The sequence below is a fragment of the Staurois parvus genome, unplaced genomic scaffold (genome assembly GCF_062004578.1).
Source record: "Staurois parvus isolate SC_StPar_1 unplaced genomic scaffold, SC_StPar_1.0 ptg000221l, whole genome shotgun sequence".
NCBI lineage: Eukaryota > Metazoa > Chordata > Amphibia > Anura > Ranidae > Staurois > Staurois parvus.
The window spans coordinates 221,256-337,294 of NW_028318017.1; the positions used below are offsets into that span (position 1 = coordinate 221,256).

At 45.0% G+C, this 116,039-nt stretch overlaps 3 protein-coding genes across 3 annotated transcripts; 2 read left to right on the forward strand and 1 right to left on the reverse strand.

Annotated features, from left to right (window-relative positions):
- The first annotated feature begins 2,224 nt into the window (after positions 1-2,224).
- LOC149460705 (uncharacterized) lies at positions 2,225-41,081 on the forward strand. The gene is made up of 4 exons (XM_089679217.1): positions 2,225-2,287; positions 3,804-4,028; positions 4,118-4,349; positions 40,906-41,081. The coding sequence occupies exons 1-4, from the start codon at positions 2,225-2,227 to the stop codon at positions 41,079-41,081; spliced, it is 696 nt and encodes a 231-aa protein (XP_089535343.1).
- Positions 41,082-51,540: 10,459 nt separating this feature from the next.
- LOC149460706 (uncharacterized) lies at positions 51,541-104,322 on the forward strand. Its single transcript, XM_089679218.1, has 4 exons — positions 51,541-51,579; positions 64,234-64,461; positions 64,541-64,751; positions 104,159-104,322. Exons 1-4 carry the CDS (start codon positions 51,541-51,543, stop codon positions 104,320-104,322), a joined length of 642 nt encoding a protein of 213 aa, XP_089535344.1.
- A 1,641-nt stretch (positions 104,323-105,963) lies between these two features.
- Positions 105,964-114,104, reverse strand: LOC149460707 (uncharacterized). Its single transcript, XM_089679219.1, has 8 exons — positions 114,054-114,104; positions 113,863-114,004; positions 112,669-113,472; positions 112,489-112,575; positions 112,321-112,398; positions 107,476-107,540; positions 107,315-107,380; positions 105,964-106,764 (listed from the first exon to the last, which is right to left on the reverse strand). The coding sequence occupies exons 1-8, from the start codon at positions 114,102-114,104 to the stop codon at positions 106,003-106,005; spliced, it is 2,055 nt and encodes a 684-aa protein (XP_089535345.1). The 3' UTR covers positions 105,964-106,002.
- Positions 114,105-116,039: the final 1,935 nt, after the last annotated feature.

Below are 116,039 nucleotides of genomic sequence, written 5' to 3' on the forward strand. Positions count from 1 at the left end.
TGGTGATGACGGGCTGCATACACCCCCTTTTCACCAACATGTATATGCTGCACACCCATTAGTTGTAGTTATTTGTTATTCCCTCTAATGTTCTCCAGAATTGTTACATCGTATCTATTGTTACAAAGACATATTATTTCTAGTGACCTCAATGAGGTATTTCACTACTGCATAGAATAAAATAATATTTAATAGAAAGGAAAAATTGATGAATGATTATACAAATGTTTTTTATATATAGATCTTCTAAGAAACCCAGTCTTGTGCTAATTCCCACTGGGGGCATTCTTACTTTTTACCACTTATATTCCCCTCCTAATATTGTACAACCAATACAGTCCAGATAATCCTCTGTTAACCATCTCTAGAGACACCCCCATAGATCACATGACCACACCAATGAGGATGGAGGAGGACCAGAGTCACATGACTGAGAGGATACTAAACCTCACCCTGGAGATTATCTACCTGCTGACTGGAGAGGTGAGGAGGATTCTGGGAGGTCACACAACATCACTCTTATCTCTATTAATAAAACACAGACCTGACCGGAGAGGTGAGGAGGATTCTGGGAGGTCACATGACATCAATTATCTCTGTTAATAAAACACAGACCTGACCGGAGAGGTGAGGAGGATTCTGGGAGGTCACATGACATCACTCTCATCTCTATTAATAAAACACAGACCTGACCGGAGAGGTGAGGAGGATTCTGGGAGGTCACATGACATCACTCTCATCTCTATTAATAAAACACAGACCTGACCGGAGAGGTGAGGAGGATTCTGGGAGGTCACATGACATCACTCTTATCTCTATTAATAAAACACAGACCTGACCGGAGAGGTGAGGAGGATTCTGGGAGTCTAACATGATATTCCTATTGGTTCCTCAATACAGAGATTTCCTGTTCCAAAGTCAGGTGACCATATGACCATCACAGTGCCTCCATGTGACTCCCTAAAGCCTGAGAGACACAACATGCAGAAGATTCTAGAAGTCACCAAGAAGATGATGGAGCTGCTGACAGGAGAGGTGAGCGGTGCCGGGAATTCTGGGACATTCTCCAGTAACAGACAAGGGATGTGTCTGGATGGTGACTGTATCATTGTGTGTGTCAGGTTCCTATAAGGTGTCAGGGTGTCACTGTCTATTTCTCCATGGAGGAGTGGGAGTATTTAGAAGGACACAAGGATCTCTACAAGGACGTCATGATGGACAATCAGCCGCCCCTCACATCACCGGGTAAGAGGAGACTTTATTGTAAAGGAGAGAGCAGTACGGAGGATCCACCTAGATCCCCCATCATCTGATAAACACATAGAAACAATGGATTCAGTCAGTGTGTGTGTTTCCTACAGATGGATCCAGTCATGGGAACCCACCAGAGAGATGTCCCCGTCCTCTGTATTCCCGGGATTCCACACAGGAAGGTCACACCATCCCTCACCATCATCAGGTAGATGATGACAATTATTGGTAGTTGTGATTTATACACAGCATGTTTGTTACAATGAATGTTTTATTATATCTTTCAGAGTGGAATCCTCGGGGATGATAATATTGATGTTAAAGAAGAGTATAAACAGGAGGATGAGGAGTATGGAGTGATGGAGGAGTTTTCAGAAGGACACAAGGATATGATGGAGCCACCTAATACCAGGAACCCACCAGAGAGATGTCCCCGTCCTCTGTATTCCCGGGATTCCACACAGGAAGGTCACACCATCCCTCACCATCATCAGGTAGATGAGGAGCAATCACTGATAGTATCATTAGGATCTGTACATTAGAAAAAATGTACAAAGCGAGTGCTATCCAGTCAGCAGCTAAGCACTGAAGGTAACCAACATAAACCTTACAATAGAATAAATAAAATAGTGCAGCGCTAAAATAATGATTCATATAAAAGGGAGGTAAAAATAAACAATAAATAATAAAATTTTATGTAAATAAACAATATATGTGAACGCACTTAAAAAATTCAAATGGAGACTAGTTATCAGATTAGCACAAAGGTAACTAGATAAAACCTTTAAATGAACATAAAGTATATAAGTGCAGAGCTCACACTAAATAAATAAATATGACATATAGTTCGTATCAGTGACTGAAAATATACAACTATAAATATATGGGGCAAATAATTTGTGTCAGTGACTAGATAGTGCCCATATAGTCCCAAAAGCTTCAATTGGTGCTTGTGCTCGTGGAAACAGAAGAAATGCTCACTCACCAGATGCGCAATATTAGCGCGTGTTATATCTTATATCCTGGTGTCATCAAGGTAGTCATCTGAGCCAGTTGTGGAAAAAGGCTTCCTCTCAAGGTGGATGGGTCCTCGGACTTTAAATGTTTATGATCCAGGGGTGTCCAGAGTTCCCCTTAAGGGATAGGTGGGTGCAGCTCACAAGGGTTAATATTATTATTATTAACTGGAGGCTCCCTCTCTGGAGGTAATGAACTGGTACTGGGTGTCGCCCCCGAATAAAGATGGCCACCGGAGCTCCATGATGCTCCGATGGCGTGACATCACGGCGTGACTTGGTTCCTCTTTACACGTTACGTGCGCACGCACATCATCAGACGAAGATACCATTGGCGCCATGACGTGACATAAGGCTTTAAATAGGCAGAATGGCGCATGCGTATCAAGCCGGCTCCATTTTGCTGAAGCCTAAACAGATTGCTTACTCTCGTGCGCTGATGCGCCATTTTACTAGAGGTTTTTTATATAGATAAAAAGAGTATGTACATTCGCTCGCTTATGCGGTATATTACCTTAAATTCTAAATGTCAAAAGAGTATAATATAATAAAAACTCCTAATATATTGAAATATATTGGTGATGCAGGTGTGTTAATGCTTTATATGATTAGATAAACCATTTCAGATGTCAAAGGTATAGCACTTATATGAGTGTTGGAAGTGATTGCTCTACATTAAATATTATTGATCAACTGTTGTATATTAATATCAATAAAGGATATGAATAATTAATAAGTAAAAGAAGAAAAAAAGTTGTATAAGAATATCAGCAAAATCATAATAAAAAAATAATAAAGTCAAATAATGATACCATTAAAACACCTATTGTATTCAAATAATAAAATAAGTAAAATATATACTGGTGTCCATTATAGTAAAATTATAAATAATTATATAAAAAAAAAATTTTCAGAAGGATTTGGCAAAAGATCCGATGAGTGTTAACGAATGTACTAAGACTGAAATCGCATATGATATGAATATAACAGTATTGTAAGAATAATACACAAGAATTAAAATATTTATGCTAAAAGTACACATTAAAGAATGTTCAAATGAAATTAACTATTATCGATAAAACAATTAACATCTAACTCAATATTGAGTCCGCCGGGTGCAGGGTACCTAACTCGTAAATTTGTTTGGTCTCCAGTTGGGATACTGCCCGAGTCTTATATGTCCCTCTCCAGTGCGGGATGATAGTATCTATCCCTATGAACATAAGTGAGGAGGGATCTCTCTTCTGATATCACCTATAATGTAAGGAGAGGGAATGCTCCTTATATCCTTTTTTAATATTATAAATGTGCTCCGGAGACGGTCCCTCAACCTTCTCGTGGTACGACCCACATACTGTTTGGGGCATTCTAATAGATAGACTACATATTTCCTATTACAGCCGATGAATTTGTCTATATTATATGTCTTATTAGTTTGATTAGAAAGATATGTGGTTATTATTTTCCTTCTAGTATCATTAGCTCTGTACATTATCTGCATTGTTACCATTGATGTCATTTTTATTATATATTCAGAGTGGAAACCTGAGAGATCCTAAAGTTGAGGCTAAAGAAGAGATAAAAGAGGAGGAGGATGAGGATGGGGGGATGGAGGAGTCAGAACTTCTAAAGGAACACAAAGATCTGTACCAGAACATCATGGTGGAGTCATCCAGCTACAGGAACCCACCAGAGAGATGTCCCCGTCCTCTGTATTCCCGGGATTCCACACAGGAAGGTCACACCATCCCTCACCATCAGGTAGATGAGGAACAATCACTGATAGTATCATTAGGATCTGTACATTATCTGCATTGTTACCATTGATGGCATTTTTATTATATATTCAGAGTGGAAACCTGAGAGATCCTAAAGTTGAGGTTAAAGAAGAGATAAAAGAGGAGGAGGATGAGGATGGGGGGATGGAGGAGTCAGAACTTCTAAAGGAACACAAAGATCTGTACCAGAACATCATGGTGGAGTCATCCAGCTACAGGAACCCACCAGAGAGATGTCCCCATCCTCTGTATTCCCGGGATTCCACACAGGGAGGTCACACCATCCCTCACTATTACAAGGTTGGTGGGATGGAGCATCTAGAACATGAATTGTGGAGACAAAGTGTGGATTTTTTATGTGATGTCACAATCATAAATCTTACATTTTACAGATGATATTTTCTGTCATTTCCTTGATTTAGAGTGGAGATCCAATCGATATAGAATTTGAGGTGAAAGCAGAAGAAGAAGAGGCGTATGTGAGGGATGATCAGCAGTCTATGGAGGAGGATGGAATAACGGGGACATTTATAGAGGAGGACACTCCTACAGAGATCAGCACAGGTGGGTCATGAACACTAAATCCATTCCTCCACCCATACTGCTCACTGATTGGTCCAGATGTCAGGGCAGGGCTGTGGAACGGACAGGTAGGCCTAGTGGCAGGGTAACGCACTGGCTGATGACAACCACCACCAACAGACCGAAGTCCCTCAGGACGCGGAGTCTAAGTCCCAGGCTGCCCTTCACCAGGGCCCCTGATGGTGGGGATGGACTTGACGCAGGCAGGAACCAGGTCGCGGCCCCCGAGACACCCCGGCTGCAGTAATGGCCGCCGCCAATGGTGTGTAGCTGGTAGGAATGAGAATAGCGTAGTCAGGCAGGCCGGGTCGACAACAACGGGACAAAACGGTACAGAGCAGTAGACAGAGAATCACAGGTCACGGGCCGGGTTCAGCAACGGAAGGTCAGATCGAAGGAAAACACAGAGAATGGTCTTAGTCACAAGTCGAGTCAGATACCAGAAGAGTCACGAGAGTATACACAGAGCTGTAGCAAGACAAAGACACAAGTGCAAAGAGCATGTGTGGATCACAGGCTTATATGTACTCGGCCACACCCCTCTGGGGGATGGACCTCAGAGACCTGAAGGCATAAAAGATTCCCACCATGCTCAGCAGAAATCCAAGTTGGATGCTAGCACATGGAGTAACATAACCTCTGGGAAAAGGTAGGACCTTGACAGTACCTCCTCCTCAAGGGCCCCTCCCCCTCCGCAGCTCAACAAAAGGTTTCTGAGGAAAGTGGGTATGAAAAGCGCGGAGAAGGGCAGGAGCATGGACATCTGCGGAAGGAACCCAGGAACGCTCCTCGGGACCATAACCGCGCCAATGAACCAGGAACTGTAATCAGCCGTGCACCAATCGAGAGTCCAGGATCCGGCTCACCTCATACTCCTCATGACCGTCAACCCGAATGGGACGGGGCCGAGGCAGAGAGGTAGTGAAGCGATTGCAGATCAGAGGTTTCAACAGTGATACATAAAAGATATTGGAAATCCGCATCCCAGGCAGAAGGGCAAGGGCATAGGCCACCGGATTCACCTTGCGGAGAATGCGAAAAGGACCGACAAAACGGGGAGCTAGTTTGGGTGTGGGCACCCAAAGATTGAGGTTATGAGTAGACAACCACACCCGATCACCGACCTGGTATGAAGGAGCAGGCAACCGTCTGCGATCAGCCTGGAACTTCTGACACTGAGCCGAGTCCCTCAAGGCCCTCTGGATCTGCCCCCATGAAGATGGTTCTCCACAGCTGGAATGTCCTGTGGTGAGAACCTCTCAGGTAATACCGCGGGTTGGTACCCATAGTTGGCCATGAAGGGAGACATCCCGGAGGAGGAGTTGACTGCCGAGTTCCTGGCAAACTCTGCCCAAGGCAGGAGATCGGCCCAATCATCCTGATGGTCCGAGATATAACATCAAAGGAATTGTTCTAAGGCCTGATTGGAACGCTCCGCAGCCCCATTGGACTGCGGGTGGTAGGCTGAAGAAAAGGAAAGACTAATACCCAACTGGGAGCAGAAGGCGTGCCAGAACCTGGACACGAACTGACTCCCGCGGTCCGAGACAATCACCTTGGGCAACCCATGCAGGCGAAAAATCTCCCTGGAAAAGACCGTGGCCAGTTCTTGCGCTGTTGGTAATCTCCTGAGTGGAATACAATGGCACATTTTGGAAAAACGATCGACGACCATGAGAATGACCGTATGACCCCGAGACACAGGGAGGTCTACAATAAAGTCCATGCCCAGGTGTGACCAAGGACGCTCCCCATTGGGAATGGGTTGCAGAAGACCCATTGGAAGATTCCGTGGAGATTTATTCTGGGCACAGATCGAACATGCCGCTACATAAGAGGCGATGTCGGCACGGAGAGTTGGCCACCAGAACAACCGAGAGACGACCCAAGACAACTGGTTCCTCCCCGGATGCCCGGCAGTTTTGGAGTTATGGTAGGTACGCAGCAGACGGGTGCGCAACCCCTTTGGTACAAAACATCTACCCTCCGGTCTCTCGGGAGGAGCGTCAGTTTGAGCCGCCAAAATCTGCTCCCCAAGGGGAGAAGTCAGACTGGTGCGAATGGCAGCAAGGATCTGATCCGGAGGTATGACCGAGGTTGGCTCAGAGTCCTCCCTGGACAACTCAGAGTATTGCAGTGATAATGCATCAGCCCTGACATTCTTGGAACCAGGCAAATAGGAGACCACATAGTTGAACCGCGACAAGAACAAGGCCCATCTGGCCTGACGGGGTGTCAATCTTTTGGCCTCCGAAAGATAAGTCAGGTTCTTATGATCGGTAAGAATGAGGACCGGAACTGCGGAGCCCTCGAGCAGGTGCCTCCATTCCTTGAGAGCCAGAATGATTGCCAACAACTCCCTATCTCCAATCTGGTCGTTGCACTCTGCAGAGGAAAGCTTCCTGGAGTAGAACCCAAAGGGAAGTAGGGGTCCATCGGGCGACTGACGTTGAGACAGGAGAGCGCCTACTCCCATCTCGGATGCATCAATCTCAAGGACGAAGGGCAATCCAGGATTGGGATGAGACAGTATCGGAGCCAAAGCGAAGGTGGTTTTCAGAGTCTCGAAAGCTACGATGGCCTCGGATGGCCACTCGTGAGGATTACTGCCCTTCTTGGTTAGGTCTGAGAGAGGCTTTGCCAGCGTGGAGAAGTTCCTGATGAACTTCCGATAGTAGTTGGCGAAACCCAAAAAGCGCTGAATGGGCCAAAGACCATTGGGACGAGGCCACTGCAGAACCGCCGCAACCTTCTGAGGGTCCATGGAGAATCCCTCCGCAGAAATGATGTAGCCCAAAAAGGCAACTTGGGATCGATGGAATTCGCACTTCTCAAGTTTACAAAAAAGTTTGTTCTCACGTAATCGTTGCAGCACCTGCTTTACATCCTGGATATGGGACTCCATGGAGGCAGAGTAAACCAGGATGTCATCCAAGTAAACTACCACACACTGCTGCAACAAGTCACGAAGGACATCATTTATGAATTCCTGAAAAACTGCGAGCGCGTTACACAACCCGAAGGGCAGCACCAGGTATTCGTAGTGACCGGTTCTGGTGTTAAACGCGGTCTTCCACTCATCCCCCTGTTTGATCCATACGAGGTTGTACGCCGCCCTAAGGTCGAGTTTGGTAAAGACTGTTGCTCCCTTAAGACGGTCGAACAACGCAGTAATCAAGGGAATTGGGTAGACATTCTTAGTGGTGATTCGATTGAGACCCCTATAATCGATGCAAGGCCTCAATTCACCACCTTTCTTCTTTACAAAGAAAAAGCCCGCTCCTGCTGGGGAAGTAGACTTACGAATGTGCCCCCGGGAAAACGCATCCGCAACGTACTCCTCCATGGCCTTATTCTCCGCAACTGAGAGAGGATACACCCTGCCACGCAGAGGAGTGGCACCGAGTTGCAAGGATATGGCGCAGTCGTAAGGACGATGAGCAGGTAAGGCACCAGCGCGTACCTTATCAAACACGTCCTGGTACTCCCCATAATCAGTGGGCAATGCAGAGTCCGAGGAGGCACACAACACCTTAACCGGCCCACGGATGCACCCAGCCCCACACTGTGGAGACCACGAGAGAATCTCGGCCGTTCGCCAATTAAAGGTTGGATTGTGCATCTGGAGCCAGGGATACCCCAAAACCACCGAATAGTGCGGAGAAGAAATCACCTGGAAACAGGCCAACTCCCTGTGAATAGCCCCAATCGCTACTTCAACTGGCATGGTCTCGTGGGTAACCTGCGGTGGTTGCAGGGGCCTGCCATCTATTGCCTCGAGAACCAATGGGGTAACTCGAGCCTGCAGGGGAATGGAGTGCTTGGCAGCAAATGAGCTGTCCATAAACAACCCGCCGGCCCCAGAATGTACCAACGCCGGGGCCATCACCGAGCCCTCCGCCCAAGAGAGGACAACGGTGATCAGTGGTTTATCTCTGCGGAACGCCGGGGACGAGGAGACTCCACCCAAGATCTGTCCCCGACAGGATCTCAGGTGCGAGCGTTTCCCAGACGGACCGGACAGGACTGCTGAAAGTGCCCACCAAGTCCACAGTACAGGCAGCGACCCTCCCGACGCTGAGCGGCCCGCTCTCCCTCGGAAAGGCAAGCAAACCCCAGCTGCATGGGCTCACCACCAGACAATCTATCCCCAGGAGGCGTGGGAGGAACGGGTGGGACAGAAAACACAGGTGCCAGTCGATTGGAAGGCCTCCGCAGGCGTTCCTTGAGTGAAGGCCTCTCCCTGAGCCTGGTATCAATCAGGATCAGGAAGGAAATTAGTGCTTCCAGCTCCACAGGCAATTCCTTGGCTGCGATCTCATCCTTCAATGCATCAGAAAGACCCTGAGAAAACGCAGCCACCAGAGCCTCATTGTTCCAACCCACCTCTGCCACCAGGGTACGAAACTCTATGGCGTACTCGGCAACGGTCCGTGAACCCTGATGCATAGACATGAGCAGCTTGGCAGCCGAGGTGGAGCGAGCCAGTACGTCGAATACCCTACGGAAGGCATCGACAAAACCGGAAAACTCATGAATCACCGGGTCGTTCCTCTCCCATAAGGGATTTGCCCAGGCCAAGGCCTTGTCTGAGAGTAGCGATATTAGGAAACCCACCTTTGACCTCTCAGTCGGAAAAGCGTGGGGTATTAATTCGAAGTAAATCCCCACCTGGTTGAGGAACCCACGACACCGACTCGGCTCACCCCCAAAGCACTGTGGAAGAGGGGCTGAACCAGTCATACCTCTGGGCACCACAGCAGCCGTGGCGGTAGGCGCAACAAGCGGAACAGCAGCGGGAGCGACCACCGGAGTGACAACCGGCCTAATAGCACCAGGAGTAAGGTGAGCGGTGCGTGCAAGCAGAGTTTGCAACGCCTGAGCGAACTGATCCAACAGGAGATCCTGTTGATCCAGTCTGGCGACCAACATTGGAAGCGAAGGCGTACCTGCACCGTCAGGATTCATGGAACTTGTGTAATGTCAGGGCAGGGCTGTGGAATGGACAGGTAGGCCTAGTGGCAGGGTAACGCACTGGCTGGCGACAACCACCACCAACAGACCGAAGTCCCTCAGGGTGCGGAGTCTAAGTTCCAGGCTGACCTTCACCAGGGCCCCTGATGGTGGGGATGGACTTGACGCAGCCAGGAACCAGGTCGCGGCCCCCGAGACACCCCGGCTGCAGTAATGGCCACCGCCAATGGCGTGTAGTCAGGCAGGCCGGGTCGACAACAACGGGACAAAATGGTACAGAACAGTAGACAGAGAATTACAGATCACGGGCCGGGTTCAGCAACGGAAGGTCAGATCGAAGGAGAACACAGAGAATGGTCTTAGTCACAAGCCGAGTCAGATACCAGAAGAGTCACGAGAGTATACACAGAGCTATAGCAAGACAAAGACACAAGTGCAAAGAGCATGTGCGGTTCACAGGCTTATATGTACTCAGCCACACCCCTCTGGGGGATGGACCTCAGAGACCTGAAGGCATAAAAGATTTCCACCATGCTCAGCAGAAATCCAAGATGGATGCCAGCACATGGAGTAATATAACCTCTGGGAAAAGGTAGGACCTTGACACCAGAGTAGGGCGGGGACTGGGTGATATCAGCCTGTAATCCCCTGGTCACTTTCCTGAGCTGTGTTCCCCGTCCTGTATTCCTGGATTTCTCTCGGATAATCTTCCTTCTCTGTGCTGCAGACACAATTTATGTATCTAGACTAGATTTATGGGGATTCTGGGGATCAGCTGGCAGAAAAATGTTTTTCAGCACAAGCAATACTAGACATAGGCACCTGGGGTGTGTGTCTTGGGTGTCCTTCCCCATGCCCAGATCTAGTTATATCTCTGACAGAATATTTCTCCCAGGGTTCCTTGCTCTGTGGTCTGCTGGCTGTGCCGGGTGGAGGGATATGTCTGTATAGTCTCAGACCCAAGTCACTGAGTGCAGTCTCAGGAGATGGGAGGCAGCGGTGTGGGATCTCTGCAACTTGTCTACAGTAAACATTTAATCTTCCACTGATAACTGAATATCAATATTATGAGTACTGACCAATGTATAATTTATATTGTACATTACATTCTCCTGACCCCTGCACTATATACTCTGTTGTACATTACATACTCCTGACCCCTGCACTATATACTCTATGTTGTACATTACATACTCCTGACCCCTGCACTATATACTCTATGTTGTACATTACATACTCCTGACCCCTGCACTATATACTCTATGTTGTACATTACATACCCCTGACCCCTGCACTATATACTCTGTTGTACATTACATACTCCTGACCCCTGCACTATATACTCTATGTTGTACATTACATACTCCTGACCCCTGCACTATATACTCTATGTTGTACATTACATACTCCTGACCCCTGCACTATATACTCTATGTTGTACATTGCATACTCCTGACCTCTGCACTATATACTCTGTTGTACATTACATACTCCTGACCCCTGCACTATATACTCTATGTTGTACATTCCATAGTCCTGACTTCTGCTCTCCCCCCTCCCCCCACTGCTATATATACACATAATATGGATTCTCTTTTGTTACACTCATATCCTCCCAGCTGGACATTTTATATCGGATGATGTGATTGGAGCACAGACTTTTACATGGTGATAATAATGTGATAACATCCTCCAACTTTGGACCCTTAAACAGAAAGTGATAATGAGGGAGGAATCAATACCCCAATGATTGTTGTCTTCAGGATCAGTCCAGTCTTCATCTTGGTTGTTCTCCCCCATCCTCACTCTCTGACCTCTGGTGGGGCTCAGCCCTGCTGTTCTTCATGACTAAATCATGGACTAAATAAGGAAGTGCAGTACTTCTTGTGTTGGGAAGATGGCGATGAGTGATAGAGGGGGTGGGGACCCTCGTCCTATAATCCCCTCATCACTGTCCCTCCTATAAAAGACAGTTCTGGTTGTTTCCTCACTCTCTGACTAAGGTCCATGAATAAAGAAATGACCTGGTAGGAGATCAGAGGAGCCATTTCCTAGTTCCCTTGAGGGTGGAATTGTAAGCTCCTCAGAGACCAAGCTGCCTGATGTGGGCGGAGTCCTGGTTTGGGGGAACCAATCAGCTCCCGTCTAGTAATCCTCTTTGTCTTTGTATTTTAGTCCATGGCCGGGAGATGAGGAAAATCTCAGAGGATTGTCTCACTTTGTCTCCAGACTGGAAAGTAGAAGATGAGGACATCACACAGTATAGTCCAGGAGAAAACCCGGCTCCCTCCAATGTCCATCCGGCACCACCCAGTGTAGCTGGACCATCGGATTCCTCGTATCCTGAGGAACCTCAGACTGTGCGGGACCTGGCCGGCCTTCCAACAGGGAAGAGCTTCTCCTGTACTGAGTGCGGGAAGGGTTTCCGATATAAATCCAATCTTAATGTGCATAAAAGATCTCATACGGGGGAGAAGCCTTATTCCTGTACTGAGTGCGGGAAATGTTTCCATTCTAAATCCCATTTTAATTTGCATAAAGGATCTCACACAAGGGAGAAGCCGTATTCCTGTCCTGAGTGCGGGAAAAGTTTTTCACATAAATCCAGTCTTAACACACATCAGAGATCTCACACGGGGGAGAAGCCATATTCCTGTCCTGAGTGCGGGAAATGTTTTTCACAAAAATCCAGTCTTTACACACATCAGAGATCTCACACGGGGGAGAAGCCCTATTCCTGTCCTGAGTGCGGGAATGGTTTTTCAGTGAAGTCCAGTCTTTACACACATCAGAGATCTCACACGGGGGAAAAGCCACATTCCTGCTCTGAATGTGGGAAATGTTTTACACTGAAGTATAATCTTTACATACACCAGAAATCTCACACGGGGGAGAAGACATATTCCTGTCCTGAGTGCGGGAAATATTTTTCAGTGAATTCCCAACTTAAACTACATCAGAGATCTCACACGGGGGAAAAGCCATATTCCTGTTCTGAGTGCGGAAAATATTTTTCACAGAAGTCTAGTCTTTACAGACATCAAAGATCTCACAAGGGGGAGAAGCCACTTTCCTGTCCTGAGTGAGGGAAATGTTCCTCACTGAAGTCCTGTCTTCCTGTACATCAGGGATCACGCATGTGACATGGGGCAGGGTCACTCGGATGATGTCCCCCAGGTGGCTCCGCCTCTTACATATTTAAGAGCTGTCAACCAGGCTTAGAGCACAGGGCTGGGCAGCCATCTTCGGGAACAGAACCTTTTTTCTTTTTTTGGGTCGCCGGTGGCGGGCTTCGTGATTGACGTTGGATCTACTTCGAGGGACATTCTTTTAGATTCTTCTTTTATTAAAGGACTTCTCAAAGACCATGTCCTGTCTTTTTTTACACTACACTTTTTGCTTTTTTTGTGAATGAGTAGCGGTACCATGTACCCCATACTCATTCACGAAGGGGGGGCTGGAATCTGGTGGCCCCCTTGTTAAAGGGGGCTTCCAGATTCTGATAAGCCCCCAACCGCAGACCCCCAAAACCACCGGCCAGGGCTATTGGGAAGAGGCCCTTGTCCCCATCAACATGGGGACAAGGTGATTTGGGGGGATCACCCCTGCCCCAAAGCACCCTCCCATGTTGAGGGCATGTGGCCTGGTGTGGTTCAGGAGGGGGGAGCGCTTGCTCAACCCCCCCTTTCCTGACCTTCCAGGCTGCATGCTTGGATAAGGTTCTGGTATGGATTTGGGGGGGGCCCATGCTATTGTTTTTTGTTTTGTCATGGAGTTACCCCTTAAGATACATACCAGACCCGAAGGGCTTGGTGTGGATGGGAGGGGGGACCCCATGCCGTTTTTTATTTATTATAGTGCTGGTTTTTAAATGTAATTCTCCCTTTTTTTTCTTCACTATAGCTCAGAAATTCACCTGTCACTTCCCCCAGCTAAAAGAGAAAGTTTTCTTGGAATTTATATCCCTAAAGGAAACAATGTTTACTTTGAGTTTATTTAAAGATACAAAGTTTTCTGCAACTTCGAAGAAAGTGACTTCTAAGCTTGTGAATTATAGTGAAGAAAAAAAAGGCGGCATTTGCATTTGAAAATCAGCGCCGACATACACTTTGTATTGCGAAAAAAATTATTAACAATTGTGTAAACCGAGTCATTATTTTCAATGGATTTTCATTCGTAAACCAAAAATTACGTTAACCGAGGCGTTGGTAAACCGGAGAACGCCTGTATTAGTATTATAATCCTTTGTATTGGGATACATAGAACCAACATACATCTGAATTGGCAACATAGCACAACATTTGTGTCGCATTGGAGACATCTGGCTAGTTACACTGACCTTGCCCAGGGACCTAGGATTGATTCACACCACAGAAATACAGGCAGGATTAGTGTTCAACAGCTCCGTGGATTAGTGGTTATCACTGCTGCCTCACAACGCTAGGGTTGTTGGTTTGAATCCCAACCACAGCAATGAATTTGGATGATCTCTGTGTGACTACCCTAACATACATGTTCTGGTGGCAGCATCTTTGCTTTCTGTCTCAATGATCCCTAGAATGTGAATTAGAATGAGGCCTTGTCTGTTCAAACACCTTTAAAGTAGCACCTTATGTGAATGTCAAACGATGGGATGAGATAAGGGCCTGGACTAATGATTGATTGGATAATGCTGGTTTTCACTCCACCTCCTTTTGGGAAGGTTTGTCAAACCAAGAGAAGAGTGAGCGAGAGAGAAAAGGATTAAAAAAAAAAAATTAATAAAATAATGGCATGGAGTCCCCCCCCCCAAATCCATAACAGACCCTTATCTGAGCATGCAGATACCACATGCCTTCAAAGATTTATTTCCTTTGTTGAATTTCCTGCTTGGTTCACACTAGATGTGATTTAAAATTGTGCTTTTTGTTGGCAATTTCACCGTGTTTTCTGTAGATTTACCAATGAATTATTGCGTTTTCAATTGTGTTTTGTATTGCGATTTCTATTGTAGTCTATATGTGAAATCGCTACAAAATGCTGAAAAAGTTAGACAAGAACTACTTTTGAAATTGTACTTCAGCAAATCGCTTACGTTAGGACACTCACATACACATTCATTAGATCCGATATCAGGTACAATTTCAATTCCCAAATCGCACCTGAAATTGTGCACCCTGGATGCGACTTGGCATGTGATTTGCATGCCCTGCGACTTACAAATTGCACCCGATGTAACCGGGGGCTAACACCACAGTCACATCTAATCCGATATGGAAATTGGGTAACTTACAGTGAAGTTGCACGATTTCAAAATCAGATTGGATGTGAATGGAGCCTATAGTGGACAATAGGGTGCAACTTGGCCGACGATTTTCAAGTCGCCTGGCATGAAAATTGCAAGCCAAATTGAACCCGATGTGACTGGGGGCCACCCCGGTCACATGAAAGCGGATTTTGAAGTGGTGCGACTTACACTATGGTCACATCATGTGACTTACAGTGAAGTCCCATGATTTGAAAGCTGGGGGACATGCTGATTAAAAGTGTGATTTGCAATACATCTGACACAGATGTCTCTGCAAATTGCATGAAAAGTAGTGTATTCATTACTTTAGAAACTGTTCCGGCTCCAACCAAGTTTGAACCACACCAATATGAACGCTCTAATAGCGGTTACATTGAGTGCGACTTGGCATGTGATTTGCATGACATACGACTTGCAAATTGTATGCTGCACCCTATTGCCTGCTATTAGAGCGGTCACATGGGTGCGTTTCCGACACTGATTTCTATAGTAGTACATGTACTACTTTTGTGGCGATTTGCATAGATATCTGTGTCAGATGTCTTGCAAATCGCAAGGAAATCAGCATCTTCACTGTAAGTTGCACAATTTCTAAATCGGCTTTGATGTGACCGCGGTGTAAGGCCTTTTTATGTTTGATTTCCTGAGTGTTTTCCGATTTATGGGAAATGCCGCATACTAGCAAAAGTGAATTGACATTTTCAGTATTGCATGCGAGATGTGGTCATGTGACTGCCTTAACTCATGCAATAATCTGGAGGGAATTGTGCCCATAGGGCCAAGAAATATTGCCAATAGGGTTCCCTTTCACATTCCTGTTCAATGTTCTGTTGTATGCTGCACAGGTACACTTCACTGTGGCTTTCTTTCTGACTCTGATTTGTGGGGCCTGTATACCAAGGGTTAACGCAGGTGGGAAGAGGATTCATCAGGTGCAAACACTTTCTCTGACCCAATGAATGACAGTGGTGGGTGTGGCCTACCTTATATAAAGAGATGCAGTTGGGGCTGATTTTTTCCTTATATAGGCACATTATTTCTGCATGTCCTTGTCTGTGGTGGTTTGGGGGAGGAAGAGATATTGTGGTGAATTGCCCCCAGGCCACACTCACGCTGTGTGTTGATGTGGGCTGTAAATGTTTTGCATGTTCTTCCTTCTAAGGTGTGTTTGTGTGTTATTGTACAATGATTGTGTGTTTATTATCTTTGTATTGTAATCCTAACACATGTCCATTGCTCTGCTCTTCCAAGTTTGCTTTATTTAGACTGAAAAGCAGTTTTCAGACAAACATGATGAGAAATGTATGTGTGGGGGAGGTGGGAGGTGTTTTTATTTTGGCACGTATGTATTTTTATATAGATATTTCTATCTGCAGCTTGTTTTGTGGATAAGCCTAAGTGGTTCCTATTAACCATTTGTTTCCTGCTGTAACCTGTGAAAGCACAGTTCATTATAAGTATAATCTTTTAGATTGTAAGCTCTTATGAGCAGGAACATTCTATTTTAGCAACATCAATCCTGCTTTTTTTTTTTTTTTTTTTTTTAACTGAGATGTTGAATGTACCTACTTGTTGTTGCTGTCCAAATAAACGTGGATTGTGTATTTGATCAATAAACATTTGGACTATGTATTTTTGGGGGGATTATTTCATGTTGTAGTTGAATGTAGCACAGTGGCTAAATGGTTAGCTCTTCCACCTAGCAGTACTAGGGTCGTTGGTTTGAATCCCAACCATGGCACCTCCTGCCTGGAGTTTGCATGTTCTCCCTGTGCCTTTTTCCTCCAGGTACTTTGGTTTCCTCCCACACTTAGTTAGGGACCTTAGATAGTAAGCCCCTTGAGGGTTAGGGACTGATGTGAATTTACCACATATATATGTAAAGCGCTGTGTAGATTGACAGCACTATATAAGTACCTGACATAAATAAATGTACTCGCACCCCTAACACTTATTTTTGCTAGCTATATAATATGCCCAAATCTTCCTTGTTAGAGCGCACATGTGCAAGTATGTCCAAACTAACAAACCAAAAGCCCCCTATTGCACCACAAGACCATCTTATGTACCAATGAATAGGTCGTGTTCATTGTGCAGCTAGCTATTCTTTTTCTACAATCCTCTTAACAGTAATAAATTGGGCCCCCAATTTATGTTGACTTTGGGCCTTTACTGGCAAATATATATTGACCAATGTCATATACACAGTAGAGCTGCAAGCATACATTCACCAATGTCATATACACAGTAGAGCTGCAAACATACATTCCCCAATGTCATATACACAGTACAGTTGCAAGCATACATTCACCAATGTCATATACAGAGTATAGCTGCAAGCATACATTCACCAATGTCATATACACAGTAGAGCTGCAAGCATACATTCACCAATGTCATATACACAGTACAGCTGCAAACATACATTCACCAATGTCATATACACAGTACAGCTGCAAGCATACTTTCACCAATGTCATATACACAGTAGAGCTACAAGCATACATTCACCAATGTCATATACACAGTAGAGCTGCAAGCATACATTCACCAATGTCATATACACAGTAGAGCTGCAAACATACATTCACCAATGTCATATACACAGTAGAGCTACAAGCATACATTCACCAATATCATATACACAATGGAGCTGCAAGCATACATTCACCAATGTCATATACACAATGGAGCTGCAAGCATACATTCACCAATGTCATATACACAGTATAGCTGCAAACATACATTCACCAATGTCATATGCACAGTAGAGCTACAAGCATACATTCACCAATGTCATATACTCAATGGAGCTGCAAGCATACATTCACCAGTCATATACACAGTATAGCTGCAAGCATACATTCACCAATGTCATACACAGTAGAGATGCAAACATACATTCACCAATGTCATATACACAGTATAGCTGCAAGCATACATTCACCAATGTCACATACACATTAGAGCTGCAAGCATACATTCTCCAATGTCATATACACAGTGTAGCTGCAAGCATACATTCACCAATGTCATATACACAGTAGAGCTGCAAGCATACATTCACCAATGCCATATACACAGCGTAGCTGCAAGCATACATTCACCAATGTCATATACACAGTAGAGCTGCAAGCATACATTCACCAATGTCATATACACAGTATAGCTGCAAGCATACATTCACCAATGTCATACACACAGTATAGCTGCAAGCATACATTCACCAATGTCATATACACAGTAGAGCTGCAAGCATACATTCACCAATGTCATATACACAGTATAGCTGCAAGCATACATTCACCAATGTCATACACACAGTATAGCTGCAAGCATACATTCACCAATCTCATATACACAGTAGAGCTGCAAGCATACATTCACCAATGTCATATACACAGTAGAGCTGCAAGCATACATTCACCAATGCCAAATCCACAATAGAACTGCAAACATATATTTGTGAATGTCATATACACAATGGAGCCGCATGGAAAATTGCTATGGTGCACAAATAAACGCCAAGATGGCTGTTGGAGGAGGCGCTAGAGCAGCTGTCATACCAGAAATACGTCATGACGTTTGCGGAAGGACGTTTGCACACACCCGGAAGTGGTAGTGGGGAGTGTTAGTGGATGGGAGTGTAGTTAGGAGAGTTTAGTGGTCATTTACAAGTCTATGTTTTAGTTTTGTGAATTGTTCTTTTGTGGAATTCCAGACCACATCTGGACATGGCGAGATCGCTGTTCTCCACCGAGGAGCTGATCCTCATTTGCTGGGGAAACATTAATAATAATTGTATTTTCAGTTGAAAACATGTCCAATTCCTAGATCCATTGAGGTACATAGCAGAGGTTCAAGGTTCTTCCTAACTATACAGGTGGCACAGACACAAGCATACACCCAGGGCCACTGTTAGATATCACGGGGCCCCATACAGCATACCTGACAGCCCCCCACCGCCAGAGAAAATATCCAAATTATATTTATGGTAAAAATACACTAAAAACATTATTAATGGACATAATCCCAACCATATTCCTGTGAAATCTAAATGATAAAACTGTACTGAGTTCATAAATAAAGCTGTGTGTGTAATGGAGGTCTTGGGGCTCATTCACATGGGTGCTGTGGCCTGTAGAGTGGGAATCAGTGGTTGGTTGTTGTGGCTATCGCCGTTTGCAGGCAACCTATGTTACACTATGGAAATGCTGCAGGTCATAATTTGAGAAGCATATGGGTGCAGGTGTACAGCCCTGAACACACACAGTGAGCATTCAGGGCCACTTCCCCACGCCTTCACACCTGTCAGATTTAAACCTGTGTTCATAAAACTGCTGTTTCCCCATAGTGTAACAGGTGGCTCCAGCCACATGAACAACCCCCTCATTCATGCTGTACAGGACAGAGGACCTGTGTGAATGGGGCATTTTTTACTTTTTTTTCCTCAGCTCATTAATTTCCATGGGCTGCCTAATGTGTGGGAACATGCAAAATTACTGCAGGCATATTATTGTAAAAGTGTGTTGCACCTAACCGCACAGTAGTGTGGTGCCATGCGTTTTGGTGGCTGTGAATGGGACTGTTTTTAATAGACGTGTGTAGGTGCAATTGCATTTTCATCATGGTACCTGCGCACATCTACAGAGGGCATTGCATTTCTTTGCTGTGCTGGAAAATGTGTGTTCTTGCATGCGTTTCTGCACCACCAATGGTGTGAACAAGTCCTAAGGGTCGGTTCACACTATAGAAACAGTCTAGATGTGTTCCTGATGGGTTTTTTTCATGCCCTTTTGGCATGCATGTTTAGTGTGTTCCAGTACATTTTGGATGCCTTTTGGACACGTTGCATTGCATTTTTGTATCCCTTCCAGTTAGTTTTTTCTACTTTCTTTTTATTCAATTTAATTAGGGACATGTGCGTTTTAGTACATTCAAGGACGTTTCAATGTGTTCCAGTACAGTTCTGTGCAGAAACAATGCAGCGTGGTCAATTTGTTTACAGCACCTGCAATGCACTGAAAATGAAAGTGCTGATGTGAACTAATACATTAACAACCATATTACCTTCTTTGTGAATGCGAAAAAGCAACTGAAACACATGTAGTGTGAACTGGCCCTAAAGATTATTAGAGGTCAGGGAACGGGACTGACCAGGGATTGTGAATTCAATCAGACTAGTGGTGAGATACAATCAGGAATCCTATAATAATGTGAGATCTGAGCTGTAGCTGATATAAAATGAGACACATTCTCTTGATCAGTAAATAGTTAAAAAGAGTGGGGCGGTGATCCATAGATTTGCATATGGGACAGGTGATGATGGGGTGGGGGAGGGGGACAAGTTGTATAAGAAGACAGGTTCAAAAAAGATAAAAAAGTTACAATGAAATATACACAGCATGAAACTTGCACATTTCCAACTTGTCAGAAGAACGGGATGCAGGTAAGAGTCACTCCCTTTCCACTTTTTAGTCATTAGGCAAAATCATAATTGATTGATCAATATTCCTGTCACTGACCGAACCCAGAAAATGTATCTCCATTTTTTTTAACATTCATAAATGTCAAGGAGCTTATAATCTAAGGGCAAAAACTCAGCCATGTACTAGGCCCAATGAACCTAACAGCATGTCTTTGGAGTGTTGGCAGAAACACATCCATACAGAGAAAGCATGCAAACTGGGATGCAGCCATGACTGGGATTAGAACCCATGACCCAAGTGCTGTAAGTTCTGAGTTCTAACCACTCAGCCACTGTAGGAGACACAGTTTGAGCTGTAAAGTAGAATAGTTACATTGTTTAAAACTGATAAAGCGAGCTCTGGTCAAATGATATAGACTACTAAAATGGTATTACACAAGATCAATATAAATCTAGGTATAGATATGAAGGTAGCAGCTAGCACTCAGGGTATTGGCAACAGTCCCAGAATAGAAATATGTTACAGTAATAGTGCAGCGCTATAAATGCATGTTATCAATCATCAACGCATGGAAAATCCAAAAAGTGCAATAATTTATTTATTTCAGGTACTTACAGTCAGGTCCATAAATATTGGGACATGGACACAATTCAAACATTTTTGGCTCTATACACCACCACAATGGATTTGAAATGAAACAAACAAGATGTGCTTTAACTGCAGACTGTCAGCTTTAATTTTAGGGTATTTACATCCAAATCAGGTGAACGGTGTAGGAATTACAACAGTTTGCATATGTGCCTCCCACTTGTTGTTGATGTCCCAATATTTATGGACCTGACTGTACATAGCGCTATCAATTTACACAGCGCTTTACACATACATTGTACATTCACATCAGTCCCTAACCCTCAAGGGGTGTACAATCTAAGGTCCCTAACTCCCATATACTAGGGCCAATTCGGACAAGAATCAATTCACCTACCAGCATGTCTTTGGAGTGTGGGAGAAAACTGGAGTACTCGGAGGAAACCCACGCAAGCACAGGGAGAACATGTAAACTCCATGCAGGAGGTGCCACGGTTGGGAATCGAACCCATGACCTATTTACTGCAAGGCAGACATGCTAATCATTAAGTCACTGTGCTGCCCATTAATGATGATGTAAAATGGTAAATGGTGCTAAAAAAAAGTTCATCTAATCATTCGTGAATAATGGAATGTCCTTGGTGTGAGAGTACCAACTCAGGGAGTGCCTATGAATGGCACGTGTGGTTTATCCATGACGGACAGTAGTGCATGAACTGGTGAAAGGTCATCCACCCTTGTGACAGTGTACTACACTATTAAGCACCTTTCTGGCTCCTGTGGCTGAGCTAATTCCTCCCCAGGACCATTTGGGCACCCACCCTGATGGATGGATGGATGGATGGAGCTGGATGACTAACCCATAGCTGCCAGCATACCGCTGCACCCCCAGATGTGTGATGTGTATAACCCATGCGCAGTAATACCTTAACATAGAATAGTTACATGATTACAGAGAAGGAAGAGATATCATTATATTGGGAGCTCAGAACTAGACATTCCCAATTATTGGAGATATAAGTGTGAAAATGTTTAACATCTGAAAATAGAATGTATGACATTCATTAGGAAATGCATCAGTTGTCTCATCATTCTGGAGAAACAGCAAAAAAACAATTCTAATCTCGGTGTACTAATTATGTTACATTCTAAGTATTCTCTTATGCCAACAGGAAAGCACCAATGGTACAAAGCCCGCGCTTGTGCGCCATCTAGCGAACATATCCGGTATTGCACCTAAAAATGTGCCAGACGCGATTCCACATTTACTAATAGTAAAGTAGACGTTTATCAATGAGATTGCTAGACGTCGCTCAGAGGACTGACAGGTCCTCATTGATTTAACTGAGTCTGCCTGAATGGTCAGAGTCTGCTGGTAGACTCAATTTTTAGTAAATCAGGGCCATACACTTTACCAACCGATCAGTGACTGCTGCCCCTCTCTGCCAATCCCTTCACTGACTTCCACTAACCCAGTGTTTCTCAACTCCAGTCCTCATGGACCCCCAACAGGTCATGTTTTCAGGATTTCCATTATTTTGCACAGGTGATTTGATCAGTTTCACTGCCTTAGTAATTACCACAGCTGTTTCATCTGAGGGAAATCCTGAAAACATGACCTGTTGGGGGTCCATGAGGACTGGAGTTGAGAAACACTGCACTAACCCAACATATAAAATTCAAAATACTAACCACAACTTACAAAGCCATCCACAACACTGCCCCTAGGTACATCACCAACCTCATCCACAGATACCGCCGAAATCGCCAGCTCTGCTCCCCCCATGATATCCTCCTCTCTATCTCCCTCATCACCTCCTCCCATGCTTGCCTCCAGGACTTCTTCAGAGCCTCTCCCATCCTCTGGAACTCCCTATCACAGCATGTCCAGTCAGCCCCCACCCTATCTGCCTTTAGATGATGTTTGAAAACCCACTTATTCAAGGAAGCCTACCCCACCCCCACCTAAGAACTGTACTTGAATCACCTCCACCAGATCATCCCCCGCAGCCATCACCTTTTGTATCACCTCCCCCTTCCTTCAGATTGTAAGCTCCACGGGCCAGGCCCTCCTATTCCTTCTATACTGAAATGTATTGTAATTGTACCGCCCCCCTTATATTGTACAGCGCTGCGCAGACTGTTGGTGCCATAAATACTGTATAATAATCATAAACACATAGAAGACCCTGTAACACCCCTATGTTGGAGGAAGACTACGCCCAAAAAGACCACCAATTATTAGTGACATCCAAATCTCAATTCAGTATTAGAGATGGATTACTGATAAGAACATCCAAAAATGGTGTCCAACAATGGGGAGTCCCCACTATATGTAGAGGACTCAGGTTACAACATCTCATTACACAGAGCATTGAGGTCGGCTTGTAAGTTGGAGACATCCTGTAAGGACGTTATTCCCCGGCACAGCTTGGTGTCATCTGCAAAGACTGGAATGGGGTTTATAATCTCACACCCCATATTGTTTATATATATATATTAATAAGGGTCCCAACACTGAACCTTGGGGTACCCCACTAATAACACTGAACCTTGGGGTACACCACTAATAACACTGAGCCTTGGGGTACCCCACTAATAATACTGACCCTTGGGGTACCCCACTAATAACACTGAACCTTGGGGTACCCCACTAATAACATGGAACCCTGGGGTACCCCACTAATAACACTGAACCTTGGGGTACCCCACTAATAATACTGAACCTTGGGGTACCCCACTAATAACATGGAACCTTGGGGTACCCCACTAACACTGAACCCTGGGGTACCCCACTAATAACACTGAACCTTGGGGTACCCCACTAATAACACTGAACCCTGGGGTACCCCACTAATAGCAATGAACCCTGGGGTACCCCACTAATAACACTGAACCTTGGGGTACCCCACTAATAACACTTAACCTTGGGGTACCCTACTGATAACACTGAACCTTGGGGTACCCCACTAATAACACTGAACCCTTGGGTACACCACTAATAACACTGAGCCTTGGGGTACCCCACTAATAACACTGAACCTTGGGGTACCCCACTAATAACACTGAACCATGGGGTACCCCACTAATAACACTGAGCCTTGGGGAACACCACTAATAACTCTGAACCTTGGGGTACCCCACTAATAACACTGAACCTTGGGGTACCCCACTAATAACACAGCCTTGGGGTACACCACTAATAACACTGAACCTTGGGGTACCCTACTAATAACACTGAACCTTGGGGAACCCCACTAATAACACTGAACCTTGGGGTACTCCACTAACACTGACCCTTGGGGAACCCCACTAATAACACTGATCCTTGTGGGACACCACTGACACCCCCAGACCATTCAGAGTATGAATCATTAACCACTACTCTCTGAATACCATCTTTTAGTCAGTTTTCTATCCATTTACATTCAGATTTTTCCAGCCTGTAGACTTTACCTTACACATTAGCCGTGTGTGGAGAACTGTGTCCAAGTATACCACGTCCACTGCCACCCCTCTGTCCAAGTATACCACGTCCACCGCCACCCCTCTGTCCAAGTATACCACGTCCACCACCACCCCTCTGTCCAAGTATACCACGTCCACAGCCACCCCTCTGTCCAAGTATACCACGTCCACAGCCACCCCTCTGTCCAAGTATACCACGTCCACCGCCACCCCTCTGTCGAAGTATACCACGTCCACAGCCACCCCTCTGTCCAAGTATACCACGTCCACCGCCATCCCTCTGTCCAAGTATACCACGTCCACCGCCATCCCTCTGTCCAAGTATACCACGTCCACCGCCACCCCTCTGTCCAAGTATACCACGTCCACCGCCACCCCTCTGTCCAAGTATACCACGTCCACTGCCATCCCTCTGTCCAAGTATACCACATCCACCGCCACACCTCTGTCCAAGTATACCATGTCCACCGCCACCCCTCTGTCCAAGAATACCATGTCCACAGCCACCCCTCTGTTCAAGTATACCACATCCACTGCCACCCCTTTGTCCAAGTATACCACGTCCAAAACCAGCCCTCTGTCCAAGTATACCACGTCTACCGCCACCCCTCTCGCCAATTACACCACGTCTACTGCCACCCCTCTGTCCAAGTACACCACGTCCACCGCCACTTCTCTGCCCCAGTATACCATGTCCACCGCCACCCCTCTGTCCAAGTACACCACGTCCACCGCCACTTCTCTGCCCCAGTATACCATGTCCACCGCCACCCCTCTGTCTGAGTATACCACGTCCACTGCCACCTCCCTGTCTGAGTATACCACACCCACTGCCACCCCTCTGTCCAAGTATACCACGTCCAGTGCCACCCCTTTGTCCAAGTATACCACGTCCACAGCCAGCCCTCTGTCCAAGTATACCACGTCCACAGTCAACCCTCTGTCCAAGTATACCACGTCCACCGCCAGGCATGGCTGGGCAAAACCACATTTTAAAACAAGTGTTTTTAAAACAGGTAGGGGGTGCACGCGAGGCCGCAGATGTCAGTCGCCAGGTCACAGACAGTTGTTACCGGCTATGTCCCGGCAATCGGCGGCAATCGCTGACAGAGAGCACAGCTGCAGTAGCTGTGCTTTCTGTCAGTTCCCTGACAGCTCCAGGACACGCTGATCAGGACAGAAGAGTTTCTCTCTCCCGATCAGCAGCGTTCCCTGCAGTACACACCCCGCCCCCTAGTAAAACACTCCCCCTTACACAGTTAACCCTTCCCTGAAAAATAAACTTAACCCCTTCCTCCCCAGTGCCATTAGTACAGTGTCAGTGTTTTTTTTTTTGCACTGATCACTGTATTGGTGTCACTGGGGATGTCAGTGACCCCAAGTCAGTTCCCCCCAGTGCCAAAATGTCCACCGCAGTCCCGCAGTCCAACCATAAGTCGCTGATCGCCGCCATTATTAATATAAAAAACCCTAAAAATCCCAGTATCTTTCCGCCATTTGTAAACGCTATAACTTTCACGTAAACCAATTAATTTACACGTATTGTTTTTGTTTTTTAGCAAAGACGTCGCAGAATACATTTTGGCAGAAATTTATGACGAAATTTGATTTTTAAATTTTTTTTTACTGGACATGTTTTATAGCAAAAAGTCCAAAATATTGTTTTTTTTCCCTCAAAATTGTCAGCCTTTTTTTTTATAGCGCAAAAAATAAAAACCGCACAGGCAATCAAATACCACCGAAAGAAAGCTCAATTTGTGGGAAAAAAAAGGATGTAAATTTAATTTATGTACCATATTGCATGACCGCGCAATTGTCCGTTAAACTAGCGCAGCGCTGTATAGCAGAAAAATGGTGTAAATTGCAGTATCTCTCCCATAGTTTGTAGACGCTATAACTTCCACACAAAGCAATCAATATACACTTATTGGGATTTTTTTACCAAAAACATGGAGCAGAATACATTTTGGCCTAAATTTATAACTAACTTTGAGTTTACTATATATTTTTTATAGCTGAAAGTAAAAAATATTGTTTTTCTTCAAAATGTTTGGCCTTTTTTTGGTTATAGCGTGAAAAATAAAAAGCGCACTGGTGATCAAATACCACCAAAAGAAAGCTCTATTTGTGTGAAAAAAAGGATGTAAATTTTGTTTGGGTGCAGCATAGCATGACCGCGCAATTATCAGTTGAATTAGTGCAGCGCCGAGTAGAAAAAAGAGGCGTGGTCATTAAGGGGGGTAAATCCTCTGGAGGGCGAGGGGTTAAGATTTACGGTAACTAGCGATCTGAATCAGATTCATTTTCTTGACCTCATATTATATAAAAGCGATGGTGAAATTTTGACTAAAACTTTTTTCAAGGAAGTTGATAAAAATAGCTATATTCCTGCAATTAGTGGACACCATCCTGGATGGCTTCACAATACACCTAGGAGCCAATTGTAGTGAAAACAGACTATATCAATCAAACAGATATTATTATTGACAGATTTGTGGAGAAGGGATATGAGAGGCCATTTCTTCTTAAAGAAAGAAATTTCATTAATGAAAAAAATAGAGAGTCCCTTTTGAATAATAAGTTATCTAAGGAATTTGAGAACAATATCAGCTTTTTTACCAATTTTAATATACAATATCGTAAGGTTGAAAGAAGTTTTAAAAAATATTGGCCTATTTTGTTACAAGATGTATCATCTTGTAACAAAATTAAAGAAAATTATTCCTAAAAAACAATATTTGTCTATAGGAAAAATAGGTCATTAAGGACAAGAAGAGCCCAGAATGTTATAGATCCCCCTAAAAGAGTAGAGTTATTTCCAGATTTAAAAGGTTTCTTTTATTGCAACAAATGTATATGTTGCAGAACAGTTCGCAGAGTCAAAGAAAAATCTTTAATTCGTTTTGTTCTAATAAAGAATATAAAATCAATTCCCTGATTCCTTGCAATTCAACCCATGTAGTTTATATCCTGGAATTCCCGTGCCACCTTCCATATGTGGGGCGGACAGGGAGATGTCTTAAAACTAGAATAGGTGAACATATTGCCAATATAAAAAAGGGTTTAGAAAAACACAGCGTTTTGAAGCATTTTAAGATGAAACATAATTGTGATCCGAGTTTATTAACCTTTTATGGTATTGATTTGGCTAAATCACATTGGAGGGGCACGGATTTAATTAATAATATTTCCAAGAAAGAAACTTATTGGATTTATGAATTGAATGCTCTTAAACCCAATGGAATGAACGTTGATATTGATCTTAATTGTTTTCTCACTAATTTTTGACGTTTGTTTTTATTTAGATTTTTTTATGCCATTTTTTGCGATATTTTATATTACGTTCCCCTAGTCCCCTTTTTTTTCTCTTTTCATGAGATATTTTGAGTTGTTCCCTTTATTTTAGTATTTTTATTTTATTTATTGTATTAGAGTTCCCCTTAATTATTATCTATCCTTGTTGATTAGTATTACAATCCTTTTCATTTTTGATCAGAGTTCTCTTTTAGTATCTATTTGACACTGCCACTTTAAATGTTTTTTTTTTTTAATGTTTCTTTATCATGTTTATGCTTTGTATAGATATTTTTATATACATTCTTACGTTAGATATATTAGGTTTTTGTTTAGATAGGTGTGCAGAGATATCAACGTGCATTACAAGATACATGTGTTTATGTTGAATGAAGATTTTCCTTTAATGACATATGTATCTATTTTGTTACTGTCTCCCAAGATGTTTATGTTCCCAATTATCTTTTTTAATCTGCTTATATTGAAGTCATGTTTGTTATTTACCACTTTGTTACATTTTACCCATCTATTGTATCCATTTGTTTACATGACAGCTTGTTGTTTTGGGATAGGATTGCTTGCTCGGTCCGCTCTCATTAGTCACCAGCTGTCAGTCTGGTGCAGTGAATATTTAATGAACAGCTGACGTCTCACATCCATCCGCTCAGTGAGGACGTCGATGACGAAATGCGTAGGGCGGTGCCTTTGGATGTGACGTTCAGAACACTCCTGGTCTGTTTGCACGTTGCATGTTTAGCTGGGTCTGAGTCGCTTGTATTCATCACACACACTGTTTATACTGGTGTCAGTCTGGACACCTTGCTTGGAAGTGCATTTCTTCATTAAAGTTTGATGCCTTTTAAAACATACTGCACCATGATTGGTCACTTTTTTCTTTCGAGTGACGGTCTGATCATCTCTCAGTTTGGATACTGAATCACCTTTGCAGTGGATTTTCAGCTTTGCAGCACATCATCTGTTGGAGTTCATCCCTCATTTCATCAGGGTTGCTGTCAACATAATATTCATTTCTCCCAGAGTAACAAGTACTATATGCTGGTTTTTCAACAATCAGCATATTACTCTGGGGAGTTCTATTTAACCATTTTTGGTGGTGGATTCATGTGGTGAATTATTATTTTGGACATTATTTATTATTTGAACTTTTGGACTTTTTTGTTTTTGCTGGATTTTATTTTGATTTAATATATTGTTTCTTATTGTTTTGTTACTTTTTTTGTTACACTTTTGTATGTATTTAAGCGTAACCTATATTTTTTTAAGTTCATGAATCCATGCTGTCCGTGGCTTACAATATTTGTTTCCAGCAAGAACTCCTCTCTGTGGTCTTTTATTAAACTCTCCAGTATCTTCCCAACTATAGAAGTTACACTAACAGGTCTATAATTACTTGGGAAAGATTTTGTCCCCTTTATAAATATTGGCCCCACATTGGCCTTACACCAATCCAGTGGTACTATGCCAGTCATTAAAGAGTCCCTAACAATGAGAAACAATGGCTGTGAGATGACAGAGCTGAATTCTGTAAGGCCCCGTGGGTGTCTGCCATCCGGTCCAGGGGCTTTATTCACTTTTATTCTGTATAAATATTTCTGGATCATATCAATTGTGAGCCAATGTGGATCATCTGGGGGGTGTCAGTACCACCCCCCATTATGGACAAGAGCCCCCCCATGCTCCTTTGTATACACAGAGCTGAAGAAGGGATCTCATACATTGTCCTTCTCTTTGTCCTCAGTCACCCCCTCTAGATGGTTCTGTAAAGGGCCTACATGCTGGGACCGGACCTTTCTACTATTCATATATTGGAGGAATGTTTTGGGGTCGTCCTGATATCTTTCTGTTGTTTGTTTTCAGTTTTTGTGCCTTTATTTCCTTTTTGCATCTTCTGTTCTATTCTTTGTAATGTGTAAACGATGATCGCGTTCCTTCATTGTTATATGTAATAAAAGCTCTTTTCTTATTATCTATCGCTTTTGTAACTTTGGCCGTAAGCCACATAGGTTGGATTTGTAGCCTTTTATACTTGTTGCCCATGGGAATATATTTTGCAGTGTGGTCACATACAGTCTTTTTGAAAAACTCCCATTTCTGTGTTGTGTTCATCGATATCAATATTCCCTCCCAGTCTATGTCTTGGAGAGCAGCTCTCAGCCTTGGAAAATTAGCTCTCTTAAAGTTGAGCATTTTTATTTTTCCCATATGTGCTCTCTATTTACAGCTAACAATAAATGAAATCATGTTATGGTCACTGCTACCCAGATGTTCTTTTATATGGACATTCGTAATAAGCTCTGCATGGTTGGAGATGACCAGGTCCAGCAGAGCATCATTACTAGTTGGGGCCTCTATGAACTGGACCATAAAATTGTCCTGTAGTAGGTTTATATATTTTTACCCTTTAACTGTTCTTGCAGTACCATTACTCCATTCCCTTTCCGGGTAGTTACCATCCCCCATTATTATCACTGTCCCAGCCCTTTCCATCTGTGGGAGGAGCTGAGTCTCCACCTCCTCATTAACACTGGGAGACCTATAACAAACTCCAATGATGCCCTTTGCAGTACCACCCCCCATGTGCAGTTCCACCCATAATACTTCAGCCTCATCACACTCTCCATCAACTAGGTCCTCTTTCACACTCGCTCTGAGATCACTTCTCACATAGAGACAGACTCCACCCCCTTTCCTATTTCCCCCGTCTCTCCGAAAGAGAACCTAGCCAGGAATATGAATGGCCCAGTCATGTGAGGAATGAAGCCAAGATTCAGCAATACCAATTCAATCCTAGTTCTCTTCATGCACCAAACCTTCCAACTCACCTATTGTGCTGGGCACACTTCTGGCATTGGGGAACAAACACTTTCATTCACTGACACCTTGTCCATTCACTGACACCTTGTTCATTCACTGACACCTTGTTCATTCACTGACACCTTGTTCATTCACCGACACCTTGTTCATTCACCAACACCTTGTTCATTCACTGACACCTTGTCCATTCACCGACACCTTGTTCATTCACGGACACCTTGTTTATTCAGGGACACCTTGTTCATTCACCGACACCTTGTTCACACGGATTTTTTGTATTTTTTATTTGCATACAAATGGTACCAATTGCATTGGTTGTTTGTAACATGGGAAACTTCTTATCATCTACCATAGCCTTCCCCCCATCTTAACCCATTCCACCCACCAATAAGTACTGACCCGTCTGATCTGTCTACCCCATTATAATACCTGATGTACAGGAAAACAGGACTTCAGTGAGGAACATTTCCCTCACTCAGGACAGGAAAGTGGATTCTCCCCCATGTGAGATCTTTGATGTATGTAAAGACTGGACTTCTGTGAAAAACATTTCCCGCACTCAGGACAAGAATACGGCTTCTCCCCAGTGTGAGATCTCTGATGTCTGTTAAAATGGGACTTAACTGAAAAACATTTCCCACACTCAGGACAGGAATACGGCTTCTCTCCCGTGTGAGATCTCTGATGTATGTAAAGACTGGACTTCACTGAAAAACATTTCCCACACTCAGGACAGGAATATGGCTTCTCTCCTGTGTGAGATCTTTGATGTGTGTAAAGACTGGACTTCACTGAAAAACATTTCCCACACTCAGGACAAGAATGTGGCTTCTCCCCCGTGTGAGATCTCTGATGATTATCAAGTTTGGACTTCTGTGAAAAACATTTCCCGCACTCAGGACAAGAATACGGCTTCTCCCCCGTGTGAGATCTCTGATGTCTGTTAAAATGGGACTTAACTGAAAAACATTTCCCACACTCAGGACAGGAATACGGCTTCTCTCCTATGTGAGATTTCTGATGTGTGGAAAGACTGGACTTCACTGAAAAACATTTCCCACACTCAGGACAAGAATACGGCTTCTCCCCTGTGTGAGATCTTTGATGTGTGTAAAGATGGGACTTCACTGAAAAACATTTCCCACAATCAGGACAGGAATGTGGCTTCTCCCCCGTGTGAGATCTCTGATGTGTGTAAAGACTGGACTTCACTGAAAAACATTTCCCACACTCAGGACAGGAATATGGCTTCTCCCCTGTGTGAGATCTTTGATGTGTGTAAAGATGGGACTTCACTGAAAAACATTTTACACACTCAGGACAGGAATATGGCTTCTCCCCTGTGTGAGATCTCTGATGTTTGTAAAGATGGAACTTCGATAAAAAACATTTCCCGCACTCAGTACAAGAAAATGGCTTCTCCCCCGTGTGAGATAGCTGATGTATGTAAAAATAGGACTTCTGTGAAAAACATTTCCCGCACTCAGGACAGGAATATGGCTTCTCCCCAGTGTGAGATCTTTGATGTGTATAAAGATGGGACGTCACTGAAAAACATTTCCCACACTGAGAACAGCAATACGGCTTCTCCCCCGTATGAGATCTCTGATGTTTGTAAAGATGGGACCTCACTGAAAAACATTTCCCGCACACAGAACAGGAATGTGGCTTCTCTCCTGTGTGAAATCTTTTATGCCCATTCAGACCAGATTTAGACTGGAAACCTTTCCCGCACTCAGGACAGGAGAACCTCTTCCCTGTTGGAAGGCCGGTCCGGTCCCGCACAGTCTGAGGTTCCGCAGGATACGAGGAATCTGATGGTCCATCTACACTGGGAGGTGCCGGATGGACATTGGAGGGAGCCGGGTTTTCTCCTGGACTATACTGTGTGATGTCCTCATCTTCTACTTTCCAGTCTGGAGACAAAGTGAGACAATCCTCGGAGGTTTTCCTCATCTCCAGGCCAGGAACTAAAATACAAAGAGGATTACTAGACAGGAGCTGATTGGTTCCCCCAAACCAGGATTAACTGAGCATCACCAGAGGTCAGAGAGTGAGGATGGGGGAGAACAACTATGTCCAGCTGGGAGGAAATGGGTGTAACAAAAGAGAATCCATGTTATGTGTATATATAGCAGTGGGGGGAGGGGGGAGAGCAGAAGACAGGAGTATGGAATGTACAACAGAGTATATAGTGCAGGGGTCAGGAGTATGTAATGTACAACATAGAGTATATAGTGCAGGGGTCAGGAGTATGTAATGTACAACATAGAGTATATAGTGCAGGGGTCAGGAGTATGTAATGTACAACATAGAGTATATAGTGCAGGGGTCAGGAGTATGTAATGTACAACATAGAGTATATAGTGCAGGGGTCAGGAGTATGTAATGTACAACATAGAGTATATAGTGCAGGGGTCAGGAGTATGTAATGTATAATATAAATTATACAGTGTAAGGGTCAGGACTCATAATATTGGTATTCAGTAATCAGTGGAAGATTAAATGTTTACTGTAGACAAGTTGCAGAGATCCCACACCGCTGCCTCCCATCTCCTGAGACTGCACTCAGTGACTTGGGTCTGAGACACTACAGACATATCCCTCCACCCGGCACAGCCAGCAGATAACAGAGCAAGTACCCTGGGAGAAATGATCGGTCAGAGATCTTACTAGACCCGGCCATGGGGAAGAATATCCAAATCACATGTCCCAGGTGCCTAGGTGTATGGTGAAAATCAACATTTTTCTGCCAGCTGAACCCCAGAACCTCCATAAATCCAGTCTAGATACATAAATTGTGTCTGCAGCACAGAGAAGGAAGATTATCCGAGAGAAATCCAGGAATACAGGACGGGGAACACAGCTCAGGAAAGTGACCAGGGGATTACAGGCTGATATCACCCAGTCCCCGCCCTACTCTGGACCAATCAGTGAGCAGTATGGGTGGAGGAATGGATTTAGTGTTCATGACCCACCTGTGCTGATCTCTGTAGGAGTGTCCTCCTCTATAAATGTCCCCGTTATTCCATCCTCCTCCATAGACTGCTGATCATCCCTCACATACGCCTCTTCTTCTTCTGCTTTCACCTCAAATTCTATATCGATTGGATCTCCACTCTAAATCAAGGAAATGAGAGAAAATATCATCTGTAAAATGTAAGATTTATGATTGTGACATCACACACAAAATCCACACATTGTCTCCCTTCACAGAAGCAGATCACATGTGATATGTGGGTACATTTCCCCTAAATACCGCATGCCATCCTGAAACTGTCCATTTCCTATCCCGTGTTGCGGTATTGACCACAAACACTGAACACGCTCAGTAAATACCGCATGAACAGGCGTTACATTCACAGAAGGAAATAAAGAATGAAATGCATGCGGTCATTAATTAGTGGTGGAGACATGCGGCATTCAGGAAATGTGTACTGCTTGGGAAAGAGTGGGCGGCCGCTGGCATCCTTAACAACCAGTAAACAACATGGTTGTTAGGGAGCGAGCGGCCGCCACGTCCTAACAAACCGATAAATCTAAAAAAAAGAATTACCGGCAATGAAATATTAAGAAAATGGCGTGGGGTTCCCCCCCTTGGGTCTGGTATGGATTTTGAGGGGGACCCCTTGCCAAAATGAAAGAAATACATACCAGACCCCTATCTGAGCATGCAGCCCAGCAGGTCAGGAATGGGGGGGACGAGCAAGCAACCCCCCATCCTGAAACATACCAGGCCACGTGCCCTTAACATGGAGTGGATGTTCTGGGGCAGGGGGGCTTTGCTCCCCCAGAGCACCTTGTCCATGTTGATGAGGACAAGGGACTCTTCCCCCCAACCCAGGCTAGTGGCTGTGGGGGTTTGCAGGCAGAGGACTTACAACATTTAACAAGGAGGCCCTCAGATCCCTCACCCCATGTGAATGAGTATGGGGTACATGGTACCCCTAATTATTCACCCCAAAAAGTATTCTGTTAAATACAGCAGGCAGTTTTTGACAAGTCCTTTATTAAAAAAGAAAACTAAAGCAAAATGTCCCCCCGGTGTAGATCCATCATCAATCACGATGCTCGCTGTCACCGCTGACTCGGACAGAAAAGCTCCGCTCCCAATGAAGACTCCCCTCTGTCTGACAGCTCTGCTGCCTCCTGCCACTAAATATACTAAGGGACGGTGCCACTCGGTGACGTCACTGACCGGGGCATGTTGTATTGGTGACGTCACTGACCGGGGCATGTTGTATTGGTGACGTCACTGACCGGGGCATGTTGTATTGGTGATGTCACTGACCGGGGCATGTTGTATTGGTGACGTCACTGACCAGGGCATGTTGTATTGGTGACGTCACTGACCGGGGCATGTTGTATTGGTGACATCACTGACCGGGGCATGTTGTATTGGTGATGTCACTGACCGGGGCATGTTGTATTGGTGACATCACTGACCAGGGCATGTTGTATTGGTGACGTCACTGACCGGGGCATGTTGTATTGGTGACGTCACTGACCGGGGCATGTTGTATTGGTGACGTCACTGACCGGGGCATGTTGTATTGGTGACGTCACTGACCGGGGCATGTTGTATTGGTGACATCACAAGAGGGCAAGGCCACCCAGTGATGTCACAGGGTGGTAGCTCTCCTTAGTTTATTTAGAAGTGGAAGGCGGTGGAGCTGTCAGATGGCAGGAGGGGAGCTTTGTTTTTTCTTCCAGTCAGCGATGACAGCGAGTATCGTGATTGGATCACCAATGGATCTACATCAGGGGATATTGTTCTTTATTTTTGTTTTGTGAAAAATTACTTCCAGTGTTTTCTTAAACTACATTTTTTTTGGTGAATGAATAGGGGTACTATGTACTCTATACTCATTCACATTGTGGGGGGGCTGGGATCTGGGGGCCTCCTTGTTAAAGGTGGCTTCTAGATTCCAATAAGCCCCCCACCCACACCCACTGCCCAGGGTTGTGGGGAAGGAACCCTTGTCCCCATCGACATGGGGACAAGGTGCTTTTGGGAGGATAGAGTGCCCCTGCCCTGAAGCACCCACCCCATGTTGAGGGTATGTGGCCTGGTTTGGTTCAGGAGGAAGGTGGGCACTCACTAAGGGTCTGGTATTGATTTTGGAGGGGAACCCACGACATTATTTTTATAATTTTGGCATCGGGTTCCCCTCAAAATCCATACCAGACCTGTCACAGCCATCAGCGGAGAACCTGTCGGCCGTCCGCTCCTTGTTTACTGGTTGTTGGGGACACTGGCGGCTGCCCTCTCCTTAACAACAAGCTATTTACAAGTGTTGCTATGGACACCAGTGGTAAATTCCCCGCAGGCTTCACTACTAAAAAACAGAATGCAGCATCTTACTACATACTGGGATACGGGAAGATACCGCTTTGTGATTGGAGCCCATAGTCTCTACAAGTCCATGTTCTAGATTCTCCATCCCACCAACCCTGTAATAGTGAGGGATGGTGTGATCTTCCTGTGTGGAATCCCAGGAATACAGAGGACGGGGACATCTCTCTGGGGGGTTCCTGGTATTAGGTGGCTCCATCATATCCTTGTGTCCTTCTGAAAACTCCTCCATCACTCCATACTCCTCATCCTCCTCTTTATACTCTTCTTTAACATCAATATTATCATCCCCGAGGATTCCACTCTGAAAGATATAATAAAACATTCTTTGTAACAAACATGCTGTGTATAAATCACAACTACCAATAATTGTCATCATCTACCTGATGATGGTGAGGGATGGTGTGACCTTCCTGTGTGGAATCCCGGGAATACAGAGGACGGGGACATCTCTCTGGTGGGTTCCTGTAGCTGGATGACTCCACCATGGTGTCCTGGTACAGATCTTTGTGTTCTTCATGAATCTCTGACTCCTCCATCCCCCCATCCTCATCCTCCTCCTCTTTTATCTCTTCTTTAACCTCAACTTTAGGATCTCTCAGGTTTCCACTCTGAATATATAATAAAATGACATCAATGGTAACAATGCAGATAATGTACAGATCCTAATGATACTATCAGTGATTGTTCCTCATCTACCTGATGATGGTGAGGGATGGTGTGACCTTCCTGTGTGGAATCCCGGGAATACAGAGGACGGGGACATCTCTCTGGTGGGTTCCTGGTATTAGGTGGCTCCATCATATCCTTGTGTCCTTCTGAAAACTCCTCCATCACTCCATACTCCTCATCCTCCTCTTTATACTCTTCTTTAACATCAATATTATCATCCCCGAGGATTCCACTCTGAAAGATATAATAAAACATTCATTGTAACAAACATGCTGTGTATAAATCACAACTACCAATAATTGTCATCATCTACCTGATGATGGTGAGGGATGGTGTGACCTTCCTGTGTGGAATCCCGGGAATACAGAGGACGGGGACATCTCTCTGGTGGGTTCCCATGACTGGATCCATCTGTAGGAAACACACACACTGACTGAATCCATTGTTTCTATGTGTTTATCAGATGATGGGGGATCTAGGTGGATCCTCCGTACTGCTCTCTCCTTTACAATAAAGTCTCCTCTTACCCGGTGATGTGAGGGGCGGCTGATTGTCCATCATGACGTCCTTGTAGAGATCCTTGTGTCCTTCTAAATACTCCCACTCCTCCATGGAGAAATAGACAGTGACACCCTGACACCTTATAGGAACCTGACACACACAATGATACAGTCACCATCCAGACACATCCCTTGTCTGTTACTGGAGAATGTCCCAGAATTCCCGGCACCGCTCACCTCTCCTGTCAGCAGCTCAGTGATCTCTCTGGTGACTTCTAGAATCTTCTTCTTCTTTCTCTCTTCTATCAGGGAGGGAGGTGGAGGCAATGTGATGTCATATGATCTCCAGACTTCACAGGAGGAAGACTCTACATCTGAACACAAATAGTCACATCAAATGATATTCCCAGAATCCTCCTCACCTCTCCATTCAGGTCTCCATTTTATTAAAGCCCCACTTCAGGCTGAGGTATAATTTCCCCCCACAGGACCCCCACACTACGCAGGGTATAAGGAATTCTGACGTCATTATACACAACGCAGGACCAACAGTTCTGTTTTGCTTATGAGGATGCCAATACCATAGAATAAAAAGAAAGGAGCCAAATGAAGGGACATTGGGAGTTGGAGCTGTGAGGTCAGTGTGATGTCATAGGATTCTCTGACTCTTGATGGAGGGACATTGAGAGGAGGAGCTGTGAGGTCAGTGTGATGTCATATGATTCTCTGACACCGGATGGACGGACATTGGGAGAAGGAGCTGTGAGGTTAGTGTGATGTCATAGGATTTTCTGACTCTAGATGGAGGGACATTGGGGGGAGGAGCTGTGAGGTCAGTGTGATGTCATAGGATTCTCTGACTCTAGATGGAAGGACATTGGGAGGAGGAGCTGTGAGGTCAGTGTGATGTCCTAGGATTCTCTGACTCTGGATGGAGGGAGATTGGGGGGAGGACCTGTGAGGTCAGTGTGATGTCCTAGGATTCTCTGACTCTAGATGGAGGGACATTGGGAGGAGGAGCTGTGAGGTCAGTGTGATGTCATAGGATTCTCTGAGTCTGGATGAAGGGACATTGGTGGAGGAGCTGAGAGGTCAGTGTGATGTCATAGGATTCTCTGACTCTGGATGGAGGGACATTGGGAGGAGGAGCTGTGAGGTCAGTGTGATGTCATAGGATTCTCTGACTCTGGATGGAGGGACATTGGGAGGAGGAGCTTTGGGGGGGGGGGTGCTCTGTGAGGTTTTTGTACATTGCTCTCAGGTGCACCCCATTTCTCCAAACATGAAAGATGAACTTTGTCTTTGGGCTTTGCCAGGACACATCATATTTCTCAGATCTCCATGTACTCCGGAGACTTTATTGATCACATTTTAGGATGAATATCTGTGTCTGGGATCATTACGGAGAAATATGCTTTCTGGACATTTTAATTATTATTATACAGGATTTATGGCGCCAACAGTTTGCTCAGCGCTTTACAATGTAATGGGAGACAATACAGCAACAATACAGTTCAATACAAGAGGGTTTGGAGGGCCCTGATCCTGGGAGCTTACAATCTAGGAGGGAGGGGCTAGTGGTACAAAAGGTAGTAACTGTGGGGGATGGACTGGTAGGAGGAGTAGAAGATTCCATTATTAGCTGAGTGCAGGATAGGCTTCCCTGAAGAGATCGGTTTTCAGAGATAGCCTAAAAGTGAGCAGAGTAGGCGATAGTCTGATAAAATGGGGTAGAGAGTTCCAGAGGATGGGGGAAGCTCTGGAAAAGTCTTGGAGCTGAGCATGGGAGGAGGAGACAAGGGAGCTAAAGAGCAGGAGGTCATGCAAGGAGCAGAGAGGACGGTTTGGGTGATATTTAGAGACAAGATCGGTGATATAATTTGGGGCAGAGTTATAAATGGCTTTATATGTTATTGTTAATGTTTTGAATTTTATCCGTTGGGCAATGGGAAGCCAGTGGAGGGATTGGCAGAGAGGAGTGGAGGACACTAAGTGGAATTGGGGAGAGGGATTGGCAGAGAGGGGTGGAGGACACTGAATGGAGACCAGTGGAGGGATTGGCATAGAGGGGAGGACATTGAATGGAGGCCAGTGGAGGGATTGGCAGAGAGGAGTGGAGGACACTGAGAACGGTTAGTAAGGTGGATGAGTCTGGCAGCTGCATTCATGATAGAATGAAGAGGGGATAGCCTGCGATGAGGTCGGCCAATGAGGAGGGAGTTACAATAGTCAAGGTGAGATATAACAAGGGGGTGTATAAGTTGCTTAGTGGTTTCCGAGGTTAGGAACGGCCGTATCTTGGAGATGTTGCGGAGGTGAAGTCTACATGATTTGGACAGCGATTGGATTTGGCGGTGAAAGGACAGATGGGAGTCTAGGATTACACCTAGTACCCTGGCATGAGGGGAGGGACTGATGGGTGTATTATTGCTCTTGATGGAGAAGTTGGGAGAGGGGGCACAGGCTGGGGGGAATACTAAGAACTCAGTTTTGGAAAGATTGAGTTTGAGGAAGTGGAGTGACATCCATGCCGATATGTCACTTAGTAGGTTAGTAATACGAGAGGAGACTGAAGGGGTGAGGTGAGGAGGAGACTGAAGGGGTGAGGTGAGGAGGAGACTGAAGGGGCGAGGTGAGGAGGAGACTGAAGGGGCGAGGTGAGGAGGAGACTGAAGGGGCAAGGTGAGGAGGAGACTGAAGGGGCGAGATGAGGAGGAGACTGAAGGGGCGGGGTGAGGAGGAGACTGAAGGGGCGAGGTGAGGAGGAGACTGAAGGGGCGAGGTGAGGAGGAGACTGAAGGGGCGAGGTGAGTAGGAGACTGAAGGGGTGAGGTGAGGAGGAGACTGAAGGGGTGAGGTGAGGAGGAGACTGAAGGGGTGAGGTGAGGAGGAGACTGAAGGGGTGAGGTGAGGGGTAGAAAGATAGATTTGTGTCATCAGCATAGAGATGGTACTTAAAGCCATGGGAGTTTATCAAGTGACCAAGGGAGGAGGTGTAGATGGAGAAGAGAAGGGGTCCAAGGACAGAACCTTGAGGGACCCCTAAAGAGAGAGGGAGTGGAGAGGGGGAGAGAGAGTTATAGGTAACACTGAAGGAGCTCTGCGATAGGTAGGAGGAGAACCAGGAGAGAAGAGATGACAAGGTATTGATGAGAGTGACAAAGTCGTCTTGTTTGGCAACATGGAGGGAAGAATTTTATGTGAAGAAAGCAGATTTATATCGGGTGAATGCTTGCTGGGATTTAAACATACATAAAATAGTGAAGCGCTATATAAACCAAATCCTAATCATAAATAAAAATTCATACTTAATTGTGCAAAATGTGTCAACATATTAGTGCTCAGTGGTAAAAATGACCCGCAAACGGGAATAAACTATCCTTAATGTGACACCACTACACAAAGAATATATAGAAATAAATGAAGTTCAAGTGATATAAAGAAATATATATCGAATGCATTAACAATAAATTTTACAAAACTAATAACCTCTCAATATTAAATGACATAAGAATGTGAATCAATGCAAAAAAACCATCCGTGAATATTCAAAATATAAAGTCCATGCAAGTGAAACTGTCAAAAGGTGATCTTCACTCTGGTGAATAAATCCTCAGATGGCAGCAATGCCTTCTCACCTCCACACACTGACCACACAGGGCCAAAGGCTAGTAACCTCCTGTGTACCAGATCCTCATAAATATGCTCCTCATCCAGGGACCACAGGATAAATGGGGACTCCTCCCAAGCGTACTTTATCCACTCCACCTCCCCTCCAGGGTATATAAGTGAGACACAGAAAGATCCTTCCATAGTGCAGTATTGTTTATTATAAGAATGGATACAAGTTATATTGCATCACGTGTAATTCCCAGACACATCAGCCCATCACCACATCCTATGGGTGTACTGCATGGTATCTGGGGGAAGCAATATGGCCGCTGCATCTGGACATGCATCACCTCGTAACCGGAAATGGCGTACCAACGCATTGTGTCACGTGCATCGGTACGCCATTTCTGGTTGCGAGGTGATGCATGTCCCTGGATGAGGAGCATATTTATGAGGATCTGGTACACAGGAGGTTACTAGCCTTTGGCCCTGTGTGGGTCAGTGTGTGGAGGGGAGCAGCATTGCTGACATCTGAGGATTTATTCACCAGAGTGAAGATCACCTTTTGACAGTTTCACTTGCATGGACTATGACTATGGAGGAAGAGGACAGACATGATTATGGAATAAAAGGACAGACATAACTATGGAATAAAAGGACGGACATGACTATGGAGGAAGAGGGTGGACATGACTATGGAGGAAGAGGACGGACATGACTAAGGAGGAAGAGGACAGACATGATTATGGAATAAAAGGACAGACATGACTATAGAGGAAGAGGACGGACATGACTATGGAGGAAGAGGACGGACATGACTATAGAGGAAGAGGACGGACATGACTATGGAGGAAGAGGACGGACATGACTATGGAGGAAGAGGACAGACATGACGGGGGGTTACTGGGTGTAAATAGAACATAACATCTTATTACCTCCTCTGCTGCCACTTCTAGCAACGTCTCCTCTCTGTTTCCTGTCTGTACCTGACATCACTTCCTGTCTGTACCATGACATCACTTCCTGTCTGTCTTCCATAGAGACTTCCTGTGTGGGTAGAAGTGAGATCCCCACCTTGTGGAGCTCAGAGGAACTGCAGCCCAGAGAATCATCTGGTAGTGTGACCCCGGCCTTGTGCTGGGTGTGTATGGATTGTAGATCCTTATAGAGGGGTCACCTCCACTCCCACCAAGGGGGACAGAAATATATGACTCCCTAGTCCAGCCTTTCTCAGCCAGGGTTCCTCCAAAGGTTTCTAGGGGCTCCTTCAGCAATGAACAATTCCTGTCTCTTAGTAACAAATGGCATCAATGATCTGTAAAATCCATTTCTTGGAATACATCACAGGACACGAAGCATCTTTATAAATCCTTCCTAACACTGTTATGCCCACCTACAGGTGATCTGACATTGGCAAACAATAGACAGGACGTCCCCTTGTAGAGCATATCTCCGACATAGGAAAGGTTTGTAGAAAGCCATAGCCCATAACAGGAGGGGACGGATCTCTGGGATTCCTGAGGGACTCCAAGAAATGGATTTTACAGATAAACCACAAAATGTCATTTTCTTTGTGGCACATCACAGGACACAGAACATCTTTTACATTCCTTACTAACAGGGATGTCCCACCTAGAACATGAGGGGAGGACAACAAGCCAACAGGTCCCAAAAACAACCAGAAATAGGAAAGAACCTCATGCAGCAGCCTGCAAAAACCAATGTGTCCAAAGGGAAGAGTCCTTAGTGACTCCAACATCCACCTGGTAACATCATAAAGAGTGCACCGAAGACCAGGTAGAGGCTTCACCAACATGATACACTGAAGGTAGGTAGTGTCATCCCTTATAAAGGGGGAACCTGTCCTTTCATACTGGAAACTGGAGCAACAAGCCGACAAATTCAGGGAATAAACATAGACATGGAAGCTGCGGAATCCTTCTATTCGGTCCTCAGGAGCCACAAAGAGAAATCCTGTCGCCAAATTGCGGCTGTCAACTACAGGTAACCTGATAGACAAACAAATATCCAACGTGATAAAAACCTATTCCCCCAGTTACTGAGCCTGAGGGCAAAGGGAGGTAATACACTGTCCTGGCTGAGATGAGGGTAAAGGAAGGTAATACGCTGTCCCGGCTGAGATGAGGTTAAAGGAAGGTAATACGCTGTCCCGGCTGAGATGAGGGTAAAGGGAGGTAATACGCTGTCCCGGCTGAGATAAGGGTAAAGGAAGGTAATACGCTGTCCCGGCTGAGATGAGGGTAAAGGAAGGTAATACGCCGTCCCGGCTGAGAGGAGGGTAAAGGAAGGTAATACGCTGTCCCGGCTGAGATGAGGGTAAAGGAAGGTAATACGCCGTCCCGGCTGAGATGAGGGTAAAGGAAGGTAATACGCCGTCCCGGCTGAGATGAGGGTAAAGGAAGGTAATACGCCGTCCCGGCTGAGATGAGGGTAAAGGAAGGTAATACGCCGTCCCGGCTGAGATGAGGGTAAAGGAAGGTAATACGCCGTCCCGGCTGAGATGAGGGTAAAGGAAGGTAATACGCTGTCCCGGCTGAGATGAGGGTAAAGGAAGGTAATACGCTGTCCCGGCTGAGATGAGGGTAAAGGAAGGTAATACAATGTCCCGGCTGAGAGGAGGGTAAAGGAAGGTAATACGCTGTCCCGGCTGAGATGAGGGTAAAGGAAGGTAATACGCTGTCCCGGCTGAGATGAGGGTAAAGGGAGGTAATACGCTGTCCCGGCTGAGATGAGGGTAAAGGAAGGTAATACGCTGTCCCGGCTGAGATGAGGGTAAAGGAAGGTAATACGCTGTCCCGGCTGAGATGAGGGTAAAGGAAGGTAATACGCTGTCCTGGCTGAGATGAGGGTAAAGGGAGGTAATACGCTGTCCCGGCTGAGATGAGGGTAAAGGAAGGAAATGACTTCCGGTTCCGGCGCCGGATGCTGTAGTTCGTGAGACCCGCGGCTCCCGGGATCCCGGCTCTATAAAGCCTGCCTACTGCCTCGGGGACCCCCGCTATATAGCCTTGGGGTGCCCCTTACCTTCCTGCAGCAGCCCCAGCATGAAGCGGAACCTTCTGCCGGCGCAGTCCGGCCATGAGTCGGCGGCCAGAGCGGAGGGATGCGGCTTTCCCCCTTCTGCAGCCACGATGGCCGACGATGCCTGTCACAGCATGGACACAGGCACAGAGCGGGATCTCAACGTGGGAGCAGGTATGACAGAGCCTCTCCCCACCATCCTCACTGCCTCTCCACTCCCTCCTGGCATTGATAACACTCCTGAGCAGTATGATAAAATAGCTCAGGCAGTGTCCTCTATTCTGCTCCCAAATATCACACAGGCTGTAGATAGAGCTGTCAGCTTGGGCATTGAACAGCTAAGAAAAGACTTAGGCGATCATTCTAAACGTTTATCTGAGGCTGAGCAGCGCATATCGGATTTAGAAGATGAAGTCCATTCAATGCAAGCGGTTACGTCACAATCCAATCGTGTACAGCAAAGTATATTGGATAAAATCGATGATCTGGAAAATCGATCACGTAGGAATAACCTACGCATTGTGGGTCTCCCAGAATCCTTTAATACAGGTTCTCTCCCCAATCTCTGATCAGCGCGGATCCCTGCAGCTTTGGGGCTATCCTCCTCTTGTCAGGTAGAGAGAGCTCTGAGGAAGAGGCAAGTCCTCGAAACGCGTCAGCCTTTTGGATGTCTAAACTCCCTATTGCGGACTGTTACTCAGCGCGGTGTTGATCCAGCTGTTCTTTTATGACGTGCCTTGACTATATTGTCGTTTGTGAGTACAACACCTACTTTATTATTTATTTTTTATTAAACATTTTTTATGGTAATGCACTAGGCCTGTGCGCCCTCTTTTTGTTCTTTCCCCATTCAGTATATTTGGATTCCCCCGGTCCATTTGAGGGCAGCAAGGTGTGCATGTTCCAGGACATTCTTAATGTGGTTGTAGCATCGAGTCCATCCCCAAGCGCAGGAGCATTTGTGTTTGCTAGAGAGAGCTCATCGCCTGGGGCCCCCATCTAGTGAGCGTCGTGCACCACGCTCTGTGATTGTCCGCTATCTCAACTATGCTGACCGCATAGCAATCCTCACCTCTTTCCGTAACTCCCGTTCTCTGCAAATTGAGGGTCACAAATTACTACTATTTGCGGACTACTCACAGGAAGTATCACATAAACGGAAAGCATTTCAGCATGTTTGTGCCACTCTTTACCAGAAAGGAATAAAGTTCACATTTGCATATCCGTCCACGTTACGTTTCACTGCACCATCTGGGGACTCCAAATCTTTCGTTCATCCTGAAGAAGCCCACCAATATCTGCAAGACCACCTAAATGACGGGGATCAGTTGTCACAACTCGCGGGTAGGAATTTTGGCCCTAGAGACCAACGCAGTCCTCGCAAAGACCCCCCTAAACGTCAACGCACCAATCCAGCGTCCTCCAAATCTCACCCGCCTTGAAGGTCTACGAGGCCATCGGTCTCTTCACAACTTCTTCAAGCTTTTCTCCTGGTCCGATTGGTTCAATTGGAAGTGTTTTCAATTTTTTTGATTGGTTTCTCTTGCTATTTTCTGAAATGCTAACACACTCCAAAGTCTGAGTTTATTGGCTGTTCAGCACGAGATGTTTTTTTCATTATCTGATGTTGAGGTGTTTCCTCGCACTCACCTGTTTCAATGTTACTGTTTAATTTATCTATATGTCTGATTTTACTACTTCCTTACTCCTGCGTGTGCCTGGTTCCATATTTCAGCAGTGCTGTGGGTGGTGGGGTGCTGGAGCCGTTGTTGGGAATAAGTTTGAGGGACGCCCTCCCTCATCTCAACAATTCTACTTTGGTCCCTGGGGCAGGCTCCTCTCCCAGCTTTTCCCGGTCACACTGGTATTGGTGGAAACAGCATGCGGAATGACGTGAAGTCCTGTATTCTGTACTGGTATATTGTATGCTTTGAAAAAGCCTTTGATAACGTCAGTTTTCAATGGCTCAAATTAGTTCTCGCTAAATTTGGCTTTTCCGGTCCATTTACAGTTAATTCAAGCTATGTATACTGCCCCAATGGCCCAGATAGTAGCGGCGGGAAAAATATCCAACCCTTTTCTATTACATAAGGGAACAAGGCAAGGGTGTCCATTATTCCCCCTGCTTTTCAATCTTGCATTGGAACCTCTAGCCCGTTATTTCAGTCACACCTCCATGGTGTTCCAATTGGTCAACAGGATCTTCGCTTAGCTTTATTTGCTGAAGATATATTAATATTCACTTCTAACCCGACTCTAGATTTACCATATATCCAGACAGTTTTTGCAGAATTTCGGTGCTGTTTCGGGCCTCCGTATAAATTATACGAAAAGTGAGGTTCTTCCCCTATACCATGCTCGACTTCCTGATTGGGCCTGCAACTCTCTCTTTAAAATGAATACTAATCATATTACTTATCTGGGTATTAAAATTGGGAAATTAGCCTCGTCCCTTTATTCTCTGAATTATTCGCCAGTCATTCAAAACATTTTAGGGGAACTGGAAATGTGGAAAGACCTGCCGCTATCACTCATGGGCAGAGCCCATCTCTTCAAGATGATGAGTTTTCCGAAGCTTTTATACCCTCTCCAAACTATCCCACTCCTGCTCAAACATACGGATATAGTCAAGCTAAACAAGGCGATTTCTAGTTTCCTATGGAGGGGGCGCCGCCCGCGCATAGCTATACATAAGTTGTTTCTCCCTAGATGTGAGGGCGGACTGGGCCTCCCCAACATTAGGCTTTATAATCTATCTTACATTTTACGGGTGTGTATAGATTGGCTCTCCCGAGCGTCCGTGTTCTCCAATTACCAACTTGAATTAGCCATGGTGAGCCCGTTCGATCTGTCAGCCCTTCTACATTCTAACTCCAACTCACTCCCGGAACATCTTAAACATAATCCACTCATACGGGACACACTCTTCACATGGAGGGAGATCAGACGTAGACTAGGAGTTTCTCCCTGGCTATCTCCTTTTCTTCCCATTCATCACAATCCTTCCTTCTCTGTCTCTCAACAACATGCAGCTTACGATCAGTGGTACAACCAGGGTCTTAGACTTGTTAGCCAATTGTATGACTTTTCATCAGGATCTCCCCTTCCGTTCCAACAAATCCTTAGCTCGTTTGAGTTGCCTTCTCATCATTTTTTGTACATTTTACAAGTCAGGAATTTTGTGCAATCCATAGCACAGAATAAACCCACTCGTTTCTGCACGACTGTGATAGAGGTCCTTGTAAGGAATCAGAAATATAACATATCTAATATTTATAGTCAATTGTCTATGCAATACGCAACACCGCTGGAATCCTCCACATCCATCAAATCATGGATCCGAGACTTTGACAACGCTTTCACTGCGGAACAACTACTCACAGGCTTTAACATGACCTGTGCGTTCAACACAAACAAATTTTGGTGGGAGCAGCAGTTTAAAATTATGCACCATGCTTATATGCCCTGTCTGTACTCACGTTCAGACTCAACGATCTCTACGTGTCCGCTCTGTGGTTCATATAAGCCGTCACTTCACCACAGGTTCTGGAGTTGCCCATTGATCTCTACCTTCTGGAACCAACTTTTGAACTTCATGCTCTTCATCACTACTCTCCCGTTACCTAGAGACCCACTGCTTCTTCTTTTCGGCAACTTGGATGCTTCCGTGTCTGCTGCTTCACATCAGCACATTGCTATGCTCAGAGCCGCCAAACCGTGGCTGTCCACTTGTTTGATGGCTGCGAGAAGGTCTATTCTGAAAAAATGGGTTTCCAACTGCCCGCCAACCATTGCGGATGTCAAATTGGAACTTAACTTCCTACTTCGCTTGGATCGGCTCAGCATCCATATCTCTCCATCCACATCAGGAGAGGAAAAGTTCAACCGCAAGTGGGGTCAATATGTTTCAAGAATATTTCCTACCTCGGAGATCCAGCTTCCCTCCCAAGGATTTCTAACCTAGTCCTAACTTAGCCTCTAGGCGATTCCTGATGCACTGTGTTTTATTTGTCTTAGGGGGCAAATGATTGCTAAATTACCTTCTCTAAGTTTTCCTGGACCTTTAACACAAAAAAATAATTTGCGCTAGTAAATATAAAATTATCTCCATAAATCAAATATATAAATGGTGCGAAAAAATATATATATAAAAAATAAAAAGTCCACACTTTGAAATATGTGACACAAAAAACGTGCACCAAAAAATATAAATAAATGTGACAATACCACCACCAAAAATATAAATATGAATAAACTCACCAGAGCTAGAAAATTTTTTTTAAAACATGTATTGCTCTGGGAACAGTAGTATTAATAAATGATAAGTCATTCATAGATGTATCTTCAAGGAATAGTATTCTGCAGAGCCCAGATCCACATAGACCAATTTCAGATGGAGCAAATTGCTTTCAAATCAATTATCATCAAGGAAATCCACTTCTCAAGAAAGCCACCTTTAAACGTATCCAAGGAGGGAAACGCCATACACTCGGAAGCGCTCTGCGAGGACGTTGATGACGAAACGCGTAGGGCGGAGCTTGATCGATGTGACGTCATTACGTTTCCCATGAGCTACTGCGCATGTGCCGAGTAGCTGGGTCTGTTTTGCTGTGTTTGCTGTTGATGCTGGTGTCGGCTGGGACACCCTTTGAGCTAAGTGCAATGAGTACTTAATAAAAAGATGTTGTTTTAATAATACTGCACCATGAAGTTCTTCTGTTTCTTCCAAGTGTCTGGCGTTTCCCTCCTTGGATACGTTTAAAGGTGGCTTTCTTGAGAAGTGGATTTCCTTGATGATAATTGATTTGAAAGCAATTTGCTCCATCTGAAATTGGTCTATGTGGATCTGGGCTCTGCAGAATACTATTCCTTGAAGATACATCTATGAATGACTTATCATTTATTAATACTACTGTTCCCAGAGCAATACATGTTTTAAAATTTTTTTTTTAGCTCTGGTGAGTTTATTCATATTTATATTTTTGGTGGTGGTATTGTCACATTTATTTATATTTTTTGGTGCACGTTTTTTGTGTCACATATTTCAAAGTGTGGACTTTTTATTTTTTATATATATATTTTTTTGCACCATTTAAATATTTGATTTATGGAGATAATTTTATATTTACTAGCGCAAATTATTTTTTTGTGTTATTTGTTACACCTTATTGATTTATGGTGATTTTTTGCAGCTGGTATATGATAATAAGTGATTTATAGATATTTTTTCCTTTTTCCATAGGCGCCATTATATATATTTTTCTATTTTCCTGGACCTTTACTCAACTATTTTGGCAATCTGCCCTTTTTCCACCTTGGCTTCTGTTTTCTTATTCTCTCTTTCTTTCACAATCTCGCTTCACTGTTGACTCTTAGTGAAGCGTCCCCGTAATAGCACATTTTCACACATAATGTCAAGTTGCTTCCTATTATATTATCATAGTAGCCTATTATTCTATCACCCTATTATCTTAGTGTCCTAATTTCTATATTCTGGCCTGTCCTCTTGGTCTTCTGGTCTCTGATCTCTGATCTTTGGTAACAAAATTCCTTGTCCTCCTTTTCTCCTTCTTTTCTTTCCTGTCCGTATATTCTTTTCTGGGCTGGTTCTTTCAGCTCCTTGTTCTTCTTTCTTCACTGCTCTATCTCTACCTTCTGCTCTCATTTTGCCTCTACTTCTTACCCATATATACGATGACCTTCCTCTTGGTCATTTGACAAATGGTCAACATGGCATACATTTGCGTATCTCTAGATTACTCATACATACGAAGGTATATACATGTACCTTTCTAAATCCTGGATACTCTATTCTTAAGCCCTTGCAACCTCATACATCATACGATGTCTCCTTTCCTATAAGTAACTTACTAAATTTCTCTGATTCCTCTTTGTTTCTCTCAGGGCTTTGGCAATTTGTTTTTGTGTAAAATTGTCATTTCTTGAATTTTTCACCTGCTTTGGCATGTTGCCACACTATGAATACTGCATAAATTCACTGTTGGTTAATGTGTGTATACAATAAAACCAAATAAAGTTTCTTTAAAAAAAAAAAAGCCAGCCTGGGCAGTATGGGTAAGGGAGGGTAATATTGCAGCCAAGAGGGATGTGACTATTTCAGAGAGTATTTTAGTGTCCACATTTAGGATGGATATAGTTCGGTAAGACCCCAATTCAGTGGGGTACTTGCCCTTATTAGAAATCAATTTCATAGTCTTGGTGACCCATCAGAATTTGTGGGCCCCTCTCCCAAACCTCGTTATATACTGTCAGTAGCTGAGGGATGATGAGAGTCCATCAGCCTTTAATCACCTCAGACTCTTCCTTTAATAAAATAGGGACATTTACAGATTGCAGGTGGGAGGGGCCAATAGTGAGTAAATGAAGTGAGTCTAGGAATTTTGTGGTCACCTCAAGGTCTTGGATCTAGATATAGAGTGGCACAAATATCTTCCAGTATTTTATTGGTTTCTTCTGGGGAGGAGACAAGGGTAGCAGAAGTATCCTTTAGGGAGGCTACATGAGTTGGTTGGAAAGACCCTTTGCTTACCCACCTTATCATCATATTTACACAATTGTGAATCAGCATAGGAACCATTTATATGTTTGTAATTCTCTACCCAAAGATCAAAGAGGTGTTTGGCTTCATGCCAATGCTTTCTGTGCTCAGAGGTATTCTGCTTTGTCAATGTTTTATATGAGGAAACATCCTTCCCCTAATAAAAGGCTTGGCAGCTTCCCAGAACAAGTGTGGGTCACATTGATGGGATTCATTAGTGGTGGTGTACTCTAGCCAAGCATCGCTATCAGCGTGTATGAAGTTCACCTTACATGTCAGATAGGAAGGAAATCTCCAAATATTTGGGGGGCCTGTGGTTCGAGGGTCTGCCAAAGAAACAGAGGTGGGGCTATGGTCTGATATAATCAAGTCGTGTATGGCCATATGATGGACATGAGGGAAAAGGGAAGTGCTGCAATAAAGATAGTCTAGCCTGGAAAATGTATTGTGAGAATATGAAGTAAACTCCCTGTGTGTGGGGTCCGCCAATCACCAGGGGTCTAATAATCCTCTGGCAGAAATCAACTGTGCTAATGAGAAGAGCCAGTAGACACCTTTGCATGGGTGGACCTTGTGTTGACCTGTCCTCTCTATCATTTACTACTGTGTTAGTCTCCTCCATCTATCTGATGTATACTGGGATTATGAAATATCCAATCAGCTGCAGCATTACAGAAGGGTCTGCCAGGGAGTTGGGGGCATAGACATTGGTGAGTTGGAGATCCTTATTGGAGATCTGCAAGACCACGGTAGCCATACGTCCCATATCATCGTTGCACTCAGAGATGAATTCTAATGCCAGGTTTTTGTGGATTACAATGAGCACCCTTGCCTTCCATCCTACTACTGCCCAACCTAGCGCCTGAGCCACCCACAACCTTTCCATTCTATGAAAGTCTGCTGCTTGTAAGTGTGTCTCCTGCCGGAGTGCCGGACCCGTTCACAACCACTTCAAGTGACTCAGCATTTGTAATTGTTTAGCAGGGGAGCGTATCTGCATATGATGAGCTGTAGAAAGGGATATGGCTCCTAGCTTCAGGCAGTGAAGTGAACAGGAAAAAACACAAATTAATCATTATTAAATAACAAAACTGAACATAAAAACTGTAACCTTTTTTCCATATGAGTACTCCATACCTGTGCTTAGCAAATCTGCTGACCTGATGGAATCATATTTAACTTGGTATAGCTTCCTCCCACTGAGAAAGATAGGATACAGACAACGTGACCATGTGACAGCAGGAAGGTAAATACTTGGCTCAAAAATATGAAAGGAAGACTGTAATCCGAGTCTGGCATGAAGTCAATGAAACTCATGGGATATGGATCTGATCAGGTAAGTAGCAGAGGGGGTTGTTCATCACTTTCAGCTGCTTTGGTGGTAATGACATTAACAACAGGTGCACTAGATGGGCAACAAGGAGACGACCCACAGGAATGGTTTTACAGGTGGAGGTCACTGACATTTTTTCCCTACTCCTCTTTTCTGTTTTTCACTAGTTTGGCATTTGGCTCGGGTCAGTGTCACTACTGGTAGCATGAGGCCATACCTGGACCCTACAGAGGTTGTACAGGCATTCCAACTCTTCCAGGATGGCACATCAATACATGGCATTGCCAGAAGGTTTGCTGTGTCTCCCAGCACAGTCTCAAGAGCATGGAGGAGATTCCAGGAGACAGGCAGTTACTCTAGGAGAGCTGGACAGGGACGTAGAAGGTCCTTAACCCATCAGCAGCACTAGTATCTGCTCCTTTGTGCAAGGAGGAACAGGATGAGCACTGCCAGAGCCCTACAGAATGACCTCCAGCAGGCCACTGGTGTGAATGTCTGACCAAACAATTAGAAACAGACTTCATGAGGGTGGCCTGAAGGCCAGACATTCCCCTGTGGGCCCTGTGCTCACTGCCCAGCACCAAAATGCATATGAAGGACAGGACATTCTGGGTAGTCTGTCTCGGTCTCTGATATGAAGGACGGAACATTCTGGGTAGTCTGTCTCATTCTCTGATATGAAGGACGGGACATTCTGGGTAGTCTGTCTCTGTCTCTGATATGAAGGACGGAACATTCTGGGTAGTCTGTCTCTCTGTCTCTGATATGAAGGATGGGACATTCTGGGTAGTCTGTCTCTCTCTGATATGAAGGACGGGACATTCTAAGTAGTATATCTCTGTCTGATGTTCTGGGTAGTCTGTCTCGGTCGTTGATATGAAGAACAGGACATTCTGGGTAGTCTGTCTCGTTCTCTGATATGAAAGATGAGAAATTCTGGGTAGTCTGTCTCTGTCTCTGATATGAAGGACAGGACATTCAGGATAGATTTCTCTCTCTGAGAGGAAGGTTAGGACATTCTGGGTAGTCTGTCTCTCTGATAGGAAGGATGGGAGATTCTGGGTAGTCTGTCTTGGTCTCTGATATGACGGAGGGGACACTCTGGGTAGTCTGTCTCATTCTCTGATATGAAGGATGGGACATTCTGGGTAGTCTGTCTTGGTCTCTGATATGAAGGACGGGACATTCTTGGTAGTCTGTATTGTTCTCTGATATGAAGGATGGGACTTTCTGGGTAGTCTGTCTCGTTCTCTGATATGAAGGACGGGACATTCTAGGTAGTCTGTCTCTCTCTGATATGAAGGATGGGACATTCTGGGTAGTCTGTCTCTCTGATATGAAGGACGGGACATTCTAGGTAGTCTGTCTCTCTCTGATATGAAGGATGGGACATTCTGGGTAGTCTGTCTCTCTCTGATATGAAGGATGGGGCATTCTGGGTAGTCTGTCTCTCTGATATGAAGGATGGGACATTCTGGGTAGTCTGTCTCGGTCTTTGATATGAAGGACCGGACATTCTGGGTAGTCTCTCTCTCTCTGATATGAAGTATGGTACATTCTGGGTAGTCTCTCTCTTTGATATGAAGGATGGGACATTCTGGGTAGTCTGTCTCTCTCTGATATGAAGTATGGTACATTCTGGGTAGTCTGTCTCTCTCTGATATGAAGGATGGGACATTCTGGGTAGTCTGTCTCGGTCTTTGATATGAAGGATGGGACATTCTGGGTAGTCTCTCTCTCTCTGATATGAAGTATGGTACATTCTGGGTAGTCTCTCTCTTTGATATGAAGGACGGGACATTCTGGGTAGTCTCTCTCTCTGATATGAAGTATGGGACATTCTGGGTAGTCTGTCTCGTTCTTTGATATGAAGGATGGGGCATTCTGGGTAGTCTTTTTCTCTGTCATGAAGGATGGGACATTATGGGTAGTCTGTCTCTCTCTGATATGAAGGAGGGACATTATAGATAGTGTGTCAGATTTTAGAGGTCTCTGTTTTATTATGCATTTTGTTTTTATCTTATGTTCTGTGTCTTTAAGACTTTTCTATCTGTAGTAAAATATCTTTTTTAAACAGTTGGTTGCATAAGAGTTAGGTTTATTGTTTCTTACATTTTTTAGTTGTTTTTGAACTTCCCTGGTATCTCTGTAAGGTAGATACAAAGCTGGAATGGTTATTAGGGGACATTTCTTGGGGCTGCAGTTCCTCTGAACTCCACAAGATGGTGATCTCATTTCTACTACCCAGACAGGACTTTTCTATGGAATACAGACAGAAAGTGATGTCAGGAACAGACAGGAAGTGATCTGAAATAAAGATAAGACGTTCCCTTTGGTCTGAAGGAGATCTGAGAGGTTGCTGGACATGGCAGTAGAGGAGGTAATTATTATTATACAGGATTTATGGCACCAACAGTTTGCTCAGCGCTTTACAATATAACGGGAGACAATACAGCAACAATACAGTTCAATACAAGAGGGATAGGAGGGTCCTGATCCTGGGAGCTTACAATCTAAGAGGGAGGGGCTAGTGGTACAAAAGGTAGTAACTGTGGGGGATGGACTGTTTGAAAGAGTAGAAGATTCCATTATTAGCTGAGGGCAGGATAGGCTTCCCTGAAGAGATAGGTTTTCAGAGATCGCCTAAAAGTGAACAGAGTAGGCGATAGTCTGATAAATTGGAGTAGAGAGTTCCAGAGGATGGGGGAAGCTCTGGAGAAGTCCTGGAGACGAGCATGGGAGGAGGAGACAAGGGAGCTAGAGAGTAGGAGGTCTTGCGAGGAGCGGAGAGTATGGTTTGGGTGATATTTAGAGACAAGATCGGTGATGTACTTTGGGGCAGAGTTATAAATGGCTTTATATGTTATTGTTAGTGTTTTGAATTTTATCCGTTGGGCAATGGGAAGCCAGTGGAGGGATTGGCAGAGAGGGGTGGAGGACACTGAATGGAGAGCAGTGGAGAGATTGGCAGAGAGGGGTGGAGGACACTGAATTGAGGCCAGTGGAGGGATTGGCAGAAAGGGGTGGAGGACACTGAATGGAGGCCAGTGGAGGGATTGGTAGAGAGGGGTGGAGGACACTGAGTAGAGGCCAGTGTAGGGATTGGCAGAGAGGGGTGGAGGACACTGATTGGAGGCCAGTGGAGGGATTGGCAGAGAGGGGTGGCAGATACAGAATGGTTAGTAAGGTGGATGAGTCTGGCAGCAGCATTCATGATAGACTGAAGAAGGGATAGCCTGCGATGAGGTCGACAATGAGGAGGGAGTTACAATAGTCAAGGCGAGATATAACAAGGGAGTGAATAGGTTGCTTAGTGGTTTCTGAGGTTAGGAACGGGCGTATCTTGGAGATGTTGTGGAGGTAAAGTCTGCAAGATTTGGACAGTGATTGGATTTGGGGGTGAAAGGACAGATGGGAGTCTAGGATTACACCTAGTACCCTGGCATGAGGGGAGGGACTGATGATTGTATTATTGATCTTGATGGAGAAGTCAGGGGAGGGGGCACGGGCTCGGGGGAATACTAAGAGCTCAGTTTTGGAAAGATTGAGTTTGAGGAAGTGGAGTGACATCCATGCCGATATGTCACTTAGTAGGTTAGTAATGCGAGAGGAGACTGAAGGGGAGGGGTGAGGTGAGAAGACTGAAGGGGCGAGGTGAGGAGGAGACTGAAGGGGCGAGGTAAGGGGTAGAAAGATAGATTTGTGTGTCATCAGCATAGAGATGGTACTTAAAGCTGTGGGAGTTTATCAAGTGACCAAGGGAGGAGGTGTAGATGAAGAAGAGAAGGGGTCCAAGGACAGAGCCTTTGAGGGACCCCTACAGAAAGAGGGAGTGAAGAGGAGGAGGCAGAGTTATCGGTAACACTGAAGGAGCTCTGCGATAGGTAGGAGGAGAGCCAGGAGAGAGCAGAGTCTCGGAAGCCAAGAGAATGTAGTTTTTTGAGGAGGAGGGGGTCAAGTAGTAAGAGTACGGAGTAGTGGCCATTAGCTGGGATGAGTACGGAGTAGTGGCCATCAGTTGGGATGAGTATGGAGTAGTGGCCATCGGTTGGGATGAGTACGGAGTAGTGGCCATCGGTTGGGATGAGTACGGAGTAGTGGCCATCGGTTGGGATGAGTACGGAGTAGTGGCCATCGGTTGGGATGAGTACGGAGTAGTGGCCATCGGTTGGGATGAGTACGGAGTAGTGGCCATCGGTTGGGATGAGTACGGAGTAGTGGCCATCGGTTGGGATGAGTACGGAGTAGTGGCCATCGGTTGGGATGAGTACGGAGTAGTGGCCATCGGTTGGGATGAGTACGGAGTAGTGGCCATCGGTTGGGATGAGTACGGAGTAGTGGCCATCGGTTGGGATGAGTACGGAGTAGTGGCCATCGGTTGGGATGAGTACGGAGTAGTGGCCATCGGTTGGGATGAGTACGGAGTAGTGGCCATCGGTTGGGATGAGTACGGAGTAGTGGCCATCGGTTGGGATGAGTACGGAGTAGTGGCCATCGGTTGGGATGTGTACGGAGTAGTGGCCATCGGTTGGGATGAGTACGGAGTAGTGGCCATTGGTTTTAGCAGAGTGTAGATCATTAGTGAGTTTTAGTAGGGCAGTTTCAGTGGAGTGTACTGAGTGAAAGCCAGACTGTAAAGGGTGAAGAAGGTTGTTGTCGGTGAGGTGGGAGCTCAGGCGATTGTAGACTAAGTGTTCTAGGAGTTTAGAGGTAAATGGCAGCAGGGAGATGGGTCTTAAGTTGTTCAGGTTGGTGGGGTCCAGGGAGGGCTTGTTAAGTATGGGAGTGATGTGCACATGCTTTAGAGGGGAGGGGAAGGCACCAGTAGAGAGGGAAAGATTGAAGATGTGAGTGAGTGAGCATAGGATGGAAGAAGAGGGTGACCGTAGTAGTTGTGAGGGGACAGGATCCAGGGGGCAGGTGGTGAGACGGGCTTCTGAGAAAACCTTAGTGATCTCTTCAGTAGTAGCGAGGTCAGAAGAGGAAAGTGTGGAGGGAGGTTTAGTATAAGGTATGCTAAGTGGGATGGATGTCTGTGCAGTGGTGATGTCCCTACGAATTGCATCAATCTTGTTTTTGAAATGATTTGCAATCTCATGAGCAGTGAGTGAGGTACTGGGTGGAGGTGGAGAAAGTAGAGAGTTAAAAGTAGAGAAGAGAAAACGAGGACTGGATGACAAGGTATTGATGAGAGTGACAAAGTCGTCTTTTTTGGCAGCATGGAGGGAGGAATTGTATGTGAAGAAAGCAGATTTATATCGGGTGAATGCTTGCTGAGATTTGGTTTTACGCCACAATCACTCCAGCAATCATTTCTGGTGTGGTCAGTCTGCCACGGATGTAATGGTCGGGGCCTGATGCTTCATGTTGTTAGAGGAGCAAGTCAGTCTAATGTGGATGAGAGCAAACTGTTGTAGACAGCAGTGGCCAGGTCCGGGCAGGACAGGGGAGAGATTCTGTCATAGAGTTGGTCAGTTACAGAGTGAAAAGGAGCCGGGTTCAAGTTGTGAAGGTTTCTGCGGGTAATTGTTTGCTGCTTGGAGGGATCGGTGTTTGAAGATGAGGAGACTGTGAAGGTGATGAGATTGTGATCAGAGAGAGGAAAGGGGGTGTTTGTGAGGTTGTAGGGAGTGCAAAGATGAGAGAAAACAAGGTCTAATGTATTCCCATCATAGTGAGTGGAGGACGGTATACATTGTGCTAATGCAAAAGATGAGGTTATGTTGAAGAGTTGGGGTGTAGCCGGGTTGTTGACATTAATAGGGATGGTAAAATCTCTGAGAATGATAGCGGGTAGTTCAGAGGAGAGAAAGTAGGGTGTCCAGGCGGAGAAATCATCAAGAAAGCGGGACACGGGTCCAGGAGGCCGATAGATCACTGCAATCCTCAGAGAAATGGGAGAAAACAGCCGGATACAGTGAGTCTGGGAAGAAGAGAAGGATAGAGAGGGAGGGTTAGGGAGGACATGGAAGGTGCTCAGTGGGGACAGAAGCAAACCAACCCCACCACCTTTCTGACCACTGGGTCTGGGTGAGTGGGTCCAGAGGAGGCCTCCATAGGAAAGTGCTACCGGAGAAGCAGAATCTGCTGCTTGGAGTCAGGTTTCTGTAATTGTTAGTAGGTTAAGGGAGCGGGAGACAAAAAGGTCATGGACAGAGGTGAGATTATTACAGACAGAGCGGGCATTCCAGAGCACACATGAAAAAGGGAGGGTGGTTTTTGTGAGCACGGGGACTCCTATTAAATTGAGGGGATTGCAGCTATTCCTGGATGAAAGAGGATGCCTGGTGGGGGGGTGAAATACTGGAGGACCAGGGTTTGGGGAGATATCCCCAAAGGTTAGGAGGAGCGTGCCCGGTGTGGGGGTTAGATAGTGGAGGACCAGGGTTTGGGGAGATATCCCCAAAGGTTAGGAGGAGGGTGCCTGGTGTGGGGGTGAGATAGTGGAGGACCAGAGTTTGGGGAGATATCCCCAGAGATTAGGAGAAGGAGGTTGAGGAAAGTAAGATGGGAGTGGGATGTACACGAGCGCACATGCCTTCCAGTCCTGGTGTTTGGGTCAGCAGGAGAGTGAAGTATCAGCAGGAGGTGATGAGAGCAGTAGTAGGGAGATGGTAGCAGTGAGGGGGAGATGTACAAGTTTTGGGGTGGAGCAGAGGGGTAAAGAAGTGAGATTTTTGGAACACAGGAAAGTAATATGAAAAGGAGGAGTAGAGGGGACATATGAAAGGTACACGGAGTGGGACTCAGACTTGTAAGAGATGTTTCCCGGGGTGTTTGCTCGCAGTCTGTCCATCATGCAGTAGAGTTTCTTGTTGTATCTTCCTGCTGCTTGAGTTCAACTGCTTCTTAGCACTCCATCAACGCAGAACTCACTCAAAAGCAGCCCCCCCTCAGTGACTGTGCCCCACCATCAGTGATCTCCCCCCATCAGCTGATCTAAATTTATAGGGAGAGGGCCCAATGAGCACTCATCTCCGCCCCAATTAGGAACTGATAAGGATCACATGAATGGGGGGGATGATTCTCAACCACAGACCAGACACAGGCCATAGTCATAAATCGGTAATAAGATGTTATGTTCTATTTACACCCAGTAACCCCCCGTCATGTCCGTCCTCTTCCTTCATAGTCATGTCCATCCTCTTTGTCCATAGTCATGTCCATCCTCTTCCTCCGTAGTCATGTCCGTCCTCTTCCTCCATAGTCACGTCCGTCCTCTTCCTCCATAGTCACGTCCGTCCTCTTCCTCCATAGTCACGTCCGTCCTCTTCCTCCATAGTCACGTCCGTCCTCTTCCTCCATGGTCACGTCCGTCCTCTTCCTCCATGGTCACGTCCGTCCTCTTCCTCCATGGTCACGTCCGTCCTCTTCCTCCATGGTCACGTCCGTCCTCTTCCTCCGTAGTCAAGTCCATCCTCTTCCTCCATAGTCACGTCCGTCCTCTTCCTCCATAGTCACGTCCGTCCTCTTCCTCCATAGTCACGTCCGTCCTCTTCCTCCATAGTCACGTCCGTCCTCTTCCTCCATAGTCACGTCCGTCCTCTTCCTCCATGGACACATCCGTCCTCTTCCTCCATGGTCACGTCCGTCCTCTTCCTCCATAGTCACGTCCGTCCTCTTCCTCCATAGTCACTGTGATGTCTTTTATCTCCAGCAGGTGATGATACACACATATATAGTGTGGGAACCCAGATGAACCCCTTCAGGGGCAGAACATTCCCCCACTTCCGGGGCCGGAACATTCCCCTCATTGTGGAGATAAATTCTAGTAATATGGTCCTCTAAACAAACAGCACTGACAATAAATAGACAAGACAAGGACCATCCTGACCATACATGGCCTACAAAGGGCAATGATGACACTACACAGGCAGCCAATGGGCAATCATTACACTATGCAGCCAACACAATGATGGAGTGCCGGGGTCAGGAGTATGGAGCATAGAGCCCTTTACATTGCTGCTCAGGAGGAAGAAAACATTCCCCAGCCGGCCATGAAGAATATGTTCCATCATTGGTGTCAGAGGGAGGGAAATACTGAGAGGTCTGAGGGAAGTAGAGGAGCTGAGGAGTCTCTCAGGGGGTACTACAGATAAGCAACTTTGGGGCCCCTGAGGGGGTAGTGGAGCTCAGGGCCTTAAGGAGGTAGAGTAGTTTAAGGACTCTGGGCCCTTGGTGGGCACTTTTCTTACAGGACGTCTGTTTCTGCAGCATTGCCTAAAAGGTAGTCAGGGGTCAGTGATTTACATCTTCAGGAGACACTCCAATACCTTCCCATGACACAGGCTCTGGCAGTGCCCGGTGCTGGAATTCAGAGCCCCAGGAACCCACCACCACTCTGTACAATGTCCTGGATTCCAGAGAATTCTTGGCAACCAAGAGAACCCCCCATTGTCCTCCTACCCACACTGGGCTGCCATTGGAGGGAAGAGAACAGACTCCTCCCCCACAGCTCTCTACTCCACCAGCACCATCCTCCTGCTATCCAATCCAATCTTCTCTTACTGAAGAGAGTGACAGTGACATCACTCCTGTCAGTCAACAGGCTGCCGGAGATTGGAGCCTTGCAGCCGGAGTTTTGCCAATTTTGCTGATTAACAGGGAACTCCAGCCAAAAGTCATCAAGTTCCCCTTCCTGGACCTCATGATGAGCCGACATTGACCTCACAGCACTGCCTCAGAGCAAACTAGTCATAGGAAGGATCAGATTTATCATTCCTTGTCTGCAGATCTAAAACTCATCAAAACCAGTTCAGGGACCAAACAAACCCAACAGAGAAAAGGGGATTTCTGATCTGGATGGACAAGAGGGTCCCGGGACCTCAAATTTGCATCAAACACTAAACACTCCACACTAAATGTGTTTCCAGGAGGACAGAAGTCCTGAACTGGTTCCCACCCGGCCTATTGTACAATGACGGCGGACAGGACCTCTCTCCTTCTGGAAGGATGTTGTATGATGTCCTCCCACTCTTGCTGTGCAGGTGGAGGGGGATGCAGCATGGTGATTGGTGGGGAGCTCAACGCATCCCTGATCAGGGAAAAGATCCAATGATGTTGTCTCTTTACCATGTGATCAGCTGTATCCAATCACAGCTGATCACATGTTAACAAAGCCGGTTATTGGGATTTCCTGTCCTCAGCGCTGTCATTGTCTGAGGAAAGGAAAGGAAACCGATAACCGGCTTTCCTGTGACAGGGGACATTTACTGATTATTAGTGCCCTGCAGTGCAGCCCCATCAGTGCAGCATATCAGTGCCCATCATTGCATCCCCATCAGTGCCCATCATTGCATCCACATCAGTGCAGCCCCATCAGTGCCCATCAGTGCAGCATATCGGTGCACGTTAGTGCTGCAAATCAGTGCCACCTATCAGTGCCTGTTCATCAATGCAGCTTCATCAATGCCCATCAGTGAAAGAGAAAAATATTTTTTTTGCAAAATGTTATAACAAATGAAGAAAAAAGTTTTTTACTTCAAAATGATTGTTCTTTTTTTGTTTGTTTATCAATAAATTAAATCTCCCCTTCCCTCCCCTTAGTGGTGAATTAATACTGTACCACCAAAAGAAAGCTCTGTCTAAAAAAATGATACAAATGTAATTTGGGTTCAGTGTTGCATGACCACGCAAGGCCACGGGAGGAAACGGAGGTGACACCGGGTTAGGACAGGAAGGGGAAGTGGGCTCGGAGATATGGAGACACACAGTATAAATAAGACCATCTACCACCAGCAGCCAATCCTCTTACAGCCCCCTAGAGGAGGGGAAATGCGTCAGTGACGGCTGCGGTGATGTAATTCCCGAATGGTGGGACTCATGTGGATGGGCCACTTTCGGTCGGACATTTTGCTTGTATATTATATACAAATGTGAGGTATATGGTTTGCTGTAAAGGAAGTTTGTAATAAATGGAATGACACCATGTGGGTGATTGTTGTTATCTCCTCCCTGCATACATCATGAGATGAACCATCAGTTGTATGATATATTGGGGGGGGGGAATTGTACACAATCATCCAGGAGGACTACAAGCTCCAGACTAACCAGGACCATGACACAGCACATAGGACTCTTATTCCAGTGTAAGAGTCCACATCCTGTGGTGGAGGAGGGGAACACTGGAGGGGGAGCACTGGAGGGGGAGCACTGGAGGGGGAGCACTGGAGGGGAGCACTGGAGGGGAGCACTGGAGGCGGAGCACTGAGGGGGGCACTGGAGGGAAGCACGAGATCTGCACTTTGATGAAAGGAGGAGCACAAGGCACTTTATTCCGCACGGTCGGTTGGTGCAGTGTGATTGGAGGAGCACAAGGCACTTTATTCCGCACGGTTGGTTGGCGCAGTGTGATTGGAGAAGCACAAGGCACTTTATTCCGCACGGTCGGTTGGTGCAGTGTGATTGGAGAGGCACAAGGCACTTTATTCCGCACAGTTGGTTGGCGCAGTGTGATTGGAGAGGCACAAGGCACTTTATTCCGCACGGTTGGTTGGCGCAGTGTGATTGGAGGAGCACAAGGCACTTTATTCCGCACGGTCGGTTGGCGCAGTGTGATTGGAGAGGCAGAAACACATCAACTGATATAAAAGAACTATTAATATTGATGATTTTATTTTTCTATTCAGTATTTATGAGGGATTTATATTGAATTTGGATGGATTTTCATGCAGTTGGACACGTTGGGAATGGGACACAATTTTTGCACAGACTAGGCAGCACCTAGAATAGTACTGTATATGACCGCACAATTGTCATCCAAACTGCGACAGCACTGACATCTGAAAAGTGTTCTGGTCAGGAAGGGGGTGGAAGTGTCCGGTATTGAGGTGGTTAGATGTCCAGCAACCCTCCTATTCCCCCCTCACATCCACATCCTATTATTGTGTGACCAATACCATCCAAATACACTCACTGGCCACCCTATCAGGTCCACCTGTTCAATTGCTGGGTAACACAAACTGCTAATCAGCCAATCACATGGCAGCAACTCAATGCATTTAGGCATCTAGATATGGCAAAGACAACTTGCTGAAGTTCAAACTGAGCATCAGAATGGAGAAGAAAGGGGATTTAAGTGACTTTGAATGTGGTGTGGTTGTTACTGCCAGGCAGGCTGGTCTAAGTATTTCAAAAACTGCTGATCTCCTGGGATTTTCCCGCACAACATTCTCTAGTTTTTCCAGTGAATGGTCCAAAAAAGGGATAATATCCCAGTGAGCGGCAGTTGTGTGGAGGAAAATGCCTTGTTGATGTCAGAGGAGAATGGGCAGACTGGTTGCTGCGACATTCAGATGGTAGGGTCAGAATTTGGCCTAAACAACATGAAAGCATCGATCCATCCTGCCTTGTATCAACGGTTCAGGCTGGTGGTGTCATGGTGGGGGGGAGATATTATTGGCACTAGCAAGGTGGACCTAATAAAGTGGCCGGTGAGTGTAATTCTTACTTTCATTTCCCAAAGTTATCCGTCTACAAGGAGACCTGTATAGATCACATGATGGCACCAATGAGGATGGAGGAGGACCGGAGTCACATGACTGAGAAGATACTAAACCTCACCCTGGAGATCATCTACCTGCTGACCGGAGAGGTGAGGAGGATTCTGGGAGGTCACATGACATCACTCTTATCTCTATTAATAAAACACAGACCTGACCGGAGAGGTGAGGAGGATTCTGGGAGGTCACATGACATCACTCTTATCTCTATTAATAAAACAGACCTGACCGGAGAGGTGAGGAGGATTCTGGGAGGTCACATGACATCACTCTTATCTCTATTAATAAAACACAGACCTGACCGGAGAGGTGAGGAGGATTCTGGGAGGTCACATGACATCACTCTTATCTCTATTAATAAAACACAGACCTGACCAGAGAGGTGAGGAGGATTCTGGGAGGTCACATGACATCACTCTCATCTCTATTAATAAAACACAGACCTGACCGGAGAGGTGAGGAGGATTCTGGGAATCTAACATGATATTCCTATTGGTTCCTCAATACAGAGATTTCCTCTTCTGAAGTCAGGTGATCATATGACCATCACAGTGCCTCCATGTGACTCCCTAAACCCTGAGAGACACAACATGCAGAAGATTCTAGAAGTCACCAAGAAGATGATGGAGCTGCTGACAGGAGAGGTGAGCGGTGCCGGGAATCCTGGGACATTCTCCAGTAACAGACAAGGGATGTGTCTGGATGGTGACTGTATCATTGTGTGTGTCAGGTTCCTATAAGGTGTCAGGGTGTCACTGTCTATTTCTCCATGGAGGAGTGGGAGTATTTAGAAGGACACAAGGATCTCTACAAGGACGTCATGATGGACAATCAGCCGCCCCTCACATCACCGGGTAAGAGGAGACTTTATTGTAAAGGAGAGAGCAGTACGGAGGATCCACCTAGATCCCCCATCATCTGATAAACACATAGAAACAATGGATTCAGTCAGTGTGTGTGTTTCCTACAGATGGATCCAGTCATGGGAACCCACCAGAGAGATGTCCCCGTCCTCTGTATTCCCGGGATTCCACACAGGAAGGTCACACCATCCCTCACCATCATCAGGTAGATGAGGAACAATCACTGATAGCATCATTAGGATCTGTACATTATCTGTATTGTTACCATTGATGTCATTTTATTATATATTCAGAGTGGAAACCTGAGAGATCCTAAAGTTGAGGTTAAAGAAGAGATAAAAGAGGAGGAGGATGAGGATGGGGGGATGGAGGAGTCAGAGCTTCTAGAAGAACGCAAAGATCTGTACCAGGACACCATGGTGGAGTCATCCAGCTACAGGAACCCACCAGAGAGATGTCCCCGTCCTCTGTATTCCCGGGATTCCACACAGGAAGGTCACACCATCCCTCACCATCATCAGGTAGATGATGACAATTATTGGTAGTTGTGATTTATACACAGCATGTTTGTTACAATGAATGTTTTATTATATCTTTCAGAGTGGAATCCTCGGGGATGAGAATATTGATGTTAAAGAAGAGTATAAAGAGGAGGATGAGGAGTATGGAGTGATGGAGGAGTTTTCAGAAGGACACAAGGATATGATGGAGCCACCTAATACCAGGAACCCACCAGAGAGATGTCCCCATCCTCTGTATTCCCAGGATTCCACACAGGAAGATCACACCATCCCTCCCCATTGCAAGGTTGGTGGGATGGAGCATCTAGAACATAAACTTGTAGAGACAATGTGTGGATTTTGTGTGTGATGTCACAATCATATATCTTACATTTTACAGATGATATTTTCTCTCATTTCCTTGATTTAGAGTGGAGATCCAATCGATATAGAATTTGAAGTGAAAGCAGAAGAAGAAGAGGCGTATGTGAGGGATGATCAGCAGTCTATGGAGGAGGATGGAATAACGGGGACATTTATAGAGGAGGACACTCCTACAGAGATCAGCACAGGTGGGTCATGAACACTAAATCCATTCCTCCACCCATACTGCTCACTGATTGGTCCAGAGTAGGGCGGGGACTGGGTGATATCAGCCTGTAATCCCCTGGTCACTTTCCTGAGCTGTGTTCCCCGTCCTGTATTCCTGGATTTCTCTCGGATAATCTTCCTTCTCTGTGCTGCAGACACAATTTATGTATCTAGACTGGATTTATGGAGATTCTGGGGTTCAGCTGGCAGCAAAATGTTCATTTTTACTATAAGCATTGCATAATGTAGGCACCCAGGACATGTGACTGGGGTCTCCTGCCTTGTGCCTGACTCCTCCAGGGGACCTTCTCTGTTATCTGCTGGCTGTGCCGGCTGGAGGGATATGTCTGTAGTGTCTCAGACCCAAGTCACTGAGCGCAGTCTCAGGAGATGGGAGGCAGCGGTGTGGGACCTACATAGTTACATAGTTAGTCTGGCTGAAAAAAGACATCCATCTAGTTGTACCAATAAAAATAAAAGTTATAATCCGACACCCACAGTTGATCCACCAGAAGGCAAAAACCCAGCAAAGCACGATCCGATCTCCTCCTGCAGGGGAAAAAAAAACTTCCTGATCCCCCCGAGAGGCAATCGGATATTCCCGGAATCAACTTTCCCTATAAATGTTATATCCAGTTATATTCTGTGTATCCAAGAAAGAATCCAGGACTTTCCTACAGCAATCCCCCCTTATGTATTATACATGGAGATCATATCCCCCTTATGTATTATACATGGAGATCATATCCCCCCTTATGTATTATACATGGAGATCATATCCCCCCCTTATGTATTATACATGGAGATCATATCCCCCCTTATATATTATACATGACGATCATATCCCCCCCTTATGTATTATACATGGAGATCATATCCCCCTTATGTATTATACATGGAGATCATATCCCCCTTATGTATTATACATGGAGATCATATCCCCCCTTATGTATTATACATGGAGATCATATCCCCCCTTATGTATTATACATGGAGATCATATCCCCCTTATGTATTATACATGGAGATCATATACCCCCCTTATGTATTATACATGGAGATCATATCCCCCCTTATGTATTATACATGGAGATCATATCCCCCTTATGTATTATACATGGAAATCATATCCCCCCTTATGTATTATACATGGAGATCATATCCCCCCTTATGTATTATACATGGAGATCATATCCCCCTTATGTATTATACATGGAGATCATATCCCTCTTATGTATTATACATGGAGATCATATCCCCCCTTATGTATTATACATGGAGATCATATCCCCCCCTTATGTATTATACATGGAGATCATATCCCCTTATGTATTATACATGGAGATCATATCCCCTTATGTATTATACATGGAGATCATATCCCCTTATGTATTATACATGGAGATCATATCCCCCCCTTATGTATTATACATGGAGATCATATCCCCCCCCTTATGTATTATACATGGAGATCATATCCCCCCCCCTTATGTATTATACATGGAGATCATATCCCCCCCTTATGTATTATACATGGAGATCATATCCCCCCCTTATGTATTATACATGGAGATCATATCCCCCCTTATGTATTATACATGGAGATCATATCCCCCCTTATGTATTATACATGGAGATCATATCCCCCTTATGTATTATACATGGAGATCATATCCCCCTTATGTATTATACATGGAGATCATATCCCCCTTTATGTATTATACATGGAGATCATATCCCCCCTTATGTATTATACATGGAGATCATATCCCCCCCCCTTATGTATTATACATGGAGATCATATCCCCCCTTATGTATTATACATGGAGATCATATCCCCCTTATGTATTATACATGGAGATCATATCCCCCCTTATGTATTATACATGGAGATCATATCCCCCTTATGTATTATACATGGAGATCATATCCCCCCCTTATGTATTATACATGGAGATCATATCCCCCTTATGTATTATACATGGAGTTCATATCCCCCTTATGTATTATACATGGAGATCATATCCCCCCTTATGTATTATACATGGAGATCATATCCCCCCTTATGTATTATACATGGAGATCATATCCCCCTTATGTATTATACATGGAGATCATATCCCTCCTTATGTATTATACATGGTGATCATATCCCCCCTTATGTATTATACATGGTGATCATATCCCCCCCTTATGTATTATACATGGAGATCATATCCCCCCTTATGTATTATACATGGAGATCATATCCCCCTTATGTATTATACATGGTGATCATATCCCCCCTTATGTATTATACATGGAGATCATATCCCCCTTATGTATTATACATGGAGATCATATCCCCCCTTATGTATTATACATGGAGATCATATCCCCCTTATGTATTATACATGGTGATCATATCCCCCCTTATGTATTATACATGGAGATCATATCCCCCTTATGTATTATACATGGAGATCATATCCCTCCTTATGTATTATACATGGAGATCATATCCCCCCTTATGTATTATACATGGAGATCATATCCCCCCTTATGTATTATACATGGTGATCATATCCCCCCTTATGTATTATACATGGAGATCATATCCCCCCTTATGTATTATACATGGAGATCATATCCCCCCTTATGTATTATACATGGAGATCATATCCCCCTTATGTATTATACATGGAGATCATATCCCCCCCTTATGTATTATACATGGAGATCATATCCCCCCTTATGTATTATACATGGAGATCATATCCCCCCTTATGTATTATACATGGAGATCATATCCCCCTTATGTAGTATACATGGAGATCATATCCCCCCCTTATGTATTATACATGGAGATCATACCCCCCCCCTTATGTATTATACATGGTGATCATATCCCCCCTTATGTATTATACATGGTGATCATATCCCCCCTTATGTATTATACATGGAGATCATATCCCCCCTTATGTATTATACATGGAGATCATATCCCCCCTTATGTATTATACATGGTGATCATATCCCCCCTTATGTATTATACATGGAGATCATATCCCCCCTTATGTATTATACATGGAGATCATATCCCCCCTTATGTATTATACATGGAGATCATATCCCCCTTATGTGTTATACATGGAGATCATATCCCCCCTTATGTATTATACATGGAGATCATATCCCCCCCTTATGTATTATACATGGAGATCATATCCCCCCTTATGTATTATACATGGAGATCATATCCCCCTTATGTAGTATACATGGAGATCATATCCCCCCCTTATGTATTATACATGGAGATCATACCCCCCCTTATGTATTATACATGGTGATCATATCCCCCCTTATGTCATATACATGGTGATCATATCCCCCCTTATGTATTATACATGGAGATCATATCCCCCCTTATGTATTATACATGGTGATCATATCCCCCCTTATGTATTATACATGGAGATCATATCCCCCTTATGTATTATACATGGAGATCATATCCCCCCTTATGTATTATACATGGAGATCATATCCCTCCTTATGTATTATACATGGTGATCATATCCCCCTTATGTATTATACATGGAGATCATATCCCCCCTTATGTATTATACATGGAGATCATATCCCCCTTATGTGTTATACATGGAGATCATATCCCCCCTTATGTATTATACATGGAGATCATATCCCCCCTTATGTATTATACATGGAGTTCATATCCCCCTTAGGTATTATACATGGTGATCATACCCCCCCTTATGTATTATACATGGAGATCATATCCCCCTTATGTATTATACATGGAGATCATATCCCCCCTTATGTATTATACATGGAGATCACATCCCCCTTATGTATTATACATGTAGATCATATCCCCCTTATGTATTATACATGGAGATCACATCCCCCTTATGTAGTATACATGGAGATCATATCCCACCTTATTTATTATACATGGAGATCATATCCCCCTTATGTATTATACATGGAGATCATATCCCCCCCCTTATGTATTATACATGGAGATCATATCCCCCCCTTATGTATTATACATGGAGATCATATCCCCCCCTTATGTATTATACATGGAGATCATATCCCCCCCTTATGTATTATACATGGAGATCATATCCCCCTTATGTATTATACATGGAGATCATATCCTCCCCCTTATGTATTATACATGGAGATCATATCCTCCCCCCTTATGTATTATACATGGTGATCATATCCTCCCCCTTATGTATTATACATGGAGATCATATCCTCCCCCCTTATGTATTATACATGGTGATCATATCCCCCCCTTATGTATTATACATGGAGCTCATATCCCACCTTATGTATTATACATGGAGATCATATCCCCCTTATGTATTATACATGGAGATCATATCCCCCCTTATGTATTATACATGGAGATCATATCCCCCTTATGTATTATACATGGAGATCATATCCCCCTTATGTATTATACATGGAGATCATATCCCCCCCTTATGTATTATACATGGAGATCATATCCCCCCCTTATGTATTATACATGGAGATCATATCCCCCCTTATGTATTTTACATGGAGATCATATCCCCCCTTATGTATTATACATGGAGATCATATCCCCCTTATGTATTATACATGGAGATCATATCCCCACTTATGTAATATACATGGAGATCATATCCCCCCTTATGTATTATACATGGAGATCATATCCCCCCTTATGTATTATACATGGTGATCATATCCCCCCCTTATGTATTATACATGGAGATCATATCCCCCCTTATGTATTATACATGGAGATCATATCCCCCCCTTATGTATTATACATGGAGATCATATCCCCCTTATGTGTTATACATGGAGATCATATCCCCCCTTATGTATTATACATGGAGATCATATCCCCCCTTATGTATTATACATGGAGATCATATCCCCCCTTATGTATTATACATGGAGATCATATCCCCCCTTATGTATTATACATGGAGATCATATCCCCCCTTATGTATTATATATGGAGATCATACCCCCCTTATGTATTATACATGGAGATCATATCCCCCCCTTATGTATTATACATGGAGATCATATCCCCCCCCCCTTATGTATTATACATGGAGATCATATCCCCCTTATGTATTATACATGGAGATCATATCCCCCTTATGTATTATACATGGAGATCATATCCCCCCTTATGTATTATACATGGAGATCATATCCCCCCTTATGTATTATACATGGAGATCATATCCCCCCTTATGTATTATATATGGAGATCATATCCCCCCTTATGTATTATATATGGAGATCATACCCCCCTTATGTATTATACATGGAGATCATATCCCCCCCTTATGTATTATACATGGAGATCATATCCCCCCCTTATGTATTATACATGGAGATCATATCCCCCTTATGTATTATACATGGAGATCATATCCCCCTTATGTATTATACATGGAGATCATATCCCCCCTTATGTATTATACATGGAGATCATATCCCCCCCTTATGTATTATACATGGAGATCATATCCCCCCCCCTTATGTATTATACATGGAGATCATATCCCCCCCTTATGTATTATACATGGAGATCATATCCCCCCCTTATGTATTATACATGGAGATCATATCCCCCTTATGTATTATACATGGAGATCATATCCCCCTTATGTATTATACATGGAGATCATATCCCCCCTTATGTATTATACATGGAGATCATATCCCCCCCTTATGTATTATACATGGAGATCATATCCCCCCCTTATGTATTATACATGGAGATCATATCCCCCCCTTATGTATTATACATGGAGATCATATCCCCCTTATGTATTATACATGGAGATCATATCCCCCTTATGTATTATACATGGAGATCATATCCCCCTTATGTATTATACATGGAGATCATATCCCCCCTTATGTATCATACATGGAGATCATATCCCCCCTTATGTATTATACATGGAGATCATATCCCCCCTTATGTATTATACATGGAGATCATATCCCCCCTTATGTATTATACATGGAGATCATATCCCCCCCTTATGTATTATACATGGAGATCATATCCCCCATTTATTATTATACAGTATTTATAAAGCGCCAATAGTTCGCTCAGCGCTGTACATTACAAAGGGGGACAGAACATGTGACAGAACAATACCAATACAATGCAAAACACGAGGGGTTCGAGGGCCCTGCTCCTTGGAGCTTACAATCTAGGAGGGAGGGGATAGTGGTACGGGAGGAAAAGCTGTGGGGGTTGGAGTGGTAGGAAGAGTGGAGGAGATCGGCAGTTAGCAGAGGGTGGGATAGGCTCCCCAAAGAGGTGGGTTTTCAGGGTGCGCCTAAAGGAGAGGAGAGTGGGTGATAGTCTGATGGATTGGGGTAGGGAGTTACAGAGGATGGGTGACGTCCTGGAGGCAGGCATGGGAGGAGGAGATCTGGGAACTAGAGAGGAGGTCTTGTGAGGAGCGGAGTGTGCGTGTTGGGTGGTACTTGGATATTAGGTCAGTGATGTAGTTCGGGGCAGTATGGTGGACAGCTTTGTACGTCAGTGTTAGCAGTTTGAATTTGATCCGTTGGGCAATCGGAAGCCAGTGGAGGGATTGGCAGAGGGGGGTGGCGGAAACTAAGCGGTTGGTAAGGTGGATGAGTCTGGCTGCCGTAATCAGGATCGACTGAAGCGGGGATTGTTGCAAAAGTGCGCATCAGAGATGGATGCGGTTCAACCATTTTGGATTCAACCTCCATCTTGGCGAAGGGACTAACCATCCTGAAATATATTTTCCCTCATCCTCCCCCCTTTCCTCTCTTTTCAGCCACTAGTAACACTGAACCTTGGGGTACCCTACTAATACTGAACCTTTGGGGTACACCACTGATGTCACTGAACCTTGGGGTACACCACTGATGATACTGAACCTTGGGGTACTCCACTAATCACACTGAACCTTAAGGTACCCCACGGAAGACACTGAATCTTGGGGTACCCCACTAACAATGAACCTTGGGGTACCCCACTGATGGCACTGAAACTTGGGGTACCCCACTAATACTGAACCTTGGGGTACCCAACTGACACCCCCTGACCATTCAGAGTATGAATCATTAACCACTACTCTCTGAATACTATATTTTAGCCAGTATTCAATCCAATTGCATTCAGATTTTTCCAGCCTGTAGATTTACCTTACACATTAGCCGTGTGTGGGGAACTGTGTCCAAGTATACCACGTCCACCGCCACCCCTCTGTCCAAGTGTACCACGTCCACCGCCACCCCTCTGTCCAAGTATACCACGTCCACCGCCACCCCTCTGTCCAAGTGTACCACGTCCACCGCCACCCCTCTGTCCAAGTATACCACGTCCACCGCCACCCCTCTGTCCAAGTATACCACGTCCACCGCCACCCCTCTGTCCAAGTGTACCACGTCCACCGCCACCCCTCTGTCCAAGTGTACCACGTCCACCGCCACCCCTCTGTCCAAGTGTACCACGTCCACCGCCACCCCTCTGTCCAAGTGTACCACGTCCACCGCCACCCCTCTGTCCAAGTGTACCACGTCCACCGCCACCCCTCTGTCCAAGTGTACCACGTCCACCGCCACCCCTCTGTCCGAGTATACCACCGCCACCCCTCTGTCCGAGTATGCCACGTCCACCGCCACCCCTCTGTCCGAGTATACCACGTCCACCGCCACCCCTCTGTCCGAGTATACCACGTCCACCGCCACCCCTCTGTCCGAGTATACCACGTCCACCGCCACCCCTCTGTCCGAGTATACCACGTCCACCGCCACCCCTCTGTCTGAGTATACCACGTTCACCGCCACCCCTCTGTCCAAGTATACCACGTCCACAGCCACCCCTCTGTCCAAGTATACCACGTTCACCGCCACCCCCCTGTCCAAGCATACCACGTCCAAAGCCACCCCTCTGTCCCAGTATACCACGTCCACCGCCACCCCTAAGTCAATGTATACCACGTCCCCGCCACCCCTCTGTCCAAGTATACCACGTCCACCGCCACCCCTCTGTCCAAGTATACCACGTCCACAGCCACCCCCCTGTCCAAGTATACCACGTCCACCGCCAACCCCTCTGTTCAAGTATACCACGTCCACCCCTCTCTCCAAGTATACCACGTCCACCTCCACCCCTCTGTCCAAGGATTTGCTCACCTCCAATCTAACCTGTTTCATGATGGTTTAATCCCATCTCACCTCTAGATGTTTTCTACAGTAAACATTTAAGCTTCCACTGATTACAGAATACTAATACTGTGAGTCCTGACCCTTATACTATATAACTTGTACATTACATCCTCCTGACCCCTGCACTATATACTCTATGTTGTACATTACATACTCCTGACCCCTGCACTATATACTCTATGTTGTACATTACATACTCCTGACCCCTGCACTATATACTCTATGTTGTACATTACATACTCCTGACCCCTGCACTATATACTCTATGTTGTACATTACATACTCCTGACCCCTGCACTATATACTCTATGTTGTACATTACATTCTCCTGACCCCTGCTCTATATACTCTATGTTGTACATTACATTCTCCTGACCCCTGCACTTTATACTCTATGTTGTACATTACATACTCCTGACCCCTACACTATATACTCTATGTTGTACATTACATACTCCTGACCCCTGCTCTATATACTCTATGTTGTACATTATATACTCTTGACCCCTGCACTTTATACTCTATGTTGTACATTAGATACTCCTGACCCCTGCACTATTTACTCTATGTTGTACATTACATACTCCTGACCCCTGCACTATATACTCTATGTCGTACATTACATACTCCTGACCCCTGCACTATATACTCTATGTTGTACATTACATTCTCCTGACCCCTGCTCTATATACTCTATGTTGTACATTACATTCTCCTGACCCCTGCACTATATACTCTATGTTGTACATTACATACTCCTGACCCCTGCACTATATACTCTATGTTGTACATTACATACTCCTGACCCCTGCACTATATACTCTATGTTGTACATTACATACTCCTGACCCCTGCACTATATACTCTATGTTGTACATTACATTCTCCTGACCCCTGCACTATATACTCTATGTTGTACATTACATTCTCCTGACCCCTGCTCTATATACTCTATGTTGTACATTACATACTCCTGACCCCTACACTATATACTCTATGTTGTACATTACATACTCCTGACCCCTGCTCTATATACTCTATGTTGTACATTACATCCTCCTGACCCCTGCACTATATACTCTATGTTGTACATTATATACTCTTGACCCCTGCACTTTATACTCTATGTTGTACATTACATACTCCTGACCCCTGCACTATTTACTCTATGTCGTACATTACATACTCCTGACCCCTGCACTATATACTCTGTCGTACATTACATACTCCTGACCCCTGCACTATATACTCTATGTCGTACATTACATACTCCTGACCCCTGCTCTATATACTCTATGTCGTACATTACATTCTCCTGACCCCTACACTATATACTCTATGTTGTAAATTACATACTCCTGACCCCTGCTCTATATACTCTATGTTGTACATTACATCCTCCTGACCCCTGCACTATATACTCTATGTTGTACATTATATACTCTTGACCCCTGCACTTTATACTCTATGTTGTACATTACATACTCCTGACCCCTGCACTATATACTCTATGTTGTACATTACATACTCCTGACCCCTGCACTATATACTCTATGTTGTACATTACATACTCCTGACCCCTGCACTATATACTCTATGTTGTACATTACATACTCCTGACCCCTGCACTATATACTCTATGTTGTACATTACATACTCCTGACCCCTGCACTATATACTCTATGTTGTACATTACATACTCCTGACCCCTGCACTATATACTCTATGTTGTACATTACATACTCCTGACCCCTGCACTATATACTCTATGTTGTACATTACATACTCCTGACTTCTGCTCTCCCCCTCCCCCCACTGCTATATATACACATAATATGGATTCTCTTTTGTTCCCCCATTTCCTCCCAGCTGGACATTTTATATCGGATGATGTGATTGGAGCACAGACTTTTACATGGTGATAATAATGTGATAACATCCTCCAACTTTGGACCCTTAAACAGAAAGTGATAATGAGGGAGGAGTCAATACCCCAATGATGGTGGTCTTCAGGATCAGTCCAGTCTTCATCTTGATTGTTCTCCCCCCATCCTCACTCTCTGGCCTCTGGTGGGGCTCAGCCCCGCTGTTCTTCATGACTAAATCATGGACTAAATAATGAAGTGCAGTACTTCTTGTGTTGGGAAGATGGCGATGAATGATAGAGGGGGTGGGGACCCTCGTCCTATAATCCCCTCATCACTGTCCCTCCTATAAAAGACAGTTCTGGTTGTTTCCTCACTCTCTGACTAAGGTCCATGAATAAAGAAATGACCTGGTAGGAGATCAGAGGAGCCATTTCCTAGTTCCCTTGAGGGTGGAATTGTAAACTCCTCAGAGACCAAGCTGCCTGATGTGGGCGGAGTCCTGGTTTGGGGGAACCAATCAGCTCCTGTCTATTAATCCTCTTTGTCTTTGTATTTTAGTCCATGGCCGGGAGATGAGGAAAACCTCCGAGGATTGTCTCACTTTGTCTCCAGACTGGAAAGTAGAAGATGAGGACATCACACAGTATAGTCCAGGAGAAAACCCGGCTCCCTCCAATGTCCATCCGGCACCACCCAGTGTAGAAGGACCATCAGATTCCTTGTATCCTGAGGAACCTCAGACTGTGTGGGACTGGACCGGCCTTCCAACAGGGAAGAGGTTCTCCTGTACAGAGTGTGGAAAATGTTTCAGTTATAAATCCATTCTTAATGTGCACAAAAGATCTCACACGGGGGAGAAGCCGTATTCCTGTCCTGAGTGCGGGAAATGTTTTTCAATGAAGACCAATCTGTGCACAGATCAGAAATCTCACACGGGGGATAAGCCGTATTCCTGTCCTGAGTGCGGGAAATGTTTTTCAGAGAAGTCCAGTCTTTACACACATCAGAGATCTCACATGGGGGATAAGGCATATTCTTGTCCTGAGTGCGGGAAATGTTTTACAAGTAAGTCCAAACTTTACACACACCAGAGAACTCACACAGGGGAGAAGCCGTATTCCTGTCCTGAGTGTGGGAAATGTTTTTCACTGAAGTCCAATCTTTACACACATCAGCGATCTCATACGGGGGAGAAGCCATATTCCTGTTCTGAGTGCGGGAAATGTTTTACAAGTAAGTCCAGTCTTTACAGACATCAGAGATCTCACACGGGGGAGAATCCTCTTTGTCTTTTAGTCCATGGCCGGGAGATGAGGAAAACCTCTGAGGATGTCCATCCGGCACCACCCAGTGTAGATGGACCATCGGATTCCTTGTATCCTGAGGAACCTCAGACTGTGCGGGACCAGGCCGGCCTTCCAACAGGGAAGAGCTTCTCCTGTACTGAGTGTGGGAAGGGTTTCCATTATAAATCTGGTCTTAATAGGCATAAAATAACTCACACAGGGGAGAAGCCATATTCCTGTCCTGAGTGCGGGAAATGTTTTTCAGAGAAGTCCGGTCTTTACAGACATCAGAAATCTCACACGGGGAAGAAGCCATATTCCTGTCCTGAGTGTGAGAAATGTTTTTCAGACAAGTCCGTTCTTTCCATACATCAGAGATCTCACACAGGGGAGAAGCCGTATTCCTGTCCTGAGTGTGGGAAATGTTTTTCAGAGACGTCCAGTCTTTACAGACATCAGAGATCTCACACGGGGGAGAAGCCATATTCCTGTACTGAGTGTGGGAAATGTTTTTCAGTGAAGTTCCATCTTAACACACATCAGAGATCTCATACGGGGGAGAAGCCATATTCCTGTCCTGAGTGTGGGAAATGTTTTTCACAGCAGTCCAATCTTTTCAAACATCAGAGATCTCACACAGGGGAGAAGCCATATTCCTGTCCTGAGTGTGGGAAAGGTTTTCCAGAGAAGTCCCGTCTTTACAAACATCAGAGATGTCACACGGGGGAAAAGCCGTATTCCTGTCCTGAGTGTGGGATATGTTTTTCAAGTAACTTCAATCTTTCCAAACATCAGAGATCTCACACGGGGCAGAAGCCACTTTCCTGTCCTGAGTGAGGGAAATGTTCCTCGCTGAAGTCCTGTCTTCCTGTACATGAGGGGTCCCACACAACTCTGGAGGTGTATTAGTACCTTGAGTGCGGGAAATGTCTTCTAGATGAATGTTGCTGGACATCCCAGCTCTCATGTGGGGAAGAAGCACACCCTGATATACACCTCAGATATACTCCATGGCTGATCTTCATCATGGAAGAAACAGTTGATAAGGAGATGAGAGGCCCCCAAAGACATGGATGAAGTGCAGTAAATGTCGGGGTGCAGAGTGGTCAGTAGATCCTGGAAATGAAGGACACAACTTCAGCCCTTCTTGGGTGTCGGAGTTGCGTTTCCTGATATTGATATAGCGGGTTACAGAGCTAGAAGCCGGGAGAGCCCAGATCTCGTTATCGGGGAACTTTACACAGACAACAAGAACTTCTGAAGTTGATGTCCTTCATTTCAAGGCTCTACAGAACAGTGGTGACCCCGAAGCGTCTCTCTGTCTTCAGTCCATCCTTCTCCCATCCCCCAACAGGAGGGAAGGAGAACTCCGCCCCAAACTAGGGGGGAACTTTCCTCTCATTATTTCCCTTGGCTTCTGTGTGGGTTTGGGTGGTTGGAGGAGTGCAGCACGAGAGGGAACACAGCTTGTTGTTCTATGTCTACATATGGGGTCTGGGTAGAGGGGATCCACCGGAAAATATTTCTACTTTTTGATTTTCTGCAAATCATTTCTGTTTTCACTTTGAAGGGCGATATTATGTGTGGTTTGTAAAAGGGATTGGCCCAATAGATACCACCCCACTTAGAGAATAGATGGACTAATATGACCAGCATTCATTCAGCCATGTTACATGTTGGTCTTTTCATACAGGGATTTCCTATGATCATTGTCTCCATCTAGTGGCCATAATGTGGTATGGAACTGTTTTTCCTGATTTGAGGCATTTTGGAAGTAATACCTCATTATGGCCACTAGAGTGAGGGGTGGTGTCATACAATTACCGGAGATCACCTCCCCCAACATGTTATTAGTGTACTATGTGAGGGGTGGTGTCATACAATTACCGGAGATCACCCCCCCAACATATTATTAGTGTACTATGTGAGGGGCGGTGTCATACAATTACCGGAGATCACCTCCCCCAACATGTTATTAGTGTACTACGTGAGGGGCGGTGTCATACAAATACCGGAGATCACACCCCCCCAACATATTATTAGTGTACTATATGAGGGGCGGTGTCATACAAATACCGGAGATCACCCCCCCAACATATTATTAGTGTACTACGTGAGGGGCGGTGTCATACAAATACCGGAGATCACACCCCCCAACATATTATTAGTGTACTACGTGAGGGGCAGTGTCATACAAATACCGGAGATCACACCCCAACATATTATTAGTGTACTATGTGAGGGTTGGAGTCATACAAATACTGGAGATCACACCCCCCCAACATATTATTAGTGTACTATGTGAGGGGCGGTGTCATACAAATACCGGAGATCACACCCCCAACATATTATTAGTGTACTATGTGAGGGGCGGTGTCATACAAATACCGGAGATCACACCCCCAACATATTATTAGTGTGCTATGTGAGGGGCGGTGTCATACAAATACCGGAGATCACACCCCCCAACATATTATTAGTGTACTATGTGAGGGGCGGTGTCATACAAATACCGGAGATCACACCCCCCAACATATTATTAGTGTACTATGTGAGGGGCGGTGTCATACAAATACCGGAGATCACACCCCCAACATATTATTAGTGTGCTATGTGAGGGGTGGTGTCATACAAATACCGGAGATCACACCCCCAACATATTATTAGTGTACTATGTGAGGGGCGGTGTCATACAAATACCGGAGATCACACCCCCCAACATATTATTAGTGTGCTATGTGAGGGGCGGTGTCATACAAATACCGGAGATCACACCCCCCAACATATTATTAGTGTACTATGTTAGGGGCTGTGTCATACAAATACTGGAGATCACACCCCCAACATATTATTAGTGTACTATGTGAGGGGCGGTGTCATACAAATACCAGCGATCACACCCCCCAACATATCTTACAACGCTAAGCTTTTTGGTTTGAATCCCAACCACAGCAATGAATTTGCATGATCTCTGTGTGACTACACTAACATACATGTGCTGGTGGCAGCATCTTTGCTTTCTGTCTCAATGATCCCGAGAATGTGAATTAGAATGAGGCCTTGTCTGTTCAAACACCTTTAAAGTAGCACCTTATGTGAATGTCAAACGATGGGATGAGATAAGGGCCTGGACTAATGATTGATTGGATAATGCTGGTTTACACTCCACCCACTTTTTGGGAAGGTTTTTCAAACCATGAGAAGAGTGAGAGAAAAGGATTTAAAAATAAAATAATGGCATGGAGTCCCCCCCCCTCCCCTCGCAAATCCACAACAGACCCTTATCTGAGCATGCAGATACCGCATGCCTTCAAAGATTTATTTCCTTTGTTGGATTGCCTGCTTGGCTCACACTAGATGTGATTTAAATTTTGCTTTTTTTTCACCGTATTTTCTGTAGATTTACCAATGAGTTATTGCGATTTCTATAGTAGTCTATATGTGAAATCGCTACAAAATGCTGAAAAAGTTAGACAAGAACTACTTTTGAAATTGTGCTGCAGCAAATCGCTTACATTAAGACACTCACATCCACATTCATTAGATCCGATATCCGGTACAATTTCAATTCTCAAATCGCACCTGAAATTGTGCACCCTGGATGTGACTTGGCATTCGATTTGCATGCCCTGCGACTTGCAAATTGTATGCAAAATTGCACCCAATGTGACTGGGGGCTAACTCCACAGTCACATCAAAGCGGATTTTGAAGTGGTGCGACTTACACTACGGTCACATCATGGGACTTACAGTGAAGTCACATGATTTCAAAGTCGGGGGACATGCTGATTTAAAGTGCGATCTGCAACACATCTGACACAGATCTCTCTGCAAATCACATGAAAAGTAGTGTATTCATTATTTAGAAATTGTTGCAGCTCCAACCAAGTTTGAACCACACCAATATGAACGCTCTAATAGCAGTAACATTGAGTGCGATTTGGCATGTGATTTGCATGACATGAGGCTTGCAAATTGTATGTCAAGTTGCACCCTCTTGTCTGCTATTAGAGCGGTCACATGGGTGCGTTTCCGACACTGATTTCTATAGTAGTACATGTACTACTTTTGTGACGATTTGCATAGAGATCTGTCAGAAGTTTTTCAAATCGCAAGGAAATCGGCATCTTCACTGTACGCCGCATCATCAATTCCATTTACCAGTGTTGTGGTCCATCAATTGTTAGTTAATCATTTATTTTATTTTTTAAGTTATTTGCATAATTTCCCCCTTTTTTTCCTTCCTCCTTTGGATCATAATCCATAAACTCTTCCATCTAGTGCAAGGTGGACGCTGTGCCCCTCCATCCCTCCTTGTGTTGTGTGATGGAGGCGTTGGTTCCTGGGCTCTCCGTCCCGCAAGTGATGACGCAGTGAGCAGTAGACTGTGGCTGTGTGCAGCCACCCTCCGTCTGTTCGGATTTACATATGGGCGGTTTCAGAGGCTTCTCGGTTGCACCTCCTGTGATATGCCCTCCAGTGACAAGTAAAGATGGCGGCTGGAATGCATTGAGCAGGCACCCATTAGTGGTTACATACCGGCGTGCATTCCACCGCCATCTGAGCAGCCTCTGCTGTTGATTGATTGTTTGAAGTTCTTCTCTCCACTGCCGTTGTTACAATTCTGACACATCGAACACAATACTTCCTCATAATATTCCTCTAAACCCATCTGATCACTTGGAAAGAGTTCTAAAGAGTTGCTGAAGCATTTTAAGAGCTCTAATAACATGGATTTAATGCAAATCACTCAGCAAAAGATCGATATGCTCTGATCACAATGTACAGGTAAAGCTGAATCATGGATTTATTACTACACCGCGTTCCAAATTATTCTGCAAATTCTATTTAAGTGTCACAAAGATGAAATATTTTGTTTTTCAGTGTAACTCATGGATGGCATTGTGTGTCAGGGCTCTTTTGATCACTGAAAACAATCTGGGACACCTGTGATAATTAGATTGGCCGGTGAGCCCAATTTAAGGAAAAACTACTAAAGGACGGCGTTCCACATTATTAAGCAGAGCACCATTTTCAAGCAATATGGGGAAGAAAAAGGATCTCTCTGCTGCCGAAAAGAGTGAAATAGTTCAATGCCTTGGACGAGGTATAAAAACATTCGATATTTCACGAAAATCTAAGCGTGATCATCGCACTATGAAGAGATTTGTGGCTGATTCAGAGCACAGACGGGTTGGTGCAGATAAAGGCACATTGAGGAAGATTTCTGCCAGATCCATGCATCGGATCAAGAGAGCAGCTGCTAAAATCCCATTACATAGCAGCAAACAGATATTTGAAGCTGCTGGTGCCTCTGGAGTCCCACGGAAATCAAGGTGTAGAGTCCTCCAGAGTCCTGCAACTGTGCATAAACCTTCTATTCGGCCACCCCTAACCAATGCTCACAAGCAGGAACGGCTGCATTGGGCAGAAAAATACATGAAGACTCATTTTCAAACAGTCCTGTTCACTGATGAGTGCCGTGCAACCCTGGATGGTCCAGATGGATGGAGTAGTGGATGGTTGGTGGACGGCCACCCTGTTCCAACAAGGCTGTGACGTCAGCAAGGTGGTGGTGGAGTCATGTTTTGGGCCGGAATCATGGGAACAGAGCTGGTCGGCCCCTTTAGGGTCCCCGAAGGTGTAAAGATGACCTCTGCAAAGTATGTGGAGTTTATGACTGACCACTTTCTTCCCTGGTACAGAAGGAAGAACTCTGCTTTCTGTAATAAAATCATCTTCATGCATGACAATGCACCATCTCATGCTGCAATGAATACCTCTGCATCAATGGCTGCTATGGGGATAAATGGAGAGAGAGTCATGGTGTGGCCTCCATCCTCCCCTGGCTCAATCCTATTGAGAACCTTTGGAGCATCCTCAAGCAAAAGATCTATGAGGGTGGGAGGCAGTTTACATCCAAACAGCAGCTCTGGGAGGCTATTCTGACATCTTGCAAACAAATTCAAGCAGAAACTGTCCAAAAACTCCCAAGTTCAATGGATGCAAGACTTGTGATCTGCTATCAGATAAGGGGTCCTATGTTACAATGTAACGTGACCGCTTCAAATGTTTACAAAGTTACAATGTTGTTAAAAGTTTGATTGAAATAGCTTTTGATTTCAGTAAATATGCTGCAAACACAACAAATGACAATTTTCAGTGCTTTACAACCTATAAAGTGTTTTGAAACTTCCTGTGCGGAATAATTTGGAACAAAAATCCTGTTATCATTAGGAGGTTTGTTCAATAAAATGTGAATTGTACTCTTAATAGTTGTAACCTGAGAATTATGCCGACTATTATTTACATCAATTATTGAGGGAAATGACAAAAATATAATTTGCATAATAATTTGAAACACGGTGTATTTGTATTCATACTTTTGTTATTAATTTCAGTGATCAACATCATTATTTTATGACAATTATGTACTGAGCATTATATATTTTATTATATATACACACTATATATACATAAACACACACACATATACAGTATATATATATATATATATATATACACACACACACACACACATACATATAGACATATATATATATATATATACACAGTTGTGTTCAAAAGTTTGCATACCCTGGCAGAAATTGTGACATTTTGGTATTCATATTGCAAATATGACTGATCTGCCAAAAAACTGTCTTTTATTGGGATAGTGATCATATGAAGCCATTTATAATCACATAGTTGTTTGGCTCCTTTTTAAATCATAATGATAACAGAAATCCCCCATATGGCCCGGATCAGAAGTCTCCACCCCCTGGAATGTTTGGCCTGGGTACAGACACACAAGGTGACACACACGGGTTACAATGCCAAATCGGCTTTGATGTGACCGCAGTGTAAGGCCTTTTTATGTTTGATTTCCTGAGTGTTTTTCCGATTTATGGGAAATGCCGCATACTAGCAAAAGTGAATTGACATTTTCAGTATTGCATGCGAGATGTGGTCATGTGACTGCCTTAACTCATGCGATAATCTGGAGTGAAGTGTGCCCATAGAGCCAAGAAATATTGCCAATAGGGTTCCCTTTCACATCCCTGTTCAATGTTCTGTTGTATGCTGCACAGGTACACGTCACTGTGGCTTTCTTTCTGACTCTAATTTGTGGGGCCTGTATACCAAGGGTTACCGCAGGTGGGAAGAGGATTCATCAGGTGCAAACACTTTCTCTGACCCAATGAATGACAGTGGTGGGTGTGGCCTACCTTATATAAAGAGATGCAGTTGGGGCTGATTTTTTCCTTGCACAGGCTACATTATTTCTGCAAGTCCTTGTCTGTGGTGGTTTGGGGAGGAAGAGATATTGTGGTGAATTGCCCCAGGCCACACTCACGCTGTGTTTGGGGGAGGAAGAGATATTGTGGTGAATTGCCCCAGGCCACACTCATGCTGTGTTTTGATGTGGGCTGTAAATGTTTTGCATGTTCTTTCTTCTAAGGTGTGTTTGTGTGTTATTGTACAATGATTGTGTGTTTATTATCTTTGCATTGTAATCCTAACACATGTCCATTGCTCTGCTCTTCCAAGTTTGCTTTATTTAGACTGAAATGCAGTTTTCAGACAAACCTGATAAGAAATGTATGTGTCGGGGATTTGGGGAGGTGGGAGGTGTTATTTTGGCACGTATGTATTTTTATATTGATATTTTGATCTGCAGCTTGTTTTGTGGATAGATAAGCCTAATACGTGATTTATATTAACTGTTTGTTTCCTGCTGTAACCTGTGAAAGCACAGTTCATTAGAAGTATAATCTTTTAGATTGTAAGCTCTTATGAGCAGGACTGTTCTATTTTAGCAACATCAATCCTGCTTTTTTTTTTTTTTTTTTTACCAAGAAATTAAATGTACCTACTTGTTGTTGCTGTCCAAATAAATGTGGAATGTGTATTTGATCAATAAACATTTGGACTATGTATTTTTTTTGGGGGGGATTATTTCATGTTCTAGGTGAATGTAGCACAGTGGCTAAATTGTTAGCACTTCTGCCTGGTAGTACTAGGGTTGTTGGTTCAAATCCCAACCATGGCACCTCCTGCCTGGAGTTTGCATGTTTTCCCTGTGTCTGTGTGGGTTTCCTCTGGGTACTCCTGTTTCCTTCCACACTCTAAAGACATGCTGGTAGGTTAATTGGATCCTGTCAAAATTGGCCCTAGTATATATATGAATGTAAGTTAGGGACCTTAGATAGTACACCCCTTGAGGGTTAAGGACTGATGTGAATTTACAATATATATATGTAAAGCACTGTGTAAATTGACAGCGCTATATAAGTACCATAAATAAATGTACTAGCACCCCTAACACTTATTGTTGTTAGCTATATAATATGCCCAAATCTTCCTTGTTAGAGCGCACATGTGCAAGTATGTCCAAACAAACCAAAAGCCCTCTATTGCACCACAAGATCATGTTCTGTACCAATGAATAGGTCGTGTTCAATGTGCAGCTAGCTATTCTTTTTCTACAATCCTCTTAACAGTAATAAATTGGGCCTCCAATTTATGTTGACTTTGGGCCTTTACTGGCAAATATATATTCGCCAATGTCATATACACAGTAGAGCTGCAAGCATACATTCACCAATGTCATATACACAGTATAGTGCAAGCACACATTCACCAATGTCATATACACAGTATAGCTGCAAGCATACATTCACCAATGTCATATACACAGTATAGCTGCAAGCATACATTCACCAATGTCATATACACAGTATAGCTGCAAGCATACATTCACCAATGTCATATACACAGTATAGCTGCAAACATGCATTCACCAATGTCATATACACAGTATAGCTGCAAGCAGGGTGGATTTTACTTAAATCAAACTGATTTAAATCACTAGTCAGTGAGGCTTGATTTAAATCCTAGTTTTCTACATAAAGACTAATTCTTGCCGGTATAACTTTAATATGCAAGTAGATGAAGATTTTTAGAATAACAACTTTTCATGTTAGTTTTTTATCCCCAGTTTAATAGGTTAATCATTCATATTTGAACAACTTTTCTGTTGTACTTAGGAAGGAGAAAAATAATCATTACCTTAATAATAACAATTTATATAGATTTATTCAACTGAAACAATAACATTACAGAATATGTTATTTGCTGAAACAAACATCCATGTTTTTTAACTAATTTGGCTAAACAAAATATATATATTTGAAGAAACTTAGACTGTCAGCCCCTTCCTCCTCACACTTAGTTTCACTTTCTTCTTGTGCAGATCTATTCCACTCCAAACAATCAGAAAAATATTATTTCTATTCTATTCACTGAACTTCTAGAAACTTAGCACTGAAGGGGTTGATTCTGTATTCATAGGTTTGTAGAAGTTAGGATGAAGGTCTTTTTCTTAACTCTGTTCATGTTATAACATTTTTGCTGTGAAGAAGAGGCATGTGATGTCTGCTGAGTCAAATTCAGTTTTGAGAACTGCAAAAGTAAACCAACATCTGTGATAATATCTTGTAGGCAGAGAAACTGCCCAATAATCTTACAAAAACCTCTGGAAGAGCGTGACATTGTGAATGGATTCATGGAATTTATTTACCAAACAAATTAAACATATACAGCCTTATTCTACAAAATTAAAAAACAAATCTTTATTTCATGATGGAATAACCTTTGGATGGTAATATATTTTCCTCAAAAAGCATTTTATTTTAAAAATTCCGATTTAAATTAAAAAAAATCCGATTTAAATAAAAAAAATCCTATATAAATCAAAAAAATCTGATTTTTTTAATTTTTAAAAAAAAAATCATTGATTTTTATCCACCCTGGCTGCAAGCATACATTCACCAATGTCATATACACAGTAGAGCTGCAAGCATACATTCACCAATGTCATATACACAGTAGAGCTGCAAGCATACATTCACCAATGTCATATACACAGTATAGCTGCAAGCATACATTCACCAATGTCATATACACAGTATAGCTGCAAGCATACATTCACCAATGTCATATACACAGTATAGCTGCAAGCATACATTCACCAATGTCATATACACACAGTATAGCTGCAAGCATACATTCACCAATGTCATATACACAGTATAGCTGCAAGCATACATTCACCAATGCCAAATCCACAATAGAACTGCAAACATATATTTGCGAATGTCATATACACAATGGAGCCGCATGTAAAATTGCTATGGTGCACAAATAAATGCCAAGACGGCTGTTGGAGGCACTAGAGCAGCTGTCATACTGGAAATACGTCATGACGTTGGCAGAAGGACGTTTGCACACACCCGGAAGTGGTAGTGGATGGGAGTGTGGTTAGTAGAGTTTAGTGGTAATTTGCAAGTCTATTTTTTAGTTTTGTGAATTGTTCTTTTGTGGAATTCCAGACCACATCTGGACATGGCGAGATCGCTGTTCTTCACCGAGGAGCTGATCCTCATTGGCCGGGGAAACATTACTAATAATGGTTGTATCTTCAGGAGGAAACGTGTCCATTTCCTAGATCCATTGAGGTACATAGCAGAGGTTCAAGGTTCTTCCTAACTATACAGGTGGCACAGACACAAGCATACACCCAGGGCCACTGTTAGATATCATGGGGCCCCATACAGCATACCTGACAACCCCCCACCGCCAGAGAAAATATCCAAATTATATTTATGGTAAAAATACACTAAAAACATTATTAATGGACATAATCCCAACCATATTCCTGTGAAATCTAAATGATAAAACTGTACTGAGTTCATAAATAAAGCTGTGTGTGTAATGGAGGTCTTGGGGCTCATTCACATGGGTGCTGTGGCCTGTAGAGTGGGAATCAGTGGTTGTTTTTGTGGCTATCGCCGTTTGCAGGCAACCTATGTTACACTATGGAAATGCTACAGGTCATAATTTGACAAGCATATGGGTGCAGGTGTACAGCCCTGAACAGACAGTGAGCATTCAGGGCCACTTTCCCATGCCTTCACACCTGTCAGATGACAACCTGTGTTCATACAGCTGCTGTGTCCCCATAGTGTAACAGGTGGCTCTAGCCACATGAACAACCCCCTCATTCATGCTGTACAGGCCAGAGGACCTGTGTGAATGGGGCATTTTTTACTTTTTTTTTCCTCAGCTCATTCATTTCAATGAGCTGCCTAATGTGTGGGAACATGCAAAAATACTGCAGGCATGTTATTGTAAAAGTGTGTTGCACCTAACCGCACAGTAGTGTGGTGCCATGCGTTTTGGTGGCTGTGAATGCATCTGTGTTTACTAGACATGTGGAGGTGCAATTAAGTTTTCATCATGGTACCTGCGCACATCTGCAGAGGGTATTGCATTTCTTTGCTGTGCTGGACAATGCGTGCTCTTGCATGCGTTTCTGCACCACAAATGGTGTGAACAAGTCCTAAGGGCCAGTTCACACTATAGGAACAGTCTAGATGTGTTCCAGATGCGTTTTTGCATGCACTTTTTTGATGCATGTTTAGCGTCTTCCTGAGCATTTTGGATGTATTTTTGGTGTGTTCCAGTGCAGTTTGGATGCGTTTTTGACTTCCAGTGCATTTTTTTTATGCATTCCAGTTACTTTTTTCCCCTCTCTTTTTCTAAAATTGAATTAAGGACATGTGCGTTTTAGTGCGTTCCAGGGCGTTTTACCGTATTCCTGTACAGGTCTATGCATAAACAATGCAGCCTGTTTGACTATTTTGGCAGCACCTGCAACGCACTGGAACTGCAAGCGCTGATGTGAACTATGACATTGAGAACCATATAACCTTCTTTCTGTGTGTTTTGGATACAAAAAAAGCAACTGAAACACATGTAGTGTGAACTGGCCTTAAAGGTTATTATAGGTCAGGGAACGGGACTGACCAGGAATTGTGAATTCAATCAGACTAGAGGTGAGATACAATCAGCAATCGTATAATAATGTGAGATCTGAGCTGGAGGTGATAGGAAATGAGACGCATTCACTTGATCAGGAAATAGTTATATACAAAGAGTGGGGCGGGGATACATAGATTTGCAGATGGAACAGGTGATGACAGGGGGGGTGGGGGAGGGGAACAGGTGATTACAGGGGGGGAGGGGAACAGGTGATGACAGGGGGGGCGGGGGAGGGAATAGGTGATGACAGGAGGGCGGGGGAGGGAACAGGTGAAGACGGGGGAGGGGACAAGTTGTATAAGGAGAGAGATTTAAGGGCTCTTTCACACGTGACTTTATTTCTAACTCTTGCCATACGCCCACATGGCATTGGACAGGTGTTTGGGAAGCAGTTTTAATGCTCCACAAATGCTCCCCAAACGCCCTATGTGCGGTTTTGAGGCATGTGATAAGCATTTACCAAGCATTAAAACTGCACCACAAATGCCTGTAATAAAGTTAAATGGTATTGACGCTCCGAAAACGCCTCACAACCACACCACAAACGTCTGCCAGGCATTTGAGGAGCGGCACCATAGACTTGAATGCGAGGCTTCAACTCCTCCTGACTCGACATGAGGCACCAGTTTTGCCATGACGCAATGCTAACGCTTCAGTGTGAACAACACTGTGTGCTGCCATGTGCAGAATTTTCATAGGCGATTGAGAAGCATAAAAACGCTTCCCAAATGCCTGTCTGATGCCTGCTGACAAAGCTAGTGTGAACGCAGCCTTAGAGAAGATAAAGTTGTAATGAAATATAAACAGAAGGAAAATTTAAAATTTCAAACTTGTCAGAAGAACAGGACGCAGGTAAGATTCACTCCCTTTCCACTTTCTAGTCAGTAGCCAAAATCGTAATTAATTGATCTATATTCCTGGCACTGACAGAACCCTGGAAATTGATCTCCATATTTTGAGTATTCACAAATGTCAAGGAGCTTACAATCTAATGCAGGCCATAGATGGGTCGAAAATCATCCGAAAAAAAAAATCGGCCAATCTTTGCACCGTTAGTGGTTTAATTGGTTGGCCGTTTAATCGGGGTTTTGACACATTTTTTCTATTGGTAAGGTTGGGAAGAAGAAGAATTCCAGTCCTCTATTATATTTTACATGAAAAGTCTTGCGGTTGCAACAATGTATCTATTTGTATCCGAATAAAAACATCTTTATCCGAAATGGATACAATGTGGAAACCGCAATACTTTTCATGTAAAATATAATAGCAGAGCTCTCTGCAAGGGACAGAAGTAAAAATGCCGGCCGCAGACGGGACGAAAATCAAATGATTTTTTTGCTGTTGGTGGTAACGTCGTCTGATTGAACGACCGATTTTTTACATATACTAGGCCCAATTAACCTAACAGCATGTCTTTGGAGTGTTGGCAGAAACACACCCGTGCAGAGAAAGCATGCAAACTGAGATGCAGCCATGACTGGGATTAGATCCCATGATCCAAGTGCTGTAAGTTCTGAGTTCTAACCACTCAGCCACTGGAGGAGACAGAGTTTGAGCTGCAATGTAGAATAGTTACATTGTTTACAAATAATGAAACAGCGAGCTCTGGTCAAATTATATAGACTACTAAAATGGTATTACACAAGATGAATATAAATCTAGGTATAGATATGAAGGTAGCAGCTAGCACTCAGGGTATTGGCAACAGTCCCAGAATAGAAATATGTTACAGTAATAGTGCAGCGCTATAAATGCATGTTATCAATCATCAACGCATGGAAAATCCAAAAAGTGCAATCATTTATTTATTTTAGGTACTCTTACAGTGTGCTGCCACCCAGCTTTACTGTTTAGCAGTTGTTATTACATGTTAAAACACACACCCCTGCTGTTTCTGACTAGTTGGTTGCTTCCTCCCTCCATTTCCTGTTGTAACGCCCCTTTTGTTTAGTGGTTATGAAGACACTGTAAAGTGAGAAAGCTGTGTGACATCACTGGAAATGGACCTATGAAAACACCTTTATGTTCATACCTTTGCTACCTGGAAGCATAAAGAAGCATTGGAAGACACCTCTGAAGTTGTATTCATTGAGTAAACTATCTGTGAAGGCGATCATTCAACTTGCTGCACACATTCTTACAGACCGGGTCTAAACGAATCTCACCACAAGTACAACCGATGCCAAGACAGAACATACAGTGCTGTCAATGTGCTCTACACATATATTGTACATTCACATCTGTCCCTAACCCTCAAGGGGTGTACAATCTAAGGTCCCTAACTCACATTCATACACTAGGGCCAATTTGGAGAGGAATCAATACACCTACCAGCATGTCTTTGGAGTGTGGGAGGAAACTGGAATACTCAGAGGAAACCCATGCAAGCGCAGGGAGAACATGCAAATTCCATGCAGGAGGTGCCATGGTCAGGAATTGAACCCATGACCCATTTACTGCAAGGCAGATGTGCTAACCATTAAGCCACTGTGCTGCCCATTAATGATGATGTAAACTGGTAAATGGTGCTAAAAAAAAGTTAATCTAATCATTGCTGAATAATGGAATGTCCTTGGTGTGAGAGTACCAATTCAGAGAGTGCCTATGGTGTCAGTGGGAGGAATAGTGCCCCATCATTGGTATCAGTGGGGGGAGGAATAGTGCCCCATCGTTGGTGTCAGTGGGAGGAATAGTGCCCCATCGTTGGTGTCAGTGGGAGGAATAGTGCCCCATCGTTGGTATCAGGAGGAGCAATAGTGCCCCATCGTTGGTGTCAGTGGGAGGAATAGTGCCCCATCATTGGTATCAGTGAAGGGAGGAATAGTGCCCCATCATTGGTGTCAGTGGGGGGAATAGTGTCCCATCATTGGTGTCAGTGGGAGGAATCGTGCCCCATCATTGGTGTCAGTGGGAGGAATAGTGCCCCATCATTGGTGTCAGTGGGGGGAGGAATCGTGCCCCATCGTTGGTGTCAGTGGGGGGAGGAATAGTGCCCCATCGTTGGTGTCAGTGGGGGGAGGAATAGTGCCCCATATTAGTGACACTAATGATTGGGCACTATTCCTCCCACTGACACCAATGATACTTACCTTGCCGACCCCTGCTCCAGCCTGGGCTCGCTCGCTCCCTCCCTCTCCCATGGTACAGACACTTACCGGTCAGATGTCTTCCTTCTCCGGCCGCTCTCCTCCTCTTCACTCGCTCGATCTTCGCGGTGCCGCTCGGCTCCTCCTCTCCAAGCTCCACCTCCTCGCCAGTGATTGGCCGCCTGTGTGCCTCTCCTGAGCTACAGTTCCGGTGGCCAATCACCGGTGAGGATTGATCCCAGGGGTGTGTCCAGATGACAGGGACGGCATGTCATCCCGCCCACACCTGGAGACGGATAGAGGAGCGGTGTCTCGGTTCCTAAGGCCATCGGAAATATGTGTTTTCCGATGGTCTTAGGCGACCCCTGTGAAAGTGTTGTTCGACCCCCAAAGGGGTCACGGCCCACAGGTTGAGAACCACTGTCTTATGCCAACAGGAAAGCTCCAATGGTACAAAGCCCGCGCTTGTGCGCCATCTAGCGAACATATCTGGTATTGCACCTAAAAATGTGCCAGACGTGATTCCACATTTACTAATAATAAAGTAGACGTTCATCAATGAGATTGCTAGACGCCGCTCAGCAGACTGACAGGTCCTCATTGATTTAACTGAGTCTGCCTGAATGGTCAGAGTCTGCTGGTAGACTCACGTCTTAGTAAATCAGGGCCAATGTGTCCACAATCACCATGGAAATGATCAGATCAATGAAACGTTTGTCATAGACAGACCATCATGTGCCGATCATATACACAGACTTTTGTATCACGGGAAACATACAAGAAACATGTATGGAGAAAGACACGGGAAAGTCCCAATATGTGCATTCACCAATCACTCCTTCATTCCCGGTATACACACAATTCCATTGCTTCCATGTGTACACCATCAGTCACTCTTCTAGAATTGGGACATTTTATTACCACCCACCTCTTCAGTGATCCCCCACTATGCAAGTATTGTCCTCACCTCCAACTGTGGGCCTAATGAGTGCTTGGAACATTTGTCCACAAAGTATGAATAATAGACCTCCAAGTGTTTGTGAATTCTCCCACCACAAATGTACTCAGCCAATCACAGGGCAGGACTCCATTTTTATTCTTCTTCTACCATCAATGGCCAACCCGGTCCCACACTTCATCCATGTCTTTGGGGACCTCTGATCTCCTTATGAACTGTTCTTTCCATGATGATCAGCCATGGAGTATATCTGAGGTGTATATCAGGGTGTGCTTCTTCCCCACGAGAGCTGGGATGTCCAGCAACATTCATCTAGAAGACATTTCCCGCACTCAAGGCACTAATACACCTCCAGGGTTGTGTGGGATCCCTGATGTACAGGAAGACAGGACTTCAGTGAGGAACATTTCCCTCACTAAGCAGTAGAAAGCAGCTTCTCCCGTGTGCAATCTCTGATGTTTGTAAAGCTAGGAGTTCTGTGAAAAACATTTTCCACACTCAGGACAGGAATACGGTTTCTCCCCCATGTGAGATCTCTGATGTATGGAAAGATGGGACTTCTGTGGAAAAACATTTTCCGCACTCATGACAAGAATACGGCTTCTCCCCCATGTGAGATCTCTGATGTATGGAAAGATGGGACTTCTCTGAAAAACATTTCCCGCATTCAGGACAGGAATACGGCTTCTCACCCGTGTGAGACCTTTCATGTGTGACAAGATCTGTTTGTGGTGCAAAACATTTCCCGTACTCAGGACAGGAATATGGCTTCTCCCCCATGTGAGATCTTTGATGCTTGGAAAGATGGCACTTCACAGAAAAACATTTCCCGCACTCAGGACAAGAATACGGCTTCTCCCCTGTGTGCATTCTCTGATGTGTGTAAAGTTGGTACTTCTGTGCAAAATGTTTCCCACACTCAGGACGGGAATACGGCTTCTCCCCCGTGTGAGATCTCTGATGCCTGGAAAGATGGAACTTCCATGAAAAACATTTCCCACACACAGGACAGGAATACGGTTTCTCCCCCGTGTGCATTCTCTGATGTGTGTAAAGTTGGTACTTCAGTGCAAAATGTTTCCCGCACTCAGGACAGGAATATGGCTTCTCCCCCATGTGAGATATCTGATGTTTGTAGAGACTGGACGTCTGTGAAAAACATTTTGTGCACTCAGAACAGGAATACGGTTTCTCCCCTGTGTGCGATCTCTGATGTGTGTCAAGATGTGACTTATGTGAAAAACATTTCCCGCACTCAGGACAGGAATAGAACTTCTCTCCTGTGTGAGATCTCTGATGTTTGTAAAGACTGGACTTCTGTGAAAAACATTTCCCGCACTCAGGGCAGGAATATGGCTTCTCCCCCGTGTGAGTTCTCTGATGTATGTCAAGATGGCACTTATGTGAAAAACATTTCCCACACTCTGGACAGGAATACGGCTTCTCCCCCGTGTGACATCTTTTATGCCTATTAAGTTGGGATTTATAATGGAAACCTTTCCCGCACTCAGTACAGGAGAAGCTCTTCCCTGTTGGAAGGCCGGCCCGGTCCCGCACAGTCCATCTACACTGGGTGGTGCCGGATGGACATTGGAGGGAGCCGGGTTTTCTCCTGGACTATACTGTGTGATGTCCTCATCTTCTACTTTCCAGTCTGGAGACAAAGTGAGACAATCCTCGGAGGTTTTCCTCATCTCCCGGCCATGGACTAAAATACAAAGACAAAGAGGATTACTAGACAGGAGCTGATTGGTTCCCCCAAACCAGGACTCCGCCCACATCAGGCAGCTTGGTCTCTGAGGAGCTTACAATTCCACCCTCAAGGGAACTAGGAAATGGCTCCTCTGATCTCCTGCCAGGTCATTTCTTTATTCATGGACCTTAGTCAGAGAATGAGGAAACAACCAGAACTGTCTTTTATAGGAGGGACAGTGATGAGGGGATTATAGGACAAGGGTCCCCACCCCCTCTATCACTCATCGCCATCTTCCCAACACAAGAAGTACTGCACTTCCTTATTTACTCCATGATTTAGTCATGAAGAACAGCGGGGCTGAGCCCCACCAGAGGTCAGAGAGTGAGGATGGGGAGAGAACAACCAAGATGAAGACTGGACTGATCCTGAAGACCACCATCATTGGGGTATTGACTCCTCCCTCATTATCACTTTCTGTTTAAGGGTCCAAAGTTGGAGGATGTTATCACATTATTATCACCATGTAAAAGTCTGTGCTCCAATCACATCATCCGATATAAAATGTCCAGCTGGGAGGAAATGGGGGGAACAAAAGAGAATCCATATTATGTGTATATATAGCAGTGGGGGGAGGGGGGAGCAGAAGTCAGGACTATGTAATGTACAACATAGAGTATATAGTGCAGGGGTCAGGAGTATGTAATGTACAACATAGAGTATATAGTGCAGGGGTCAGGAGTATGTAATGTACAACATGGAGTATATAGTGCAGGGGTCAGGGGTATGTAATGTACAACATAGAGTATAGAGTGCAGGGGTTAGGAGTATGTAATGTACAACACAGAGTATATAGTGCAGGGGTCAGGAGTATGTAATGTACAACACAGAGTATATAGTGCAGGGGTCAGGAGTATGTAATGTACAACATAGAGTATATAGTGCAGGGGTCAGGAGTATGTAAACTGGCTGAAAGATCATATTCAGAGAGTAGTGGTTAATGATTCATACTCTGAATGGTCTGGGGGTGTCAGTGGTGTAGCCCAAGGTTCAGTGTTATTAGTGGGGTACCCCAAGGTTCAGTGTTAGTGGGGTACCCCAGGGTTCAGTGTTATTAGTGGGGTACCCCAAGGTTCAGTGTTATTAGTGGGGAACCCCAAGGTTCAGTATTATTAGTGGGGTACCCCAAGGTTCAGTGTTACTAGTGGGGGACCCCAAGGTTCAGTGTTATTAGTGGGGTACCCCAAGGTTCAGTATTATTAGTGGGGTACCCCAAGGTTCAGTGTTATTAGTGGGGAACCCCAAGGTTCAGTATTATTAGTGGGGTACCCCAAGGTTCAGTATTATTAGTGGGGTACCCCAAGGTTCAGTGTTACTAGTGGGGGACCCCAAGGTTCAGTGTTATTAGTGGGGTACCCCAAGGGTCAGTGTTATTAGTGGGGTACCCCAGGGTTCAGTGTTGGGACCCTTACTTATTAATATATATATAAACAATATGGGGTGTGAGATTATAAATCCCATTCCAGTCTTTGCAGATGACACCAAGCTGTGCCGGGGAATAACGTCCTTACAGGATGTCTCCAACTTACAAGCCGACCTCAATGCTCTGTGTAATTGGGGGACTATGGGGCCAATGAGGGCTAATGGTGATAAATGTAAGGTTCTGCAATTGGGGGCTAAGAAAATGCATCATACATACTAGGGGGTACAACTGGGGGCTCAATGGTGGAGAAGGATCTGCAGGGTCAATAGTGGAGAAGGATCTGGGGGGGTCAATGGTGGAGAAGAATCTGGGATGCAATTGTGGAGAAGGATCTGGGGGGGGTCAGTAGTGGAGAAGGATTTGGGGGGGGTCAGTAGTGGAGAAGAATCTGGGGTATCAATGGTGGAGAAGGATCTGGGGGGGTCAATGGTGAAGGATCTGGGTGTTCTAGTAGATCACAAGCTTAACAATGGCAGCAATGCAAAGCTGCGGGTTCTAAAGCGAGCAAAATCCTCTCTTGTATTAGGAGAGGAAAAGACTCCAGAGACAGAGATATCACCCCCCCCTCCCCCCCCCGGTACAAATCATTACTAATACCTCATCTGGAATATGCACTTCAGTTTTGGGCTCCAATTCACAAAAAGAACATTGGGGAACTGGAGAAAGTGCAGAGAAGGGCAACCAAACTGATACGAGGCATGGAGGAGATCAGCTATGAGGAAAGATTAGAGGAACTGAATGTATTCTCTACTGAGAAGAGGAGATTAAGGGGGGATATGATCTCCATGTATAATACATAAGGGGGGGATATGATCTCCATGTATAATACATAAGGGGGGGATATGATCTCCATGTATAATACATAAGGGGGGATATGATCTCCATGTATAATACATAAGGGGGGGATATGATCTCCATGTATAATACATAAGGGGGGGTATGATCTCCATGTATAATACATAAGGGGGGATATGATCTCCATGTATAATACATAAGGGGGATATGATCTCCATGTATAATACATAAGGGGGGGATATGATCTCCATGTATAATACATAAGGGGGGATATGATCTCCGTGTATAATACATAAGGGGGGGATATGATCTCCATGTATAATACATAAGGGGGGATATGATCTCCATGTATAATACATAAGGGGGGATATGATCTCCATGTATAATTCATAAGGGGGGGATATGATCTCCATGTATAATACATAAGGGGGATATGATCTCCATGTATAATACATAAGGGGGGATATGATCTCCATGTATAATACATAAGGGGGGATATGATCTCCATGTATAATACATAAGGGGGATATGATCTCCATGTATAATACATAAGGGGGGATATGATCTCCATGTATAATACATAAGGGGGGATATTATCTCCATGTATAATACATAAGGGGGGATATGATCTCCATGTATAATACATAAGGGGGGATATGATCTCCATGTATAATACATAAGGGGGGGGATATGATCTCCATGTATAATACATAAGGGGGGGGATATGATCTCCATGTATAATACATACGGGGGATATGATCTCCATGTATAATACATAAGGGGGGGATATGATCTCCATGTATAATACATAAGGGGGGGATATGATCTCCATGTATAATACATAAGGGGGGATATGATCTCCATGTATAATACATAAGGGGGGATATGATCTCCATGTATAATACATAAGGGGGATATGATCTCCATGTATAATACATAAGGGGGGATATGATCTCCATGTATAATACATAAGGGGGGATATGATCTCCATGTATAATACATAAGGGGGGGATATGATCTCCATGTATAATACATAAGGGGGGATATGATCTCCATGTATAATACATAAGGGGGGATATGATCACCATGTATAATACATAAGGGGGATGTGATCTCCATGTATAATACATAAGGGGGGATATGATATCCCTGTATAATACACAAGGGGGGATATGATCTCCATGTATAATACATAAGGGGGGGGATATGATCTCCATGTATAATACATAAGGGGGGATATGATCTCCATGTATAATACATAAGGGGGGATATGATCTCCATGTATAATACATAAGGGGGATATGATCTCCATGTATAATACATAAGGGGTGATATGGTCTCCATGTATAATACATAAGGGGGGATATGATCTCCATGTATAATACATAAGGGGGGATATGATCTCCATGTATAATACATAAGGGGGGATATGATCACCATGTATAATACATAAGGGGGATATGATCTCCATGTATAATACATAAGGGGGGTTGCTGTAGGAAAGTCCTGGATTCTTTCTTGGATACACAGAATATAACTGGATATAACATTTATAGGGAAAGTTGATCCAGGGAATATCCGATTGCCTCTCAGGGGGTCAGGAAGGAATTTTTTCCCCTGCAGGAGGAGATCGGATCGTGCTTTGCTGGGTTTTTGCCTTCTGGTGGATCAGCTGTGGGTGTCGGATTATAACTTTTATTTTTAATGGTACAACTAGATGGATGTCTTTTTTCAGCCAGACTAACTATGTAACTATGTAGGTCGCACACCGCTGCTTCCCATCTCCTGAGACTGCACTCAGTGACTTGGGTCTGAGACACTACAGACATATCCCTCCACCCGGCACATCCAGCAGATAACAGAGAAGGTCCCCTGGAAGAGTCAGGCACAAGGCAGGAGACCCCAGTCACATGTCCTGGGTGCCTACATTATGCAATGCTTATAGGAAAAATCAACATTTTGCTGCCAGCTGAACCCCAGAACCTCCATAAATCCAGTCTAGATACATAAATTGTGTCTGCAGCACAGAGAAGGAAGATTATCAGAGAGAAATCCAGGAATACAGGACGGGGAACACAGCTCAGGAAAGTGACCAGGGGATTACAGGCTGATATCACCCAGTCCCTGCCCTACTCTGGACCAATCAGTGAGCAGTATGGGTGGAGGAATGGATTTAGTGTTCATGACCCACCTGTGCTGATCTCTGTAGGAGTGTCCTCCTCTATAAATGTCCCCGTTATTCCATCCTCCTCCATAGACTGCTGATCATCCCTCACATACGCCTCTTCTTCTTCTGCTTTCACCTCAAATTCTATATCGATTGGATCTCCACTCTAAACCAAGGAAATGAGAGAAAATATCATCTGTAAAATGTAAGATTTATGATTGTGACATCACACACAAAATACACACATTGTCTCCACAAGTTTATGTACTAGATGCTCCATCCCACCAACCTTGTAATAGTGAGGGATGGTGTGACCTTCCTGTGTGGAATCCCGGGAATACAGAGGACGGGGACATCTCTCTGGTGGGTTCCTGGTATTAGGTGGCTCCATCATATCCTTGTGTCCTTCTGAAAACTCCTCCATCACTCCATACTCCTCATCCTCCTCTTTATACTCTTCTTTAACATCAATATTCTCATCCCCGAGGATTCCACTCTGAATATATAATAAAACATTCATTGTAACAAACATGCTGTGTATAAATCACAACTACCAATAATTGTCATCATCTACCTGATGATGGTGAGGGATGGTGTGACCTTCCTGTGTGGAATCCCGGGAATACAGAGGACGGGGACATCTCTCTGGTGGGTTCCTGTAGCTGGATGACTCCACCATGGTGTCCTGGTACAGATCTTTGTGTTCTTCTAGAAGCTCTGACTCCTCCATCCCCCCATCCTCATCCTCCTCCTCTTTTATCTCTTCTTTAACCTCAACTTTAGGATCTCTCAGGTTTCCACTCTGAATATATAATAAAATGACATCAATGGTAACAATGCAGATAATGTACAGATCCTAATGATGCTATCAGTGATTGTTCCTCATCTACCTGATGATGGTGAGGGATGGTGTGACCTTCCTGTGTGGAATCCCGGGAACCCAGAGGACGGGGACATCTCTCTGGTGGGTTCCCATGACTGGATCCATCTGTAGGAAACACACACACTGACTGAATCCATTGTTTCTATGTGTTTATCAGATGATGGGGGATCTAGGTGGATCCTCCGTACTGCTCTCTCCTTTACAATAAAGTCTCCTCTTACCCGGTGATGTGAGGGGCGGCTGATTGTCCATCATGACGTCCTTGTAGAGATCCTTGTGTCCTTCTAAATACTCCCACTCCTCCATGGAGAAATAGACAGTGACACCCTGACACCTTATAGGAACCTGACACACACAATGATACAGTCACCATCCAGACACATCCCTTGTCTGTTACTGGAGAATGTCCCAGAATTCCCGGCACCGCTCACCTCTCCTGTCAGCAGCTCAGTGATCTCTCTGGTGACTTCTAGAATCTTCTTCTTCTTTCTCTCTTCTATCAGGGAGGGAGGTGGAGGCAATGTGATGTCATATGATCTCCAGACTTCACAGGAGGAAAACTCTACATCTGAACACAAATAGTCACATCAAATGATATTCCCAGAATCCTCCTCACCTCTCCATTCAGGTCCCCATTTTATTAAAGCCCCACTTCAGGCTGAGGTATAATTCCCCCCACAGGACCCCCACACTACGCAGGGTATAGGCTTGTTGCAGCATTCTGATGTCATTACATACAACGCAGGACCAACAGTCCCACTTTACATGTGAGGATACCAAGGGGCCCCACATCCTAAGAGCATCAGGGAAAAAGCCAGATGGAGGGACATTGGGAGGAGGAGCTGTGAGGTCAGTGTGATGTCATAGGATTCTCTGACTCTGGATGGAGGGACATTGGGGGGAGGAGCTGTGAGGTCAGTGTGATGTCATAGGATTCTCTGACTCTGGATGGAGGGACATTGGGAGGAGGAGCTGTGAGGTCAGTGTGATGTCATAGGATTCTCTGACTCTGGATGGAGGAACATTGGGAGGAGGAGCTGTGAGGTCAGTGTGATGTCATAGGATTCTCTGACTCTGGATGGAGGGACATTGGGAGGAGGAGCTGTGAGGTCAGTGTGATGTCATAGGATTCTCTGACTCTGGATGGAGGGACATTGGGGGGAGGAGCTGTGAGGTCAGTGTGATGTCATAGGACATATAGACTCTGGATGGAGGGACATTTGAGGGGTCCGCTATATGAGGCTCCCATGCAAACCAAATCTTTGTTCCTGGGTGCGTCCTACCTCTCCTCAACTGAGTGACCTTTGACCTTTACCATCCAGAAATCTGTCCGGAATCTGTGGAAGTAAGCTGTCATATGATCAGGTGACGTGCGGGGGAACGGAGTGTAAATAGCAGACAATTGTCTCCAGAGCCCCTAATGGTGGGGATGGATTTGGCGGCGTGCTGGTGCCAAGTTTCCTCCCCCCAGGGTCACTGCAGGTGTGGAGAAAAGCTGTGTAAGAGGATATGGAGGAGAGATGAGGAGGAGGTCCAGGAATCAGGAGAAAGGTCAGGGCAAGCAACAGACGAGCGCATCCAAGAGACCAAGCCGGGGTCACTACACAGAAAATCAATCCAAGGAAACAACAGGCAGGACGAGGAATAGCAAGAAGGAGCTGAGAGACAAATGAGAATATTGCTCAGCCAATGGGAGATGATCTCAGCATGACTTCCATCATGAAGGAGATGAGGGGGAGGGGAGGAAGTCACTGAAGGTGACCATAGATCCATGGAAATTCAGCTGGTTCAGCAGGGATCGCTCACATTTCCATCCATGTGTGGCCACTGCCGGATAAAAGCCACTCCCCCAGCGGCTGCAGCCAATAGCTTCAGTGCTGATCCGTGTATTCTGAGAGCGGAGGAGTCCCCCCATTGTCAGAATACAAGAGTGCAGTGGGGAGGATTCCCCCATCCACCTCCAATGTGTCGATGGGGGAATCGCTTCAGTTTTTATGGTCATCCCGCTGGCTGAACGATAAAACTGAACCATGTAGGCCAGCTTTGGGAGCAAATATATTATCATCAACTCCTCCCCCTGAAGGGGTTCATCTACGTATTACCTCCTCTGATGCCAGATCCAGGAATGTCTCCTCTCTACTTCCTTATTCATGGAACTTCCTGTCTGTACCTGACATCACTTCCTGTCTGACATCACTTCCTGTCTGTCTTCCATAGAGACTTCCTGTCTGGGTAGAAGTGAGATCCCCACCTTGTGGAGCTCAGAGGAACTGCAGCCCGAGAAGCGTCTGGTAGTGTGACCCCGGCCTTGTGCTGGGTGTGTATGGACTGTAGATCCTTATAGAGGGGTCACCTCCACTCCCACCAAGGGGGACAGAAATATATGACTGCTCGGGGGAGGGGTTTTGGCCCCTTTGATTTTGCAGTAACATTGATTGCAGATTTAGTCCTGTAGAACATCTGGTATATGGATACAAAGCCCCCCAGCTGGGAGTAAAGGGTGGAAATGGCTGGTGACCCCCAGATTTGGGCAATGATGTCATCACTATAAATGGATAAAACCCGCGCTATCTGTAACAACTCCAAACCTACAAAAACCTTCTAGCGGACTGCTGCTGTAACAAAGGGAAGGATTCCCTGTCATCTAGAAGAGCATTATGTGTCACAGCGCTGTCCTATTGTGTGTGCACAGAAATCATCACAAATACACTACAAATATGTGGAGACATTCAGAGATAAAGAGCTCGGGGCTCCAAATCCTATTCTCTGCACATCCACTGCTTCCACTTTACACCCACTTCATTGGTCTTATGGGGTTTATCAATAAATGAAGGAAACTGAACCGTGTGCAAATCCATCCACAACATAAAGTGCTTGGTGCTCAAGATGCTGCTCCCTGCACATCCACTGCTTCCACTTTACACCCACTTCATTCATCTCATCAGATTTGCTGCTATAGGAAATCATGTAAAATGATGTCCCATCTCGCTGCTCGTAAACACAATTCTGCAGCTAATTGGCCACTAGGATTACTTTTACATGAAAGCCGCCCACCAGCTAATAAACCAGCACTAGAATGATGCCTGTAGCTGCAAGCATCCTCCCGGTATAACCACTCCAAGTCCAGCGACGTTCCAGTACATTGCTGGTCCATGTTGGACATATATGTACCAGCAGAGAACACGGACATACGATGAATCGGGTCTGCGGACCAATATGACTGCAATTCATTCTTTTCTGTAATATCCATGTTGGGGTTTCGGCCCAAAAATGTTTTAATTTCATAAACGGTGATAGAGTTCCATGTGAATTGTGTGACAAGAGCTGAATTTGGGGGGCGGCCATGTATTGTGGTGTATAAATTGCCTTGGCCCACAATTGGTACAAATCTTCTGTGAAGAACAGTGGAGGGGCTGAACACTAGTGCTGGCAGTGACCGGGCCGATCCGGCTAACACTGAGTATTGGGGACACTATACAAAGCCGGCACTAGTATAGTTCTGTTCATGATCAATATATTGATCCATACAAACACTATACTAGTAATGGCGGTGATCAGCGACCTATAGCGTGAGTGCGACAGTGTGCAGCCAATCTAACGCCAGCTGACCCTGGCTGGGAGGGGCTTACTGACCCTGACACTATCTGATGTCACTAGTGGCAGGAATACAGAGATCAGTGAAACATTCTATATACTGACACTGTACTAATGGCACTGGCTGGGTGACGGGGCAATCAAAGGGTTAAATGTGCTAATCTAACGTGTGTGTACAATGTAGTGGTGCTTTTACTCGGTGCCGTGTTCTCTCTTCTCTCCCTGGACCGACCGGGGGGGTATTGGGGGGCGCAGGCATGTTGACACCCCAAAACAGGAAGTGATGCAGATTACGCCACTTTGCCAAGAGCTGCTGCTCGCCCACAAAATGCGGGTAAGTGGTTGGCAAGTAGTTAAAAAAAACCTTTAAAAAAATTTTAAAACAAAATTCTCAATATATTTAACTTTTTTTTTTAATACTTGTATCAGAATAGTAGGATGTTACCATAGTAACCATTGTACTACTGTGGGGGGAGGGGGGAGATCAGGGATTTTTTTTTTACACTTTTCTTTGCTGTAGAAATAATGGTCATTTCTCCTGCAATGCAAAGCTTGCTGTCAGAACTGAACTCATTCATCAACTGTCATCAGTGAGTTAGATTTTTGACAGCTCAAGATAGTGATCTGTGATTGGCTGGAGCTGGTCACATGGTACAGGGTGCTGTGATTGGCCCCATGTATCATGTGACAGCTGTGGTCCAATCACAGCTCTCTAGGAGGAGAAGCAGAGCTGTTATGAATGAGATTGATTCATAATAACTGTTGGGAACATAACATTGGGATCACCTAGAGATCACATGATCACAGGGTCACAATCACTGGGATCTTCATTCCCCTGTATCCGCCAGACACAGCAGTCGGGGGAGGGGAGTGCTGTGTTCCGGCTCGGGTGCGCGGTGTTCCTCCTGTGTTAGTACAGCCAGAGTGACGTACAAGTACATTGCTTTGCCTGTAGCTGCCGCCTGACCACAGTACATTGAGGGTGGGAAGCGGGTAATCTAGGACTAAGGATTCCAAGCTCACTCCTTGGGCCATGATATCATCCAGGCAAGAAATGTAAGTTCTGTGTTCCAATTATGAGGTGACAACAGCATAGAGTGCTTTCAGGATAATGGACAAAGGTAGACAAGCATTGCATGCTGTTGTTGTGTGAAGCAAGTCTGCCTCCTTTTTTATTACAGATAATACATTTTGTTTGGCTTTTTCTACATTGTTCCCCGATCCTGACATTCGTGGCCTCCTGGGCTGGATGTGCCGCTGGATCCAGGCCCTGGAGCAAGCCCTGGAGGTGGAACCAGACGAGGACCAGCCCAGCCTTGGAGCCTATTTCAGGCAGCAATTTTAGTTTAGTTACAATTTTTATGATGTTTTATAGTTTTCTATTGATTGTTGGTAATAAATGTTCTATTTCTCTTGGACAGTGCCCTGTGTTGTGGCCTTCTTCAGCCTTTGCAGGTCGGCAATCTTCTTCATTGCAGTTGGAGCTGATCTGCATGTCCCTAAAGCATTGCAGGACTCTGCTAGCTCCAGCTGCACTGGACAATCTTGCTTACCTGGAATTTCTGGTAATGTCCAAACGAAGTGTTTTCTGGCAAGTCCAGCTTTAGGACTGTAGCAGATAGGATTGCATGTTTCCGAGAGGTAAACCAGCTCCTTCAATCCTAAGCTGGGATACATAAAGATTGAAGTTGTCTGCTTGCTGTCTGCAGCTACCCCCAATCTTGGTTTGCTTCCTCTTGTGAAATGCTGCAACAGTTTACACAGAACACTCCATTCACGTTACATTGTTCACGTTTGGAGTAGCTCTTCATTCCATCCAGGGACTTCTACATAGCTTGGTGGAGTGGAGTTGTGAAGACTGCCAAAAGGGGGGTGCAGCCAAGTAGACAATGTGTGGGGGGATCTTGTGATCCAACTCTGTCAAGATGTCTCCCATCACCTCATCTCTAGTTGGGATTGGCATTCCACAGAAGTCACATGACTTGAAAGCTGCTCTTGGAAGGACTATCAGTTATGGATGAGACCAGTTACATGCAATGTCCCCCAGAAAAGAAGGGGCCCTAATGGGCAAATTGTCTATCTGCTCCACACATACCACTTGGATCCAACTTGTTGCTCATTCACATGTCAGTGTTTTGGCAACAAGAGGTGGGGAGGGAATGAAGTGAGGAACAAGTGTCCACTGGGCACATAAATTCCATAGGCACACACGTCTAGAATCAGGCAGCTAAAGATCCTATGCTCCCCAACCAATCTCGGGGCAAGATGTTACACAGGGTGTAAAGCAAACTTAGTCTGGGTCCAGTTAGTCCAGCATAATGATAGTCCAAACAACAGAAGGCCTTCTTCTTATTCTCCCAACTTTTCTGTGTCTCTAGCATTTCTTGGCAGGCTTACTGTAAGTTGTGTCCTGGTGTCACGCCTGGTGTCCTGGATATTACACACTTCTTGTATAGTGTGTGTCAATGAAGTAGCACAGGGAACATATTTGGACAGCAGTGTCAGTCTCTGGGGGGGGTGAGTGTTCCATGCAGGAGTCTTGGCCAAAATCAGCACCCCAAAAAGACAAAAGCTAGCCGACACTTAGAGAACAAGCTGCAATATTGTGTGTTCCCATATTGGGGAACGTTGGCCTTGCCCACAGAGTCCACTGAGAATTCTAAGCTCCCTTGGGGCAGCCAAATGGTTAGCAGATAATGGCCAACTGCTACATGTGCCAGAGAACTTGTGTGATGGGGAACAGCTAAAACTATTTGCAGGACAGACCACCAGGTGAAAGCAGCAGAAAGGCCAAAGAGTCTCACCACCAATGCCTCTGGAAGGGTCACCTTTTAGTTTTCTTCCTGAAGTGCTGCTTTTTTAGTGTTCGCTATTTGGAATTATTGGTAGCCATACTCAGAAAAGCGCCTGTGTTGGATTCCCTACATGACCAAGCCACCATTATTACCCCAAATGCATTGTTGACAATTTGAAAGACACGTTCTGATACTTTCCAAAAAATGTTTATTACAAAAAAAATACAAAATTAATGGGGAGGAGGAGGCTGCTGCTGCAGAGGGGGTGGGTGTGAGGGTTGGGGGGGTACAGTGTGTGGAGGGGCTGGGAAAGAGTGGTGGGGTGGGAGTGCTGGGGGAGAGGTTGAATGGGGGGAATGGAAGACAGGGAGAATGTGGGGAGGGGCATTTGAGGGCTGAGGACGTGGAAGGTAAGGGTGGAAACGGGATTGAGAGGAGGAGCATGTAGAAACAAGGGGAGGGGGTGTGAAAGTGGGGGTGTGGTCAAGGGGCAAAGTGGAGTGTGAGGAAGGTGTAGAAGAGGGACCCATGGGGAAGGAGTCATACTGGTCTTCGGGTGGGGTTTCTTGAGGGGGCTGCTCCAGAGTGGGTAGTTCCAGATTCGGCACCTCCAATGCTTGTTCCCCTGCTGATTCCCCGGCACTTTCTACAGGGGAACTCTGTGGCAACCTTGGCATTGGCCCCAAACTACTACTGCACAGGGGTTGGGAGCCTCTGGCTGAAGGTGCATTTTGTTCAGCCCCTGCTTGACATAAGGCCCGGATATCATGACTAAGGTCCTGCAATGCTGTAGTCTGATCCCTGACCGCGGTGACAAGTCCAAGCATGGTTTCATGTTGGAGCCCCAGTAACCTTTCTATATTACTGGATGCATTAGAAAGCCTCCTTTGCTCCCATAATCTCTCCATGTTGAACGACAGCCTTTCCCCAAGCTTGCGAAGGGGGCTGGGTCCAGGTGGACGGGGTGCTGAACCAGCTGGATCCAATGTTGGCTGCAAGGAGAAACAAACAAAAAAAAGAAAGCGTGTTTAACACACAGCATGACAGGGGGCTCGTTTGACACCAAACCAGGGGAGGACTGACCATTGGGGAACTCGGGCACTGCCGGGGTCAGTAGGGGGCCCCATGAAATGTCCCTGGTACCTTTCATAGGCTTTTTTGGGTGTGGTTTGAGGGTGAGCAAGCACACAGGGGCCCCATGATCCCCTATTGACCCGGGGCCCCATGAGTTTCAGTCCGCCCCTGCACCAAACACTAGCTCATGTTCTTGTCCCACCCCTAGGACCAGGTATTGGTGAATGCCTTTCCCTGACAAATTACACTGGATGAACATTTGACTGAAATGAATGGTTTGGCATCTTTACCCAGACTGATACCTTCCTGCTGATTTGTCACATGCACATCACTCCCTCCAGCTCCTGACTAAGCAATGATCCAAAAAAAGTAAGTTACACATCACGTTGCCAAGTCCTGCCCAGCCAGGAACGGAGTTATACTCTAAATGGGTGACTCATTAGGGAGAACATCTGTACCATCTCTTACCGGATGTTCACGCAACTCAGGTGGAGGTGACGGCATTTCACACAAGTTTGGAGTGCCTGAACTTCCCTGCACCACAAAACAAAAAAAAATGCATGACATTTCCCAAATACACATGTAACATGCATTTGTACATCCCCACCCCATTACAGCAGTTCCCGTACCCCAACATCAGATGCAGATTCTTCTCCCACTCCAACAGCTGGGGCCTCCAGGGGCAAAAGATGATCTGCAAATATAGTTCAAGATGATGATTAGTAACAGATACTAGTTAGGCTGTGTGACGGACAGCAGAAATATTCTATTTATTTTTGTGTTTTGTTTGTGGCCAAACAGTTAGCTTGTCTGCTTTGTCTACAATTTGGAGTTATTGTGCCCCGCAGGAGGTGGGAAATGGGATTGATCTCAGCAGGGAGTGCAGACAGCATGGTCTTTTGTGGCTGTGAAAGGCCCGACCAGTTCTCACTGGGAGTTTGGGGCTTGGACAATTGAAAGGGCCATGCGATCTCTTGAAAAAGGAGAGAGCTAGAGAGAGGATATCAGAGCCCCTCCTGGCCGAGCCCTAACTAGGAGATGCATTGAACTGTGCTTTGCTTTGTGCACTGCTGGGACTTGTGGTCCTATATTGCCTGTGTAGTCTTGAAGCTGCGGCCAAGACACACAACCCTCTGAAGACCCATGAGCTGTTGGTCCCCTGCTCTTGAGAGAAGTGCTGTGTGAGGTCTGAGCTGAGGCCAGACCCCACAGCCAAGACCCTCGCTGTTGATCCTGGAAAGCTGACCCTGTCTGCTGATCACTGGTTGTCCCTGGAAAGCTGACCCTGCTGCTGATTGCTGCGAGGGTCCCTGTCTACTGTTCGCTGCTGTCCCTGGAAATCTGACCACTGTTAGGGTCCCTGAACCGTGAGTGTTCCTGCACATTGTTTGCTGGATGCCCCTGAAAACTACCTGCCATGAATGCCCCTACAAGCCGCATGTGGCAGAGTGTGGAACTATCCTTATTGTGCACCCCTTTGTCCTTGCCCAGACTGTCTTATGGTGTACCCATATCACCCCTGTCTGGACTGCCCCATTGTACGCCCATATTTCCCTTGCCTGGACTGCCCCATTGTATGCCCATATTTCCCTTGCCTGGACTGCCCCATTGTATTCCCATATTTCCCCTTGCCTGGACTACCCCATTGAATTCCCATATTATCCTTGCCCAGACTGCCCTGTGAAACACCCCTATGCCCCTTGCCTGGACTGCCCCATTGAATACCTGAACTATTGCTTGCTTGAATGGCCCCTATTGTGTACCCGGATTAATACTTGCCTGAACTGCCCCTATTGTGTATCCGGATTAATACTTGTGTGAACTGCCCCTATTGTGCACCCGGAGTAATACTTACCTGAACGGCCCCGCTGTGCACCCAGATTAATACTTGCCTGAACTGCCCCTATTGTGTACCCTGATTAATACTTGTGTGAACTGCCCCTATTGTGCACCCGGATTAATACTTGCCTGAACTGCCCCATTGTGCACCCGGATTAATACTTGTGTGAACTGCCCCATTGTGCACCCGGATTAATACTTGTGTGAACTGCCCCATTGTGCACCCGGATTAATACTTGTGTGAACTGCCTCTCTTGTGCTCCCGGATTAATACTTGCCTGAACTGCCCCTATTGTGCACCCGGATTAATACTTGCCTGAACTGCCCCTATTGTGTGCCTGGATTAATACTTGCCTGAACTGCCCCTATTGTGCACCCGGATTAATACTTGTGTGAACTGCCCCTATTGTGCACCCGGATTAATACTTGCCTGAACTGCCCCTATTGTGTGCCTGGATTAATACTTGCCTGAACTGCCCCTATTGTGCACCCGGATTAATACTTGTGTGAACTGCCCCTCTTGTGTGCCCGGATTAATACTTGCCTGAACTGCCCCTCTTGTGTGCCCGGATTAATACTTGCCTGAACTGCCCCTCTTGTGTGCCTGGATTATTGTAGCTACCTGGCCTGCCCCACTGAATGCTCGGATTATCGCTACCTGAATTGCCCTATCGTGGGCTGGATTATCACTGTTTGGACTCCTCCCCCCTTTTTTAGTACCCACCCGCTACCCTTGTTACCCTGATTGAGTGTCTCTCTTACTTCAATAAAACGTTGTGTGTTTATCATCCTCCATGTGTGTTCTGTCCTGCCTACGCTTCCGTCACAGGCTGCATGTATGATGTGACATTTGTGACCAAGGTTTGAGGGATTGCTCATTGGTATGTTCTTCACCCAAGTTTATCCAGACAAATAGGACACTGGCAGCCACAGCCCAGGAGACTGATAGGGAGTAGAAAGAGCCATGGTAAGGCTCAGGAGCAGGGGCCACAAGAATGAGGGGCCACCTTTCCTGCCAAACAAAGAGGCAGATGTTAGGATGGCTCCATTATGCCCATAGGCTACTGCACCCATTTTGACCATGGGCTTCAAACATTAAAGCAAAATATATAACATTTGTCATTAAGGCAACATTCCAAAAAGGATTCAATAGGTTATAGAAGGGTCACCCAGGGAAAAAAATGGGTTGAATCAAATATAAATGTTCCCCAAAATATTTCCAAAGCCAAACGCATGTAAATGCACCCAAAAGAATTGTTGATATAACTGTTGATCTGAAGAGACCAAGAGCAATGCATCCAAAACTCCTTTAATCAATTTAAACCGCAGGTCTCCTGCAAACTCAATGTGAAAAAGAAAATAATGAACTCATGTGGCAGTCTCAGAGTTACTTGATCTTGTATCTGAAAACATTAAACAGCCTTTCCAGATGATTGGAAGCTGAGCTACAAAGGGCGGGACTACTCAATATTGAACCCTACGGACTAAGACTGGGATGTCATTGAAGTTCATGTGTGTGGAAAGGAAGTCATCCCAGCAGTGTTGGCAATATAGTGTATTTGTCAATGAACTATAGATTAGTCTTTATGATGCCTTTTGGGCTTTAGGTGCTTCAATCCTGAGATTCTCGGTGGATAACTCTGACAAAGGAATAGATCTTCCTGCTAGTCATGTGATGTGCCAAAACAAAGCAGTCTAATTATCGGCCCCAAGTTTACATGAGAGGCCCAAAGCATTAGTTAGGTTCCAGTTTTTTTGGGGGGAGGGGCACTGTAAAATGATTTGACTCTTTTCCTGGAATCAGGAAAATTAAATTGTGTTATATTATTTGGGACCTGGCTGGGTTTTTGGGCTTCGGGAAAATGGCCCCAAGAATACTCAGTCTTGGTATGTATTTGATTTGGCCTCTACATTTGGAGCAATAGGAGAATGGTCGCCGTCACTTGGAACTTGACAATTGGGTGAGTAGCTACATTTCTTGATGTTGACCTCAAGTTTTACTATGCTGAAGTCCCAGATCACATGATGAAACAAGTCAGGAGAGCGGCCCACTAGATATTACTGCCAGCAGGGTCAGCACGGCTTTTATAACCACTTGCCTATCCGGCACTTAGACCCCCTTCCTGCCCGGACAATTTTCACCTTTCAGCGCTGTCACACTTTGAATGACAATTGTGGTCATGCAACACTGTACCCATATGACATTGTTATCATTTTATTCACACAAATAGTGGTTGCTTCTGGTGGTATTTAATCTCTGATGGGTGGTTTGTTTTTTGTACTATAAACAAAAAAAGAGCTAAAAATTTGAAATTAAAAAGTTTTTGTCTTTGTTTCTCTTTTTCAAACAGGTAATTTTTCTCCTTCACTGATGTGTGTCGATGAGGTGGCATGGATAGGCAGCACTGATGGGCACTGATAGGCAGCACTGATCTGCACCAATGATGGGCACTGACTGGCAGCACTGCTGGGCTCTGATCATCAGGTCAATGATCATCAGTGAGCTGGTGATCGGTGCTGATCTGTTCTCTGCCAATTGTCGGTTATCTGCAGTACTTTACTCCCACTGTGACAGCATGAGGAAAGTGCAGCTGATAACCGGCAACTGCATTTACCGGTGATCTGCCGTGATCACGTGGTAAAAGGCCGCTGTGATTGGCCTTTTACCACATCATGTGATCAGCTGTGTCCGTAGGACACAGCGACCCCTGAGATGGCTGGGTGTGCACCCCCAGGGGCCTATGGGAGGGCGTGTTCTGGGAGGATGTTGTATGACGCCCTCCCCAGACTGTAGCCAAATGACAGCTACAGTGCAGGTGACAAGTGGTTAAACACTACTCTGGAAATCAGCATCCTTAAGGGGCCAATAAACTCATTGAATGGAAATGTAAACAATCATGAGCTCTTTTGGGCTTTATTTTTAACAAGGATTTGCCTGGAGACCTTAAAATGAGACTTACTGATTCCAAGTGAAGTGGAGGAATGTTGCCAGTTCTGCCACCCATAGTGGTGACCAAAGTGTGTTTGACCTTCCCTTTGTGTGGCTCAAACCTGAAGGTGAGCGGCACGATTGGGAGGTGATGGGTCCCTGTAGTGGATCATTTCCTGTATATTGAGCAGGCATGATATATGATGTCACTAAACACCAAACACATTGGATATTCTGGGACTGTCAGAGTTGAGCATGGTGACGTTGGTCAGATTACATGTATGTGTTTACATGCATGGAATGTTTTTGTGTCTGGGAGAAGTTGTGAAGTTACAAGGACGAGTCTAATTTGGAACGCTCAGGAGGTGTCAGCTAGTTAGTGATGTTTGGAACTTTATTGCCCTCATCAGTTAGTTCCCCCATTTGGTTTTGTGGGGTTACCTGCTTTTCATGGTTCAGGGAAACTGGTCCCAGGACATTTGGCAGGGATTAGACACATTTCTGTGTGGTAACAGTTTTCCACACTGATTTCTCTAGGGGTTTGAGTGCAATACAGTGAGGAACCCCAAAGAAATCCAGCGTGTTGTGGAGATATATTTGTGTTCACACAGAGTTTAGCATTGGTTTGTTCTGCATTCCTAAGAGGATGCTCATTGGCTCATCCTGAGTGATTATGATTGTTGTAGACAAGCACATTAATACATACCCAGATCTTCCTCCATTCCTGGCTGCAGTGGGGGGAGCCGCTCCTCCTCCTCCTCCTCCTCCTCCTGCTGATGTTGTGCTGTGAATAGGACATTGACATGTGAGATGATTGATGTTCTAGCAGTCTGTTCAACATTACGGGGGGGGGGCATTCCCAATGAGTGCTTACCAGGAGGGAACATCTCTTCATCAGCGTATGTGTGATCTGGCTTGTCCTCTGATGGGCTGGCTGGGGCTGCCCCTGCCTCGGGATTGGCTACAACACAAGACAAAATGAACAACAAATGGTAAATGTTAAAAAGATAACACAACTTTGAAGACACAATATGGACATGTGTGGTGTACTTACCACTCTGCCAGTCATCAGTATCTTCATGAGCCGTCACCCCAAAAATCGTGTTGAGACCAATGATTGGCAGAAGTGCCCGTTCTGCCTGAGACAGGTCCTGCAGATGGTCAGGGTCCACCCCATGCCTTGTAACATGTCCCTGCCGAGCCCACAGAGTCAGCTTCTCCTTTAAATTCCACCTCAGATCACGCATATGCTTCTTCACATTCTTGGGGTACCGGCGTACCATCCTGCCCACTGCATTTACGGCCACCGTGATTTCCTTCCACAGACGGTCCTTTGCTGCCTTACCGCTGCGGTAGGACCTGGGCCCCGAGATGCATTCAGCCCGTTCTACATAAGCAGCCACCATGGCCCAGATCTCATCATGGGAGAAGGGTGGAAAATTGGGCTGGGATTGGGCCTGGGCCTGGGCCTGGGACCTTCTGCCTCCCCTTGATGTCCCTTCTCCTGGGCTCAAAGGGGATACAGCAGCCCCAGGTGAGGTCCTCAACTTAGCTTCCGTCTTTTTTCTGAAGGAAGACTGGCCCCTTCTGCCACCAGTTTGTGACCCCTTCACACCACAGTCAGACCTCTGGTCCACCCTAGCCCTAATGGACCCCTGGGCCCCAGTAGCTCCCCTTGCATCATGGCCAAGGTGTGGCCCAGTGTCCCCCCTGGCACCATGGCTCTCCCTGGAAGCCTGGCCTTTTTGCCCCCTTGGGGGTGCCATGGGAGGAAACGTGGGCAGGGAGTCTGGCTGGATGCTGTTTGCAGCAGCAGTGGGTCCTAAGTGGTGGGATGTCCGTGTGTTAGTGTGCAAATCTGCAACAGAAAAAGGGACATAAGGGCAAGGGTCAGTTGTCTGGGTCAAAAGACTGGAAGAATTGCTCTGTCAGAGATTTTGCAAGACCAGGGCATGGGAAAGAAGGTCCAAGACCCAAATGCCAAGTCAAGCAACGTCTATGGTGAAAATCAACATTTTTCTGCCAGCTGAACCCCAGAACCTCCATAAATCCAGTCTAGATACATAAATTGTGTCTGCAGCACAGAGAAGGAAGATTATCCAAGAGAAATCCAGGAATACAGGATGGGGAACACAGCTCAGGAAAGTGACCAGGGGATTACAGGCTGATATCACCCAGTCCCCGCCCTACTCTGGACCAATCAGTGAGCAGTATGGGTGGAGGAATGGATTTAGTGTTCATGACCCACCTGTGCTGATCTCTGTAGGAGTGTCCTCCTCTATAAATGTCCCCGTTATTCCATCCTCCTCCATAGACTGCTGATCATCCCTCACATACGCCTCTTCTTCTTCTGCTTTCACCTCAAATTCTATATCGATTGGATCTCCACTCTAAATCAAGGAAATGAGAGAAAATATCATCTGTAATTTATAAACTCACATTAAAAAATCCACAAATTGTCTTCATCAGTCCGAGTTCTAGATACTCCATTCCACCGACCTTGCAATACTGAGGGATGGTGTGACCTTCCTGTGTGGAATCCCGGGAATACAGAGGACGGGGACATCTCTCTGGTGGGTTCCTGGTATTAGGTGGCTCCATCATATCCTTGTGTCCTTCTGAAAACTCCTCCATCACTCCATACTCCTCATCCTCCTCTTTATACTCTTCTTTAACATCAATATTATCATCCCCGAGGATTCCACTCTGAAAGATATAATAAAACATTCATTGTAACAAACATGCTGTGTATAAATCACAACTACCAATAATTGTCATCATCTACCTGATGATGGTGAGGGATGGTGTGACCTTCCTGTGTGGAATCCTGGGAATACAGAGGACGGGGACATCTCTCTGGTGGGTTCCTGTAGCTGGATGACTCCACCATGGTGTCCTGGTACAGATCTTTGTGTTCTCTTAGAAGCTCTGACTCCTCCATCCCCCCATCCTCATCCTCCTCCTCTTTTATCTCTTTGTTAACCTCAACTTTAGGATCTCTCAGGTTTCCACTCTGAATATATAATAAAAATGACATCAATGGTAACAATGCAGATAATGTACAGATCCTAATGATACTATCAGTGATTGTTCCTCATCTACCTGATGATGGTGAGGGATGGTGTGACCTTCCTGTGTGGAATCCCGGGAATACAGAGGACGGGGACATCTCTCTGGTGGGTTCCTGGTATTAGGTGGCTCCATCATCTCCTTGTGTCCTTCTGAAAACTCCTCCATCACTCCATACTCCTCATCCTCCTCTTTATACTCTTCTTTAACATCAATATTATCATCCCCGAGGATTCCACTCTGAAAGATATAATAAAACATTCATTGTAACAAACATGCTGTGTATAAATCACAACTACCAATAATTGTCAACGTGATGATGGTGAGGGATGGTGTGACCTTCCTGTGTAGAATCCCGGGAATACAGAGGACGGGGACATCTCTCTGGTGGGTTCCCATGACTGGATCCATCTGTAGGAAACACACACACTGACTGAATCCATTGTTTCTATGTGTTTATCAGATGATGGGGGATCTAGGTGGATCCTCCGTACTGCTCTCTCCTTTACAATAAAGTCTCCTCTTACCCGGTGATGTGAGGGGTGGCTGATTGCAAGTCCCTGATGAAGTCACATGACAGTGACGTAACGCGTAGGTCGGAGAACGGAATGTGGTGACGTCATTTCTGACATGAACGGCCACAGCCATATTGGTACACCCAGTACACCCATATCAGCACATGTGATTGGTGCGTTGTTGGATCTGTTCCCATGTAAGTCCTCATTTGTCTTTACAATATAATGATTCATTTATAACATCACACTATGGAAGGACTTGTTCTTGTCTCCTGGGAGTGCTGTGAGCTGGCTGTTCTTTCTGGTCCAACAATCCCCTGGCAGGAGTTCTGTGCACTGGCGGATTTCCGTGTCCAAAGGTGAAAGATCTATTACCACCGCTGAGCAGTATGGTCCACCAGTGAGGGGATATCATCCCTACATCGCCATTTGGGATTCCACTTAAAGGGCCCCTGCAGGGAGTGTCCTGAAAGCCTTTTGGCGCCTTGGGGTCTGGGCACAGAGGTGAGGAGGCAATGTAGCCGGTGTGGGATTCAACAATCATTTACCTATCCACGTTGTGGTTTGTTTTTTTATGTGTTTTTGTTGGACATTTTTGCACATGGACTTTATGTCTTTTTTACAAATTTTTTTAGTCACATGTTATTTATTTCTTCATTGTGTTATTGTATTTGCGGTGCTCAGTAATACATTCATTTGGTGTTGCTGTGCGTTTATATCACCATTTCCTCTTTTATACTAGCCGCACTCTATATATGTTTGCCACATTTATTGCTGGTATTTCTATGGTCACTTATTAGTCGGTTTATGTCACATGGCCTTTGTTGCACATTGTGGTGAC

What these genes read in the sequence shown, in the direction of transcription:
- LOC149460706 (XM_089679218.1), top strand. Translation starts at nt 51,541, where the DNA reads ATGAAGTCAATGAAACTCATGGGATATGGATCTGATCAG. An exon ending in CCATCCCTCACCATCATCAG is followed by an intron (nt 64,462 to 64,540) that starts GTAGATGATGAC and finishes TATATCTTTCAG; the next exon opens with AGTGGAATCCTCGGGGATGA. An exon ending in CCCTCCCCATTGCAAGGTTG is followed by an intron (nt 64,752 to 104,158) that starts GTGGGATGGAGC and finishes TTTTTATTACAG; the next exon opens with ATAATACATTTTGTTTGGCT.
- LOC149460707 (XM_089679219.1), bottom strand. Translation starts at nt 114,104, where the DNA reads ATGGAGTATCTAGAACTCGGACTGATGAAGACAATTTGTGGATTTTTT. An exon ending in TGAAGAGATGTTCCCTCCTG is followed by an intron (nt 112,399 to 112,488) that starts GTAAGCACTCAT and finishes TCCTATTCACAG; the next exon opens with CACAACATCAGCAGGAGGAG. An exon ending in CTGAGTTGCGTGAACATCCG is followed by an intron (nt 106,765 to 107,314) that starts GTAAGAGATGGT and finishes TTCTCCTTGCAG; the next exon opens with CCAACATTGGATCCAGCTGG.
- LOC149460705 (XM_089679217.1), top strand. Translation starts at nt 2,225, where the DNA reads ATGCTCACTCACCAGATGCGCAATATTAGCGCGTGTTATATCTTATAT. An exon ending in TATATCCTGGTGTCATCAAG is followed by an intron (nt 2,288 to 3,803) that starts GTAGTCATCTGA and finishes TTATATATTCAG; the next exon opens with AGTGGAAACCTGAGAGATCC. An exon ending in ACACCATCCCTCACCATCAG is followed by an intron (nt 4,029 to 4,117) that starts GTAGATGAGGAA and finishes TTATATATTCAG; the next exon opens with AGTGGAAACCTGAGAGATCC.